Below are 140,000 nucleotides of genomic sequence, written 5' to 3' on the forward strand. Positions count from 1 at the left end.
GTGTGTATATAAAAGGTTGATAGAAGGCATTGAAGTCTACAACAGAGACTCCCATTAGCCGCGTTTTTTTAATCATCTTTAGCATTCTAAAAAAAAAAGAAAATTGTTCTTGACTTTCATGAGTGACCGATAAGCAAAATTCCAAAAAATAGGTTGTGTTTATCATACCTACCATTGTTCTCTAAATATTTGATCAAACCTTTTAAAAAACTTCTAACTACAAAAAAATACAACTCTATACGATTCTGGCTGATATTGACCAATACTCTAGACTCCAATATCAGTATCGTAGAAAAGTTGTATCGGGACACCCCCTCATTTGTATCATTGTGGCCTAATTTTCTTTGACAGGTAGCTTGCTTGATTTCCTCAAAGAGGGTGACGGAAAGTTCCTGAAGCTTCCTCTTCTGGTGGACATGGCCGCACAAGTGAGATAAAACAAGCGCTAACTGTTTGTGTCCCAACATTTGGCATTGTATGAAATAATCTTTTTTTTTTAAGGTTGCTGATGGCATGGCTTTTATTGAGAGGATGAACTACATCCACCGCGATCTGCGCGCCGCCAACATCCTAGTGGGCGACAACTTGGTGTGCAAAATTGCAGACTTTGGCCTGGCCAGGTTGATAGAGGACAACGAGTACACAGCGAGGCAAGGTGGGAATCAGCCAAGGGTTCAAATCTGTCTAAACTTTTTCTTCTATAAAGTTTTGTATTTTTTTATTGAACAACTTAATTTAAAAAATATACCTACAAAGGAGGCATAGAATGCAATATGTACACACAGCTATCCTAAATAGCATGTTAGCATTGATTAGTTTGCAGTCATGCACTGACCAAATAGGCCTGATTAACACTCCAACAAGTCAATAACATCAACAAAGCGCACTTTAGTGCTTTCACGCACAGCATAAACCGTTTGGTGGACAAAATGAGACAAAGCCGGAGTGGAAGATTTTACACGGTCCACACTATGGTGAGTTCAAGAACCGCCGAAATTAGTAGCACAAAATGTTCACCAAATTCTGTCATCAGTGTAGCATACACAAACAAATTAAACCGTGGGAATGTTTGTGGCATGTTTGTCCTCAAACGAAAAACATACTGAAAGAAAAAAAAATATTTTTCCCACCATCTTTTTCCATTTTTAATCTTTAAAAAAAAAAAAATGCTGCGGGAAACCACTAATGAGCCGCGGGTTGCTGACCCCCGGCTTAAACTCTGAAGGTGTATTATGTGATCTCTGTCGACCTCCAGTGGCCAAACTATTCCACTACAATAGCAAAGGGAATTTGACGTGACTAGTGCGTCAATGAAAATAGCAAAGAAGACTAATTATCACTCTATTTACCACAAGGCACTTAAATCGTAATAATTCCCAAACGTATACAAGTATAAAGTCAAACAGTAAACAATGATGCATATATTTGGCGTGACCGCAGGGATGGCTGTCATTATCGGTCACACAGCTACTATGGAGAAGAATACTTAAAAGGGGGAAAAGACTTCACAAAATGAATCACCAAAATAAAAGGTTGGAATTTAGTACAGAAATAAACGATCGCAAAACAATTTGTTTGCGACGAATCGACGTTCAGACGATCCCATTTTTCGTCCAAGTGGAACTGACAATTACTTTGTCTGTGTGGCGTTTAGGAGCCAAATTCCCCATCAAGTGGACCGCGCCAGAAGCGGCGTTGTACGGACGCTTCACCATCAAGTCGGACGTGTGGTCCTTCGGCGTCTTAACCATCGAGCTTGTCACCAAAGGCAGAGTGCCCTACCCGGGTGAGTCTATTTAATCACTTAAATGGTAAATGGATTATACTTCTATAGCGCTTTTATACCTTCAAGGTACTCAAAGCGCTTTGACCTTACTTCCACATTCACCCATTCACACACTGATGGCGGGAGCTGCCATGTAAGGCGCTAACCAGGCCCCATCAGGAGCAAGGGTGAAGTGTCTTACTCCAGGACACAACGGAGGTGACTAGGTTGGTAGAAGGTTGCTGGCACAGCCACTATCCCAAGAGTCACGCCGGCTGACTTTGTTCAATAGCAAAATTGAATAAGGGGAGTGAACCCTCTTGTCAGCCATTTATAATATTGCTTGGTGGGTGGAGGTGGGGCCGCTGGTTTATTTCAGTGCAATTTTGGCAAACAGGAATTGAGAGTCCATTTTATTTTTATACTTACTTTTTTCGTTAACCAAACGTTCTTGACCTTCCAATTACGATGTTATAAAATACTAATGACACTAGTGATTTAGGGCTATATAAGTAAACATTGATTGATAATGAGAAATGTACTGCATTTGAAAAGGGCACTTGCATTATTATTAGAGATGTCCGATAATATCGGACTGCCGATATTATTGGTCGATAAATGCTTTAAAATGTAATATCGGAAATTATCGGTATCTGTTTCAAAAAAAAAAAATTTGACTTTTTAAAACGCCGCTGTGTACACCGACGTAGAGAGGTCAGATCGCCATTAAACCTTAAAGGCACTGACTTTGTGTGCCGGCCCAATCACATAATATCTACAGCCTTTCACACAAGTGAATGCAATGCATACTTGGTAAACAGCCATACAGGTCACACTGAGGGTGGCCGTATAAACAACTTTAACACTGTTACAAATATGCCCCACACTGTGAAACCACACCAAACAAGAATGACACAGACATTTCGGGAGACTGCCGCACTGTAACAGAACAAAACAAATACCCAGAACCCCTTGCAGCACTAAATCCTCCAGGACGCTACAGGTCACACTGAGGGTGGCCGTATAAACAACTTTAACACTGTTACAAATATGCCCCACACTGTGAAACCACACCAAACAAGAATGACACAGACATTTCGGGAGACTGCCGCACTGTAACAGAACAGAACAAATACCCAGAACCCCTTGCAGCACTAACTCCTCCAGGACGCTACAGGTCACACTGAGGGTGGCCGTATAAACAACTTTAACACTGTTACAAATATGCCCCACACTGTGAAACCACACCAAACAAGAATGACACAGACATTTCGGGAGACTGCCGCACTGTAACGGAACAGAACAAATACCCAGAACCCCTTGCAGCACTAACTCCTCCAGGACGCTACAATATACACACCCTGCTACCCCTGCCCCCCCCCCCCCCAACCTCCTCATGTTCTCTCAGGGAGAGCATGTCCCAAATTCCAAGCTGCTGTTTTGAGGCATGTTAAAAAAAATAATGCACTTTGTGACTTCAATAATAAATATGGCAGTGCCATGTTGGCATTTTTTTTCATAATTTGAGTCGATTTATTTTAGAAAACCTTGTTACATTGTTTAATGCATCCAGCGGGGCATCACAACAAAAATAGGCATAATAATGTGTTAATTCCACGACTGTATATATTGATATCGGTTGATATCGGTATCGGTAATTAAGAGTTGGACAATATCGGAATATCGGCAGAAAAGCCATTATCGGACATTTCTAATGCTTACCGCTAAGCAAGAGCCCTTGAATGTAAAATAGAAGTGGGCAGATGGATACAAACAGACTGTAACAATACCAAGTATAGTATCAGTACATGGGTGATACTACAATAATTAGATCAGGTGTGTCCAAACATTAGTTCGCCAACGTCTTCAATTTGGCCCACAAGAAGTAATGAGTTTGATTAGGAGATTAAATTAATTTGAACAGTTTGCTCTCATTGATGCTTCTACTTTGTCACCATCTAGTGGATAACATGGAAACGTCAAATCAATGACCTTTAATTTCACTATGACCAGAAAGCTGTGCAGCATTCATTTGTATGACCCAATACAAACAACCTTCCCTAGTCATGGGGCAAATATAAAAAGTCACACATAACACCAATTTACATAACTTTAGGACTTTAAATCAGAGCCAATAGTAGGTTCTGCTTAGGCTTTGGTTATATTACTCCATTGAATGTATTTTGCTCAAAGTATTAAATGTAATAAATGAAAATAAGACAATACGTTTAACATTGTAAGACTGCCATCCTGTGTGTTTTTATAATTGTGACGAAATATTTAGTGAATGAAAAAAGTAACCATATATTAACAGTAAATTAGCAAATAGATCACTAATAATGGGGCGGTACAGCTCGGTTGGTAGAGTGGCCGTGCCAGCAACTTGAGGGTTCCAGGTTCGATTCCCGCTTCCGCCATCCTAGTCCCTACCGTTGTGTCCTTGGGCAAGACACTTTACCCACCTGCTCCCAGTGCCACCCACACTGGTTTAAATCTAACTTAGATATTGGGTTTCACTAGAGAAAAGCGCTATTTACCAACCTCGTCACGTCCGTTGTGTCCTGAGCAAGACACTTCACTCTTGCTCCTGATGGGTGCCGGTTAGCGGCTTGCATGGCAGCTCCCTCATCAGTGTGTGAATGTATGTGTGAATGGGTAAATGTGGAAGTAGTGTCAAAGCGCTTTGAGTACCTTGAAGATAGAAAAGCGCTATACAAGTACAACCCATTTATTTATTCATATAAATATAATTCACTTTACTTCACTAATAGGTTTGATGAAATAATACAACCGGAAACGTCGCAATACGTTACTGCATACGTCAGCGGCTTAAAGGCCTACTGAAATGAGATTTTATTCAAACCCGGATAGCAGGTCCATTCTGTGTCATACTTGATCATTTCGCGATATTGCCATATTTTTGCTGAAAGGATTTAGTAGAGAACATCCACGATAGAGTTCGCAACTTTTGGTGCTGACAAAAAAGCCTTGCCTTTACCGGAAGTCGCAGACGATGTCACAAGGGTGAGGGCTCCTCACATTGTTTTTAATGGGAGACTCCAGCAGTACGAGCTATTCGGACCGAGAAAACGACAATTTCCCCATTAATTTGAGCGAGAATGAAAGATTTGTGGATGATGATATTGATAGCGAAGGACTAGAAAAGAAAAAAAAAGTTTAAAAAAAAAAAGGTGATTGCATTGGGACGGATTCAGATGTATTTAGACACATTTACTAGGATAATTCTGGGAAATCCCTTATCTTTCTATTGTGTTGCTAGTGTTTTAGTGAGATTAAATAGTACTTGATAGTCGGAGGGGTTTGTCCACTGGTGTCTTGACGCCAGTCTCGGAGGGAGGTCGACGGCAGCCGCATGGACATCGGGCAAGCTCAACTGATATCCGGTAAGAGGCGACTTTTTACCACAATTTTCTCACCGAAACCTGCCGATTGACAAGTGGTCGGGAACCATGTTCGCTTGACCGCTCTGATCGATAGTACAGCCTCACCTCCGGGAATTTTAAACAATGAATCACCGTGTGTTTGTGTGGCTAAAGGCTAAAGCTTCCCAACTCCATCTTTCTACTTTGGCTTCTCCATTATTAAATGAACAAATTGCAAAAGATTCAGCAACACAGATGTCCAGAATTCTGTTTAATTGCGCTATGAAAAGAGACTACTTTCAGCCGCAAATAGTGCTGCGCTAATATTTCCTGACAGTCCGTGACGTCACGCGTCATCATTCAGCGACGTTTTTAACAAGAAACTCCGCGGGAAATTTAAAATTGCAATTTAGTGAACTAAACCGGCCGCATTGGCATGTGTTGCAATGTTAATATTTCATCATTGATATATAAACTATCAGACTGCGTTGTCGGTAGTAGTGGGTTTCAGTAGACCTTTAAGTAGGAGACTAGGTAACCTGTTTTGAAATAGTTCTATTGTCATTCATATGCCAAATTATATACGGCAATATACAACGATATCGCAGGAGGCTGCAATATATATTTACCTCGTCTGAATAAAAAGAGTTACAACTCACCGAGTTGTTCCCTCCAGGTATGGTCAACCGGGAGGTGCTGGAGCAGGTGGAGCGGGGGTACCGGATGCCATGTCCTCAAGGTTGCCCCGAGTCTCTGCACGAGATGATGAAGCTGTGCTGGAAGAAAGAGCCGGACGAGAGGCCCACCTTCGAGTACATCCAGTCCTTCCTGGAGGACTACTTCACAGCCACGGAGCCCCAGTACCAGCCTGGAGAGAACCTATAGCTACCCTACCCAAAGGTTTAAATGTTCATGTCGTAATACATACAAGAAGCCATTTATAGTTAAAACCTTTGGTTATTGAAATAAGATAAGCTAAAGAAGTCATATCATGCTACTACCTATGTTCCCATTAAGGCCTTTTAATGCACTCATCTGCATAGCAATACAAGTTTTTCAGCACATGCTGTCCTGTTAGGGCTGCTCGGGACCCATATTAGTCAGGCTTTGTTTATGATGGGGAAAACTGTTTTTAATAAGCTAATCAACTTGGACATGGGTGCTAACTGTGCAAACTCACAATAACAGGAATTTCTACAATAAAGAGTTGAATTTAGTCGTGCTCTACAGTGACACCCGGTGGTTAAACCTTGATCCATCCATCCATCCATCATCTTCCGCTTATCCGAGGTCGGGTCGCGGGGGCAGCAGCCTAAGCAGGGAAGCCCAGACTTCCCTATCTCCAGCCACTTCGTCTAGCTCTTCCCGGGGGATCCCGAGGCGTTCCCAGGCCAGCCGGGAGACATAGTCTTTCCAATGGTTCCTGGGTCTTCCCCGTGGCCTCCTACCAGCTGGACGTGCCCTAAACACATCCCTAGGGAGGCGTTCGGGTGGCATCCTGACCAGATGCCCGAACCACCTCATCTGGCTCCTCTCGATGTGGAGGAGCAGCGGCTTTACGTTGAGCTCCTCCCGGATGGCAGAGCTTCTCACCCTATCTCTAAGGGAGAGCCCCGCCACCCGGCGGAGGAAACTCATTTCGGCCGCTTGTACCCGTGATCTTATCCTTTCGGTCATGACCCAAAGCTCATGACCATAGGTGAGGATGGGAAACGTAGATCGACCGGTAAATTGAGAGCTTTGCCTTCCGGCTCAGCTCCTTCTTCACCACAACGGATCGATACAACGTCCGCATTACTGAAGACGCCGCACCGATCCGCCTGTCGATCTCACGATCCACTCTTCCCCCACTCGTGAACAAGACTCCTAGGTACTTGAACTCCTCCACTTGGGGCAGGGTCTCCTCCCCAACCCGGAGATGGCACTCCACCCTTTTCCGGGCGAGAACCATGGACTCGGACTTGGAGGTGCTGATTCTCATTCCGGTCGCTTCACACTCGGCTGCGAACCGATCCAGTGAGAGCTGAAGATCCCGGCCAGATGAAGCCATCAGGACTACATCATCTGCAAAAAGCAGAGACCTAATCCCGTGGCCACCAAACCGGAACCCCTCAACGCCTTGACTGCGCCTAGAAATTCTGTCCATAAAAGTTATGAACAGAATCGGTGACAAAGGACAGCCTTGGCGGAGTCCAACCTTCACTGGAAACGTGTCCGACTTACTGCCAGCAATGCGGACCAAGCTCTGACACTGATCATACAGGGAGCGGACTGCCACAATAAGACATTCCGATACCCCATACTCTCTGAGCACTCCCCACAGGACTTCCCGAGGGACACGGTCGAATGCCTTCTCCAAGTCCACAAAGCACATGTAGACTGGTTGGGCAAACTCCCATGCACCCTCAAGAACCCTGCCGAGAGTATAGAGCTGGTCCACAGTTCCACGACCAGGACGAAAACCACACTGTTCCTCCTGAATCCGAGGTTCGACTATCCGGCGAAGCCTCCTCTCCAGTACACCTGAATAAACCTTACCGGGAAGGCTGAGGAGTGTGATCCCACGATAGTTGGAACACACCCTCCGGTCCCCCTTCTTAAAGAGAGGGACCACCACCCCGGTCTGCCAATCCAGAGGTACCGCCCCCGATGTCCACGCGATGCTGCAGAGTCTTGTCAACCAAGACAGCCCCACAGCATCCAGAGCCTTAAGGAACTCCGGGCGGATCTCATCCACCCCCGGGGCCTTGCCGCCGAGGAGCTTTTTAACTACCTCAGCGACCTCAGCCCCAGAAATAGGAGAGTCCACTACAGATTCCCCAGGCACCGCTTCCTCAAAGAAAGACGTGTTGGTGGGATTGAGGAGGTCTTCGAAGTATTCCCTCCACCGATCCACAACATCCGCAGTCGAAGTCAGCAGAACACCATCCGCACCATACACGGTGTTGATAGTGCACTGCTTCCCCTTCCTGAGGCGCCGTATGGTGGTCCAGAATCGCTTCGAAGCCGTCCGGAAGTCGTTTTCCATGGCTTCCCCGAACTCTTCCCATGTCCGAGTTTTTGCCTCCGCGACCGCTAAAGCTGCACACCGCTTGGCCCGTCGGTTAAACCTTGAATGTGCTCCAAATCCTTCAAAGTTTACCCTTGGCAAAAGCAAAAAGCATTGACATGAAATGCATGCAGTCCACTACATTAGGTACAGATGAATATTCCAATGAGACTGTCAGGAGAGCTAATACAATTACTACCCTAAGATTTTGGGTTCCTTAAATAGCGACAGGAAAGTCAAAATGTTAGAAATAATTGAAAAACAGCAGTCTTATTTATTACATAATTACATTTGTAATACACATTTCTTTACAAGTAGGCCAAATGGGAGGAAAGTTAACAAATCTTTAAATAATTACTTAAATGTGCCATTAATTACAATTGGAATTAAATAGTTACATTTGTTATTAAATGTGTCATAAATGTTTTTAAGTAAAAATTGTATTACTTTTTTATATGAATTGATGAATATAATGAGACATTTAAGTAGTTATTTAAAGATTTATTGAATTTTTGTCCCATTTACCCCTTGACAGCGCTTCATGAATTTAATTGGTCTTTCAAACAGGGTGGGCGGAGCTAACACAAATCAAGTCCAATTTGGTCGAAACAAAGTCTTTATAAAAACATGGCAGCCAAAGAGGATATAGACTCATACTTTTTTGGGGGAGTCGGTGGTTGGTATTTTAGACTGAGTATTTGGAAGCAAGACCTGCAGATCCAAAGCATGTAGTAGTTAAAGTGGAGGAATTTATTCAAGTTGTCGGAGTTATTGATAATATGAATTCAGAAAGGGCTGAACTAAGGTTAAATGAGACAAAATTAGACAAATTAAATAATTACTTATATGTGTCATTCATTGATTAAGTAATGAATTACTGTATTTTTCGGACTATAAACCGCAGGTTTTTTTCATAGTTTGGTCAGGGGTGCGACTGATACACAGGAGCGACTTATGTGTGAAATTATTAACACATTACCGTAAAATATCAAATACTAATTAGGTCATTCACGTAAGAGACTAGACGTATAAGATTTCATGGGATTTATCGATTAGGAGTGACAGATTGTTTGGTAAACGTATAGCATGTTCTATATGTTATAGTTATTTGAATGACTCTTACCATAATATGTTACGTTAACATACCAGGCACCTTCTCAGTTGGTTATTTATGCGTCATATAACATACACTTATTCAGCCTGTTGTTCACTATTCTTTATTTATTTTAAATTGCCTTTCAAATGTCTATTCTTGGTGTTGAGTTTTATCAAATACATTTCCCCCAAAAATGCAACTTATACCCCAGTGCGACTTATATGTTTTTTTCCTTCTTTATTATGCATTTTTGACAGGTGCGAAAATACGGTAAATTGTGAAATCAAGTCATTTTTTTATAGAATAAATTAATGACACGTTCAACATAATCATCTATTTGATTCCAATTATAATCGATCAATGACACATTTGAGTCAATATTTTAAGAGCTTTTTCAATGTTAATATTTTAAAATATATTTTTTTTCAATGTTCTCCCATTTTGCCCTCTATCTAGTAGTTAGTACCTTTCACTCTTTTTGTTTTTAATGTCATCTCTCTCACACGGCCATCTCCATCTTGATTGTAGGATGGGGGTTGTAGCCCACAATTTCAAAATCCTCTGCACGGAAATCATCGATACTCTCCACTTTCCGAAGAATGTTCATTTTAGGGAAGGGGCGGATCTCCCTTTTCAGCTGCGATGGAAGAATGAGCCATTATCAATCAGAGAATGATTTGGCCTGGGTGAAAGTCTGGTTTCAAAAGCGGCCTACCTGCTCTTCCAAGGGTTTAACGTGGTTGGTGTAGATGTGAGCGTCTCCCAGCGTGTGGACAAAGTCGCCCGGCTGAAAGGAGGCGGGTTACATGTCGGGTGTTGGCAAACACTAGAAAAATGGAGGTTACCTTGAGGTTGGTGACGTGGGCGATCATGTATGTGAGGAGTGCGTAGCTGGCGATATTGAAGGGCACCCCTAAGCCCATGTCGCCAGAGCGCTGGTAAAGCTGACACGACAGCTCGCCGTCGCACACGTAGAACTGGCAGAGGGTGTGGCAGGGGGGCAGCGCCATCAGGGGCAGGTCTGGAACAAGTTCACAAGACCGTGAAACTCAATACAACACGCTCGTGTTCGTTCGTGTGCGGTCCCGACCTTTCGGGTTCCACGCGCACATGATGATGCGTCGGTCCTCCGGATTGCTTTTGATGGTGTCGATGACTTTCTGCAGCTGGTCCACGCCTTGTCCTGTGTAATCTACAAAAAAAAAATTGTCAAGCTTTTAAAACAAAAGTCAAAATGGGGGCAGTACCTGCATGCATGTTGGTGTACTCGGCACCAAAATGCCGCCACTGGAAGCCGTACACTGGGCCCAGGTCGCCCTCCTCCCGGTCGGTAAAGCCGCACTTGTCCAGAAAGCTTCGGGAACCGTTGGCGTCCCAAATCTTCACCCCTTTCTCAGAGAGCTCCTTTGAATTGGTCGACCCCTGTGTCAGATCATGTAAAACGCCAAGTTTGTATGCTGTTCTCTAAGGCCATGTCCACATGAACAAGGATCGTTTCAAAAACGTATTTTAGGGGGTTAAACCAATCTCCATCCATACGAGTGTAGTTTCATTACTGTCTGTCTACACACAAACACATACACCTGCTGGAAAAGCAGCCAGAGTTGACTTGGTAGCCTCGCACCTCTGTTAATATATTTATTTTGATATACTAGACTTACAATAACATGTACTTTATTTTTCCAATTATAATCCTTTCATTTTCTCAAAACTCGACAGTGCGCCCTATAACCCAGTGGGCCTAATACACAGAATAATTTCGGTTGTGCTTACCGACTTTGATGCCATTTTATTTGGTACATGGTAAAATGATAAGTCTGACTAATAGATGGCAGTCACACACTTGAGTCATATTGACTGCAATATGACTCAAGTTAACAACTCCAAAACCTTATATATTCCGTTTAAAATATAGAACATTACACACGGCGCTCAAAAATCTATCAAAATGTTTTAGTACGACTTTGGCCACACCGCTTGATGGATTGTACTGTGATACAGCATATGAGTATCAGGTAAGACATTATCTGGCGTTTTGTTTCACAATGTTGTGCAAAAGCGACTTTTCTTACCTTCTGGTACCTGCTGATCTGCATAAGTCCTGAAAATTTGCGAGCATCTGCATTTGTAGTCTGTGGTGACACCGTGGTCGATAAGCTTCTATTTCTCTATCTTCTTGTGTGGGACATTCATCCTCCGCTGTTGCCATTTCTAATATAAAGTACTTTAAAGTTTTTACTTATATCTGTCAGTAAACTCGCCATGAAAGCGCTAAAACATACTGGTGTAGTGAGTTTACATTATGCACCCAAGGAACTTTAGTTATTAGAGAGTTCCAGTCAGACGGTTTTTCACAGGACACATTTCCGGCATTGTTATTGCACTAGTGAGCCACGGATGAGAAGATGCTGCTCCGTTATTGATTGAAGTAAAGTGTGAATTTCATTAAAACAGTTAGCTCCATTTTTTGACACTTCTTCCACTCCCGTCCTTGCACGCTACACCGCTATAACAAAGATGACGGAGAAAAGACGCTGCCGAAGAGGAGCCAGGTAAATAACACGGCCCACAAAACGGCGCACTGTGAAGCAACTGTCAGAAAGCGACTTGAAGATTAGCTGTAAAACAATCTATGCAACATTTTGACCAAAGAACCACCATTAGATGTTATGTAGACCACAAGGAAGTGTTTTACATTCAGAAAAAAAAAATATATATATAACCCCTTTAATGCGCGCTATAATCCGGTGCAACATTGGTATGAAAATAGACCTGAAAAGACCCACTCATCAACATTGCGCCTTATAATCCGGTGCACCCTATGGTGCGGAAAATACGTTACATTATTTTTAAAACCTACACAAACCCTGGGAACAATATAAATCTATTTTTTTGTGTTTAAAGTGTGCATGCACGCCTGTGCTGCTGAATCCCAACACTCATGGAATTGTAACATGTTTCATCAGCAAAATAGTGATACATCACATGTACAGTGAAGTGTACATCTAAAATATACGTGTGCCACTGCAAAACTCATGTAATTTTAAACGCATTTAATAATGAATACAGAGACAAGTGCAATGAAGTGTATGTTTTGAACATTAACAAGAAGGAGTTATATGTCATGTTTTTTTTTTTAGTCCATCAGTCGCTTTATATTTGCTACTCAAATATTTGCTACTAACTTCATGGTCTGTCGTTAAATAAGGACTATAATATAAGATAATGTACCTTTCTTATGACACAAAGTATAAGGTCGTGGTTGTCAAAGATAGAATAGAAAGTCATTTATTGATCCCTGGGGGAAATTCAGATGTCACATTTGGTGGCAATCCGACAGCGATCGTATCCAAAACAGCTGACTCATTGGCGAGTGCGCCAGTGAGTTAATTAATGTGTCTTTCTTTTTAGTGTAGAGTTAAAATAGAAGCATGTTTACGTTCAAAAATGCTTCCATTCTTCTCCCTGCTTGCTTTCTTTGTTTTGTCAGGTCTACACTTTTTTGAAGCCTCTTTCTTTGTGCTGTCCTCCAAATCTAAACATCAGACATGGAAATGATCAGGTGGACTCTCGACTCAATTGACAAAATCTTTTCAACAAGGAAAAGAGGTCCTGGAGAGCCTGGGAACCATTGCTGCGGGGTAAGTGAGAGATTCCTGGGATAAATGGTAAATCATGTGCCTCTCAGTCCTTTCCATCGAGGATGTGGAAGACATCTACCTATTTGGAACCGTGATCGCAGGGTACTTGCTGAATGGGATAGGCATTGCTCTGGGGTATCGTCAAATTCGTAAGACGATGGCAGCCACTCAAGGAACCCCAAAGCCTGTCGCAACGGAAGGGTGCGATTTCTGAACTGAATCGCAAGATGGATCACATCATGGAAAAGCTGGTTGAAAGGGAAAAATTGGATATGAGAGCAGGCATGGACAAATAGAACAGACAAGCCATTGCAATGTCTGCTCGCAGAAAAAACAAAAAATACTAATCTACGATTTGACTCCCTAAATGGCCTTGACGCTGCAACAACAGTAGCAGGCTGTTCGGAAAACATCCCGCGAGGACTCCTCAATGATGGACGCTTTTGACCTCCTCAACGACACCTGGAGTTGAACTATGCTTGCATGCAGAGCGGTCCCAGGCCTATGGACACTACATCGTGATTACATCGTGTCGTGATTATATGTAACATGTTTATGTGTGCATGGCATGGAGGTTTTTTTCCCAACTCCAGACTAGGCCCCCTTAGGAGCCCAGTCTAGATTGTATTTTTTTACATATCTTCTTCCCCAACGTTTTACCTTTTTCCCATCTTTTACAGGGCGCCTCCTGGCGACCCATCAGCGTTCCTGTTCTGTAACCCTGTACACTTTTTGTTTGTCTAATCTTGAACGGGTTTGTGCTGAAAACATAGTTTTGTTGTACTTGCGCAATGACAATAAGGTCTTATCCTATCCTATAGTGCGTTTAAAGGCAGTGTTTTTGACCTTTGGAAATGACAGATGTCTGTCAGAGGACTCCAAGTCTCAGTTTGTACCATGTACACGCATAGACAAAGCGGAGAGTTTTGGAACTCTACAGTTTGGACAGTGATGGCAAAAGCCTGCATTTTAAAAGACAAAAGTATGCGTTTGTCTCTGGCACTCATCGAGGGCGGACGCCCCCCTTTCCTCGCCCTTATCTCTCCTGCTTGCTTCTTTGTCTGGCCTTAACTTTTTTTGTTGCCTATTTTTGCACTGCTCTCCAAATCACATTGGAACTCTTTAACTGGGCTCAACGAAATTGACAAAATCTTGGGTTTAGGAGAACCTGCCTATTGTGACGCAGCGGTTGGTGCTGGACACATGACGGACTCTTGGGAGAAGGAGTACCGCGTGCCTGGTGACCCTTTTCAGTCGAGAACTTGAAGATATCTACTTATTCGGAATTATGACAACACAACTGCTGATTGGAGTAAGCGTTGCTCTAGTTTGTCAACAAATTGGAAGTTGCTGGCAGGCTTCAAAGTACCCCAAAGCTGCCACAAATGATTGGAGGATACGGGAAGAACTGTCGACACTTGTGCTTTTGGATCACATTGGACTGTCTGCCCCGCAGGTTTGAGGACCTGTCATAGACAATTTATAGTGAAAAGCAAATTTTATTTTCACTTGTGTACAAAACATTCTAACTTGGATTGTTTCCCTGGCTACAAGACTCTCCCGAAGGACAGTGCGGCGAAGACACAACAAACTCCCTTCTTGTCTCTCATGGACACACACCTGTTGTTGTTGACTTTGGACTAGCGACTGCACAAACATCAAGGCCGCGGAACAGAGACACTGCAGGCTTACACACAAAGATGCATCCACAAAAATATACGCCTCACACATACATACCCCACCCCAATCCAACGTCCTCGGCGCAAATCACATAGGGGTGTTGAAAGGATGGTCAGCGCCTGAGAGCTGCGACCTACCACCATGACCCCGCACTCCCTTCCCTCTGTTGCTAGATATCTTGAGATGTACATTGTAATATGTATATGTGCTTTGTTATGGAGGTTTTTTCCCACTCCAGACTGGGCCCCTTAGGAGCCCATTCTAGACTGTCCATCCATTATCTACCGCTTATTCCCTTTTGGGTCACGGGGGGTGCTGGCGCCTATCTCAGATACAATTGGGCGGAAGGCGACGTACACCCTGGACAAGTCGCCACCTTAACCATTCTAGACTATTTTTTTTACTCATCCTTTCCCAGCATTTTACCTTTTTCTCCATCTTTTACGGGACGCCTTGTAGCGACACATCAGCGTTCCTGTTCTGGAACCCTGTACACTGTTTGTTTGTCTAATCTTGAACGGGTTTGTGCTGAAAACAAAGTTTTGTTGTACTTGTGCAATGACAATAAAGACCTATCCTTTCATTTATTAGGTATCCGTGTTTGTGTAGACATGGCCTAAAACATCCATCCATCCCCTACCGCTTGTCTTTTACGGGGCCGCGGAGGGTGCTGGAGCCTTTCTCAGCTGCATTCGGGCGGAAAGCGGGACACACCCTGGACAAGTCGCCACCTCATCGCAGGGCCAACACAGATAAGACAGACAACATTCACACTCACATTCACACGCTAGGGCCAATTTAGTGTTGCCAATCAACCTATCCCCAGGTGCATGTCTTTGGAGGTGGGAGGAAGCCGGAGTACCCGGACAGAACCCACGCAGTCAAGGGGGAACATGCAAACTCCACACATAAAGATCCCGAGCCTAGGATTGAACGCAGGACCTTTGTATTATGAGGCACATGCACTAACCCCTGTCCCACCATGTGCAACATATATCAGAATGTGTAAAACTTACCTTAATGAACCAAAGCAACTCTTCAAGTATGGCTTTCCAAAACACTTTCTTGGTGGTCAGCAGAGGAAACTGATCTAGAAGGAAAAAAAAGAGTCGCGTAGCCAATGTCTGTATTGGTGCAGTTACTGTATCACACAAGCACTACTGACTATTTACTATAGACGAGATAAAATTGGGTATTATTTTTAATAAACGACTAACATAAAAATGTCTGTAAACATTATGGGGGATGGCGTGGCGCAGTGTGGAGAGTGGCTGAGCAAGCACCCAGAGGGTTCCTGGTTCGATTCCCAACTTCTACCAACATAGTCAAGTCTGTTGTGTCCTTGACCAAGACATTTCACCCTTGTTCCTGATGGGTCGTGGTTAGCGCCTTGCATGGCAGCTCCTGCCATCAGTCTGTGAATGTGTGTGTGAGTGGGTGAATGTGGAAATAGTGACAGAGCGCTTTGAGTGCCCATTCACCATGCAGCGGTATAGCTCGGCTGGTAGAGTGGCCGTGCCAACAAATTGAGGGTTCCAGGTTCAATCCAAGACACTTTACCCACCTGCTCCCAGTGCCACCCACAGTGGTTTAAATGTAACTTAGATATTGGATTTCATAATGTAAAGCGCTTTGAGCCACGAGAGAAAAGCGCAATATAAATACAAACCCCGCTTCCATATGAGTTGGGAAATTGTGTTAGAGGTATATAAAAACAGAATGCAATGATTTGCAAATCCTTTTCAGCCTATATTCAATTGAATTCACTACAAAGACAAGATATTTGATGTTCAAACTCATAAACTTTTTTTTTTTTTTTTTTTGCAAATAATAAACTTTCATGGCTGCAACACATGCCAAAGTAGTTGGGAAAGGGCATGTCCACCACTGTGTTACATCACCTTTTCTTTTAACTACACTCAATAAATGTTTGGGAACTGAGGAAACTAATTGTTTTATTCTGAGCTTCAGTCGTTCAACAGTCCCGGGTCTCCGCTGTCGTATTTTACGCTTCATAACGCGCCACACATTTTTGACGGGAGATAGGTCTGGATTGCAGGCAGGCCAGGAAAGTACCCGCACTCTATTTTTACGAAGCCAAGCTGTTGTAACACGTGCTGAATGTGATTTGGCATTGTCTTGCTGAAATAAGCAGGGGCGTCCATGAAAAAGACGGCGCTTAGATGGCAGCATATGTTGTTCCAAAACCTGTATGTACCTTTCAGCATTAATGGTGCCTTCACAGATGTGTAAATTACCCATTCCTTGGGCACTAAAGCACCCCCATACCATTACAGATGCTGGCTTTTGAACTTTGCGTCGATAACAGTCTGGATGGTTTGCTTCCCCTTTGGTCCGGATGACACGATGTCGAATATTTCCAAAAACAATTTGAAATGTGGACTCGTCAGACCACAGAACACTTTTCCACTTTGCATCAGTCCATCTTAGATGATCTTGGGCCCAGAGAAGCCGGCGGTGTTTCTGGATGTTGTTAATAAATGGCTTTCGCTTTGCATAGTAGAGCTTTAACTTGCACTTACAGATGTAGCGACGAACTGTATTTAGTGACAGTGGTTTTCTGAAGTGTTCCTGAGCCCATGTGGTGATATCCTTTAGAGATTGGTGTCGGTTTTTGATATAGTGCCGTCTGAGGGATCGAAGGTCACGAACATTCAATGTTGGTTTCCGGCCATGCCGCTTATGTGGAGTGATTTCTCCAGATTCTCTGAACCTTTTGATGATATTATGGACCGTAGATGTTGAAATCCCTAAATATTGTGCAATTTCACTTTGCGAAACGTTGTTCTTAAACTGTTTGACTATTTGCTCACGCAGTTGTGGACAAAGGGGTGTACCTCACCCCATCCTTTGTGAAAGACTGAGCATTTTTTGGGAAGCTGTTTTTATACCCAACCATGGCACCCAATTAGCCTGCACACACCTGTGGGATGTTCCAAATAAGTGTTTGATGAGCATTCCTCAACTTTATCAGTATTTATTGCCACCTTTCCCAACTTCTTTTTCACATATTGCTGGCATCAAATTCTAAAGTCAATGATTATTTGCTACAAAAAAAATAATGTCTATCAGTTTGAACATCAAATATGTTGTCTTTGCAGGATATTCAACTGAATATGGGTTGAAAATACGTTGCAAATCACTGTATTGCGTTTATATTTACATCTAACACAATTTCCCAACTCATTTGGAAACGGGGTTTGTATTATTAGAGACTATTTACGTCTGTTGCTCGATGCCCACGACGAACAGCGAGGTGACGTCACAGTTCCCGCACAACGTAAATTAGCCAGTACACGTTTGACAACATATTTTTGGGGAGAACATTAGCTAGCTGACGTGGCGGTCTTACAACAAATGGACTACATGTCAACACAAACCAAACAAGACGTAGCCTTACCTCGGAGGCTGTATCGGGCCTGGGCGCCAAACACCGAAAGGACTCCGGTCCCGGTTCGGTCTCCCTTTTTACGGCCATGATCCAGGATCAACCGTACTTGGTTCAAATACCCGCGCTCGTCACAGATAGTGGCCGACGTACTCGTTTTTTTTATCCGTCTCGCACTCATTTTTGGTAGACTGGTCCAAGTACGTATCTGCAGTGGCGGGCATTTTGTGTCGAAAAAGAAAATAGACGTCTATGTTGTGGACGAACGTGATAAAAAAAAATACAAAAATTCGCGCCCTTGAGTTTGCGTTTGTTTTGTCGGTTTTTCTTCTTTTCCGGGACAATGGCTGTTGGCAAACAACCTTATTGTGCGCATTACCGCCACCTGGTGATATGGAGTGTGATAGAACCCAACTATACAGTGGGGCAAAAAAGTATTTAGTCGGCCACCGATTGTGCAAGTTCTCCCACTAAAAATGATGACAGAGGTGTGTAATTTTAATCATAGGTACACTTTAACTGTGAGAGACAGAATGTGAAAAAAAAATCCAGGAATTCACATTGTAGGAATTTTAAAGAATTTGTAAATTATGGTGGAAAATAAGTATTTGGTCAATCATTCAAGGCTCTCACTGATGGAAGGAGGTTTTGGCTCAAAATCTCACAATACATGGCCCCATTCATTCTTTCCTTAACACGGATCAATCGTCCTGTCCCCTTAGCAGAAAAACAGCCCCAAAGCATGATGTTTCCACCCCCATGCTTCACAGTAGTAGGTGTGGTGTTCTTGGGATGCAACTCAGTATTCTTCTACCTCCAAACACGACGAGTTGAGTTTATACCAAAAAGTTCTATTTTGGTTTCTTCTGACCACATGACATTCTCCCAATTCTCTGCTGTATCATCCATGTATCCATTTTGGTACAAACTCAACTTGTCGTGTTTGGAGGAAGAAGAATACTGAGTTGCATCCCAAGAACACCAGGCCTACTGTGAAGCATGGGGGTGGAAACATCATGCTTTGGGGCTGTTTTTCTATTCATCGGTGGATGACTAAATACTTTTTTGCCCCACTGTATCAGTGGTTCTCAACCTTTTTTCCGTGACGTACCCCCTGTGAACATTTTTTTAATTCAAGTACCCCCCAATTAGAGCAAAGCATTTTTGGTTGAAAAAAAGACATAAAGAAGTAAAATACAGCAGTATGTCATCAGTTTCTGATTTATTACATTTATAACAGTGCAAAATAATGCTCATTTGTAGTGGTCTTTCTTGAACTATTTGGAAAAAAAGATATAAAGATAACTAAAAAATTGTTGAAAAATAAACAAGTGATTCAATTATAAATCAAGATTTTTACACATAAGTAATCATCAACTTAAAGTGCCCTCTTTGGGGATTGTAATAGAGATCCATCTGGATTCATGAACTTACTTCTAAACATTTCTTCACAAAAAAAGAAATCTTTAACATCAATATTTATGGAACATGGCCACAAAAAATCTAGTTGTCAACACTGAATATTGCATTGTTGCATTTCTTTTCACAGTTTATGTACTTACATTCATATTTTGTTGAAGTATTATTCAATAAATATATTCATAAAGGATTTTTCAATTGTGTTTTTTTTTAGAATATTTAAAAAAAAATCTCCCGTACCCCTTCAAGTACCCCCAAGGGTACGCGTACCCCCATTTGAGAACCACTGCCCTACTCTATATCAGTGTTTTTCAACCTTTTTTGAGCCAAGGCACGTTTTTTTTCATTGAAAAAATGTGGAGGCACACCACCAACAGAAATCATTCAAAAATGAAACTCTGAAGCCGATATCGTCAATAAAAAGTTGTTGTTGCAATTGTTGGATATGACTTCAAACCAGGGGACGGCGTGGCGCAGTGGGAGAGTGGCTGTGCGCAACCCGAGGGTCCCTGGTTCAATCCCCACCTAATACCAACCTCGTCACGTCCGTTGTGTCCTGAGCAAGACACTTCACCGTTGCTCCTGATGGGTGCTGGTTAGCGCCTTGCATGGCAGCTCCCTCCATCAGTGTGTAAATGTGTGTGTGAATGGGTAAATGTGGAAGTAGAGTCAAAGCGCTTTGAGTACCTTAAAGGTAGAAAAGCGCTCTACAAGTACAACCCATTCATTATTTACTTGGGCAAATTAAGGCCCGGGGGGCCACATGCAGCCCGTTAAGCTTTTCAATCCGGCCCGCCGGATCCATCCATCCATCCATCCATCATCTTCCGCTTATCCGAGGTCGGGTCGCGGGGGCAACAGCCTAAGCAGGGAAACCCAGACTTCCCTCTCCCCAGCCACTTCGTCTAGCTCTTCCCGGGGGATCCCGAGGCGCTCCCAGGCCAGCCGGGAGACATAGTCTTCCCAACGTGTCCTGGGTCTTCCCCGTGGCCTCCTACCGGTTGGACGTGCCCTAAACACTTCCCTAGGGAGGCGTTCGGGTGGCATCCTGACCAGATGCCCGAACCACCTCATCTGGCTCCTCTCGATGTGAAGGAGCAGCGGCTTTACTTTGAGTTCCTCCCGGATGGCAGAGCTTCTCACCCTATCTCTAAGGGAGAGCCCCGCCACACGGCGGAGGAAACTCATTTCGGCCGCTTGTACCCGTGATCTTATCCTTTCGGTCATGACCCAAAGCTCATGACCATAGGTGAGGATGGGAACGTAGATCGACCGGTAAATTGAGAGCTTTGCCTTCCGGCTCAGCTCCTTCTTCACCACAACGGATCGGTACAACGTCGTGGCCCGCCGGATATTCCCGAATAATTTTTTTAGATCTTTAGGATCGAAACTTTAGCTGCCATTGTGATGTGCAGTGATGTTTTCTAATGACCGGAAGTCTTGAACTATAAAAAGTATTTCAATGGTTGGAATCTGCGCTTTTGTATGATATTTTATGCTAGTGTTTGTCCTGATATCAATATTATTTTGATACTTTTCGGTGCTTTTCGATACGTTCCTAAATAAAGGGGACCCGAAAAAATTGCATTATTGGCTTTATTTTTGCAAAAAACTCAGGGTCTGGCGGACCGGTTCTTTTCAGAGGCGGTATGGTACCAAATATGATATCATTAGTATTAAGTCTTGAACTATACTGTCAGGCTTTCTCCTGACAGTTTGTCTATGTTTTAGTTTTTTTCTCTGCATTTGTCTGTCTCCTGTGTGTTTAGTATTTCCTGTCCTTATTTCCTGTCTAGTGCTCTTATTTTGTCAGCTGCCTGTCCTGTTCCAATAGGGTTGTGTTCATCCTCAGCTGCGGCTGATTGGCACCTTGCTACACCTGTTGCCAATCAGCCTGCTCCTATTTGTACCTGCTTTGTCTTGTGTCAGTCGCTGGATCATTGTATTGTCATTCGGACTTGTCGTTGCCATATGTTGCTCTTGTCGTGTCTGTGATTCTTTTCAGCTATTACCTGTCATGCTACATTTTGTCCTGGTCGCCGTAGCGGTAAGCTGTTCTTGTTAGCCATTAGTTATTTCCAGTTTTTCTGTTTGCTATCCACCAGCTTCCATGCTAAAGTTCCTTTTTGTTTTCTGGCTTCCAGTACTAGCTCCCTTAGTTTGTTATTCCGCCCACGTGCGTGCTTTTTGTTTGTTCTTGTTTAGTTTTAATTAAATCATGTTTTCATATGCTATGCCTGCGTCCGTCTCTGCATCTTGGGGTTCATCACCAACTAACTGTGACATATACAAAGTATTTCAATAGTTGGAATCTGCACTTTTGCATGATGTATTAGTTACTATGGTAATTTAATTAGTTACTATGGTTTTTAAGTCACAGCAGCTCAGACTAGGCACCAAGCAGTGTGGTTGGGAAGCGTTTCCACAGAGTGCTACCAAAGCCTGAAATGCAGGTGTCAGGGACAGCCAGGGAAGGAGATTTTTACAACAAAGTTCTAAAGCTTAGCAATAAAACAGATTTATCAGATTGTAGGTGGGGTTTTTTATACCTTTCACATTCATATTTCGCTGTGTTTGTTGCAATTTTTTGTAGCATTTCGCTTGATAGTAAAATATGTTGATCGAGAGGGCGTGTGACGTTCATTTGTTGTCAATATTCCATGTTTTATCGTTCATAGTTAATATTGTCAATCCCGCATTCTTTATGTTCATTCTGGGTGTCTCATTCAGTTTAAAAAAAAAATCAAATTCCATTCTGTTTTTTAAGGTGGTCTGTCATAACGTTGTAGCATTCAATCAGACATTATTGTGAGGTTTTGTAATAGAGTTCCCAAAAATAGATATACCGGCCCCCAGACACATTTTTTTCTTTAAATTTGGCCCCCAAGTCAAAATAATTGCCCAGGCCTGCTTTAAACGCATCAATACAGCTCTTGTCTCAAAGTAGGTGTACTGTCAGGACTTATTTTGAGTTTTTTTTGCTGTTTTCCTGTGTGGAGTGTTTTACTTCTTGAGTTGCGCTCCTATTTTGGTGGCTTTTTTTCTTTATTTGGTATTTTCCTGTTGCAGTTTCTTGTCTTCCTTGACCACTATTCCCCACACCTGCTTTGTTTTAGCAATCAAGAATACTTCAGTTGTTTTCATCCTTGTTTGTGGGAACATATGTAACGGTTAATTATGTCTTGTAAATAATGCATTTTATAATGTTTTATTATTGTTATAATTACACAAAATGTGTAAGTTGCATGTAAATACCTGAATGTTGTTCGATGTTTTGTCAATGTGGAACCATTTTCTCGTTGTCCCTCCTACTGCAATAATTACTGTGACACCTGTCTTTTTATATGCGTTGGACACGCCTTCCAACTTCCCTTTCGTCTACGATAACGGGAGAAGTAGGTGTCCATGCGACAACAGAAAATATATTTTCTTGTTAAGAACTTAAGTTCACTTTCTTGTTCATTATTATACTTGTGTAGGGGCTCGACGATGGCAGAACATTATTGACAACAATTGTATTCTGTGTATTATCAGTAAAGTGCATCTGAGCAGCAACCCATGGTGTCGGTCGTGTTCCATAAAATCCACACAATCCAGAGGAGAGGACCATCGGTCAAACGTAGTTAATTGTCATGCCATGTTCGGATGTATTTTGTGGACGCTGTCTTTGCTCCGCGGTAAGTCTTTGCTGTCGTCCAGCATTCTGTTTTCATTTACTTTGTAGCCAGTTCAGTTTTATTTTTGTTCTGCATAACCTTCGCTAAGCTTCAATGCCATTTCTTAGGGACACTCGCCTTTTGTTTATGTTTGGTTTAAGCATTAGGTACCTTTTTACCTGCACACTGCCTCCCGCTGTTTCAGACATCGACAAGCAATTATCTACCTGCTGCCACCTACTGATATGGAAGAGTATAACGTGGTAAGTCTGCCAATCTCCAGACTGTATAGACACTCAACAATGGCACATTATTTGCAGCTTATATAATTACTGGTTTGCAAAAAATATATTTAACGCACCCAAATTGGTTAAATTAGATCATTCTCCAAAGGCACACCGTACTGTATCTCATGCGACACAGTGGTTGACAAACACTGCTCTATATTATTTTATTCAACCCTGTCTTTTTTTTTTTAATGTATCTTCCGCAACAAACCTCACCTTCTCTTTCGCTAACGTATTTCCCGTTCTCTATTGTATTTCCTACCAGTCACGTGCGGTGAACTAAACACCAGGTGAGGCATATATACTTTTGAAGAGTTTTTTTCTTCTTTTTTTTATTTTTTTACTTAAATTCATATGTGCAGCTCTAATCGTTGGTGATTTAGGTTGCGCCTTAGAATAACAGGAGTAATTCGATTTCATAAAAACGTTTTCACAATGATATTATGATAATAATTAATAGATTTTTTTTTGTAGAAAGCACTTTACATTGAGTAAACAACCTCAAAGTGTACAGTGTATTAAAAATAAAAAGATTAAAACAATAAAAACTATAACAACCTAATAGCGAGAACTAGTATGCATATATCAAATTTTATTTTTTATTTTTTTAAAAAGAAGGGTTTTAAGCCTTTTTTTAAAGCATTCACAGTCTGTGGTGCCCTCAGGTGGTCAGGGAGAGCGTACCACAGACTGGGAGCGGCGGAGCAGAAAGCCCAGTCTCCCATTGTTCCTAGCTTTGTCCTCGGAGGTTGGAGGAGGTTAGCCTGTCCGGAGCGGAGGTGTCGTGTGGAGGATCAGGGGGTGAGTAGTTCTTTGAGGTAGAGGGGGGCATTTCCATGGAGGCACTGGTGGGTTAGTAGGGATACTTTGTATTTAATCCTGAGTGGAACAGGAAGCCAGTGAAGGGATTTGAGAATTGGTGTGGTATGGTCATATTTCCGCACTCTCATCCGGATTCGAGCCGCACTATTCTGTATGTATTGCAGCTTCTGGATGTTCTTGCTGGGGATCCCGACAAGAAGTGCGTTACAGTAGTGGTGATATGATAAATGGGTCCAAAAAGTATTTGATAATGTTGGAAATAAATCCTCTTTGGTCCCATTTGCTTTAAAAAAATAAATCAAGTATTGTGACTGTATCTTACCTTTCTGTATTTGTATCTGAAGCAGCAATAGCTATCCTCCATGAAAACCTACGTTGTATGATCACATTTATTTTGTCTTAAAGTCCAGTTTAGAGAATTATTTAATCTTGGATACAGTATATAATCCTCCATATTGGCAGACACATTCGTTTTAATTCAATTTCATTCCAAGCAATAAGACAACATTTTTGCATTTGACAAAAAACACCCACAAATGCTGGCTTACTCTAAATAAAATGCCATGTTTGTTATAAATATGGTTAAAAAAAAAAAAAGGCTGGTTTCCGCTGGAGGGACTTGTGTCTGCCCCCTACATTGAGGCAGAGGTACTTGCTGCCTCATGTCCTGCATTTCCCCCGTGGCAACGCACATGCTGAATACACATTGTGTGTAGCCACAGAGGCACCACCTGTGTCTGCCTCACTTCTCGTCTGCCTTGGTATTTTCATCAGGAAACACGGAATTTCTGCGATTTTGACCATGAAAATTATTAAAATATACAGGAACCACACCAAAATCACATAAAAAGCATCAACTAAAAGTTAAATATTAAAACTTATTTGATTTAATTACTTCGTTTTTGAACATCTCATGGTTAAGCCTTTTATTCCCCCAAATCACACAGCCCTTCATTATGTTTCCCTATCGATTTCAATGAACTTTTTAGATATATACAGTACAGAGCAAAAGTTTGGACACGCCTTCTCATTTCAATGCATTTTCTTTATTTTCATTGTTATGGTTTACAGAGGGGAGATGACGGCTCAGACACTAGGGGGTTAATTGTTCAAACATTTCTTATATATATATATAGTCAATATATATAATAATAATAAACAATACTAACTAACTAACTACACTAAGGAAATGGAGAGTCAAAACCCAAGAGTGTGTGTGTGTGAGGCTATGTGTGTAGTTAGCTATGGAGCTACGTTGTGTGTTACCAAGTGTTGAGAGCGAAGGAACGAGGCAATCCATGGGGCAGGCAGGTGGTCCAGGGCAGGAGAGGAGTGTCAAGGTCCGTGTCCAGACGAAGGTCAAGAATCGAGGAAGGCAGTCCAAAGTCCACAGGGGAAAACAACGGAAGACTCTGGAAGGAACTATGGGAGAACAAACAAGGATGTCAGACACAGAGGAAAAACTCAGAGGGAGAGAGAGAGAGCATAAGGCTTCAGCTTACGGTACATAAAGAGTAAACTAAGTTCCTGCCCTCAAACCTTAGGTCTACTGCTCCTTTATACAGCTCCCTCTCATCATCCCCAGGTGCGCTGATTGTTGATCGCCCACAGGCCGTGGGCGCGTCCTGAGTATCCGGCAATCAGAGCGCAAAAATGAGGGCACAGTAAAACGCGCCTTGGCCATGACATTCATGACTATTTACATTGTAGATTGTCACTGAAGGCATCAAAACTATGACGCCTGTGAAGGCAAGAAACCCTTTCAGGTGCTACCTCTTGAAGCTCATCGAGAGAATGCCAAGAGTGTGCAAAACAGTACTTAAAGCAAAGGGTGGCTATTTTCAAGAAACTAGAATATTAATCATGTTTTCAGTTATTTCACCTTATTTTTTGTTAAGTACATACGTACACACACATCTATACCTTTTGGCTATTCTAAACCAGTAATTTCGAGGAGTTACCTCACCCTCTGACAAGCCTCAGTTTTACTAATGGTTTCCAATGTTGTAAAATTGGTAGAATAAATACAGTAATACATTTCAACATTTCTGTCAACGAAGATTTGTGTCTGCCTGCAAGACATAGTAATTTTGATAGTAGGCTATTATAGGTAATATAGACACTTATATAATGTGTTGACTTCATTACATCACTTGTAGAAGGCATTTCTGTGGCTTTGTTGGATCCACTATGGATTGAAATTTCATAGTATTTTCTATGATCTTTCATAGAACTTTCACAGTATCATGTTAGACCCGTTCGACATCCATTGCTTTCGGTCCCGTGGGGGGGTTGCCCACATACGCGGTCCTCTCCAAGGTTTCTCATAGTCATCATTGTCACCAACGTCCCACTGGGTGTAAGTTTTCCTTGCCCTTATGTGGGCTCTACCGAGGATGTCTTTGTGGTTTGTGCAGCCCTTTGAGACACTAGTGATTTAGGGCTATATAAATAATCATTGATTGATGATTGATTGATTGATTTCTCTTTTATAGCGACTGGAGGCAGATTTTTTTTTGTGTAATTTTGGTCCTATATGGCTCTTTCAACATTTTTGGGTTGACCTAATTTGGGGATTGGCAACTCGCGGTTCAAGAGCCGCATGCAGCTCTTTAGCGCCGTCCTAGTGGCTCTCTGGAGCTTTTTCAAAAATGTATGAAAAATAAAAAAGGTGAGGAGGAAAAAACATATTTTTTGTCTTAATATGGTTTCTGTGGGAGGGCAAACATCAACACAAACCTCCCTAATTGTTATAAAGCACACTGTTTGCTTTACTGATTCGAGTATTTGGCGAGCGCCGTTTTGTCCTACTAATTTAGACGGCCCTTGAACTCACCGTAGTTTATTTACATGTGTAACTTTCGACTTTCTCGGACTTGTTTTATGCCACTTCTTTTTCTGTCTCATTTTGTCCACCAAACTTTTAACATTGTGCATGAATGCACGACGGTGAGTTTTGTTGATGTTATTGACTTGTGTGGAGTGCTAATCAGACATATTTGGTCACTGCATGACTGCAAGCTAATCGATGCTAACATGCTATTTAGGCTAGCTAAAAATGTACATATCGCATCATTATGCCTCATTTGTAGCTATTCTTTGAGGTTATTTAGCTTCATTTAAGTCATCTTAATTCAATTTATATCTCATGACACACTATCTGTATGTAATATGGCTTTTATTTTTTTGTGGCTCCAGACAGATTTGTTTTTGTATTTTTGGTCCAATATGGCTCGTTCAACATTTTGGGTTGCCCACCCCTGCCATAGTTCGATGCAGTTATTAAAAGACTCCGGCCCTAGTTCGATGCAGGCATTAAAAAGGGGCCGTAGGCGCTAAACCTTTATTTTGAAAGTACCACCGGAAGTGGGGGTGTTTTCGCTTGACTTTCCTCTCGGTCAAGAGACAGGACTGGCCGACACGAAGCATCACAACACTCCTGCTCAAAGTTGCGTGAGGAAAGGATGAGCTTCTAACTTTTTAAAGATTTTTCTGCAGTCCTATTTTACCCCCGTTTTTACTTTGAAAACAACTTTTGGACTTTTTTTTTAATTTTTTTTTTTTTTTTTTTTACCGGATGCTGAGATGCGCACAAAGTGACAGCGGTCCAGCTCTCCCTCTGTCATCAACGAGCTATAAAAAACGCCATGAAAGGTACGTGACCTTATGTTTTGTTACTTTTAATTCTACTTTGTATAGAAGTACACACTTTCCTGTTGAGGAATTGCATGCATGTTAGCGCACATAAAGTAATGCGCCTTCCAAAATGACGTCACAACACTCATCACTGTTGCCCATGACCCCCCAGGCCCTCCCCCCCGGTCCCATCTGTTTCCCATTAGGTGTGATGTTGTTCTGAGACTAATTAACTTTACTGTCAACAATCTAAAGCCTGTAGCTTTTACAGCACACACACACACACACACACACACACACACACACACACACACACACACACACACACACACACACACACACACACACACACACACACACGCACACACTTCAATAGTGTATGCACATGATATGAGATGATCCCAGTGAGCTGCTTCCACTTTGCCCAAACACTCGACTTGAAGGATAAAGTGGATTCCAGTGCTCTTTGTGTGCCTGCAAAATGTTGACGTCATGTGTTTGTCGTTATGTCCCACAGACGACTTTGCAGACGAGGAGGAAGTACAGTCTTTTGGATACAAGAGGTTCGGTGAGTGTTTGGAGAGGTGAACGTGGGACGTTGTCCCTGCTGCATAAACGCAGGAGGAGGTTTGGCTTTTGTTGGAAACATTTTCCCGACAGCCCACACATATCCAACCAGAGGAGGAGCTGAAATGTCTTTTTTCTCTCACCCCGTTATCCACAAAAGTCCCCCCACCCCACCACAAAAAAAGAAAGACTCATGCAAACATGACAAAACCTCAAATATGTAAAAAATTACGCAACGCGACCCTGTTGACTTTTAGTCCCTCGACGCTGATTACACGCTGTGCCGAGGGCCCCCGCGTTCCGTGGGGAGCTCCTTTTTGCGCGTGTGAGTTAATGAACGCTGAGCTATTTCCTAGCTCGTTCCTGCTCTGCCACTGTTAACCTCTTGAGGCCTAAGCTGTTTTTTTTACATGCTTTTTTTTGACAAACCCCGTTTCCATATGAGTTAGGAAATTGTGTTAGATATAAATATAAACGGAATAAAATGATTTTAAAATTCCTTTCAACCCATATTCAATTGAATGCACTACAAAGACAAGATATTTGATGTTCAAATTCATAAACTTTATTTTTTTTTTGCAAATAATAATTAACTTAGAATTTCATGGCTGCAACACGTGCCAAAGTAGTTGGGAAAGGGCATGTTCACCACTGTGTTACATCACCTTTTCTTTTAACAACACTCAATAAACGTTTGGGAACTGAGGAAACTAATTGTTGAAGCTTTGAAAGTGGAATTCTTTCCCCCTCTTGTTTTATGTAGAGCTTTAGTCGTTCAACAGTCCGGGGTCTCTGCTGTCGTATTTTACGCTTCATAATGTGCCACACATTTTTGATGGGAGACATGTCTGGACTGCAGACGGGCCAAGAAAGTACCCACACTCTTTTACTACGAAACCACGCTGTTGTTACACGTGGCTTGGCATTGTCTTCCTGAAATAAGCAGGGGCGTCCATGATAACGTTGCTTGGATGACAACATATGTTGCTCCAAAACCTGTATGGACCATTCAGCATTAATGGTGCCTTCACAAATGTGTAAGTTACCCATGCTTTGGGCACTAATACACCCTCATACCATCACAGATGCTGGCTTTTGAACTTTGCACCTATAACAATCCGGATGGTTATTTTCCTCTTTGTTCCAGAGGACACCACGTCCACAGTTTCCAAATATAATTTGAAATGTGGACTCGTCAGACCACAGAAAACTTTTCCACTTTGCATCCGTCCATCTTAGATGAGCTTGGGCCCAGCGAAGCCTGGGGCTTTCCTTGGTGTTGTTGATAAATGGGTTTTGCTTTGCATAGCAGAGTTTTAATTTGCACTTACAGTAGCAACCAACTGTAGTTACTGACAGCGGTTTTATGAGATGTTCTTTAGCCCACGTGGTGATATTCTTTACACACTGATGTCGATTTTTGATGCAGTACCGCCTGAGGGATCAACGGTCCGTAATATCATCGCTTATGTGCAGTGATTTCTCCAGATTCTCTGAACGTTTTGATGATTTTACAGACCGTAGATGGTAAAATCCCAAATTCCTTGCAATAGCTCGTTGAGAAATGTTGTTCTAAAACTGTTTGACAATTTGCTTACAAATTGGTGACCCTCACCCCATCCTTGTTTGTGAATTACTCAGCATTTCATGGAAGCTGCTTTTATACCCAATCATGGCACCCACCTGTTTCCAATTAGCCTGCACACCTGTGGGATGTTCCAAATAAGTGTTTGATGAGAATTTCTCAGCTTTATCAGTACTTATTGCCACCTTTCCCAACTTCTTTGTCACGTGTTGCTGGCATCAAATTCCAAAGTTAATGATTATTTGAAAAAAAAAAAAAAAAAGTTTATCAGTTTGAACATCAAATATGTTGTCTTTGTAGCATATTCAACTGAATATGGGTTGACAATGATTTGCAAATCATTGTATTCCGTTTATATTTACATCTAACACAGTTTCCCAACTCATATGGAAACGGGGTTTATAAAACTGTAGTACTATCAAACAGTAACAAAAAGTGTAAAAGTTGAAGTGTTTTTTTAAGCCACTGTGCAGTATAAAAACTTGAGTTAAAATGCATTTTTATGGTTGCAAAATATCAATAATCTCCGTACTGCTTCCACTTCTTACCGAGTTTGCTCCGAAATGTTATTTTGGCACGCTTCGAATACTGACAAACGTATTATTTGTGTGAACCCCTCTGGTCTTCGGACGAGAAGACTTCAAACTGTGTTCAAAGACATTCTGTGTCACCCGAGTAGAAGCATATTGTTTGTTTTTGCCTGGCGGAGGGTTGCCGTTGTGCCGTTCTTAAGCTTCCTCTCTGAGACTGCAATTTTAAAAATACCTTGGAAGACTTTTTAATGTGGCTGCAAAGTAATGAGTCTGCTTTTATGGAGGGCTCAATGGAAACACATACTAACACGGACAAACGGTCCATTACACAGGTTCTATACTTACACAAGTCCACACACACTTGCATACATGGGGAAATACACACACACACACACACACACACACACACACGGTTATCATTCGGAATGGGACCAAGTTTTTGATCAGGACTTGTGGGGACCACCCTTTCTACAGGTTGTGGAGGCATAAAAAAATGGGGTAAAATTGCCACTGCCTAGTTAGCTCATACACGTCTTTAAATCTCTGGATTGATGACGTAATGTGCTGATCATTCTTACTGGGGACCCTGGGGAAAAGAGTTAATATGGTTCATGGGGACCAGTGACGTGCAGTCAGGGGCCATCATGGAAAGAAGAAAATGCAAAAAAAATAAATAATAATTATTATATTGTTATATGTATCCAGTGATTATACTATAAAGGTAATTTAATGTCACCAGTTTTAAATTATATTGTATTCAAAATCGCTTAATTTTCACATTTGCCGTTCAAATACTGAGAATTACTTGCGGTGAGCCTCCCCGTCACTATGGATTGCACAATGACTCGGCTAACTGCTGGCCTGCTGTGCAGTGAGACCGTATTGCTTTATGAATTATATTATACATTTCCATAGTTTAGTTAGCTGAGGTATATAATGTACAGTGTATTTTGTCAACAACTGTATGTGTGTAAAGCAGGGGTGGGCATTACGTCGATCGCGATCGACTGGTCGATCTCGGAGGGTGTGTCAGTCGATTTCAAGCCAGGCATTAAAAAATAAACATAAAAATGAGCAATCATCAATCATACCAAGACTTCACTTTCGTCAGTTGTTTGACATTCTCGGCACCCGAGGATCTTGTGAGATGACGCTGGCTGCTGCGAGCTCATATTTAAGAAAAAAATCACTAACAGGGTGGACACAGAGAAACACATTTTATTTCTAGAGACTCCGTACCTACTGTCAAAACTCTAAAGACTGACTGCACAGTTCCTGTCTTCACCATAAAATACCTGTTTCATCCTGCCTGTGCTAACAAAATAAGAGTCTCAGAAAGCTAGCGTGCACAAGCTAGCAAGCTACGGAGTTTGATGCCAATGTATTTCTCCCCCGCCCTCAGCGACCGCTTTCTCACTTGCTTGCCCACCCGCACACTCACTGACGTCACTCACCTGCTGCCATACATTAAAGGGCCACACACATATGCTACTCTCATAACAAAGTGTTTAAAAACGAGTCTGCAAGTTGGACAAATGAGATGCCAAATCCAACCACTTTCATGTGGTATTGGACAGAAAGGAGGACTTTGTTTTTCCTCCATTTGAAAATGCGGACGTTATCAGCACCACTGTCTAATTCCAATTAATGCAAGTCATCAGAATCAAATACACCAACTTATATTCTTGTCTTCATGAAAGAAAGGAATCTATGTGTGTTAAACATGCTTGTATTATCATTAAACACCATTAACTTGTTAACAAAAATGTCTCTTTCATAAATAAATAAATATAAATTATAAATAGGAATGAGGTAGATCTCCTCGACTTGGTCAATTGAAAAGTAGCTCACCTGCAGAAAAAGTGTGAGCGCCCCTGGTGTAAAGTATTTCTTGTGCTAAGCAATCATAAAACTGCTGCAAACACGCACAACGTGAGGCGCCTGTTCTCCGGCCTCCTGGTGGTAGAGGGCGCTAGTGATCCCAGAGATCATTCTTGCACTACTCGGCTAGGCCGAAGCCGGTATGTTTTAAAGGGGAACATTATCACAATTTCAAAAGTGTTAAAAACAATAAAAAGCAGTTCCCAGTGGCTTGTTGTATTTTTTTAAATGTTTTAAAACATTTTACCGGTCCCGGAATATCCCTAAATAAAGCTTTAAAGTGCCTTATTTTCGCTATCTTCGAAACCACTATCCATTTTCCTGTGACGTCATACAGTGCTGCCAATGTAAACAAACAATGGGAATACCACAGCAAGATATAGCTACATTAGCTCGGATTCAGACTCTGATTTCAGCGGCTTAAGCGATTCAACAGATTACTCATGTATTGAAACAGATGGTTGGAGTATGAAAGTATTGAAGAAGAAACTGAAGCTATTGAGCGAATAGCTATTGACGCTATTCATAGCCATAGCATGGCTGAATAGCTGCGTCAGCATCGCCGGTAAAATGTGCAGATCAAAAGATCAGGACTTTCGCATTTTGTGATAATGGAGCAACTTAAATCCGTCGATTGGTAAGTGTATTTTTCGCATTAAATGTGGGTGGAAGGAAACGTAATATAGTTGCAAATGCACCTGCAGGTTATCCATACATCTCTGTGCCATGTCTGCTTCAGCACCGCCGGTAAATAGCATGTTAGCATCAATTAGCTGACAGTCACGCCGCGACCAAATATGTCTGATTAGCAAATAAGTCAACATCAACAAAACTCACCTTTGTGATTTCGTTGACTTTATCATCGCAAATGCATCTGCAGGTTATCCATACATCTCTGTGTCATGTCTGTCATCGCCGGTCAAATGTGAAGACACTACAGCACATTCAATGGGGGTCTGGCGGCAGACACTTTCGCATCTTCGATGCAACTTGAATCCCTCCCTGTTAGTGTTGTTACACTCTCCGACAACACACCAACGAGGCATGAAGTCTCCAAGGTTCCAAAAAATAGTCGAAAAAACGGAAAATAACAGAGCTGTCGTGTTATTTTCTACATACATGTGATTATTTAATAGTGTTAATGTTAGCAGTATTATCGCTAATAATAATAATAATAAGTGAAGTGAAGTGAATTATATTTATATAGCGCTTTTCTCTAGTGACTCAAAGCGCTTTACATAGTGAAACCCAATATCTAAGTTACATATTTAAACCAGTGTGGGTGGCACTGGGGGCAGGTGGGTAAAGTGTCTTGCCCAAGGACACAACGGCAGTGACTAGGTTTGCAGAAGCGGGGATCGAACCTGCAACCCTCAAGTTGCTGTCTACCAACCGAGCTAAAGTGTAATTTATTTATACTATTCCATACTATACTAGCTAGAGTACCTGCTACATTAAGTTAAAGTACCAATGATTGTCACACACACACTAGGTGTGGTAAAATTGGTCCTCTGCATTTGACCCATCCCCTTGTTCACCCCCTGGGAGGTGAGGGGAGCAGTGAGCAGCAGAGGCCGGGAATAATTTTTGGTGATTTAACCCCCAATTCAAACGCTTGATGCTGAGTCCCAAGGAGGGAAGAATGCTGGTATGAGCTTTTAAACATAACCCGTTAACTGCTGCCAATCAAATGGTGAATAAGATATTCTATAGCAGGGGTCACCAACCTTTTTGAAACCAAGAGCTACTTCTTGGGTATTGATTAATGCGAAGGGCTACCAGTTTGATTCACACCTAAATAAATTGCCAGAAATAACCAATTTGCTCAATTTACCTTTTTATAAATAAATCTATATATATAAATATATATATAAAATGGGTATTTCTGTCCGTCATTCCGTCGTACCTTTTTTTTCCTTTTACGGAAGGTTTTTTGTAGAGAATAAATGATGAAAAAAAGCACTTAATTGTACGGTTTAAAAGAGGAGAAAACACACAAAAAATGAAAATCAAATTTTGAAAGAGTTTATCTTCAATTACAACTCTTTAAAATTCAAAATTCAACCGAAAAAATTAAAATAAATAATTCATGGAACATCATTAGTAATTTTTTCCTGATTAAGATTAATTTCAGAATTTTGATGACACGTTTTAAATAGGTTAAAATCCAATTTGCACTTTGTTATAATATATAACAAATTGGACCAAGCTATATTTCTAACAAAGACAAATCATTATTTCTTCTAGATTTTCCAGAACAAAAATTTTAAAAGAAATTCAAAAGACTTTGAAGTAAGATTTAAATTTGGTTCAAAGGATTTTCTAGATTTGCCAGAATTTTTTTTTTGAGTTTTAATCGTAATAAGTGTGAAGAAATATTTCACAAATATTCTTCGTCGAAAAAACAGAAGCTAGAATGAAGAATTTAATTAAAATGTATCATTCTTTACATAAAAAAAAATACATTTACTTCAACATTGATTTAAATTGTCAGGAAAGAAGAGGAAGAAAATTAAAAGGTAAAAACGTATATGTGTTTAAAAATCCTAAAATCATTTTTAAGGTTGTATTTTTTCTCTAAAATTGTATTTCTAAGAGTTAAAGAAGCAAAGTAAAAAAATAGATTAATTTATTTAAACAAGTGAAGACCAAGTCTTTGAAATGTTTTCTTGGATTTTCAAATTCTACTTGCGTTTTGTCTCTCTTAGAATTAAAAATGTCGAGCAAAGCGAGACCAGCTTCCTAGTAAATAAATAACATTTTAAAAACATTGGCAGCTCACTGGTAAGTGCTGCTATTTGAGCTATTATTAAAACAGGCCAGTGGGCGACTCATCTGGTCCTTTCGGGCTACCTGGTGCCCGCGGGCACCACGTCGGTGACCCCTGTTCTATAGGGTTCATATGTTTATAAATCTGACTGTGATGAAGTCAGTGCCTCACCAGCCATGAACCTCACCACACGTCACTGATGGGGACCAAATTTAAATACTTTTGCATAATTCACACACATTTGTTGTACGTGACAACTGAGGACCATTTAAAAATGACATGATCCTCAGAATACAGCACGACAGCTTTCCTCTTATAGGACAGATAGAAGTGATTAACTAGACACGGAAGAAGTGTGAGCAGAGCAGCGAGTGCAGTACCAGCTCCAGCCCGATGATGGGGCTGCTGTGCAAATGTCTCACGCTCAAACTAACCAGCAAACATGTTTTATGGGCCAAAGCTTAAAAATCACTTAGGCATCTTCGAAATGGATCTGACTATCATTTAAAAAGGTTTCCCTTTAGGGGACCTGTTTTTTGGTCCCCATACCGTCAGAAGTCGCCTAAATGTGTGTAAACAGAGCGATGTCCCCATTAAGTCAGCATTGCCAGAAAACACACACACACACACGCACACACACAAACACACACACACACACACACACACACACACACACACACACACACACACACACACGCTTATACACACAAAGTAGTTTATGTGGAAAGCCTGCCAAGTTGAACGTTGGATCTGCGCCACGGTGCTCAGGTTTATTTCTTCAAGTGTACAGCGGTTTGACATCAACAGCCAAGAGTTAGGAAAGAAAATCTGATGAAAGATGAAAAACATGTCAGTGTTTTGTGCTGCAAGTTTGTGTTATGAAGGGAATTTGGCAAAGGTAGTGAGCGCAGAGGGAAAGTAGCTGAGTTGGTACTCTGATGTCTCAATTGGGGAAGGGAAGTGTCTGGGCTGGGAAGGATCCCAGCACTGGGAATGCGATCAAATGCATAGGTTGTGGTACCAATTTATGGTACCTGGTAATATGTACCAGTACCAATTTTTTGCGTGTTCATGTCGTAACAAATGTTGATTGTTTAATAACAAAATCTCCTTTTTTAATTTAACATTTACAACAAACTGTGCTATTGATCTTGAAGATAAAGTGCATCAAAAGCGCTCATCTGACTCTCATTGATTGATTGATTTAAATTTTTATTAGTAGACTGTACAATACAATGGATATTCCGTACAATTGACCACTAACTGGGAACACCCGAATAAGTTTTTGAACTTGTTTAAGTTGTCCACGTTAATCAATTCAGGGTAATGACGGTTCCAGGCACAAAGTTCAAAAGCCAGCATCTGTGATGGTATGGGGGTGTGTTAGTCCCCAAGGCATGGGTAACTTACACATCTGTGAAGGCACCGTTAATGCTGAAAGGTACATACAGGTTTTGGCGCATCATATGTTGCCATCCAAGCAACGTTAATATGGACGCCCCTGCTTATTTCAGCAAGACAATGCCAAGCCACATTCTGCGTGTGTAACAGCGTGGCTTTGTAGTAAAAGAGTGCCTGTAGTCCAGACCTGTCTCCCATTGAAAATATGTGCCGCAATATGAAGCCTAAAATACCACAACGGAGACCCCGGACTGTTGAACAACTTAAGCTGTACATCAAGCATGAATGGGAAAGAATTCTACCTGAAAAGCTTAAAAAATTGGTCTCCTCAGTTCCCAAACGTTTACTGAGTGTCGTTAAAAGGAAAGGCCATGTAACACAGTGGTAAAAATGCCCCTGTGCCAACTTTTTTGCAACCTGTTGCTGCTATTAAATTCTAAGTTAATGATTATTTGCAAGAAAAAAAATACGTTTCTCAGTTCAAACATTAAGTATCTTGTCTTTGCAGACTATTCAATTGAATATAAGTTGAAAAGGATTTGCAAATCATTGTATTCTGTTTTTATTTATACATAACGTGCCAACTTCACTGGTTTTGGGTAAAACTTTATTTAACACTTAATATATGGCCCAAATTAAAAGTAAAAAAAAAAGAAAAGAAAATAATGCTAAATGGCAACGGTAAATAGTCTGTATTTACACGGGTTGTACGACATCCAGGTACTATCAAGTTACCGCGATACAAATGAATTAAAAACGGTACTATGCTGCAATTGAAAAATACTGAATTTTTTTACCCGCACGCTGCTGTGTGGCGGTGACGTACTGAGCCGATGTTGATGTTTAGTGTGTCAGCACGCACACACAGAACGCATACAGGCAGAAGCAGTGTGAGGAGGAAAAATGGCAAAAATGGCAATTCTACTAATAAAGAGGGTGCGTGAAGCGCAGTAGGGGGGTATTTGGGTATGAGGGGCTGTTAGGGACATTATTCAGGATTACCTCTCACATGCACTACTGAAATGCTCTCACATAAACAACTCAAATGTTTTTCTCTCACAAACACTACTGAAATACTCTCATACACACTACTGAAACCCCCTTATACACACTACTGAAATGTTTTTTCTCTCACAACACTACTGAAACACTCTCATACACACTACTGAAACCCCCTTATACACACTACTGAAATGTTTTTCTCTCACATACACACTACTGAAACCCCCTTATACAAACTATTAAAATGTTTTCCTCTCACAAACACTACTGAAATACTCTCATACACACTACTGAAATGTTTTTCTCTCACAAACACTACTGAAACACTCTCATCCACACTACTGAAATCCCCTTATACACACTACTGAAATGTTTTTCTCTCACAAACACTACTGAAACACTCTCATACCCACTACTGAAATGTTTATCACTCACAAACACCACTGAAACGCTCTCATACACACTACTGAAACCCCCTTATACACAACACTGAAATGTTTTTCTTTCACAAACACAACTGAACCACTCTCTTACACACTACTGAAATCCCTTTTTACACACTACTGAAATGTTTTTCTCTCACAAACACTACTGAAACACTCTCATACACACTACTGAAACCCCCTTATACACACTACTGAAATGTTTCTCTCACAAACACTACTGAAACACTCATACACACTACTGAAACCCCCTTATACACACCACTGAAAAGTTTTCGTCTCACAAACGCTACTGAGACACTCTCATACACACTACTGAAACCCCCTTATACACACTACTGAAATGTTTTCCTCTCAAAAACACTATTGAAACACTCTCGTACACACTACTGAAACCCCCTTATACACACTAATGAAATGTTTTTCCCTCACAACGCCGACTGAAACACTCTCATACACACTACTGAAAACCCCTTATACACACTACTGAAATCCTCTCTCATAAACAACTGAAACATTTCAGTAGTGTAGGAAAGAATTAATTCTGAATAATGTCTCTAACGGCACCTCTCATTTGGGCTTTAAGACTAACGATAATGGTGACCCTTTGAACACGGAAGCGACATGCCCTTCCAAAAGTGGTAATAAAGTATCACCACCTTTGCTTCAAACTTAGGTAAACATTCAAAAAACAAACATCTAGACCTACACAATGAGTTTACCGAATGACAGGTATTGTCGTTAACCAACTCTGCTGTTGTGCACATGTATTTACGTACATGCAGCTGGTTGGCTTGTTGCCAAATTATAAGCGCCGTCAAAACCGCTGGCGTACCGTAAACTACAGTTATGCATGTAAAACAACAGAATTTTGTAACAAGTTCTTACAATTTGAGTTTTATCTTTAACAAAGTGTGTTTTACAGTACCTGCTACATGTCTTCCCTGTTCAGTGGCCGAGTGGTTAGACTGTCCGCCCTGAGATCGGTAGGTCGTGAGTTCATACCCCTGTCGAGTCATACCAAAGACTATAAAAACGGGACCCATTACCTCCCTGCTTGGCACTCAGCACCAAGGGTTGGAATTGGGGGTGAAGCGATAAGCGGTAGTAAATTTATGGATGGATGGAAATCATTTCCTACCTGCACATTGCCGCCGGAGTTCAGTCTGCATGTTGGGGAAACAATCCGCGCTTTAACATGCCACCCCGCTGTAAAAACCTTGTGGACCACCAGTACAGCTCGATTGGTAGAGTGGCCGTGCCAGCAACTTGAGGGTTCCAGGTTCGATCCCCGCTTCTGCCAACCTAGTCACTGCCGTTGTGTCCTTGGGCAAGACACTTTACTCACCTGCTCCCAGTGCCACCCACACTCGTTTGAAAAATGTAACTGAGATATTGGTTTTCACTATGTAAAGCGCTTTGAGTCACTAGAGAAAAGCGCTGTATAAATATAATTCACTTCACACTTCACTAGAATAGCCCAAATGATGAAAAAGAAAGGACCTAAAATGGAACCTTGAGGAACACCACTAGTATAACTAAAGCAGTTAAACAAATGAGTAGCAAGCTTGAAAATGTCTGGACACTCCATACCTCACGTTTGGAAAGGGCTTCATTTTTCACTCTTTACCCAAAAGGCACCAGTCGAGATCCTGTATGTGTTATGGTTTTACTGCTTCAGACCAAGCCTTGTACTTGAAACTACAGGAGTCATCGGTTCCTGGCTCGGTTCAAGCCGATGAGCTTCTTTGGCGCAGAACGACCCCTTGCCAAACAAGCAACACATAATCCATCCCGGTTAGGTCAAACCAGGTCTTGTTGCTGAGTCAGCAGCATGACATACTACGTGATATACACATACTGTATATCATTGAAGCGGGAGCTATAAACAAGGACGGTATGGTGTCTGGTAGAGACAGACGGGAGAGGAGATAAGACTCGAGTGTTATCGAGGAGTTAAGGGCATAATTTATCCTGAAAGATGCAGAGGGAGTGAAGGGGAAGTGGGAGAAGGTGGAAGAGATACAGCCGGCGTTGAAGGGAATAACAGGAAGCGGAGGGAAGCGTGATCGGATGTCTTGGCGAATAGATGAGGCAACGGAGTGACTTTAAGAAGTCCCGATGGAGCTCGACAATCTGAGAATTCATCATGTAATAAATCATGAACTGGTTACGAAAATATACTTGAAGGGGAGGTTGAGCATCCTAAACTGTCCTGAGGAGAACTGGACAGTAGCGCTTGGTGGAAACATGTGTCTTTTGTCTTTACACAGGCAATAATCGTGATACCTGGCAACCTTGTCCTTTTTTTTTCTGTGTTTTTACCCTGAATTTTGCCCTCGATGAAAAAAATATTTTGGTCTTTTCAAGAATTACCGCGGGGCATTGATTTCAGGGAGCGCGTAGCAACTAATGTTACTTCCGTCAACAACAACAACCACAACTAACCGTGACAGACTTCATCAAGAAGTGACTGCTTTGGGACAAATTAGGATCCAGAACCTTATCCGTGTTTTTACCCTGAATTTTGCCTTCATGAAAAATATATTTTGGTCTTTTCAAGAATTACCGCGGCGCATTGAATTTACGGAGCACGTACAAACTAATGTTACTTCAGTCAACAACAACAACCACAACTAACCGTGGCGGACTTCATCAAGAAGTGACTGCTTTGGGACAAATTAGGATCCAGAACCTTATCCGTGTTTTTACCCTGAATTTTGCCTTATTGAAAAATATATTTTGCTCTTTTCAAGAATTACCGCGGCGCATTGAATTTACGAAGCGCGTAGAAACTAATGTTACTTCCGTCAACAACAACAACCACAACTAACCGTGGCAGACTTCATCAAAAATGACTGCTTTGGGACAAATGATGATCCAGAACCCTATTTGTGTTTTTACCCTGAATTTTGCCCTTGATGAAAAAAATATTTTGGTAATTTCAAGAATTACCGTGTCGCAACTAATGTCACTTCTGTCAACAACAACAACCACAACGAACCGTGGCAGACTTCATCAAGAAGTGACTGCTTTGGGACAAATTAGGATCCAGAACCTTATCCGTGTTTTTACCCTGAATTTTGCCTTCATGAAAAGTATATTTTGGTCTTTTCAAGAATTACTGCGGTGCATTGAATTTACGGAGCGCGTAGCAACTAATGTTACTTTCGTCAACAACAACAACCACAACTAACCATGGCAGAGTTCATCAAGAAGTGACTGCTTTGGGACTAATTAGGATCCAGAACCTTATCTGTGTTTTTACCCTGAATTTTGCCCTTGATGAAAAAAATATTTGGGTCATTTCAAGAATTACCGCGTAGCAGCTAATGTTACTTCCGTCAACAACAACAACCACAACTAACCGTGGCAGACTTAATCAAAAAATGACTGCTTTGGGACAAATGATGATCCAGAACCCTATTTGTGTTTTTACCCTGAATTTTGCCCTTGATGAGAAAAATATTTTGGTCATTTCAAGAATTACCGTGTCGCAACTAATGTCACTTCTGTCAACAACAACAACCACAACTAACCGTGGCAGACTTCATCAAGAAGTGACTGCTTTGGGACAAATTAGGATCCAGAACCTTATCCGTGTTTTTACCCTGAATTTTGCCTTCATGAAAAATATATTTTGGTCTTTTTAAGAATTACCGCGGCGCATTGAATTCATGGCGCGCGTGGCAACTAATGTTACTTCTGTCAACAACAACAACAACAACCACAACTAACCGTGGCAGACTTCATCAAGAAGTGACTGCTTTGGGACAAATGATGATCCAGAACCCTATTTGTGTTTTTACCCTGAATTTTGCCCTTGATGAAAAAAATATTTTGGTAATTTCAAGAATTACCGCGTCCCAACTAATGTAACTTCCGTCAACAACAACAACCACCACGAACCGTGGCAGACTTCATCAACAAGTGACTGCTTTGGGACAAATTAGGATCCAGAACCTTATCCGTGTTTTTACCCTGAATTTTGCCTTCATGAAAAATATATTTTGGTCTTTTCAAGAATTACCGCGGCGCATTGAATTTATGGAGCGCGTAGAAACTAATGTTACTTCCGTCAACAACAACAACCACAACTAACCGTGGCAGACTTCAGCAAGAAGTGACTGCTTTGGGACTAATTAGGATCCAGAACCTTATCTGTGTTTTTACCCTGAATTTTTCTCTTGATGAAAAAAATATTTTGGTCATTTTAAGAATTACCGCGTAGCAACTAATGTTACTTCCGTCAACAACAACAACCACAACTAACCGTGGCAGATTTCATCAAGAAGTGACTGCTTTGGGACAAATTAAGATCCAGAACCTTATCCGTATTTTTACCCTGAATTTTGCCTTAATGAAAAATATATTTTGGTCTTTTCAAGAATTACCGCGGCGCATTGAATTTACGGAGCGCGTAGAAACTAATGTTACTTCAGTCAACAACAACAACCACAACTAACCGTGGCGGACTTCAGCAAGAAGTGACTGCTTTGGGACAAATTAGGACCCAGAACCTTATCTGTGTTTTTACCCTGAATTTTGTCCTTGATGAAAAAAATATTTTGGTCATTTCAAGAATTACCGTGCAGCAACTAATGTTACTTCCGTCAACAACAATAACAACCACAACTAACCGTGGCAGACTTCATCAAGAAGTGAGTGCTTTGGGACGAATGATGATCCAGAACCTTAACTGTGTTTTTACTCTGAATTTTGCCATAAAGAAAAAAATATTTTGGTCTTTTCAAGAATTACCGCGGCGCATTGATTTCACGGAGCGCGTGGCAACTAATGTTACTTCCGTCAACAACAATAACCACAACTAACCGTGGCGGACTTCATCAAGAAGTGACTGCTTTGGGACAAACGATGATCCAGAACCTTATCTGTGTTTTTACCCTGAATTTTGGCCCTTGATGAAAAAAATATTTTGGTCTTTTTGGTGGTAGCGGGGGTATATATTGTAGCATCCTGGAAGAGTTAATGCTGCAAGGGGTTCTGGGTATTTGGATTTATTTCAATATTTGCAAGTTAGGTAATGTTTGCTGTGATCTGGAACAACATGGCACACAAACAACTATGATAAATGCAGCCAATATTACATACAGATAAAGTGTCATGAGACAATCAAATATAAATGAAATACACAGAGGACATAAGTAAAGGAAATTAAATGAGCTCAACCCACAAACAAGGCATGATGATGCAGTATGTACATACAGCTAGCCTAAATAGCATGTTAGCATAGATTAGATTGCAGTCTTGGATTGAACAAATATGCCTGATAAGCACTCCAGCAAATCAACAAAATCAACAAAGCTCTCCTTAGTGCATTCACGCACAGTATAAAACATTTGGTGGACCAAATGAGACAAAGAACGAGTGGCGTAAAACCATACTTGCCAACCTTGAGACCTCTGAATTCGGGTGGGTTTGAGGTGGGCGGGGTTTGGTGGTAGCTAGGGTGTATATTGTAGCGTCCTGGAGGAGTTAGTTTTGCAAGGGGTCCTACTCATTAAAGTGTTAGAAAATAAATTATACATTTTTTTACAGTTTACTTTTAACCCAATAATCTCAAGATCAACTTCAGATCTATCCGTCAATTAAAAGTTTTATTGTTGTTTATTGTTTTTTGTTTGTTCATTTTAGGCCCTTCTTTAAAAAAAAACATCTCAGTTTTTTATATTGCAAACACAAAATATGCAACATTTTCCCTCAAAGTGGAAAATTTAACGTGACGTAATTGGAGCCTTGAATAGGTCAATAATTCATAATGACATTGATTTTGATTCATTATTATTTTTTAAAGAAAGAAACAGACTGCATGGCAGCTTTGGGTTATTAGAGTAAACATTGCAACATTTTCTTGTTACATTTCACCCGTTTGCTCCTTTATGTCACTTTTTACGTTTGAATAATTTTTCAATCGTATTTTTTAAATGTGCCGTGGGGCCGTTGAAAAATTAACTGAGGGCCGCATTCTGGACACCACTGTTGTAAAGGGAAGGACGTTTGTTTTTGTCTCACTTGAGGGTTGCGGACAATGGGCGAAATTCCAAAGAAAGAACAGTTTTTCTTCCACAGAGATTTGTAACGAAAATGAAAATTTACTGAAGAAATGTTTTTTATTTATTCTTATAATAGTGGCAGAAATATTCGCTCTGTGATGAATAATTCCATTGACATTTTACCAATGTTTTAAATTCTCTTGATAATACGAAATACAGTGCGTGTCCCTTTTAGGCTCAATACGGGACTATTTGATGTTTGGCAACCCGAATTCCAGTCCAACGTGGAGCTGATCAGCCGTGTTGAAAGACACATGTGCTGCTGGTTATTACTCTTCCGACACACCTTGTGGAGACCTTCCCTCCTCAACCCGCTGCCTAATGATCCGAGTGTCCCTGAAGTGACCCCCATGCAGACGTCAGGGGAGCTGTTTCGGGCCTTTTTATGGGGTCCGATAGGAGGGTCTGACTCACTGATTTGCTTTTTCAAGAAAAAAACAATCCAAATCCCTCGAGCGTCTCATATAAAAACAGACCTAAATGCTGAATGTTGGCGAGGTGCACCTTTTTTTTGTTCTGCTGGCGTTCGCTCATGTGCGTTGAATTTGAAATGACGCAATTTGCACTTCTCCGACTTCCATCACTTCCCGGCAGGAGAGCACACAGGCCGGCTTTTACGGTGAATCTGGGGATTCTAACTCAGCGCCTTTTAGTCAAAGCTGTGAAAATAACACAAATCCCTGAGAAATTGTAATGAAACTCCTAAACCATTGAAGTTGGCGCGTTGTGTAATTCGTGAATAAGAACAGAATACAATGATTGGCAAATCCTTGTCAACTTTTATTCAATTGAATAGACTGCAAAGACAAGATATTTATTGTTCAAACTGAGAATATAAAAAAAATCATTAACTTAGAATCTAAAGGCCTACTGAAACCCACTACTACCGACCACGCAGTCTGATAGTTTATATATCAATGATGAAATATTAACATTGCAATACATGCCAATATGGCCTTTTTAGTTTACTAAATTACAATTTTAAATTTCCCGCGGAGTTTCTTGTTGAAAACTTCCCGGAATGATGACGCAAGTTTGTGACGTCTCGGGTTGGAGCGGACATATTAGCCCAGCACCACACACGGCTAAAAGTTGTCTCTTTTCATCGCATAATGACACAGTAATTTGGACATCTGTGTTGCTGAATCTCTTGCAATTTGTTCAATTAATAATAGAGACTATAAAGAAAAATGCTGTTGGTGGAAAGCGGTGGATTGCAGCTGCCTTTAGCACTGAAACACAGCCGGTGTTTCTTTGTTTGTTGTGAAGCTTTAACACAGAGCGGTCAAGCAAACATGTTTCTCTATGTCAACCAGCGAGTTTTTGGATGGGAAAATTGTGCTATTAAGTCGGCTCTTACCGGAGACTTCAGTGGATTATGGGACTTCCTCCTGCAGCTCAAAAAGGCAACTATGATCTTTGCTCCTCGGCTTCTCTGAGAGACACTGGCGTTCACCGCAGCCCTCATTTATGACTTTACAATCTCACTAAAACACTATTAAAACAGTAAGTAGATAAGGGATCTTCCAGAATTATCCTAGTAAATGTGTCTAATTACATCTGAAACGATCCCACTGCCGCCGCCTGGAGCCATCACTTTTTCTTTTTTTCTACTTCTTTTTTTTTTGTGCTTCACTCTAACTTTCCTCATCCACGAATCTTTCATCCTCGCTCAAATTAATGGGCAAAAAATTGTTTTCTCGGTCCGAACAGCTCTTGCTGCTGGAGGCTCTCATGATAAACAATGTGAGAATGTGAGGTGCCCTCACACCGGTGACGTCACGCGCACATCGTCTGCTACTTCGGGTAAAGCCAAGGATTTTTTATTAGCGACCAAAAGTTGCAAACTTTATCGTGGATGTTCTCTACTAAATCCTTTCAGCAAAAATATGGCAATATCGCGAAATGATCAAGTATGACACATAGAATGGACCTGCTATCCCTGTTTAAATAAGAAAATCTAATTTCAGTAGGCCTTTAATGGCAGCAACACATTGCAAAAAAGTTGGTACAGGGGCATTTTTACCACTGTGTTACATGGCTTTTCCTTTTAACAACACTCAGTAAACGTTTGGGACCTGAGGAGACCAATTTTTGGAAGCTTTTCAGGTGGAATTCTTTCCCATTCTTGCTTGATGTACAGCTTAAGTTGTTCAACAGTCGGAGGTCTCCTTTGTGGTATTTTATACTTCATATTGCACCACACATTTTCAATAAGAGACAGGTCTCGAAGACAGGCAGGCTAATTTAGTACCCGCACTCCTTAACTATGAAGCCACACTGTTGTAACAGGTGGCTTGGCATTTTCTTGCTGAAATAAGGAGGGGCGTCCATGATAATGTTGCCTTGATGGCAACATATGTTGCCTTGATGGCAACATATGTTGCTCCAAAACCTGTGTGTATATTTCAGCATTAATGGTGCTTCCACAGATGTGTAAGTTACCCATGGTTTGGGCAGTAATACACCCACATACCATCACAGATGCTGGCTTTTGAACTTTGCGCCTATAACAATCCGGATGGTTCTTTTCCTCTTTGTTCCAGAGGACACGACGTCCGCAGTTTCCAAAAAAGATTTGAAATGGGGGCTCGTCAGACCACAGAACACTTTTCCACTTTGCATCAGTCCATCTTGGATGAGTTCAGGCCCAGCGAAGCCGGCGGCATTTCTGGGTGTTGTTGATAAATGGCTTTCGCTTTGCATAGTAGAGTTTTAACTTGCCCTTAAAGACGTAGCGACGGACTATAGTTACTGACAATGTTTTTTTTTAAGTGGTCCTGAGTACATGTGGTGATATCCTTTACACACTGATGTCGGTTTGTGATGCAGTACCGCCTGAGGGATCGAAGATCCATAATACCATCGCTTACGTGCAGTTATTTCTCCAGATTCTCTGAACCTTTTGATGACAATACGGACCGTAGATGGTGAAATCCCTAAATTCCTTGCAATAGCTCGTTGAGAAATGTTGTTCTTCAACTGTTGGACAATTTGCTCACGCATTTGTTCACAAATTGGTGACCCTCGCCCCATCCTTGTGTGTGAATGACTTGAGAATTTGATGGAAGCTGCTTTTATACCCAATCATGGCACCCACCTGTTCCCCATTAGCCTGTTCACCTGTGAGATGTTCCAAATAAGTGTTTGATGAGCATTCCTCAACTTTCTCAGTTCTTTTTGACACTTGTGTCGGCTTTTCTGAAACATGTAGCAGGCGTAAAAATCCAAATAAGCTAATATTTGCAAAAAATAACAATGTTTCTCAGTTCGAACATTAAGTATTTTGTCTCTGCAGTCTATTTAATTAAATATAGGTTGAAAATGATTTGCAAATCATTTTATTCTGTTTTTATTTACCATTTACACAACATGCCAACTTCACTCGTTTTTGGGGGTTTGTAGAAGCCTCTTAAAATATTGTGTTAATATTACACTGTCAATAACGTTTACCATTTATACATCAAAAAATGTACAGTTAATACAGTATTTCACTCGGACCATCCCTAGAAAGGACAAATTTAAATATCTAGTTCCTTAAAATGTGAGCACAGTACCATTTAGCAAAAATATGTCAAAATCATGTAGAGCTGGGCGATATTGCCTTTTTTCAATATCGCGATATTTTTCGGCCGTGTCACGATACACGATATATATCGCAATATTTCGCCTTAGCCTTGAATGAACACTTGATACATATAATCACAGCAGTATGATGATTCTATGTGTCTACATTAAAACATTCTCCTTCATACTGCATTAATATATGCTCATTTTAAACTTTCATCCAGAGAGGGACATCACAACTAAGTCAGTTGACCAAAAGTGTATTTATTAAACAGTTATTAAGCAGTGGCACAAAAATTCATGTCATTTCAAAACAGAAAGTGCAAGATTGTCAGAGACATTTTAAAAATAAGCTACTAGTGCACTTTTGTGCATGATGTCACTAAGATGACATATCAAAACAACACTAAATTAAAGTGCACTTTTTGTACAGAACGCCACTACAATAGTTTAAAACAAATAAAGTGCACTTTTGTGCATGATGTCACACAAGATATTTCAATAACTGTCAAATAAAAATGAGCTGCATAATAGGAAATCAAATCGCTATGTGGTAGGTTCCTTCGAACGTTATCTCCTTATGACTATTTTTTTCAGACGGTGTTGATGTGGAAATGGTTGTCTCTGCATTTTGTTGGTGTGGCACCGAATGGAGATGTTGAGATGCGGAGTAAGCACTCTTCATTCTCGAGCAGGTGACTTTTCAAATGATGCTACATATTAGCAGTAATGGTACTTTTTGTAGCAACGCTTTTGCCCCTCACTTGACAAATTACGGTTGTCTATTCGACATATTCCCACTTGAAGCCTGTTGTTTTTCTTGGGAATTAATTCTTCCTCCACTTGTTACCAGATTTGCACCTTCTTTCTCTCGTATCACCACTCGCACCACAGCTAACGTTACCCATGCTGCTACGTATGTGACGTATCTAAGAAGGTGCGCTTGCTGTCTGTGAGAAGCAGAGGCAAGAAAGTGTGAGAAGAGCCTGTAGTGTAATGCCCGCAGCTAAAGCAACTGCGTGAGAACGTATACTCGAATATCACGATATAATAATTTTCCATATCGCACAGAAACAAACCTGCGATATATTGAGTATATCGATATATCGCCCAGCCCTAATATCATGTCAACGTTTGTGTTATCAGATCACGACTCTGCGTTTTCTCCAAATGACTTATTCTTAAAATGACTTTCTGCACAACTTGTTTAGCGTTTGTATTTCTTAGTTGTGAAATATTGTTTCCTCTAACTCTGTATGGAAGAACAACGTAGCTCATCTCTTTGTGGCTGGTCTGTATCCTGACAGACCACGCCCCCTCTGCATGTTAAAGTTAAAGTACCAATGATTGTCACACACACATTATGTGTGGCGAAATTTGTCCTCTGCATTCGACCCATCCCCTTGATCACCCCCTGGGAGGTGAGGTGAGGGGAGCAGTGGGCAGCAGCGGTGGCCGTGCCCGGGAATCATTTCTGGTGATTTAACCCCCAATTCCAACCCTTGATGCTGAGTGCCAAGCAGGGCGGTAATGGGTCCCATTTTTATAGTCTTTGGTATGACTCGGCCGGGGTTTGAACTCACATGACCGCAGACGTGCAGGGCCACCCAGGAGAAGTTGCAGCACCCACAACACAGTTTCACTTTTCCACCGTTGGCCACCCCGGAGAGGTGAACGGTCATCTGGTTGTTTGCTTTTTAGACGTTTGACCGTGTAATTTTGTTCACGGTGTCGTTTTTGTCGTCACTCTGAATTATGGCTTTGAGTGACTCACCCTCGACTATTCTTCTCTCACTCGGATGCTTTGTGGGCTTAGGTGGGTTTTTATTCATGAACCAATCAGAAGTTCCACAAACTTGAGTCATTGCCTCAATCTCAAACTCTGAGATGCGAACCAGGCCCTCTTTGAAGTCTTACTATCTAACCTAAGTCTTAGCACGAGCAGAATGCGGTTCTTTATCAACGCCCTAGTGGCTCCTTGGACCTCTTTCAGAGATGTGTGAAAATACAAAAAGATGAACAAAAATACCCATTTTTTGTTTTAATATGGTTTCTGTTGGAGAACAAACATGACACAAACCTTCCTAATTTTTAGAAATCCCTCTGTTTCTATTAAACATGCTTCACTGATGTGAGTATTAGGCCATTACCGATTTTGTCCTACTAATTTCAGCGATCCATGAACTCATCCTAGTTTGTTTACATGTACAACTTTCTCCGACGCTGCCACAGCAAGACGTGTTTTATACCACGCCTTTGTGTCGTTTTGTCCACCAAACAGTTTATGCTGTGCGTTAATGTGTAAAAAGTTGGACTATGGTGCAGTTTACTGTGTGGATTTTTTTCTCTGTAGGAGAACAAACATGACAGAAACCTTCCTACGTGTTAGAAATCCCCCTGTTTCTATTAAACATGCTTCACTGATTAGAGTATTAGGCAATCACCGATTTTGTCCTACTCATTTCAGCGATTCTTGAACTCATCCTAGTTTGTTTACATGTACAACTTTCTCCGACGCTGCCACAGCAAGACGTGTTTTATACCACGCCTTTGTGTCGTTTTGTCCACCAAACAGTTTATGCTGTGCGGTAATGTGTAAAAACTTGGACTATGGTGCAGTTTACTGTGCGGATTGTTTTCTCTGTAGGAGAACAAACATGACAGAAACCTTCTAATTGTTAGAAATCCCTGTTTTAAACATGCTTCACTGATGAGAGTATAAGGCTATCACCGATTTTGTCCCATTCATTTAAGCGATCCTTGAACTCATCCTAGTTTGTTTACATGTACAACTTTCTCCGACGCTGCCACAGCAAGACGTGTTTTATACCACACCTTTGTGTCGTTTTGTCCACCAAACAGTTTATGCTGTGCGGTAATGTGTAAAAACTTGGACTATGGTGCAGTTTACTGTGCGGATTGTTTTCTCTGCAGGAGAACAAACATGACAGAAACCTTCTAATTGTTAGAAATCCCTGTGTCTATTAAACATGCTTCACTGATGAGAGTATTAGGCTATCACCAATTTTATCCTATTCATTTAAGCGATTCTTGAACTCATCCTAGTTTGTTTACATGTACAACTTTCTCCGACGCTGCCACAGAAAGACGTGTTTTATGCCATGCCTTTGTGTCATTTTGTCCACCAAACAGTTTATGCTGTGCGGTAATGTGTAAAAACTTGGACTATGGTGCAGTTTACTGTGCGGATTGTTTTATCTGTAGGAGAACAAACATGACACAAACTTTCCTTATTGTAAGAAATCCCACTGTTTGTATTAAACATGCTTCACTGATGAGAGTAATTGGCAATCAACAATTTTGTCCTAATAATATCAGCGATCCTTAAACTTATCCTAGTTTGTTACATGTACAACTTTCTCCGACGCTGCCACAAAAAGACGTGTTTCATGCCACTCCTTTGACTCGTTTTGTCCACCAAACGTTTTAAGCACTGCGTGAATGTGTCAAAAATCAATGTTGAACTTGAATTAAAAATTTGCAGAGATCATTTCCACAGGAGTACACTTTCTCAAAACGTCCAGGTTTTTTTTCTTTTTTTTGGGGGGGGGGGGGGGAAACCTTACGTTATTCATGTGTGAGTTTTTCCTTGCCCTTATGTGGGCTCTGAACCAAGGATTTCGTTGTGGCTTGTGCAGCCCTTTGAGACATTTGTGATTTAGGGCTATATAAATAAACATTGATTGATTGATTGAAAAATTGGACTATGGTGCAGTTTATTGCGTGGATTGTTTTCCCGAGATGCAAAAGAATTGGACCGGACATGGCGTGAACGTGAATACATGATTTAATTATTACTATAAAAAGTGTAAACAAAGGGCGCGCACAAGGCGGAGACACAAATTTGGCTAAGGGAACAAAACTAACACTAAAACGTAAACTATGGGCATGACACATATGACACTAACTGTGGCATTAACAAACAAAAACTTGCTTGCGGTGACGTGAGCAGGGCAGCATGGACTATGAAATTGCATGAAACAAGCAGCGTGAACTAATCATGAAACAGAGTGATGACGCCAGGGCAACCAATTAAAAACGACAGGCTTAAATAGTCAATGTGATTACAAACAGGTGCGCGAGTCCAACACGTGAGACAGGTGAAACTAATAAGTTGACATGGTGACCAAACAAAGGAGCATAAAAACAGGAACTAATGGAGTCTTGAAGTGACGGACCACAACTAAACAAAACATAATCACAAGACATGACAAAATGCACAAAGGGGAGCCCTGTGGATTTTATTGATATGCTCCCGTGCTTATCAGGCATATTTGGTCACTGCATGACTGCAAGCTAGTCGATATTAACATGCTATTTAGTCTAGTTGTATGTACATATTGCATCATTATTGTTATGAACAGTTTGGTTTTTGGACTCCCTCAATTCCCGTTTTTGTGCACCCCTGGGGTTGTTGTCTGTTTCCATGGGTGCTTATTGTTTTTGACCTGTCTCTGATTGGTGTTTGGGAAGCTCACCTGTTCCCCGAGCACTAATCAGTAGCACTACTTAATACTGCCTTTTACGGTCAGTCAGTCTGGCTTCCTAATTTGCTTTATGCAACAGTCGACGGCAGTTTTTACCAGCTCTTTACCTGCTAGTTCCCACGCTAGCCCCTTTAGTATTTGCCTTCCGTGCTAAGACCACGATTTTCTTTGTTCACGTCTTGATTTATTTCTAAAATAAATAATTTCCTACCTGAAGTCCATTTGCATCCTGGGAGAACAAACCCTGCGTCATCATGCAACCCGGTCGTCACAATTATGCCTCGTTTTAGGTATATTTAAGATCAATTAATTTCCTTTACCTTTGTCCTCTGTGTATTTCATTCATATGTGCATGTCTCATGACACATTATTTGTATGTAATGTTGGCTGCATTTCTTGTAGTTGTTTGTGTGCCATGTTGTTCCAGACCACAGCAAACGTTAACCCAGCTTGCAAAGATTGTTATAAATCCATTAGAAGAAGACAGCGTGCCATCTGCTCTAACTTGGACACATACATCTATACCTTTGGCCATGCTTAACCAGTAATTTGCAGGAGTTATCGCACCCTCTGAGAAGCCTCCATTTCACTAATGATTTTGGATACAGATGTTTGATAATGGCTTTTTTGCTGATATCCAATATTCCGATATTGTCTAACTCTTAATTACCGATACCGATATCAATGAGGAGTTTAAGGTGGGCGGGGTTGGTATGGGCGGGGTTGAGGTGGGGCACGGGGAGGTAGGGGTAGAAAGGGGTGTATATTGTAGTGTCCCAGAAGAGTTAGTGCTGCAAGTATTTCTGGGTATTTGTTCCGTTGTGTTTTATGTTGTGTTACGGTGCAGATGATCTCCCGAAATGTGTTTGTCATTCTTGTTTGGTGTGGGTTCACAGTGTGGCGCATATTTGTAACAGTGTTAAAGTTGTTAAAACGGCCACCCTCAGTGTGACCCTTTATGGCTGTTGACCAAGTATTCTTTGCATTCACTTATGTGTGTGAAAAGCCGTAGATATTATGTGACTGGGCCGGAACACAAAGGCAATGCCTTTAAGGTTTATTGGCGCTCTGTACTTCTCCCTACGTCCGTGTACACAGCGGAGTTTTAAAAAGTCATAAATTTAACTTTTTTTAAAACCGATGCTGATAATTTGAATCAGATACGGATAATTTCCGATAATACATTTTAAAGCATTTATCGACATCTCTAATTTTGGATGTTGTAAAAATGTGTAGAATAAATATTGCATTTCAACATTTTCTGTCAAAAAAGATTTGTGTCAGCCTGCTACACACGTAGTCATTTTCATAGTTGGCTAATATTGCTAATATAGACACTTACATCATGTGTTGTCTTCATTATAACACTTATACAAGACTTTGAATTTTTTGCGGCTTCAGATAGGTTTTTTTGTGTGTTTTTCTGTCCAATATGGCTCTGGGCTCACCTACTCAGTGGTTAGAGTGTTCCTTTTAAGGTCTTGGTCAAGGGGGGGTGACCCCAGGATGCACAGACGGTAGACAAGGTGCCATCCATCCATTTTATACCGCGTGTCCCTTTTGGGGTGGCTGGGGGTTTGGAGCCTATCTCAGCTACAATTGGGCAGAAGGCTCTTTCAACATTTTGGATTGGCCTAACCAGACCCCGATCTAAAATGCCTGTAATCCGACTAAAGTGCACAATCAACAAAACCCTGGTGGACCCAGACAAGAAACCTGGCGTCTGTAATTCGGATTGAAGAATCTCATACCGAAGTCGTGCTGCGATGTGAGGGTTATCAAACTCTTGAACGGTGTGTGTGTAAGACGTCAACACAAAGTTTTCCTTTAGGCCATAATCTTTCCCACAACCGAGCCAGGCACAAAAAGTGCATGCCTAAAATTCCCCTTTTTTTGTAGGGTTTATTATCCCAGCTGCTAATCAGAGGAAAAGTGTTCTTTTATTTAGGCATTGCTCCCGACTAACATGTAGCTTGTTTATTTTTCTTCCAAGAACTTTCCGAGATTCGAGTATCACCTCCTCTTTGTTGCACTAAGTTCAGAGCTGCAGTTGTATTGTTTCTGTTGGATGAAGTTCCCCGGTGTGTGTTTTTAATTCCTGCTCGCATGCGTTGCCTCGAGGAATTGGCTCGGTGTCGTATCTCGAGATGCTAATGAGGTGGAGGCCCCGGACACAAGCAGAGCTGCAACGTTTGCAGGGTTTTGAACTGCCGTGTTTTGCTTTGTAACCCAACCCCGAGTCACTCGGCACGCCCCTAATCCCTCTGCCCAGCGAGTCCATTCGCTGCTGTTGATGTAGTTTTCTGGAAAGCTGACTTGTTTGTCTTACTGGCGCTGAGTCTTACCAGAGCTGGAAAAAAGAAGCGGTGGATGGCGCCGCGACCCAACGTGAATTTTTTGGCTGATTTGACTTTTTTTTTTTCTTACGTTAGTTCAACCGAAACCTCACCTGTAGACCAAACAATGTAAATTAATTGCAATGTCGCGATCGTGCCAATTAACTTTGTGCAATGCAGGCATTTTAGTCAACTGTCTAATTAAAATTTAAGTCTGTTTCTTGTGTATACAAAGCCGGAACATTTACTTCTTAGTAGAGATGTCCGATAATGGCTTTTTTTGCCGATATCCGATATTGTCCAGCTCTTAGTTACCGATACCGATATCAACCGATACCGATATATACAGTTGTGGAATTAACACATTATTATGCCTAATTTTGCTGTGATGCCCCGCTGGATGCATTAAACAATGTAACAAGGTTTTCCAAAATAAATCAACTCAAGTTATGGAAAAAAAAAATGTCAACATTGCACTGCCATATTTATTATTGAAGTCACAAAGTGCATTATTTTTTTTCACATGCCTCAAGACAGCAGCTTAGAATTTGGGACATGCTCTCCCTGAGAGAGCATGAAGAGGGTGAGGTGGGTCATAGTGGTGGGTGTATGTTGTAGCGTCCCGGTAGAGTTAGTGCTGCAAGGAGTTCTGGGTATTTGTTCTGTTGTGTTTATGTTGTGTTACGGTGCGGACGTTCTCCCAAAATGTGTCTGTCATTCTTGTTTGGTGTGGGTTTTACAGTGTGGCACATATTTGTAACAGTGTTAAAGTTGTTTATACAGCCAACCTCAGTGTGACCTGCATGGCTGTTGACCAAGTATGCCTTGCATTCACTTGTGTGAAAAGTCGTAGGATATTATGTGATTGGGCCGGCCCGCAAAGACAGTGCCTTTAAGGTTTAATGGCGCTGTCACGCCAAATTTCTTCCCCCCTACAAAAACCTTCCCCCCCATTTACTTCCAGGGTCATGATTGATACAGACGTTTTGTTAACGCTATATTATAAAAATATAACGCTATATTATAAAAATATAACGCTATATTATAAAAATACAGACGTTTTGTTAACGCTATATTATAAAAAAAAATAAAAAACAATTTACAAACACAAGCTACGGGATGACATAAAAGGAAACGTGACCCCGGAAGTAAATGCGTCCACCCATAGCTTGTGTTTGTAAATTGTTTTTTAATTTTTTTTAATAATATAGCGTTAACAAAAGGTCTGTATTTTTATAATATAGCGTTTATTTTTATAATATAGCGTTAACAAAACGTCTGTATTAATCATGACCCCGGAAGTAAATTTGGGGGAAGGTTTTTGTAGGGGGGAAGAAATTTGGCGTGACAGCGCTCTGACCTTTTCTCTCCATCTGTGTATACAGCAGCGCTTTAAAAAGTGATACATTTTACGTTTTGAAACAGATACCAATATTTTTTAAACCGCTACTGATAATTTCTGATATTACATTCTAAAGCATTTATCGGCCGATAATATCGGGAGTCCGATATTATCGGACATCCCTACTTCTTAGTTTACATGCGTTTATATATTTAACCTTTATTTATCCAGGCTCAGACAATTGAGAACATATTTACATTTTTCAATGCAGACCTAGCAAGATTTACATAGATAGATAGATAGATAGATAGTACTTTATTTATTCCGTCAGGAGAGTTCCTTCAGGAAAATTACAATTTTCAGCACAATCCCATTCAAGATCAGACAAACATTACAGGGAGATAGAACAGGATCGCTGACGGGTCTGCCGGCTTCCAGCGCCCCTTACAAAAAAGATGACATGCAGGTAAACAAGGGGTGTGTGGGGGGGGAGAAAAAAATAGAAGATTAAAATAAAATTACAAAATCGGTCTTAGCCTAGGCCCTGGAGGGGGGGGGGGAGGGGGGTGCAGACTGAGGCCAAGGGGAAAAAAAAAAAAAAAAATGCTAGAGATCTTGAAGTGTGATGATAATCTCTCATCATTTCTCATTTACCAAACAAAAAAAATAGCAACACTTTACAAATGCTCTTAAAATGTTGGAACATAAATAAATATTTAACCTCTAAAGGCAATTGTGGACAGCACTTTTTAGCTCTTATTTCCAAAATTGTGTACACTACTGAATTGGGGTCTTATGGCCGCTTATGTGGACACTTATACTGCCATCTGGTGGTGTCAGAAGAGTATAACATACAATAAATTTTGTTAAAAAAAAGTGTAAAACTAAAAATTTGCATGTCACTACACATTAAGTACACGTTTATGGACAAAGTACATGATATAAAAAGATGATTTTTTGTTTTTATTCTAATTAGGGTCCAATAAGCCCAAATAACAAAGAGAAAAAGCTGCTGCCTATTCAGCCATTTTCAGGCTGCAACAATCACAAATTCTGCAAAATCCTGGAGGAACTGATTAGCTTGAACACATTTTAGCTAGCAGTGGTTAAAAAAAAGTAAATCAGTGCTTTATAACACATTTGCAAAACAGCATTCTGATCATGGGTGTCCAAACTACAACCTGCCGTCATCTTTAATTTGGCCCGCGAGACAACACGTGATTAGTATGCAATTTAGTAGGGCGCGGTATGCAATCTGACAGCTGGCGTTGTGACGCCTTTCATTGATTATTGAGAATAACTAAAGTCAGTGACCATTCATTATACTTCAAATCATGTACAGCATAGCTGTTAATTATATGTCACAATCCAAACAACCTTCCGTAGTCATGGTGCTGGAAAAAAAACAACGCAACCAGCACAAACATTTAACCCACGTGGTCACACATTACACAACATGGTCACTGAACTTTGTGGATATTATAAACAGCGTCCTATCAGCATAAACACAAATCAATTTTTAAAAACATTGTAAATCCTTTACAAGGGGATGATGTGAAAAATGCAAAACACTCTCTCCGCGTTTATTCATGTTTGGTACATTTTAGCTGCAAGAAATTTCTAATTGATTACAAAACTTTAAGAAGGTTTTCATGCAAGTAAACAAGGTAGGACTTGAACTTTCAAATACTCTTAATAACCATAATATATAATATAATATATATTAAGTATATATCCATTATATTATTATTATACACATATATATAGGCTTTATACATACGTACATACATACATTATATATATATATATATATATATATACGTATATATATATATATATTATTAAAATGAATTGATTAACTTGGATGCCTATTTAAACAAATTGAAAAACTTATTGGGTCTTACAATTTAGTGGTCAATTGTACGGAATATGTACTGTACTGTGCAATCTACTAATAAAAGTTTCAATCAATCATATATATATATATATATGAATATATATATATTTGAATATGACCATCGTATGATCCTGTAACGACTTGGTATCGGATTAATACCTAGATTGGTGTATCATCCAAAACTAAAGTAAAGTATCAAACAACAGAAGAATAATTGATTATTACATTTTAACAGAAGTGTTGATAGAAAATTTGAAATTATTAATCTAAAGTAGATCAATAATTCATTTTCTAACACTTGTCCTGAATAATGTTGACAAAATAATTGAACGGAAAATGACACAATATGTTACTGCATATGTCAGCAGACTAATTAGGAGCCTTTATTTGTTTACTTACTACTGTCTAGTATGTTCACTATTTTATTTAAGGACAAACTTTCAATAAGAAACATATGTTTAATGTACCCTAAAACATTTTTTATATAAAATAAAGCCGAAAATGCCATTTTTTGTGGTCCCCTTTATTTAGAAAAGTATTGAAAAGTCTCAAAATAATTTTTAGTACCGGTACCTAAATATTGGTATCGGGACAACACGAGTATTTAATGCTAAAACTCTTTTTTTTTTTTTTTTTTTGTGGTCCTGTCTAGCTTCTCAGGCAAATCATATAGTTGATGTAGATGCCTGTGTCGGCTGTACAAATTTACTTTACAAAAGAGAAGTGTGGTATACTTCTCTTGCGCCTAATTTGTATTTGACTTTATTAAATGTAATTATATTATCATTTGGTGCAGCCGGGCCGAAGCAGGAAGGGATAGAAAGAGGGAAAAAAAGGAAGACAGACGGAGAAATTGTGGGGACATGAGGGGCATAAGACAGAGAGACAACAGCAAACACAACAATAACAAAAATACAACAACAACAACAATAGAACAACATCATCAAATAGGATATGTACAAATATGATAGTAAAAGTGATAGAAAAGAAGAAGTGAGCAAAATAAATAATAATACAGAAATGACAATGAACATTATTACACTACTTGTCCAGGGTGTACCCCGCCTTACGCCCGATTGTAGCTGAGATAGGCGCCAGCGCCCCCCGCAACCCCAAAAGGGAATAAGCGGTAGAAAAGGGATGGATGGATTGATTATTACACTACTAATGGAGCAATACAAATACCAATAGAAATAGCTCTATTGATGATGAATAATAATAATAATTGTACAATTGTTCCATTGCAACAATACATATATGTAATGATAACTTGAAATAGGGCTGGGCGATATATCGATATACTCAATATATCGCGGGTTTGTCTCTGTGCGATACAGAAAATGACTATATCGTGATATTTGAGTATACGTTCTCACGCAGTTGTTTTTAGCTGCGGGCATTACACTGCAGGCATTTCTCACTCTTTCTTGTCCCTCCTTCTCACAGAGACATAAAACAAGCGCACTTTTTTACACACGTCACGTGTGCAACGTCACACGCTCCCGCGGAGCAGAGAGGTAGCGACATGGTAACGTTAGCTGTGATGCTAACGGTGAGGTGCGGGTGGTAATACAAGAGAAAGAAGGTGCGAAACTGGTAAAAAAATGGAGGAAGAATTAATTACCAAGAAAAACAGCACAGGGTTCATCGTCCGGCGGTGGTTTGGCTTCAAGCGGGAATATGTTCAACATTTATGAGGCAAAAGCGTTGCTACAAAAAGTAGCAGCACTGCTAATGTAGCATTAGGGCTGGGCGATAGAAAAAAAAAAAGGGCTGGGCGATATGGCCTTTTTTTAATATCTGGATATTTTTAGGCCATGTTACGATACACGATATATATATCTCGATTTTTTTGCCTTAGCCTTGAATGAACACTTGATACATATAATCACAGCAGTATGATGATTCTATGTTTCTACATTAAAACATTCTTCTTCATACTGCTTTAATATATGCTCATTTTAAACTTTCATGCAGAGAGGGAAATCATAACTAAGTCAGTTGACCGAAAGTGTATTTATTAAACAGTTATTAAACAGTGGCACAAACATTCATGTCATTTTCAAAACTGAAAGTGCAAGATTGTCAGAGACATTTTAAAACAAGCTATTAGTGCACTTTTGTGCACTAATAACATCAGTGTGTGAATGTGTGTGTGAATGGGCGAATGTGGAAATACTGTCAAAGCGCTTTGGGCTCCTTAAAAAGGGGTAGAAAAGCACTATACAAGTAGAACCCAATTACAATTGACCATGATGTCACTAAGATGACATATCAAAACAACACTAAATTCAAGTGCACTTTTTGTACAGAACGCCACTACAATAGTTTAAAACAAACAAAGTGCACTTTTGTGCATGATGTCACACAAGACATTTCAATAATTGTCAAATAAAAATGAGCTGCATAAAAGGAAATCAAATAGTGTATGTCCTTCGCTATGTGGTAGGTTACCGCGGACGTTACCTCCTTTTGTTGTTGACTATTTTTTTCATACCGTGTTGATCTGGAAATGTTTGCCTCGGCATTTTGATGGTGTGGGCCGTGTGGAACCCAATGGAGATGTTGACATGCGGACTAAGCACTGTTCAGTCTCTAGCAGGTGACTTTTCATATTATGCTACATATTAGCAGTAAAGCTACTTTTTGTAGCAACACTTTTGGCTCACATTTGACAAATTACGGTTGTCTATTCGACATATTCCCACTTGAAACCAAACCACTGCCAGACGATGGACCCCCTGCTGATTTCTTGGGAATTAATTTTTCCTTCATTTGTTACCAGATTCGCACCTTCTTTCTCTCGAATTACGACTCGCACGGCTCCGCTAGCATAAAAGCTTACGTTACCCAAGCTGCTTCCTCTCTGCTCCGCGAGGGCGTATACGTATGTGACGTATGTAAAAAGATGCGCTTGCTGTCTGTATGAAGAAGAGACAGGAAAGAGTGAGAAGAGCCTGTCGTGTAATGCCCGCAGCTAAAAGCAACTGCGTGAGAACGTATACTCGAAAATAACGATATAGTCATTTTCTATATTGCACAGAGACAAACGCGCAATATATCGAGTACATCGATATATCGCCCAGCCCTATGTAGCATCATTTGAAAAGTCACCCGCGAGAGAATGAGGAGTGCTTGAAACTCTGCATGTCAACATCTCCGGCCGGCAAATAGTTCAACACCATATGAAAAAAAAAAGTCAACAACAGGAGATAATTTCCAGAGAAACCTATTATACAGCTCATTTTTATTTAACAGTTATTGAAATATCTTGTGTGACATCATGCACAAAAGTGCACTTTATTTGTTTTAAACTATTTTAGTGGCGTTCTGTACAAAAAGTACACTTTAATTTAGTGTTGTTTTTATATGTCATATTAGTGACATCATGCACAAAAGTGCACTTATAGCTTGTTTTAAAATGTCTCTGACAATCTTGCACTTATATGAATGCCGGTACCACTGCTTAATAACTGTTTAATAAATACAGTTTTGGTCAATTGACTTAGTTGTGATTTCCCTCTCTGCATGAAAGTGTAAAATGAGCGTATATTAATGCGGTATGAACAAGAATGTTTTAATGTAGACTCATAGAATCATCATACTGCTGTGATTATATGTATCAAGTGTTCATTCAGGCTAAGGCAAAATATGGAGATATATATCGTGTATTGTGACATGGCCTAAAAATATCAAGATATGAATAAAACGCCTTATCGTCCAGCTCTAACTTGAAATACAAAAGAAAGCAGGTAAATGGCAGGGAAGAAAGAGAAGCCAGCGATATTAACCTTGTAGATTGTTATAGTAACAATAGGTTAAAGCTTTGTCTGTGTGCCATGACTGCTGAAAGTCTGGTATCTTGACAACCCTACAAGGAACTCATGGTTTAGAGTACATAACTGTCACATTCTAAGATCCACTTGCGCAGAACTATTTTGTGTACGATTGTTTTCAAGAAAAGCTGCACTTTAAGCTCACTGTAAGCATAAATCACTTCACTTGACTTTCCTTCACTGAAAGTCACTGATTCGTGTCCACAAGCGCGACTGCTTGCCCACACGCGGCGGCGGATGTCCGTCCCGGGGCCTCCACCTCCCAACCCCCCGCAAACTCGTTGAAGATGAGGTTTGAGGTTACACAAAGCTGGACTGGACTTGCAATACGTCATCCGATGAGTTCAATACAGTACATCTGCTTTCTGGAAGCATGTTGTTGAGGCAAGGAGCTTGTGACATCATCGCTTACCATAGAAACTGACACATATTTACAGTAAATGAACTAAATTTTTTAGGAATTAGGCGGGAGATGGAATGCAAAGTTTGGGGATTTCTCTGCGTCGGTCATCATTTTCCATCCATCTTCTTCCGCTTATCCAAGGTCGGGTCGCGGGGGAAGCAGCCTAAGCAGGGAAGCCCAGACTTCCCTCTCCCCAGCCACTTCGTCCAGCTCTTCCCGGGCGATCCCGACATAGTCTTCCCAACGTGTCCTGGATCTTCCCCGTGGCCTCCTACCGGTCAGGCAAGCCCGAAACACCTCCCTAGGGAGGCGTTCAGGTGGCATCCTGACCAGATGCCCGAACCACCTCGTCTGGCTCTTCTCAATGTGGAGGAACAGCGGCTTTACTTTGAGTTCCTCCCGGATGGTAGAGCTTCTCACCCTATGTCTAAGGGGGAGAGGAGGAAACTCATTTCGGCCGCTTGTACCCATGATATTGTCCTTTCGGTCACAACCCAAAGCTCATGTCCATAGGTGAGAGTGGGAACGTAGATCGACCGGGTAAATTGAGAGCTTTGCCTTCCGGCTCAGCTCCTTCTTCACCACAACGGATCGATACAGTGTCCGCATTACTGAAGACGCCGCGCCGATCCGCCAGTCGATCTCACGATCCACTCTTCCCTCACTCGTGAACTCAGTCATCATTTTGAAGCTTTAAAGGCCTACTGAAATGAGATTTTCTTATTTAAACGGGGATAGCAGGTCCATTCTATGTGTCATACTTGATCATTTTGCGATATTGCCATGTTTTTGCTGAAAGGATTCAGTAGAGAACATCGACGATAAAGTTCGCAACTTTTGGTCGCTAATAAAAAAGCCTTGCCTGTACCGGAAGTAGCAGACGATGTGCGCGTGACGTCACGGGTTGTGGGGCTCCTCACGTCCTCACATTGTTTACAATCATGGCCACCAGCAGCGAGAGCGATTCGGACCGAGAAAGCGACCATTTCCCCATTAATTTGAGCGAGGATGAAAGATTTGTGGATGAGGAAAGTGAGAGTGAAGGACTAGAAAAAAAAAGACAGGGCAGTGGGAGCGATTCAGATGTTATTAGACACATTTACTAGGATAATTCTAAGAAAATCCCTTATCTGCATATTGTGTTACTAGTGTTTTAATGAGATTATATAGTCGTACCTGAAAATCGGAGGGGTGTGGCCATGGGTGTGGTGACCGCCAGTGTCTCTGAGGGAAGCCACGTTTCTCGACGAGGCGAGGCGAAGGCAGCCGGTCAGGCCAAAATGAGCTTTTTTTCCCTTACTCCACGGTGGAAGCATCCCACGTTCGGGTGCGGCCGGTCCGAGGAGGCAAGAGAGTCCGCAGCTGCCGTTTTGACAGGTGCACGAGGAACGACGCAAGCTCCGCTCATGTCTACGGTAAGAGCCGACTTATTACCACAATTTTCTCACCGAAACCTGCCGGTTGACATGTGGTCGGGAACCATGTTCGCTTGACCGCTCTGTTCCATAGTGAAGCTTCACCTTCGGGAATGTAAACAAGGAAACACTGGCTGTGTTTGTGTTGCTAAAGGCAGCCGCAATACACCGCTTCCCACCTACATCTTTCTTCTTTGACGTCTCCATTATTAATTGAACAAATTGCAAAAGATTCAGAAACACAGATGTCCAGAATACTGTATAATTATGCGATCAAAGCAGACAAATTAAAGCTGGGATCGGGCTGGAACAAATTGTCCGCTACAATCCGTGACGTCACGCGCACGCGTCATCATACCGCGATGTTTTCAACAGGATACTTTGCGCAAAATTTAAAATTGCAATTTAGTAAACTAAAAAGGCCGTATTGGCATGTGTTGCAATGTTAATATTTCATCATTGATATATAAACTATCAGACTGCGTGGTCGGTAGTAGTGGGTTTCAGTAGGCCTTTAAATAAGCGTGATGTCACCATATCCTTTGGAGCAGTGTTTTTCAACCTTTTTTGAGCCAAGGCACACTTTTTTGCGTTGAAAAAATGCGGAGGCACATTACCAGCAGAAATCATTAAAAAAAAAACGAAACTCATTTGACAGTAAAAAGTCGTTGTCGCAATTATTGAATATGACTTTGAACCATAATCAAGCATGCGTCAATATAGCTCTTGTCTCAAAGTAGGTGTACTGTCACCACCTGTCACATCACGCCCTGACTTATTTTGACTTTTTTGCTATTTACCTGTGTGTAGTGTTTTAAAGCTTGTCTTTCACTCCTATTTTGGTGGCTTTTTCTCTTTTTTTGGTATTTTCATGTAGCAGTTTCATGTCTTCCTTTGAGCGATACCACTTTGTTTTAGCAATCAACAATATTTCAGTTGTTTTTATCCTTCTTTGCGGGGACATTGTCGATTGTCATGTCATGTTCGGATGTACTTTGTGGACGCCGTCTTTGCTCCACAGTAAGTCTTTGCTGTCGTCCAGTATTCTGTTTTTCTTTACTTTCTAGCCAGTTCATTCTTAGTTTCATTCTGCGTAGCCTTCCCTAAGCTTCAGTGCCTTTTCTTAGGGGCACGCACCTTTAGTTTATTTGTGGTTTAAGCATTAGACACCTTTTTTACCTGCACGCTGCCTCCCGCTATTTACGACATCTACAAAGCAATTGTCTACCGGCTGCCACCTACTGATATGGAAGAGTATTACACGGTTACTCTGCCGAGCGCTAGACAGCACCGACACTCAACAACAACTCATCATTTGCAAACTATAACTACTGGTTTGCAAAAAAGTGGTTGAAAAACACTGCTTTGGAGGATTATTCAAAGTTTTTGTGCACCCTTGTTGGAAGTAAAGCTCCGGGTTGGTGTGGGGTTTTGTTGCAGGTGTAAACTCGAGCCTCCTTCTCACATACTTCCTAAATGTAAATCAAACACAGCTGTGTTGCCATAAGCACTACGTCGTCCACAGTGTTCCGCCTCAGATCTTTAGGTGGACTCCAGTCCTGGTGTTATAAGAGAAGCAAGCCAAGGTCCACATTGAAGTGGTGATTTTATTGACTTCATCAAGTTTGTTGAAATCTTTTCCCCCTGGTGGGCCTGAGGAGGAAAATAAGCCTGAGTGTAATCAGGTCTGGGGGGGGGGGGGGTCGGTTGTTTTGCTGTCCCCTGCCCCTTCACCACCCACGGCCATGGGGGGACTGTTTAATATAAGCTCCAGGCGCTGTTTGTCCAGATGTGGACTGGAGTTGTGGTGGTGACAATATCAAAATGTAAAAAACAAAGCAACAATTGGAAGTCTAAAGCTTGGATTGTTTTTCCTCCCCCTCACCCGACACAGGGATCCAGGAGGGCACCGAGTGCACTAAGTGTAAGAATGATTGGGCACTGAAGACCTCCATAGCTTTGCTCTACGTGCTGTGCACCATCCTCACCATCGCTGTGGCCGTGCTTGGATATAAAGGTATGACAAGCCGTCCCTTCCATTTCTTGTGTTTGTTGCGGGCTAAAAAGCCTGAATTCGGGGCAGCTTTTTTCAGAAAGTCGCGCCAAAAGTTGTCACCTGGATTTCAACATAAATTGGAAAACATATTGATGTTGTAGTCGTTTTATATCGCACAAACTTAAAAGTAGTTACTCAACAGTGAAGTGGTGTCAGGGGAGGCAAGTGAGGCAGTGCCTCACCTGCCACCAGGTGGCTTAACCATGAGATGTTCCAAAACGAAGTAATAAAATAAAATAAGTTTTAAAGGGGAACATTATCACAATTTCACAAGGGTTAAAACCAATAAAAAATCAGTTCCCAGTGGCTTATTTTACTTTTTGAAGTTTTTTTCCAAAAAAGCTTTAACGTGCCTTATTTTCGCTATCTGTGAAGCCATCGTCCATTTTCCTGTGACGTCATCCAGTGATGCCAATACAGATAGCACAGCAAGATATAGCCACATTAGCTCGGATTCAGACTTGGATGTCAGCAGCTTAAGCGATTCAACAGATTACGCATGTATTGAAACGGATGGTTGGAGTATGGAGGCAGATAGCAAAAACGAAATTGAAGAAGAAACTGGAGCTATTGAGCGAATAGCTATTCGGCCATGTTTGCCTTAGCATCGCCGGTAAAATGTGCAGACCAACGATCGGAAATTTCACATCTTGTGACACTGGATCAACTTAAATCCATTGATTGGTAAGTGTTTGTTTGGCATTAAATGTGGGTGGAGGGAAACGCTGGATGTAAATATAGTTTGAAATGTACATACAGCTAGCCTAAATAGCATGTTAGCATCGACTAGCTGGCAGTCATGCAGCGACCAAATATGTCTGATTAGCACATGAGTCAACAACATCAACAAAACTCACCTTTGTGATTTAGTTGACTTTATCGTTGGAAATGCATCTGCGGGTTATCCATACATCTCTGTGCCATGTCTGCCTTAGCACCGCCGGTAAAATGTGCAGACACTCCGGCACATTCAATGGGGGTCTGGCGGCAGATTTCTTTGACTTTATCGTTTTAAATGCATCTGCTTTGAGTGTCGCAGGATATCCACACAATCTTGCCATCTCTGTAGTAGCATAGCTTTCATCGGTAAAGTGTGCGCAACAAACGACAGACCATTTCGTCGGCTTTCCCCACACCCTCTTATTTTGAACAAATTTCGTCCAATTTCTTGCCACTTTCGCATCTTTGGGCCAGTGGTGCAACTTGAATCCCTCCCTGTTAGTGTTGTTACACCCTCCGACAACACACCGACGAGGCATGATGTCTCCAAGGTTCCAGAAAATAGTCGAAAAAACGGAAAATAACAGAGCTGAGACGCGGTGTTTGTAATGAGTTTGAGAAAATGGCGGTTTTATTACCTGGGTGACGTCACGTTCTGACGTCATCGCTCCGAGAGCGATAAATAGAAAGGCGCTTAATTCACCAAAATTCACCCATTTAGAGTTCGGAAATCGGTTAAAAAAATATACGGTCTTTTTTCTGCAACATCAAGGTATATATTGATGCTTACATAGGTCTGGTGATAATGTTCCCCTTTGATATTTCTCTTTTGGTTTATGCTTTGTGAAGTGAAGAGAATTATATTTACATAGCGCTTTTTTCTCTAGTGACTCACAACCTACCGATCTTAGGGCGGACACTCTAACCATGGACATCTTGATAAACTCGCCCAGTCACCTTTTACCTTCGCAGGAACTACACCTTTTGGAACTGCTACAGACCGAATTCAGTCTGTTACCGATTCACATAAAATCAAACGGTAGCATATTTTGATACCTATGTTGCTCGTGATGCCACGTCCGGTTCAAACACTTGGCAGGGAAATAAGCACTCCGAGCAGACTCAGCCGAACTCTCTCTATGTAGACCAGGGGTAGGGAACCCATGGCTCTAGAGCCAGATGTGGCTCTTTTGATAACTGCATCTGGCTCTCAGATAAATCTTAGCTGACATTGCTTAACACAGTAAGTAATGAATAATTCCACTGGTAATCACAGTGTCAAAAATAACGTTCAAAATATAAAACATTCTCATGCATTTTAATCCATTCATCCGGTTTCTACCGCACCTGTTCAAGAAGTCGCATTTATTTATTGTTGGTTAACTTCAGAATAACAATGTTATTAAAAAGAATAAGAGACTTATTGTACTCTAAAAATGTTGGTCTTACATAAAAATGCACGCATTTAGTTGTATTCAGTGTTAAAAAAAATATTTATGGCTCTCACGGAAATACTTTTAAAAATATTTGGCTTGTAAGGCTCTTTCAGCCAAAAAGCTTCCCGACCCCTGATGTAGAGCAATGTTCCATGCCAACAAAGCAAGCATGCCTGATAGAAAGGGCTGAGAGTGCAGTAAGGCTCCACATTTCAAAATATGCTAACTCAACACTAATTTACATTTAATACGCCATACACATGCTACCAATTAGCATTAGCAGTTTTACATGCTGACTTCAACACCTCAAAATGTGTCAATGAAAACTACAACTGAGACGCATATTACAATCAAACAGCTGGCATGTACTAAGTACAATATTAACAGTATAAACACTTTGTAGCACTCAACAAAAAAACAAGACTGTCCATCCATCCATTTTCTACCACTTATTCCCTTTGGAGTCACGGGGGGCGCTAGTGCCTATCTCAGCTACAATCGGGCAGAAGGCGGAGTAAACCCTGGACAAGTCGCCACCTCAAGACTGGAATATTCAATTTGATGGCAAAGACTACTCTATAACACTTGCAAATGAGACTCAGAGGTATAAGAAAACAATATGCAACAACTGGATAGCACAGTTATCATCAATGAAAAATAGATGTTTTAAAATTAAACAAATTACCATTTATTAAAGATATGAACATACACACTGGTACCGAAGATTGGTACCATCGAGTACCGGTTTCAACTTCCAGGCATAGATAGGTACTGTATCGGCTCAAAAAGGTACCCATCAGTAGTTGTAATGACCCATTCATATTTATTGCTCACAGTCTTGTTGCACTGTGGATATTATTCGGCCCCTGACTTATAATTTTCTCTTCTTTGCTGGTTACACTCTGCTGTAACGCAATTTCAGTTAGACTTCTGTGGAAGTGCACAAAGCACTTATTCTTTTTTGGTTTCACTACTTCACATTCAATCTATTTTAGCAGTTAAAATGGCTTCTGGTTTTGGAGGTCTCGCTCCTCAGGGTTCCTTGGACTTGATAGCCTCGGACAAAAATACAATCCCTGTTTCCATACGAGTTGGGAAATTGTGTTAGATGTAAATATAAACGGAATACAATGATTTGCAAATCCTTTTCAACCCATATTCAGTTGAATGCATTACAAAGACAACATATTTGATGTTCAAACTCATAAACTTTATTTTTTTTGCAAATGATAATTAACTTGGAATTTCATGGCTGCAACACGTGCTAAAGTAGTTGGGAAAGGACATGTTCACCACTGTGTTACATCACCTTTTCTTTTAATAACATTCAATAAACGTTTGGGAACTGAAGAAAATAATTGTTGAAGCTTTGAAAGTTGAATTCTTTCTCATTCTTGTTTTATGTAGAGCTTCAGTCTTTCAAAAGTCCGGGGTCTCCGCTGTTGTATTTTACACTTCATAATGCGCCACACATTTTCGATGGGAGACAGCTCTGGACGGCAGGTGGGCCAGGAAAGTACCCGCACTCTTTTTTTATGAAGCCACGCTGTTGTAACACTTGTCTTGCTGAAATAAGCAGGGGCGTCCATGATAACGTTGCTTGGATGATAACATATGTTTCTCCAAAACCTGTAAGGGCCTTTCAGAATTAATGGTGCCTTCACAGATGTGTAAATTACCCATGCCTTGGGCACTAATACACCCCCATACCATCAGAGATGCTGGCTTTTGAACTTTGCGCTTATAACAATCCGAATGGTTATTTTCCTCTTTGTTGTGTCCTCTGTTTCCAAATATAATTTGAAATGTGGACTCGTCAGACCACAGAACACCTTTCCACTTTGCATCAGTCTTAGGTGAGCTCGGGCCCAGGCAAGCCGGCGGCGTTTCAGGATATTGATGATAAATGGGTTTGGCTTTCCATAGTAGTTTTAACTTGCACTTACAGATGTAGCGACCAACTGTAGTTACTGACAGTGGTTTTATAAAATGTTCCTGAGCCCATGTGGTGATATCCTTTACACACTGATGTCGATTTTTGATGCAGTACCACCTGAGGGAACAATGGTCCGTAATATCACCGCTTACGTGCAGTGATTTCTCCAGATTCCCTGAACTTTTTAATGATTTTACGGACCATAGATGTTAAAATCCCTAAATTCCTTGCAATAGCTTGTTGAGAAATGTTGTTCTAAAACTGTTTGATAATTTGCTTACAAAGTGGTGACCCTCACCCCATCCTTGTTTGTGAATTACCTAGCATTTCATGGAGGCTGCTTTTATACCCAATCATGGCACCCAAATGTTCCCAATTAGCCTGCACACCTGTGGGATGTTTGATATAAGTGTTTGATGAGCATTCCTCATCTTTATCAGTATTTATTACCACTTTTCCCAACTTCTTTGTCACATGTTGCTGGCATCAAATTCTAAAGTAATGATTATTTGCAAAAAATGTTTTTCAGTGTGAACATCAAATATGTTGTCTTTGTAGCATATTCAACTGAATATGGGTCGAAAATGATTTGCAAATCATTGTATTCTGTTTATATTTACATCTAACACAATTTCCCAACTCATATGGAAACGGGGTTTGTACAAAAAGTTCTAAGGCTTAGGTATTTATCACATATTTTGTATGTTTTGTTTGATTGTAAAATATGTCGAGATAGAGGGGGTGTGACGTTCAAACCTTGTCAATATGTAGTGTTTTATCGTTCATAGTTAATATTGTAAATCCCACATTCTTTATTTGCATGTACATTCTGGGTGTCTCATTCAGTAATTAAAGAATTTAAAATTCCATTACGTTTTTTAAGGCTGTCTGTCATCACGTTTTTAACATTCAATCAGACATTATTGTGAGGTTTTGTATTAGTGTTCCCCAGACACATTTTTTTCTCTAAATGTGGCCTTCGAGTCAAAATAAGTGTCCAGGTATGGTAGAAGCACACTGGGATTTTTTACGCGTCATAAACACTTTCGACTTGTCATAAAACTCTTATTGTCCCGTAAACATCAGTCATATCTAAACATCCGAAACAAAGAAAAAGCCTGGCTCATGCAGGATAAACTGAACCTTCAAGTCGCAATTATCTCTCCCTCTCGGTTCATTTTACCGAAACTCACCAGGGGTTCAACTTCCTTGTTGTTGTTTTTTTGAAGTGCTGAAAAGGGGATGAAGTTATGTTAATGTCTTGGGGTGGTGGGTTTCGAGCACAATGTCCCCAAGCGCTCTGAGCTCAGCAGTCCCGCCTGGCTCCGCGCTGCACACTTTCATGCAGACCTAATCGATCCCAGATGGGCCGCGAGGCGAAGGCACTCAATGCAACCTTGGTAAGAGCCCGGGCAAATTGTGTTTTTACCGTCTCAAGGGAATCTTGGCATGGCGTAGAAAGACACAGGTCCAGACCCAGAGTACACTTCGTACTATGTCTTGGAATTGTCTTATCGTGGGATCTTGTTTCATCTATACCGTATATCCTACTGGATCATTCTCGTCCATACGCAAAGCTTTAATGTGACTTCCTCACCGACTGATTTCAATATGAAGAACATCAGTCGCAATGAGCTGAATTCCTCAGGTCTGTTTTTTTTTTAGGTAGAGAGCCACCACTTTATTGTCCCCCAGTGGTCCACAAAGTGGTCCACAAGTAACGGACGTGTTCCCCTGGTGAGGCCGGCGCTGGTCATATGCTGAGTCCCTGAAATCCCAGACACATTCCAGAGGAAATGAACGCCAGTGTCGCCTGTGGGAGCGTAAAGAGCATCCCATGCCATAGTTGCCTTTGATCCTCATGTTTACCAAAGACCCCCGCCCCCTACCAGGACACCTCCTGGCCCATCCTCAGTCTTGTCATAGCCCCCAAGACCCTCTTTATGGGCTCTTTTGTATCTTTCTAAATTAAAGCTTAATTAAATCAGATTTTATTTACTTTACTTTGCCACCGGCGCTCTTGACCAAATCCAGGGAGTTGCGCCATTATTGTGTTTATGACTTCAAGATATATCCAGTGATGTTTTTCGTATTGGTTCATAAGCTTCAGTGGTCTACTTTGATCCTTTTTAATAAATGGTGTCTGTGGTCGGAGGCCATTTTGTCTAATAAAGTACGAGACAGAGATGATGTCAAACTTCTTGCTGTTTGGTTGCAGTGGTACAAAGAGTCGACATCGTGTCTGAAGGCATTGCCAACTATGGGGGGAAAATTATTGCAGTGGAGACTGACCTTCTAAAGCTAGGTAAGTGTCTTGAATGTCCTTCCCTATAAAAAAGCTACTGTCGATTAAACAGAACGAATGTCGTCGTCCAGATGATAAAACTGGAGAAAAGTCAGAGAACACAACCACAGCGATCCAGGCTTTTAAGAACAAGGTCAGGACTCTTCAGATGCAGGTGTCAATGATGGAGGAGCACATCCACAGCAACCAGGCCAAGCTAAGCCAACTCCAAAACGTCGGCTCAGACATTGAGAGGCTCCAGGGTTCTATTCAGGGTCTGCTGGACAGCAACACGGCCACGGTGCGCTTCGTCAACGTCACCCTGCATTTTTACGGCGGCATTGTTGAGGGTCTGCAAGATGACACAATCAGGCTGCAGACAGATCTTCAAGAGCAGGTAAAACTCCAGAACCAAATCTTGCTTAGCATTGGTGGACTGAACCTCACACAGGCCCAGCAGCGGGGCCTCATCAGCGCTCTGCACCGGGTAGTGGATGACACCAGTCAGAGCATCCAGAAAATCCGCAATGACTTCCAAAGCCTCGAGCAGACCACCCGTCAGACGCGCTCTGATAGCGAGTGGCTAAGGAGTAAGATAGACAACCTCCAGGTTCTAGCCACAAATGCCTCGATGCTGTCCAAGGCCAACAACGACAGCCTGGAGGAGGTTGGATCCCAGCTCACAATCATGTCCAACCAGGTACAGAACACCAGCAGCATAGCTGACACCCATGGCAAGGCCCTGAGGCAGATCCTGGACCAGCAAAAGGAATACAGCAACTTTACGGCCTCTAAGTTTGAGCGGCTAGAGGTCCGGCTAGATGAGTCAGAGCAGAGCATTGACCGTGTGACAGGCAACATCAGCTTCACCACTCAGCTCCTGGGCGCCATCAACCTCAACTTGAACGACCTGCGCTCTAGTTCCGAGACAGTGGGTCGTAACTCAGAGTTCTTGCTGAACCTCAACAACAGCGTGGCTGACATAAGAACCGATACGGCCGGCCTGAGATCAAAGCAGGAGGACCTGGCAACACGTTTGGACAAGGAGGTCACCAACCTCTCCATCATTATGGAGGAGATGAAGCTGGTGGATACCAAGCACTCCCAGTTGATAACAAACTTCACTATCCTACAAGGCAAGACATGAACATCCTTATTTGTTTGTTTAAAACCAACCTTCCTTCACTTAAACTTGTTTGCTTTTGTTTCAGGTCCTCCTGGTCCCAGAGGACCAAGGGGGGACAAAGGGCCTCCAGGGCCGTTTGGCCAATCCGGCCATAAGGGCGAGAAAGGGGAAAAGGGTGCATCAGGAATACGGGGACCAAGAGGAGAGCAGGGTATTCCAGGCCCACCGGGTCTTCCAGGGTTTAAGGGTCTTCCAGGCGCCACAGGCAACCCAGGGTCTAAGGGTCCTAGAGGATCCGGAGGAAGGGCGGGGCCTCCAGGAGGTAAGGGAGAGCCGGGAACTGCCGGTCTAAATGGCAGAGACGGACAGCCTGGTCCTCAAGGGGCACCGGGCATCCGAGGTGAAATGGGACCAGCTGGAGAGCAGGGCCCAAGGGGACTGCAGGGACCAGTGGGGCCTCCAGGGCCAGCTGGGCCACCAGGAATTCCAATGCGCGGATCAGCTCTCCCTGTGGGCGCAGTGTCTCTGCAGGATGGAGCCATCTCTCCAACACGTGGTGCCCCAGGTAACACCTCCCCCAAGACCACCTCCTTGAATACAAACAAGGACAGTGATATGTTTACTTGTTCTGCAGGTTGTCCTTCTGAGTGGCTTCCCTACAGAGACACATGCTACTTCTTCTCCAAAGACCTGCACAGTTTTGATGACGCAAAAATCACTTGTGAATCCCTGTCTGCTTCCTTGTTGATCATCACTGATACGGAGGAACAGGTGAGTCATTTGCATGAAAAGGTGACACATCATCTAACGTTCCTCGTGCTTCGCCTCAGAAATGGCTGACGAAGCAGATGACGGGCAAAGGCTACTTCTGGATGGCTTTGACCGACAGAGAGGAGGAGAACGTGTGGCGCTGGCTGGACGGTAGTGAGCCTGAATTCACGTCAGTACACACTTGTCTTGTACTATTTCAAGTCGTACCTTACCTCCGGTGTTTCTCGTTGTTGCGATCACGCCAAATCTTGTGATTTTGTTTAACCCTACAATTTGCTAAGCGTGGTATTCTTCTCCCACCAAATTTGTTTCTGAGCAGCAGTCTTATGTGCCAATAACCAGCAAATTAAAACATAATATGCTCTTTATCACGACCTACCGTGATAGGTCGCTCACAACACTTCCCTTCTCAATGAATGTGGGGGTACTACATGCAATCTGTTGAAACATAAACAGACGTTTTCTTACCGACAAGCACTTTTTACTCATTAAACATACACAGAGAATGTCCACCACTTGTTGACAACATAGTAGACAATAAAGGGACGTTTGGCGGCGTTAATTTTTTTTACAAAACCCAAAACCAGTGAAGTTGGCACGTTGTCCATCCATCCATCTTCTTCCGCTTATCCGAGGTCAGGTCGCGGAGGCAGCAGCCTAAGCTGGGAAGCCCAGACTTCCCTCTCCCCAACCACTTCGTCCAGCTCTTCCCGGGGGATCCCGAGGCGTTCCCAGGCCAGCTGGGAGACATAGTCTTCCCAATGTGTCTTGGGTCTTCCCCGGTTGGACGTGCCCTAAACACCTCCATAGAGAGGCGTTCAGGTGGCATCCTGACCAGATGCCCGAACCACCTCATCTGGCTCCTCTCAATGTGGAGGAGAGGCGACTTTCCTTTGAGCTCCTCCCCAGATGGCAGAGTTTCTCACCCTATCTCTAAGGGAGAGCCCCGCCACCCGGCGGAGGAAACTCATTTCGGCCGCTTGTACCCGTGATCTTGTCCTTTCGGTCATAACCCAAAGCTCATGACCATAGGTGAGGATGGGAACGTAGATCGACCGGTAAATTGAGAGGTTCGCCTTCCGGCTCAGCTCCTTCTTCACCACAATGGATCGATACGGCGTCCGCATTAGTGAAGACGCCGCACCGATCTCACAATCTCTTGGGACGTTGGCACGTTGTGTAATTCGTAAATAAAAACAGAATACAATTAGAGATGTCCGATAGTATCGGACTGCCGATATTATTGGCCGATAAATGTTTGAAAATGTAATATCGGAAAGTATCGGTATCGGTTTCAAATAGTAAAATGTATGACTTTTTAAAACGCCGCTGTACGGAGTGGTACACGGACGTAGGGAGAAGTACAGAGCAGTTGCGTGTCCCAATCATACTTGCCAAACCTCCCGATTTTCCCAGGAGACTCCCGAATTTCAGTGCCCCTCCCAAAAGTCTCCCAGGGCAATCATTCTCCTGAATTTTCTCCCGCTTTCCACCCAGACAACAATATTGGGGGCGTGCCTTAAAGGCACTGCCTTTGCGCACCGCCCCAGTCACATAATATACAGTATGCATGCTTTTACACACACATAAGTGAATGCAAGACATACTTGGTCAACAGCCATACAGGTCACACTGAGGGTGGCCGTATAAACAACTTTAACACTGTTACAAATGCCACACTGTGAACCCACACCAAACAAGAATGACAAACACATTTCGGGAGAACATCCGCACTGTAACACAACATAAACACAACAGAACAAATACCCAGAACCCCTTGCAGCACTAGCTCATCCGGACGCTACTATATACACCCCCGCTACCTCCTACTCCCCCCCACCTCAATCCCGCCCACCTCAACCTCCTCATGCTTTCTCAGGGAGAGCGTGTCCCAAATTCCAAGCTGCTGTTTTGAGGCATGTTAAAAAAAATAATTCACTTTGTGACTTCAATAATAAAGTGCCATGTTGGCATTTTTTTTCCATAACTTGAGTTGATTTATTTTGAAAAACCTTGTTACATTGTTTAATGCATCCAGCGGGGCATCACAACAAAATTAAGCATAATAATGTGTTAATTCCACAACTGTATATATCGGTATCGGTTGATTTCGGTATCAGTAATTAAGAGTTGGACAATATCGGAATATCGGATCTCGGCAAAAAAGCCATTATTGGACATCTCTAATTAAGACCTTTGTTAGATCGGAATCTGGGTTTCACGTGGTTTGTGGCGCTCCCCCTGGTGTTGTGGTTATGGCGGTCATTTACGTTATGAAAGTAATTTGACATATACTTCGGTATAAGGGCGGTGTAGCAAATTTTATAAACTAGGCTCAGAGCAAGTTGTTTTACTCTGTCCTCCACCTTGAGCCAGCCCACTTTGGAGCTAACTGTTTTAATGGCATTCAGATTTTACTTAAATAACGGAGCAGCAACAACACCGGAAATGTGTCCTGTGAAAAACCGTCTGACCGGAACTCTCTAATAACTAAAGTTCCTTGGGTGAATAATGTAAACTCACTACACCGGTATGTTTTTGCGCTTTTATGGCGGGTTTATTGACAGATACACTACTTCATATTAGAAATGGCAACAGCGGAGGATGAATGTCCCTTAACAAGAAGATAGAGAAAAAGAAGAAGCTTTTTTGACGGACTACAAAGACGGACGCGTGCAAATTTTCAGGATTTATGCAGATCCCAAATACAGATCGGCAGGAACCAGAAGGAATGAAAAGTTGCTTTTGCACAATGTCGCGAAACAAAACGCCAGATAATGTGTTTTACCTTATACACACACCATTATAATACTGGTATGATGAAGCACAGTACAGTCCATCAAGCGGTGCGGCTTCATAGCTTACCAAAGTCGTACTAAAACATTTTCATATATTTTTGAGCGCCGTGTGTAATGTTCTATATATTCAATGGAACATATAACATTTTGGTGTTGTTAACTTGAGTCACATTGCAGTCTACACGTATCTCTTATGTGTGACTGCCATCATAGTGCAGTCTATATGTATCTCTTATGTGTGACTGCCATCTACTGGTCACCCTTATCATTTCACCATGTACCAAATAAAATAGCTTCAAGGTCGGTAAGCACAACCAAAATCATTCCGTATATTAGGCGCACCGGGTTATAAGGCAGACTGTCACGTTTTGAGAAAATGAAAAGATTTTTCGGGACGGCGTGGCGCGATTGGGAGAGTGGCCGTGCCAGCAACCTGAAGGTTCCTGGTTCAATCCCCACCTACTACCAACCTTGTCACGTCCGTTGTGTCCTTGAGCAAGACACTTCACCCTTGCTCCTGATGGGTTGTGGTTAGGGCCTTGCATGGCAGCTCCCGCCATCAGTGTGTGAATGTGTGTGTGAATGGGTGAATGTGGAAATAGTGTCAAAGCACTTTGAGTACCTAAACGGTAGAAATGCGCTATACAAGTATGTGACAGCCTCTTGCTGTTGTGCGGGTTCTCAGGACCACCAAGGAAGGACATTGTGGCGCAGGTTAGACTTTCTTTTATTTTTCAATAATAAAAACTCTCTCTGCGGGTTGCTTTTCAGCATTGCCGTCTCCTGCTTCCTCTGCCGCTCCACCTTTTCAGTCGCGTGCGTCTTCGTCTTCCTGTGGCTCTCTCTCGCTCTCGTTCAGCATCCGCTTCCTTCTGGCTCCTTCTCTCTCCGTCTCTACCCCCTTTTAAACAGTGCGAGAGGAGATTTAAATTGTGCACAGCTGGGCGAACCACGCACCTAAAAATATTTGCGGGGTTGATTCCGGCACGTCCAGCCTCGCTGCTTGCTCGCAGTCCACGCCTCCTCGCCGCCATCTTCGGCCGGGCTCTGGCGTGCCCTGCCTTGCTGTCGAGCTGCCGGTCACGCCTCCTCGCCGTCATCTTGGGCCGGGCTCCGGCGTGCCTGCCTCGCTGTCAAACTGCCGGCTCCGCCTCTCCGCAAAGTATAACCCATTTACCATTTTAAGTGCGCCTTTGTGACGGGTCTCCAACCCGGATCGTGTGGGGTGCAGTGCCGATCGATACAGGACGCATCATAACAGGATTGACTCGAGTTTATTATTTCAATAAACCAGTTGTCTTGGAAGTCTGTCGCGCCAATATCTAGCTCGCCAGCTCTTCCTTTTTGTCGCCGCGCACCTTTCGGTGCCCGGTGGCTGCGTCTGCTGCGGGGGATCATCTTGCTCGGGTTCTCTCTCGTCGTGATCGTGCTCGTCGTTCGCCGTGGTCTTCTCGCCTACTTATGCCCCGACAGTTCCTCCTTCGCCCCTTTTATGCTGCAGCAGAAGATGAGGGGATTGGGGAACAGGTGCGTAGTTTACGCACCTGACTCGGCTGGCTGCAGCGTCGCTCCGTGTGTGCCCCGCCTCTCTGCTTCACTGCATGCTCCACCTTCTCGCTGCCATCTTGGGCCGGACCATCGTTTGTCCGAGCCTGCTGTCGGCTCGTCGGCTGCGTCTCTCCACAGCCTTATGTCCGAAAAATACGGTATTTAATTGAGAACTTTTGTATTTTTAGATTTATGGATGCTATGAAATGGAAAAGGGGTTAGAATTAAATAAGCTCTGCTTCTTCCTACTCCTTTTCGGACATGTCGTAATGAGAAACTGGACATATGTTATGCATCATGTTGGAACTGTATGCATGTTCAAAATAAACAAAAATCGTTAGCACATTCACCCCTGCACATTAAAGGGGAACATTATCACAATTTCAAAAGGGTTAAAAACAATAAAAATCAGTTCCCAGTGGCTTGTTTTATTTTCCGAAGTTTTTTTCAAAATTTTACACCTCCCGGAATATCCCTAAAAAAAGCTTTAAAGTTCTTGATTTTCGCTATTTGCGATGCAACTGTCCATTTCCCTGTGATGTCATACAGTGCTGCCAATACAAACAACATGGCGGTTACCACAGCAAGATATAGCGACATTAGCTCGGATTCAGACTCGGATTTCAGCGGCTTAAGCGATTCAACAGATTACACATGTATTGAAACAGATGGTCGGAGTATGGAGGCAGATAGGGAAAACGAAATTGAAGAAGAAACTGAAGCTATTGAGCGAATAGCTATTGACGCTATTCGGCCATAGCATGGGTGTACCTAATGAAGTGGCCCGTAGCATGGCTGGCTTGTTAGCATCGCCGGTAAAATGTGCGGACCAAACGATCAGGACTTTCGCATCTTGTGACACTGGAGCAACTTAAATCAGTCGATTGGTAAGTGTTTGTTTCGCATAAAATGCGGGTATCTAATTTCAAATGTACATACAGCTAGCGTAAATAGCATGTTAGCATCGATTAGCGTAGCATGTTAGCATCGATTAGCTGGCAGTCATGCTGCGACCAAATATGTCTGATTAGCACATAAGTCAACAACATCAACAAAACTCACCTTTGTGATTTCGTTGACTTAATCATTGCAAATGCATCTGCAGGTTATCCATACATCTCTGTGCCATGTCTGTCTTAGCATCGCCGGTCAAATGTGAAGACACTCGGGCACATTCAATGGGGGTCTGGCGGAAGATTTCTTGCCAGTGGTGCAACTTGAATCCCTCCCTGTTAGTGTTAGATAGTACTTTATTTATTCCGTCAGGAGAGTGAGAGTTGTTACACCCTCCGACAACACACCGACGAGGCATGATGTCTCCAAGGTTCCAAAAAATAGTCGAAAAAACGGAAAATAACAGAGCTGAGAATGTGAAATGTGAAAATGAAAATGGCGGGTGTATTACCTCGGTGACGTCATCGCTACAAGACCGATGAACAGAAAGGCGTTTAATTCGCAAAAATTCACTCATTTAGAGTTCGGAAATCGGTTAAAAAAATACATGGTCTTTTTTCTGCAACATCAAGGTATATATTGACGCTTACATAGGTTTGGTGATAATGTTCCCCTTTAAGAGCATTTGTGAACAATTGAGGGTGATTTCACACACTTTTTTTATTGGTAAATGAGAGACGGTGAGAGATTATCACCATTCTTCGACAACTCTGCCTCATCCAGAACCCAGGAGGGACTGGTACAGGTGCACCAAGTGTAACTGGACACTAAAACCTCCCCATGTTGTCGGTTTGCAGGAAGTGGAAGCCCGGCCAGCCTGACAACTGGGGTCACGGCCATGAAACCGGCGAGGACTGCGCGGGTCTCGTCCACCAGGGCTTGTGGAACGACTTCTCTTGTGAAGACCTCATAGGCTACATTTGTGAGAAACAACCGGAGACAAGTATGTGTGCCCCCCCCCTCCTCCGCGGCCTTTTTAGGGCCCACTAGAAATGTTTCTAATGACGTCCAACCCCACAGCAGGAATCCTGGGTGACTCCTAGCGGTGACTTGCAAGGCGGCGGGGCTTCCAATGAGCAGCTAGACTGGGCCCACGAGGTCCTGGTCCACATGGAGACAATAAAAAGGGACACATTTGGACATACGGAGACGTTCTCCTCCTAAGTGTCCAATGAGTGCAATACAGCAGACAGCCAAAGAAGGACAATCTATATTTTTTTGTTTATCTATATTTTGATGATACACGTTACTGAATGTATATTTTACTATCCTTTTCATGAATGTCAATTATTAGCGATGAAATATGTGATGTGCAGGAAGAAAAGACAGTAGAAATGTGCCACTCTCAGGTTAATACAACAAATATGTATCACAAATCTATTACTGTGTTTCTTGATGTTTTTTTGGGGGGGTGAGGGAGGGACTGGTAATAATAACTGCTACCAGGAGATGGCAGTCACTTACAGAAATATGTGTAAAATTGGCAAAAAGTTATTAAATACATATTTAAATTAATATATATAATTAATTATGACTGGAATTAAATAGATATGTTATTATGAATAAACATATTGAATACATACATACTGTATATTACAAATGTATTGTACCATTTGTTTATTTAATTTAAAAGGAAATTTAATTGTGCAATCAATTATTTCAATTAATTTATTGAATTGTTGATTTTATGATGTAATTGATCATTTTATGATCCATTCATTATTTCATGATTTTTGTCCTGCAGGGTAAATACACTCTTTGATCGCTGATAAAATAAATTCATGAAGCCGGTTCATGAAATATTTTAATTAAATCTTAGTATAATAAATTAAATCATAAAAACATGAATTGAATAAATAATTAAATCCATATTGAACTCCCTAATTAAATAATTCAATCAAATGTTGCATTAAATCAATGAAGTACACATTTGATAACATTTATGTTTTCAATTCCAATTCTAATTATCTAAAGACACATTTAGTTCAGGATTTAAAGATTTACTCATTTGTTTAATTTGGTCACATTTGAGCCCCAGAACTGACAAGGACCAATAAATACATACATTCCAAAAAATATTGTTATTGATAAATACATAAATCATGACATAATTAAAGCAGTGATTAATCAAACAATATTAAAATTTAACTTGAACTAATGGCACATTTAATAACACATTTATGTATTTAATTCCAATTATTTAAAACACATTTAAGTATTTTTATTTTATTTGTATTCATTTTTAAAGCACTTAATTGTCATTGCACATAAGAAAACGCAACAAATTTAGTTATGTTTGACCCTTCATATTTGGACTTAAACTTAGACAAAATGTATGGATCCTCAAGGGAAATTTTTCCACTCGGTAGCTCAGTTACAAAGGATGGAAAGAATAACGCACACAAGGGCACAAAAAGAGGGCGAAAACAAAAGGTATAAAGTAGACTAAAAATGTCCCATAGTAGCAATATAAAATGTAACATATATGTAATATTTACATACTATATACCATCCATCTATCCATTTTCTACCGCTTATTCCCTTTTGGGGTCGCGGGGGGCGCTGGTGCCTATCTCAGCTACAATCGGGCGGAAGGCGGGGTAACACCCTGGACAAGTCGCCACCCACTATTAATGATATGTTATATTATTATATTTTTATATAATATGCAGCTGAGACAGGCTCCAGCACCCACCGCGACCCCAAAAAGGGACAAGGGGTAGAAAATGGATGGATGGATATACAATATATAACAAATCTCAATTACCATGTACAATATTACAGTATATAAATAAATGGGTTGTACTTGTATAGCGCTTTTCTACCTTCAAAGTACTCAAAGCGCTTTGACACTACTTCCACATTTACCCATTCACACACACATTCACACACTGATGGAGGGAGCTGCCATGCAAGGCGCTAACCAGCACCCATCAGGAGCAAGGGTGAAGTGTCTTGCTCAGGACACAACAGACGTGACGAGGTTGGTTCTAGGTGGGATTTGAACCAGTGACCCTCGGGTTGCGCACGGCCACTCTCCCACTGCGCCACGCCGTCCCTAATGTATCCATCCATCTATTTTATACCGCTTGTCCCTTTTGGGGTCGCTGGATACTATCTCAGCTGCAATTGGGCGGAAGGCGGCGTACACCCTGGAAAAGTCGCCACCTCATCGCAGACAGTATATGTCAATGGTCCCCAACCTTTTTGTAGCTGCGGACCGGTCAACGCTTGATGAGTTGTCCCACGGCCCGGAGGGGGGATTTTTATTTAATTTTAATTTTATTTTTTTGTCATGAATAGGGAGGTTTTTTTGGGTTGGTGCACTAATTGTAAGTATATTTTGTGTTTTTTATGTTGATTTAATAATAAATAAATAAATAATAAAAAATTGTTCTGCGGCCGGGTACCAATCGAGCCGGGCTGCGGCCCGGTGGTTGGGGACCACTGGTATAATGGGGAAACTGTCGTTTTCTCGGTCCGAATAGCACTTTTTGTTGGAGCCTCCCATTAAAAACAATGTGAATATGTGAGGAGCCATCACACGAATGACGTCATCGTCTTCGACTTCCAGTAGAGGCAGGGCTTTTCTCTTAGGACCGAAAGTTGCAAACTTTATCGTGGATGTTCTCTACTAAATCCTTTCAGCAAAAATATGGCAATATTGCGAAATGATCAAGTATGACACATAGAATGGACCTGCTATCCCCGTTTAAATAAGAAAATCTCATTTCAGTAGGCCTTTAAGGTCTAAGCTTACATCCAGGGCCGGCCCGTGGCATAGGTCATATAGGCAAATGCTAAGGGCGCCGTCCATCAGGGGGCGCCATGCCAGTGCCAAGTGTTGGAGAAAAAAAAATAAATACAAAAAATAATCCCACGTTAATTAAAATGCAAAGTAAAGCCTATTTAATCGAAATATTATTTGTTACAACATTACGCCTTATTTATATTGTATTTTCAATTTATTTTATGCAACTTGTTGACACGTTTTATTTTGTGTTTATGTATGTAAAAAATATTTTATTTCCTATATTCATTTTTTATTTTTTGTATTCATTTATTTATTCATATTTTTCATCTCTCAATGTTAATTTGCTTTCATTAAGTAAAAAAAAAGGTCAAAGACAAAGCTATTCGGTTTCTTGGCCGGCATGGCGTAGTGGGTAGAGCGACCGTGCCAGAAACGTGAGGGTTGCAGGTTCGCTTCCCACCTATTGACATCCAAATCGCTGCCGTTGTGTCCTTGGGCAGGACACTTCACCCTTGCCCCCCGGTGCCGCTCACACTGGTGAATGAATGATGAATGAATGATTGGTGGTGGTCGGAGGGGCCGTAGGCGCAAACTGGCAGCCACGCTTCCGTCAGTCTACCCCAGGGCATCTGTGGCTACTGATGTAGCTTACCACCACCAGGTGTGAATGAATGATGGGTTCGCACTTCTCTGTGAGCGCTTTGAGTATCTAACAATAGAAAAGCGCGATATAAATCTAATCCATTATTATTATTATTATTCATTGTCGATGTGGGTGGGGGGGGGGGGGGGGGGTGCCACCTAAAATCTTGCCTAGGGCGCCAGATTGGTTACATCACACTCGAATTTTTACTGCATGCCTTTGGTAAGTGCCGGAATGAAAAGAGGTTTTAAAATAATTAGCGCATGCTTACTTTTACCGCATGCCTTTAGTAAGCGCAGGAATGAGAAGAGGTTTTAAATTAATTAGCGCCCCGGTGGCGATTCAAGGAAATACGGTATATTTAATTCCAATCATAATTGATGACTGAGACATTTTTAAATAATGTTGATTTATTTGCTTTGTCCCATTTGGCTCCGTACTCGAGTTCTCGACGTCTGACGTCACGCCCCTCGGTGGCCCATGTCTATGATGTGACGTCACGCCGGGCTGTCATGCGCACTGAGGTCCAGCAGGCGGCAGCAGACGAAGACGAACGGCCCCCCTCCCTCCGGTCCCAGCTGTCCGCTCCATTCCTCCCGGCAGCCTCGCCCCCCTCCCCCGGCAGCATGGCGTCCATCGAGGAGGACGGCGCGGCGGAGGAGAAAGAAAACAACAACAAGAAGCGGACGAAAGGCGCCATGGCCACCGCGTGGCTCACCTTCTACAACATCGCCATGACCGCCGGGTACGTGCCGCCGTCCGCGCGCCCCCTAGGGGAGCAGTTCTCACTTTAAAAAAAAAAAAAGAAAAAAGTCTGGCCTTTTAGGGGCAGCTGTCAAGTGTGTAAGTGCGTCAAGTCAAGTGTGCTCATCGTGGCGCTAATGGCTAACTTCTAAAAGTGTGGATTTGTCAACATGTGAGTGTGCAAGGTGGGCTAGTGTTGGGGGGTCAGGATTGTGTCCAAATAGGGCCGAGTGGGGGTGTCGAGGCCTAAGGATAAGTATAGCTCACACTAAACAGCACTGCTCAATGGACGTAACATTATATATTATTATAACATAACAGCTCTTTTTTATTTACATACATTTTACATTTTTTTTTACATATTTCACTCATGTTTACATTACAGGATTTTTCTCTTAACATTGCATTAGTTACATTATTTTTAAGTATTACATTTATATTGACATCCACTCGTAAAAAGTGCATTATGGTAGTTTTTTAGTCAATAATTTAATTAGAAAACAATCTCGAAGCCGGTCCTGGCACAACCTACTTTGCTGCAGGTCCGCAGGCCACGCCCCCCTCCCCCACAATGACATTCAGACTTTGCTTAAATCAATAACGGAGCAGCATCTCCTCATCCGGAAACAACAACACCGGAAATGTGTCCCGTGAAAAACCGTCTGACCGGAACTCTCTAATAACTAAAGTTCCTTGGGTGAATAATGTAAACGCACTACACCGGTATGTTTTAGCGCCTTCATGGCGAGTTTACTGACAGATATAAGTAAGAACTTTACACTACTTTATATTAGAAATGGCAACAGCGGAGGATGAATGTCCCATAACAAGAAGATAGAGAAAAAGAAGAAGCTTATCGGACTACAAAGGATACAAAGTGGATAAAAAAAATGACAGTTAAAAAAAGCATCAACTTAAAGCTTTACTAAAAAGAGAAGTTTTCAAATGTTTCTTAAAAGTTTCAACACAGTCAAGACTACAGAGGGACTGGTGCAAGTTGTTCCAGAGTCTGGGAACAACACTGGAAATGTGTCCCGTGAAAAACCGTCTGACCGGAACTCTCTAATAACTAAAGTTCCTTGGGTGAATAATGTAAACTCACTACACCGGTATGTTTTAGCGCCTTCATGGCGAGTTTACTGACAGATATAAGTAAGAACGTTACACTACTTTATATTAGAAATGGCAACAGCGGAGGATGAATGTCCCATAACAAGAAAATAGAGAAAAATAAGAAGCTTATCGGACTACAAAGGATACAAAGTGGATTAAAAAAATGACAGTTAAAAAAAGCATCAACTTAAAGCTTAACTAAAAAGAGAAGTTTTCAAATGTTTCTTAAAAGTTTCAACACAGTCAAGACTACAGAGGGACTGGTGCAAGTTGTTCCAGAGTCTAGGAACAACACTGGAATTGTGTCCCGTGAAAAACCGTCTGACCGGAACTCTCTAATAACTAAAGTTCCTTAAAGCTTTACTAAAAAGAGAAGTTTTCAAATGTTTCTTAAAAGTTTCAACATAGTCAAGACTACAGAGGGGTTGGTGCAAGTTGTTCCAGAGTCTGGGAACAACACTGGAAATGTGTCCCGTGAAAAACCGTCTGACCAGAACTCTCTAATAACTAAAGTTCCTTAAAGCTTTACTAAAAAGAGAAGTTTTCATTTGTTTATTAAAAGTTTCAACACAGTCAAGACTACAGAGGGGCTGGTGCAAGTTGTTCCAGAGTCTGGGAACAACACTGGAAATGTGTCCCGTGAAAAACCGTCTGACCGGAACTCTCTAATAGCTAAAGTTCCTTGGGTGAATAATGTAAACTCACTACACCAGTATGTTTTAGCGCCTTCATGGCGAGTTTACTGACAGATATAAGTAAGAACTTTACACTACTTTATATTAGAAATGGCAACAGCGGAGGATGAATGTCCCATAACAAGAAGATAGAAAAAAAGAAGAAGCTTATCTGACTACAAAGGATACAAAGTGGAATAAAAAATAATAGTTAAAAAAAGCATCAACTTAAAGCTTTACTAAAAAGAGAAGTTTTCAAATGTTTCTTAAAAGTTTCAACACTGTCAAGACTACAGAGGGACTGGTGCAAGTTGTTCCAGAGTCTGGGAACAACACTGGAAATGTGTCCCGTGAAAAACCGTCTGACCGGAACTCTCTAATAACTAAAGTTCCTTGGGTGAATAATGTAAACTCAATACACCGGTATGTTTCAGCGCCTTCATGGCGAGTTTACTGACAGATATAAGTAAGAACTTTACACTACGTTATATTAGAAATGGCAACAGCGGAGGATGAATGTCACATAACAAGAAAATAGAGAAAAAGAAGCTTATCGGACTACAAAGGATACAAAGTGGATTAAAAAATAATAGTTAAAAAAAGCATCAACTTAAAGCTTTACTAAAAAGAGAAGTTTTCAAATGTTTCTTAAAAGTTTCAACACAGTCAAGACTACAGAGGGACTGGTGCAAGTTTTTCCAGAGTCTGGGAACAACACTGGAAATGTGTCCCGTGAAAAACCGTCTGACCGGAACTCTTTAATAACTAAAGTTCCTTGGGTGAATAATGTAAACTCACTACACCGGTATGTTTTAGCGCCTTCATGGCGAGTATACTGACAGATATAAGTAAGAACTTTACACTACGTAAGAACTTTACACTACGTTATATTAGAAATGGCAGCAGCGGAGGATGAATGTCCCATAACAAGAAAATAGAGAAAAAGAAGAAGCTTATCGGACTACAAAGTATACAAAGTGGATTAAAAAAATGACAGTTAAAAAAAGCATCAACTTAAAGCTTTACTAAAAAGAGAAGTTTTCAAATGTTTCTTAAAAGTTTCAACACAGTCAAGACTACAGAGGGGCTGGTGCAAGTTGTTCCAGAGTCTGGGAACAACACCGGAAATGTGTCCCGTGAAAAACCGTCTGACCGGAACTCTCTAATAACTAATGTTCCTTAAAGCTTTACTAAAAAGAGAAGTTTTCAAATGTTTCTTAAAAGTTTCAACACTGTCAAGACCACAGAGGGACTGGTGCAAGTTGTTCCAAAGTCTGGGAACAACACCGGAAATGTGTCCCGTGAAAAATCGTCCGACCGGAACTCTCTAATAACTAAAGTTCCTTGGGTGAATAATGTAAACGCACTACACCGGTATGTTTTAGCGCCTTCATGGCGAGTTTACTGACAGATATAAGTAAGAACTTTACACTACGTTATATTAGAAATGGCAGCAGCGGAGGATGAATGTCCCATAACAAGAAGATAGAAAAAAAGAAGAAGCTTATCTGACTACAAAGGATACAAAGTGGATTAAAAAATAATAGTTAAAAAAAGCATCAACTTAAAGCTTTACTAAAAAGAGAAGTTTTCAAATGTTTCTTAAAAGTTTCAACACAGTCAAGACTACAGAGGGGCTGGTGCAAGTTGTTCCAGAGTCTGGGAACAACACTGGAAATGTGTCCCGTGAAAAACCGTCTGACCGGAACTCTCTAATAACTAAAGTTCCTTAAAGCTTTACTAAAAAGAGAAGTTTTCAAATGTTTCTTAAAAGTTTCAACACAGTCAAGACTACAGAGGGACTGGTGCAAGTTTTTCCAGAGTCTGGGAACAACACTGGAAATGTGTCCCGTAAAAAACCGTCTGACCGGAACTCTCTAATAACTAAAGTTCCTTGGGTGAATAATGTAAACTCACTACACCGGTATGTTTTAACGCCTTCATGGCGAGTTTACTGACAGATATAAGTAAGAACTTTACACTACTTTATATTAGAAATGGCAACAGCGGAGGATGAATGTCACATAACAAGAAGATAGAAAAAAAGAAGAAGCTTATCTGACTACAAAGGATACAAATTCAATATTTATGGAACATGTAGCTGTCTACACTGAATATTGCATTGATGCATTTCTTTTCAGTTTATGAACTTACATTCATATTTTGTTGAAGTATTATTCAATAAATATATTTATAAAGGATTTTTGAATTGTTGCTATTTTTAGAATATTAAAAAAAAAATCTCAAGTACCCCCTGGCATACCGTCAAGTACCCCCAGGGGTACACGTACCCCCATTTGAGAACCAGTGCTCTAGAAGACCCTGGCCTGAAGACCGGAGGCTGCGCCCTTAAGAGTAGGGGCATAACGAGTCAGTGATGTACTGAGGGCACCACCATGTCAGGACTAAAATCTTAAACTCAATGCCAAATTTGACTGGAAACCAATGAAGACTGGATACAATGGGGGTGATATGGTCTGGTCTGGGTTCACCGGTCAAAGCTCTGGCAGCTGCATTTTGTATCGTGTGAAGTCTCTTTAGCATTGACTGTGCGTGTGTATATATATGTGTGTATATACTGTGTGTATATATAATGTGTGTTTGTGTGTGTATATTTGTGAACGCGTTGTTTCCCTCCGGGTACTCCGGCTTTCTCCCACTTCCAAATACATGCACCTGGGGATAGGTTGATTGGCAACACTAAATTGGCCCTAGTGTGTGAATGTGAGTGTGAATGTTGTCTGTCTATCTGTGTTGGCCCTGCAATGAAGTGGCGACTTGTCCAGGATATACGCTGCCTTCCGCCCGATTGTAGCACCAGCGCCCCCCGCGACCCCAAAGGGAATAAGCGGTAGAAAATGGATGGATGGATGAATGGTTGATAAGAGTGAGAGAGAATTGCAATTGTTAATACCATGAACTGATTAATATGGACCCCGACTTAAACAAGTTGAAAAACGTATTTGGGTGTTACCATTTAGTGGTCAATTGTACGGAATATGTACTGTACTATGCAATCTACTTATAAAAGTTTCAATTCAATATGAGATGAAATGAATGCGTGAATGCTCATGATCATGAATTCTGCTTTGAAAATAATTTGTACCCCTTTCTTAGATCACATTTGATCACATTGATATGTTGCACAATGAAATGTAAGCATGAGATAAATCCTGTAACTTTCTGTCTGTAAAATGTATCGTCTACAAGCATTTTTGTAATCTTGTAACAGCATTTCATGTGTGATATCCATAAATTAACATTCTTAATAAATGACAGTAGAATACGCACGCATCTCATTGGGGAGTCACAGTGTTAAAGGCCTACTGAAACCCACTACTACCGACCACGCAGTCTGATAGTTTATATATCAATGATGAAATATTAACATTGCAACACATGCCAATACGGCCTTTTTAGTTTACTAAATTGCAATTCAAAATTTCGCGCGAAGTATCCTGATGAAAACGTCCGTATGATGACGCGTGCGCGTGACGTCCCGGGTTGTAGCCGTAATTTTTTTCCAACCCGATCCAAGCTATAAGTAGTCTGCATTAATCGCATAATTACACAGTATTCTGGACATCTGTGTTGCTGAATCTTTTGCAATTTGTTCAATTAATAATGGAGAAGTCAAAGAAGAAAGATGTAGGTGGGAAGCGGTGTATTGCAGCTGTGTTGAGCAACACAAACACAGCCGGTGTTTCCTTGTTTACATTCCCGAAGGTGAAGCTTTACTATGGAACAGAGCGGTCAAGCGAACATGGTTCCCGACCACATGTCAACCGGCAGGTTTCGGTGAGAAAATTGTGGTAATAAGTCGGCTCTTGCCGTAGACATGAGCGGAGCTTGCGTCCTCCTGCAGCTGCGGACTCTCTTGCCTCCTCCCACCGGAGACACTGGCGGTCACCACACCCGTGGCCACACCCCTCCGACTTTCAGGTACCATATAATCTCACTAAAACAGTAGTAACACAATAAGCAGATAAGGGATTTTCCAGAATTATCCAGTAAATGTGTCTAATAACATCTGAATCGCTCCCACTGCCCTCGCCTTTTTTTATTAAATTTTTTCCTTCACTCTCTCTATCCTTATCCACGAATCTTTCATCCTCGCTCAAATTAATGGGGAAATCGTCGCTTTCTCGGTCAGAATCGCTCTAGCTGCTGGTGGCCATGATTGTAAACAATGTGAGGATGTGAGGAGCTCCACAACCCGTGACGTCACGCGCGCATCGTCTATTACTTCCGGTAAAGGCAAGGCTTTTTTATTTGCGACCAAAAGTAGCGAACTTTATCGTCTATGTTCTCTACTAAATCCTTTCAGCAAAAATATGGCAATATCGCGAAATGATCAAGTATGACACATAGAATGGACCTGCTATCCCCGTTTAAATAAGAAAATCTCATTTCAGTAGGCCTTTAAGACCTGGAATTTACACTTCATGAGCAGTGTTGGAGTTGTCTGACTTTTTGTCTGGCCCTAAAATGCATCAGCGGCTTAGTGCAGTGAGTGTGTGTGTTGTAGAGATGCGCGAATAGGCAATTATATCATCCACACCCGCATCCCTAAAGTCGTCATCCACCCGCCGTCCACCCGAGCCAACATTTTATCAGGACCGTAACCGCCCGCCAACTGCCCGATGAAATACATCAGAGGTCGGCCACCTTTACCACACACAGAGCTATTTAAACTTGTATTACAGAGTAATGAAGACAACTGGAGCCGCTAACGTTCTCGCGACTTTCCAATAGCGTTCATCCTGATGACAAGAATATGAACGTACTTTGAAGCCATTGCCTTAGATACCTTCCACAACATTTACAAACCCTATTATTGGTCCGGCAACATGATGTGTGCAGCTTCCGCAATTACACGTACAAGATTGAAAGGCATAGTGGGTGATACAGAGTACACTGATGGTTGTGATATAAACAACTTTAACACATACTAATATGCGCCACGCTGTGAAGCCACACAATACAAGATTGACAAACACATTTCGGGAGAACATCCTCACAGTAACAGCACATAAACGCAACACAACAAATACCCAGAATCCTTTGTATCCGTGAGATTTCCTATATATCTTTTACACCTCCGCGCCCCCAACCACGCCCACCTTAATGACGCAAGGGCGGGTGGTGGGGTGGGGGACCTGGGGGGTTGCTGCTAGCGGGGTGTATAAAATAGTCAGGATGTGTCATGAATACAAAGGATTCTGGGTATTTGTTGTGTTGCGTTTATGTTGTGTTACTGTGAGGCTGTTCTCCCGAAATGTGTTTGTCGTTGTTAATTGGTGTGGCTTCACAGCGTGGCGCATATTACTAAGAGTGTTAAAATTGTTTATATCACAACCATTAGTGTACTCTGTGTCACCCAGTATGCCTTGCAGTTGTGTGCGTGTTGCCGCGGAAACCACACACAACATGATGCTGGACTGACAAGCAGATCGTACATGCTATAAAAGCTGACAAAGCCAATGGCTCCATAGTACGCCCTGATACTTATTATCTGGGTGACTGCCAGTAGTCATTCAAGAGAATAATAGCGTCTCTTGTTGTCTTCTTCGCTTTATGACACGGATCTTAAATGGCTCTTTGAATGGCAAAGGATACCGATTCCAGAACCATGTATATCAAATATTTCCGGATGGTTCAACCGCCACCCGCCCGAATCTAATTAAACTCAATTTTTTCGTCACGTCAACCGCCCGACCCGCGGTTTATCCGCGGACTCCGCGGACGAGACCGCAAGCCGCGCATCTCTAGTGTGTTGTGCAAGTGAGAAAGAGTGAGCGCCTGCTGTTTGATATGACAGATGACAAAGAGTTGGTTTTGGCCTGGTTCGTACGGCAGACATGGAGAGTTTTTCTCGATTGAAGTTTTTTACTAATGTTTTAGGTGTTTATAAACAGTTTTGCTCAATACAGTGATCAATTGAATCCCTGACAATAATCGAATAGTGTTGACAAACATTGTTTGATGTGTTGTGGCCACTTATTGTCACCTGTCACTTCGCAGTTGCATTGCAAAATCAGACAGAACTAGATGAGGAAATTCCTTCAATTGAGAGCAAATGCTCCATTGTTGAAATTGAACTGACAGAATGTATTATAAATGTAAGTATAGTTTGAATGTTGGAATGGTTTGAATGTTGAAGAGTTTGAATTTCCAGGAGAAACAGAATTTGGTTTGGAATTTGCGAACATGTTAGTGGGATGAGTGGAATGTGTTGGTGTTGGAATGTTTTGAATTGGTTGAAAATTGTGCGAATTGTGGAAGTTAAAAAATGAACTATTCATTTTGAATGGGGAAAATGTCTCTGAAAACTGGAAATTCTTGGAAATCTTTGTTTTTGTTTTTTTAATTGTTCAAGGGTGGCACACAATTTTGAACAGGTTGAATATTTTGGAGTTGGAAGGGTTTGAATCGGAAATTGGAAAATGTTTTCCCGTTTTGAATGGGAAAAAATGTCCCGGAAAACCTGGAATTTGAATGTTGAAGTAGTAACATGTTGAATTGAGAAATGGTATTACGGAATTCCTGGAATTTTGGGAAAACATAATTTTTCCAGTTAAAAAATAACTTCTTCCTTTTTTGTCCTGGTTAGGTTTTGACAGTGGAACGGTTGAAGGAGGTTGAAAAATCTGGGAGGAGTAGTTGCCAGCAAAAAGGGTGGAAATCGGGCTTTGGAAAACAAGGAATTCTGGAAAATCCTGGAATTTTGTTGAAATTGGAAAATGGGTAGTTTGAATTTCCAGTATGGTGGAATGTGCTGATGGGTGAATGGTTTTAATCAGATGAAAAATGTGGAAATGGCGGAAGTTTGAAAAATGGCCAATTACTTTTGAATGGGAAAAGATGTGCCAGAAAACCTGGAATTCTGGGAAATCTGGGAATTTTTGGAATTTGTCAAGGGAAAGCCCGCGATTCCCGAAAAGGCTGAATATTTTTGAGTTGGAACGGTTTGAATCGGATGAAAAATGTGGGAATTGTGGAACTTTGAAGAATGTCCCATTGATTTCAATGGGAATTTCAGAAGAAATTGGGAAATTTGGGAAAAGCGGGAATTTTTTTTGAAAACTTGAATAGTCTGAATGAGTTAATGGTTGAAAGAGACTTCCACAATTTGCAAATTGTAGAAGTCTCTTGCTTCCGGGATCTTCCACAAGTTGCAAATTGTGGAAGTCTCTTGCTTCCGGGTTCTTTGGACCACCAACCACGGACATGACAGCTGCATTCTGGGTTTTGAACAGTCTTTTATTTTCAATATGTTGTCCTTTTTGTCCATTTCTGCCATAACAACTTCTTCACTCGCTCTTGCTCACGCTCGTACTCGCTCTCCACCAACAACAAAACCCTCTCCTTCCCAACTGCTGCATTTAACAGAGCGACAGGTGATCAGAGAAACACTCTCAGGTGTGTCATCTATGCACCTTCCGCTGATCTTGAAGCTGATCTCAGCTCCAGGTCCGCAGGCCACGCCCCCCCCCACATTTTTTTTTAGAGTTCAGATGGGATTTGATTTTGCGTGCCGCAGAGATTTGCTGTGCACAGAGGATGCATTTAAAAATACTGTGATAATAATGATAATCATCATGTGAAATGTTCATATTGATCTTTGTAGGTTAGTCAAAGGTGTGTCACTATTGTGTTTTAATGCTGTTGTGTGTGTGTCGTGGTTCTTGTGTTCCTCAGGTGGTTGGTTCTGGCCATCACCATGATGCGTTTCTACATGCAGAAGGGCACACACAAAGGTCTATACAGGAACATCGCCAGGACCCTCAAGTTCTTCCAGACTTTGGCTTTAGTGGAGGTAAAACGTTCCCTTTGGGTTTCGTGATGAGCGTCTGGCAATTACAAGCATGACGAGGTCTTTTGTCTTCCAGGTGGGACACTGTGCCATCGGTACGTGATGTTTCTCTTCTTTCCATCCTGAGCGCCTGCTCCAAAGTTCAAATGTCAACTCTGCTGCAGGAATCGTGAGGACTTCTGTGATCGTGACCGGGGTTCAAGTGTGCTCCCGGATCTTCATGGTTTGGTTCATTACCAACAGCATCAGACAGGTTTTTACTTCTCTCACACACAGACACACACACAGTAGGTTCTGATCGACTTAGCTGAAAAAAACAGTTGCTAATAGTGTGTAGAAACTATGTAATTGTGTGTAGTATTAGCGGGTGTGTTGTGGGGGATCTACAAACCTCAAAACCAGTGAAGTTGGCACGTTGTGTAAATGGTAAATAAAAAAGTACAATGATTTTAAATCCTTTTCAACTTATATTCAATTGAATAGACTGCAAAGACAAGATACTTAACGTTCGAACTGGGAAACGTTGTTATTTTTTGCAAATATTAGCTCATTTGGAATTTGATGCCTGCAACATGTTTCAAAAAAGCTGGCACAAGTGGCAAATAAGACTGAGAAAGTTGAAGAATGCTCATCAAACACTTATTTGGAACATCCCACAGGTGAACAGGCTAATTGGGAACAGGTGGGTGCCATGATTGGGTATAAAAGCAGCTTCCATGAAATGCTCAGTCATTCACAAACAAGGAAGGGTCACCACTTTGTGAACAAATGCGTTGGGCAAATTGTCGAACAGTTTATGAACAACATATCTCAACGAGCTATTGCAAGGAATTTTGGGATTTCACCATCTACGGTTCACATCATCAAAAGGTTCAGAGAATCTGGAGAAATTACTGCACTTAAGCGATGGTATTACGGATCTTCGATACCTCAGGAGGAACTGCATCAAAAAGCGACATCAGTGTGTAAAGAATATCACCACATGGGCTGAGGAAGATTTCAGGAAACCACTGTCAGTAACTATAGTTCATCGCCACAAGTGCAAGTTAAATCTCTACTATGCAAAGCAAAAGCCATTTATCAACAACACCCAGAAACGCCGCCGGCTTCGCTGGGCCCGAGCACATCTAAGATGGACTGATGCAATGTGGAAAAGTGTTCTGTGTTCAGACGAGCCCAAATTTCAAATTGTTTTCGGAAAATGTGGATGTAGTGTCCTGTGGAACAAAGAGGAAAAGAACCGTCCGGATTGTTCTAGCGCGCTAAGTTGAAAAGCTAGCATCTGTGATGGTATGGGGGTGTATTAGTGCCCAAGGCATGTGTAACTTAAACATCTGTGAAGGCACCATTAATGCTGAAAGGTACATACAAGTTTTGGAGCAACATATGTTACCATCTAAGCAACGTTATCATGGACGCCCCTGCTTATTTCAGCAAGACAATGCCAAACCACGTGTTACAACAGCAGGGCTTCATAGTAAAAGAGTGTGGGTACCATACTAGACTGCCTGTAGTCCGGACCTGTCTCCTTTTGAAATTTTGTGCCGCAATATGAAGCCTAGAATACAACTTAAGCTGTACAACAAGCAAGAATGGGAAATAATTCCTGAAATGCTTCAAAAATTGGTCTGCTCAGTTCCCAAACGTATAATGAGTGTTGTTAAATGGAAAGGCCATGTAACACAGTAGCTCTAGCCCGGGGTAGGAGGAGCTTGCAGGAGCGACGCGTCCTGTGGGCCGAAGCAACCTGCGTCCCCTCCGTCATCAAAGAACAGGAACCAAAAGAGTCCAAAACTAACAGAAAACATGATCCAGACCACAGATCATGACAAAGAGCATGTTCGGCAGCGCACAATCACGGCGTACTTACAATCAGACACAGTGTGGAGACAGAAAAGGGAGAACGGACGTATTTTGGCTTAAAAACTAATGATAAAGGTGAAGTTATAACACTGAAACGCCCTGAGGAAGAGGTGCTTTAAGACAGTGGCCCGATTGGTACCGGGCCGCAGAAGAATTTTTTATTCATTTTTATAAAAAAAAAAAATAATATTTTTATTTTTTATTAAATCAACATAAAAAACACAATATACACTTACAATAAGTACACCAACCACAAAAACCTCCCTTTTTCATGACAAAAACATCCCTTTTTCATAACAAAGAAAAAAATAAAAAATGACTCCCCCCCCGGGCCGTGGGACAAATTATTAAGCGTTGACCGGTCCGCGGATACAAAAAGGTTGGGGACCACTGCTTTAAGACATGGCTAGCTAGCTAGCAGCTAAGATCCATCCAAAGTCAGCAGTGTTTTAGCTACTTCTAAATCACTAATCCTTGTCTCCATGGCGACAAATAAAGTAAGTTTCTTACAAGTATCATCCCAGCAGGACATGGAATAACTAAACATGCTTCACTACACACCGTAGCTCACCGGCATCACAATGTAAACAAATGCGATGGGTCGATGTACACATGACATCCACTGTAATGATACCAAGTACAATAGCGTATCTAGCCGATACTACCATGATTACATTGATATTTTCTATCGTCACAAAAAATGTATTCCTTCTTTTAAAATTCACATTACGTTTATAAACTCAGGAAATATGTCCCTGGACACATGAGGACTTTGAATGTGACCAATGTATGATCCTGTAACTACTTGGTATATCGATACCCATATATGTGGTATCACCCATAACTAATGTAGAATATCAAAACAACAGAATAATAGCTGATTATTACATTTCAACAGAAGTGTAGATATAACATGTTGAAATGTTAAATAACCAGATAATAACAGTACATGAACAAGTGGATTAATAATCCACCATCAGTGTGTGAATGTGCGAATATGGAAATACTGTCAAAGCGCTTTGGGCTCCTTAAAAAGGGGTAGAAAAGTGCTATACAAGTACAACCCATTTACCATTTTACAGCTTGTCCCTCATAATTCTGACAAAATAATAGAATGAGAAATGACACAATATGTTACTGGATATGTCAGCAGACTGATTAGGACCCTTTGTTTGTTTACTTACTACTATCAGAATCAGAATAGGAATATTTCTTGGTGCAATCATGCAACATAAATCGCATATAACTGTCAAAACTTGGACTATGGACCGGTTTGTTTTCCCATGGTGCAGAGCGACTGGACTGGACGAGGCGTGAAGGTAAAGGCATGATTTAATTTTACTTAAAAAAAGGAACAAACAAAAGGCGCACACAAGGCGGAGAACAAACTTGGCTAAGACAACAAAAACTAGCACAAAGGCAGAACTATGGACATAAAAACGAAAACACTTACTGTGACATGAAAAAAACCAGCATGGAACAATGACAGGGGGTATCAGGAGTGAATCAAGGGTGATGTCGCCAGCCTGACTACCTGGCAACTATGGCTTGAATAATACAGACATGATTAGTGACAGGTGCGTTAGTCTGAAACAGGTGAAACTAATGGTTGTCATGGTGATAAAACAAGAGTGCACGAAGAATCCAACCAAACAAAACATGGTCAATCACAAAGATATGACAATAACACGGAATAGGTAATAAAAAGAGCTGTAACTGAGCTATCAGATCTTGTTATTGTTCATGTGCCTGACGGCCGAGGGGAAAAAACTGTTCAGGTGGCGGGAGGTGTAGGTCTGGATGGACCATTTGTGTCCAGGGTACTAAAAGACAAGTTGTCCAATACAGTGGTCCCCAACATTTTTGTAGCTGCGGACCGGTCAACGCTTGATAATTTGTCCCGTGGCCTGGCGGATGGGTTTTTTGGGGGGTTTTTTTGTCATGAAAAAGGGATTTTTTTGGGGGTTGGTGCACTAATTGTAAGTGTATCTTGTGTTTTTTATGTTGATCTAATAAAAAAATAAAAATAAATTAAAACTTTTTTTTTTTTTTATAAAAAATTCTTCTGCGGCCCGGCACCAATCGAGCTGCGGCCCGGTGGTTGGGGACCACTGGTCCAGTATGTTCACTATTTAAGGACAAAATTGTTCTTTGATTACAATAAGAAACATGTTTAATTTAGCTTAAGATTTTTTTGTTAAAATAAAACCAATAATGCCATTTTTTTATTTTATTTAGAAAAGTATCGAAAAACATCAAAATACATTTTTGGTACCGGTACAACAAACTGCCGACAAACCTTGAGTGGACCGGGCCCCTCACTGTCTTCAAATATGTCCTTTCTAAAGGTCCAGAATGAAGAAAGTGTCCTGCTGTTCCTGGTGGTGTGGACGTTGACAGAGATTACCAGATATTCCTACTACACCTTCAACCTGCTCAACCACCTGCCGTACTTCATCAAATGGGCCAGGTGGAGGCGCCGTTCTTTTCTGGTGTTCCTTTAACGCAGTGCTTCTCGAATAGTGGGGCGGTGAGGTGTCCAGTATTAGCGTCATTTTTTTGTTTTGGAACGATTCTTAGGCCTCCAGCTAGGTGGCAGCACTGCTCAGACTATTCATCTGGCCCAAGTATATTGGTCGCCCCCTATCGGTTGTGCTAAAACGTGCTTACATACATATAATTAAATTACCGTAATTTCCGGACCATAGGGCACACTGACGATAAATGGTTTATTTTTTATATTTTTTTTCATATATAAGGCGCATTAAAGGAGTCATATTAATTTTATTTTCACACTTCCTTGTGGTCTACATAACATGTAATGGTGGTTCTTAGGTCAAAATGTTGCATAGATGATGTTTTGAAGATCATCTTCAAGTCGCTTCCGGATGCACCGTTTTGTGGGCGGCCTTATTTATGTGGCTCATCTTTGGCAGCGTCTTCTCTCCGTCATCTTTGTTGTAGCAGTGTAGCGTGCAAGGACGGGAGTGGAAGAAGTGTCAAAAGTTGGAGCTAACTGTTTTATAGACATTCAGACTTTACTTAAATCAATAACGGAGCAGCATCTTCTCATCCGGAAACAACAACACCGGAAATGTGTCCCGTGAAAAACCGTCCGACCGGAACTCTCTATTGCAACTAAAGTTCCTTGGGTGAATAATGTAAACTCACTAGACCGGTATGTTTTAGCCCTATCATGACGAGTTTACTGACAGATATAAGTAAGAACTTTACACTACTTTATATTAGAAATGGAAACAGCTGAGGATGATGAATGTCCCATAACAAGAAGATAGAGGAAAAGAAGAAGCTTATCGACTACGATTTCGTCACAGACTACAAAGGCGGACCTGCGCAATTTTTCGTGATTCATGCAGATCTCAAATACAGGTCAGCAGTTACCAGTGGGTAGGAAAAGTTGGTTTTGCATAATATTGCGAAACAAAACACCAGATAATACGTCTTACCTTATACACACACCATAATAATAGTCTGTGGAGGGGGACGTGGCCTGCGGGCCTGCAGCAAAGCAAGGTGTGCCAGGACCGGCCTCAACCTGTCACTCTGTAGAAGCAGCAAACCAGGAGGAGAGAAATAGTTGGGAGCCGGAGGGAGAGCACGAGCCGCAGCGAGAGCGGAAGAAGAGACTACTGAAAAGCAACCCAATGACTTGAACAGTAAATAAAACGGTGTTTCAAACCATGAAAGGGGCTAGCCTGGAGATGCTTGGTGGGCAGAATGACCCACTGGAAGGCAACTTCTACAAATTGGCCAATTTTGAACGACAAACTCAAAACTTGAACGAAAAATTAAAACGGTGTTTCAAACCATGAAACGGGCTCGCCTGGAGATGCTTGGTGGGTACTTCTGACTACAAAGCATTTCCACAAAGTAGCCAATTTTGAACGACAAACTCAAAACTTGAACAAAAAAATAAAAACGGTGTTTCAAACCATGAAACAGGCTCGCATGGCGATTCTTGGTGGTCCACAAATTGGTCAATTTGTGGAAGTTGCCTTCCAGTGGGTCCTTCTGACCACCAAGCATCTCCAGGCGAGCCCGTTTCATGGTTTGATACACCGTTTTTTCGTTCAAGTCTCTGGCTCGTGCTCTCCTTCCGGCTCCAACTAACTCTTCTCCTCCCGGTTTGCTCCTTCTATAGAGTGACAGGTGATGAGATAACAAGGCCCAGGTGGGCCATCTACGCACCTGTCGCTGACTTCGAGGCCGGTCCTTGCACACCCTGCTTCGCTGCAGGCCACGCCCCCCTCCACATACTCGTAGGTTGAAGCATAGTACAATCCATCACTTGGTGCGGCTTCATAACTTACCAAAGTCACACTAAAACATTTTGATGGATTTTTGAGCGCCGTGTGTAATGTTCTTTATTTTCAATGGAACATATACAATGTTGGTGTTGTTTACTTGAGTCATATTGCAGTCTAAACCTATCTCTTATGTTTGACCGCCATCTACTGGTCACGCTTATCATTACACCATGTACCAAATAAAATAGCTTTAAGGTCGGTAAGCACAACCAGAATTGTTCCATACATTAGGCGCTTATAGCTTAGGTCAGTGTTTTTCAACCTTTTTTGAGCCAAGGCACATTTTTTGCGTTGAAAAAATCCGTAAGCACATCACCAGCAGAAATCACTGAAAAATTAAACTCAGTTGACAGTAAAAAGTTGTTGTCGCAATTGTTGGATTTGACTTTAAAGCATAACCAAGCATGCATCACTATAGCTATTGTCTCAAAGTAGGTGTACTGTCACCACCTGTCACATCACACCCTGACTTATTTGGACTTTTTTGCTCTTTTCCTATGTGTAGTGTTTGTTCTTGTCTTGCGCTCCTATTTTTTGGGCATTTTCCTGTAGCAGTTTCATGTCTTCCTTTGAGCGATATTTCCCGCATCTACTTTGTTTTAGCAATCAAGTATATTTCAGTTGTTTTTACCCTGTGATGAGGTGGCTACTTGTACAGGGTGTACACCGCCTTCTGCCAGATTGTAGCTGAGATAGTCTCCAGCGCCCCCCCGTGACTCAGAAGGGAGTAAGCGGTAGAAAATGGATGGATTATCCTTCCTTGTAGGGACATTGTTGATTGTCATGTACGGATGTACTTTGTGGACGCCGTCTTTGCACCGCAGTAAGTCTTTGCTGTCGTCCAGCATTCTAGTTTTGTTTACTGTGTAGTTCAGTTTTAGATTTGTTCCGCATAGCCTTCCCTAAGCTTCAATGCCTTTTCTTAGGGGCACTCACCTTTTGTTTATTTTTTTGTTTAAGCATTAAATACCTTTTTTACCTGCACACTGCCTCCTGGTGTTAGCTACCGGCTGCCACCTACTGATATGGGAGAGTATTACACGGTTATTCTAGACAACACCGACACTCAACAACAGCACATAATTTGCAGACTACAATTACTGGTTTGCAAAAAACATTTTTACCCCAAATAGGTGAAATTAGATAATCTCCCACGGCACACCAGATCGTATCTCTCGTGGCACAGTGGTTGAAAAACACTGGTTTAGGTTATAAGGTGAGTTTTGTGGGGGGAAAAAATATTTCAAGTGTGCCTTATAATCCGGAAAATACGGTATCCTTTAAAGTTTGATAATCATTAGCTTCACATATACCTAGCTGACATCTTTTCAGCTTGGTGGCATGTCAGTGCTGGTGCCAGCAAGTAAATAAATAGATCAGAAAATATTATCAGGTTCTCAATCATGTAATAAAATGATGTCCCACCAGGAGACAAAACAATATTGAGAAGCACTGCTTTACCTTCTTCTAGTGATAGCATGTTAACGGCTAACTTTCTTTCGGTTGTTCTATCCGTCCTTTTCTCTATTTATTGTGAAGGGGTGCAAGCGGACACTTTATTAGGTACCCCTTTTGCTGCTGCACTCGCGTCCTTTAATTGTGGTGTTGGGGGATCCATATCTGTTCTTATATCACGGGAGGTGTGATATAAGATGTTCACTTGCGTATGTTTTTGGTCATGGAACCCGCCCCGCCCCCCCTAAACACTCCCAATCCCCCCAAACAGGACGAAATGAGGGACCCCTGCTGTGACACTGTAGAAAGTTGTTTTGTCTTCCAGATACAACCTCTTCATCGTCTTGTACCCGCTGGGGGTGGCGGGCGAGCTGCTCACCATCTACTCGGCGTTGCCCTTCGTGCGCAGGTCCGGAATGTACTCCATAAGGCTCCCCAACAAGTACAACGTGTCCTTCGACTACTACTACTGCCTCATCGTCATCATGCTGTCTTACATCCCACGTAAGCACGCTAACGACGCACCTTGACACAACACGTGTGGCACCACTGTTTTTGTTTGGAATCCGTTCCAAAGGGTCAGACGAGAAACCGAGTCTTTTAAAAGCTCTAAACACATAAATAAGGACAATCCTAACGATCTGTTCCAGACATCCAAAAATATGAACACAAAACACATTTTATAGAGCCTAATTATACAAAACCCAAAACTAGAGAAGTTGGCACGTTGTGTAAGTCGTAAATAAAAACAAAATATAATGATTTTCAAATCCTTTTCAACCTATATTTGATTGAATAGACAGCAAAGACAAGATACTTAACATTCCAACTGGTAAAACTTTGTTATTTTTTGCAAATATTAGCTCATTTGGAATTTGATGCCTGCAACATGTTTCAAAAAAGCTGGCACAAATGGCAAAAAAGAGTGACAAAGTTGAGGAATGCTCATCAAACACTTATTTGGAACATCCCACGGGTGAACAGGCTAATTGGGAACAGGTGGGTGCCATGATTGGGTATGAAAGCAGCTTTTGTGAAATGCTCAGTCATTCACAAACAAGGATGGGTCGATAGTCATCCCTTTGTGAACAAATGCGTGAGCAAATTATCAGACAGTTTATGAACAACATTTCTCAACGAGCTATTGCAAGGAATTTAGGGATTTCACCATCTACGGTCCGTAATATCATCAAAAAGTTCTGAGAATCTAGAGGAATCCTTGCACCTAAGCAGCAAGACCTAAAAACAACATTGAATGCCTGAGACCTTCAATCCCTCAGGTGGTACTGCATTGAAAAGCGACATCAGTGTGTAAAGGATATCACCATATGGGCTCAGGAACACTTCAGAAAACCACTGTCAGTAACTATACTGTAGTTTGTCGCTACATCTGGAAGTGCAAGTGAAAACTCTAAAGCCATTTATCAACAACACCCAGAAACTGTGGTTGGATTTTCACTTGTCACTCCAAGTGAGAAACCAATCACAAGTTGTAATTTGCGAAAAGCAAGAAGGGGCCAGACCCGGCCAACAGCGAAATCATGTGTTCTCACTTTTTTAACTCACAAAGAAGAAGTTCAAATATTTTATCTATTTATTTTGCCAAATTTAATACGTTCTTTACAATTATTAAAATTTTGACAGTACCACGTACGATATGTTTTGAATGCTGATGCAGGTTCATTGATTTTTAAATGTGCCGAAATACAGTCTGGTCACGTGGTGACATAAATTATGGTATTTTGAGGGGTATTTATTGAAGTCGGACTAAGTAGGACATCACTGAACACTTTTCCACTTTACATCAGTCCATCTTAGATGAGTCCTGGCCCAGCGAAGCCAGCTGCGTTTCTGGGTGTTGTTGATTAATGGCTTTCGCTTTGCATAGTAAAATTTCAACTTGCACTTACAGATGTAGCGACCAAATGTAGTTACTGACGGTGGTTTTTTTAAGTGTTCCTGAGCCCATGTGGTGATATCCTTTACACACTGATGACGCTTTTTGATGCAGTACCTCCTGAGGGATCGAAGGTCTTGGGCATTCAATGTTAGGTGCAGTGATTTCTCCAGATTCTCTGAACCTTTTGATGATATTGCGGACCGTAGATGGTGAAATCCCTAAATTCCTTTCAACAGCTCGTTGAGAAATGTTGTTCTTAAACTGTTCGACAATTTGCTCAAGCATTTGTTCACAAAGTGGTGAACCTTGCCCCATCCTTGTTTGTGAATGACTGAGCATTTAATGGAAGCTGCTTTTATACCCAATCATGGCACTCACCTGTCTCCAATTAGCCTGTTCTCCTGTGGGATGTTTCCAATAAGTGTTTGATGAGCATTTCTCAACTTTCTCAGTCTTTTTTGCCACTTGTGCCAGCTTTTTTGAAACATGTTCCAGGCGTCAAATTCCAAATGAGCTAATATTTGCAAAAAATAACAAAGTTTTCCAGTTCGAACGTTAAGTATCTTGTCTTTGCAGTCTATTCAATTGAATATAAGTCAAAAAGGATTTGCATTTACACAATGTGCCAACTTCACTGGTTTTGGGTTTTGTACACTGAGTGGAGGTGCGCTATTAAAAATCTGTGTTGACGTGTACATAACCTAAACCTACTGAATAGAGAGCGACCAGAAAGAGTACTTCTGCTTGTTTTTTTTGGAGTTTTACCTGGTAAATATAGCCTCATGGTGACCATGTTTGTGTCTCCCCAGTGTTTCCTCAGCTCTTCTTTCACATGCTGCGGCAGAGGAGGAGAGTTCTTCACGGGGAGGTCATCGTGGAAAAAGATGACTAGACGTCCGGTGACGAGTTAACGTGTTTACAGTCCGCTAGCCTTATCATGTTTCAAACAAATAAACAAATAGGATGCTCTCCGACTAGTCACACGTCCAAGAAGGCATCTTGTTTGTGTCCAATCAAAGGTGCTATCCTCATCGTTTATGTCAAACATACTCTACGTACTTCTAGATGATTCTAAATCGCCGCCACCTACTTGTCAGAAAATAAAACGTGTAAAATCAATAAAGTCAACTCTAGAATATTCCGCCCTGATTTGACTCATTAACCCTACACAAGAAACCATTTCCTGTCCCTCAAAAAGTTATGTGATAAACAGGAGGAAAATGTTAGAATGATTATGTATATTATCACACAAATCTTTTGTTTAAGGGCCGTTGCTATAGTTATTATCAATTATGCTGAAATTGTATTTTTCTTTGTCTGTGCAAAGCTGGCAAATCCAAAAGATTGCAAGCCAGTCTCGTATCAGAGTTTGAACCTGACAGCTTCTTGGTCCTTCGAGACGGATATGAACCAGCGACCTAGGGATCAAGAAGTTGTCCTCTGGCGGACAAGAAGGAAGATGAATCTAATGACGAGGATACCTACCTGAACGGTGTTCCTGATCTGTTTCCAGACCCTGGTGACTATATATAGAAAAATTAGAAAAATATGATAATGTTGGCTGCGATGAGGTGGCGACTTGTCCAGGGTGTACTCCGCCTTCCGCCCGAATGCAACTGAGATAGGCTCCAGCGAACCCCCCACGACCCCAAAAGGGATAAGCGGTAGAAAATGGATGGATGGATAACACATAGGACATTTAAAATACTACCGAGTAACCCATCCATCCATTTTCTACCGCTTGTCCCTTTTGTGGTCGCCGGGGGTTCTGGAGCCTATCTCAGCTGCATTCGGGCGGAAGGTGGGGAACACCCTGGACAAGTAACTATATATGAAAAATATGGGATATGCTAAGTGTATAGTACACTTTGTATACACCTTCTCATTCAATGGGTTTTCTTTATTTTCATGACTATTTACTTTCTAGATTGTCACTGAAGGCGTCAAAACTATGAGTTAATACATGTGGAATTATGTACTAAGTGAAAGAACTAAAAACATAATTTATATTGTCGTTTCTTTAAGATAGCCACCCTTTTCTCTGATTACTGCTTTGCACACTCTTGTCATTGTCTCGATGAGCTTCAACAGCTCATTGTCTCAAACCTGAAAGGGTTTTCACTTCACAGGTGTGCCCTTTATTTTCAAGACTATTTACCTTGTAGATTGTCACTGAAGGCATTAAAACTAGGACACCTGTGAAGTGAAAACCATAATGTAACCCCTTTATACGCGTGACTTTAAAACTTACCTACAGCATGGGTCCCCCAAACGTTTTCAGATGATTTGCCTTTTGCTTACGATGTTTAAAAACTCTACACTCTGAGTCTATTTTACGTTTCCCCAACATTTTTTTTAGAAAATATGATTTGGCAGAGTGGTTAGGAAACCTCGAGAGTAACAAGCGGTAGAAAATGGATTGATGGATGGGCTAGAAAGGACAGATTAAAAAATTATAATAAAAATCAAAAGACATTTCTTTTTTTTACTCCGGACTACCTGCGGGCTGGATTTTGGACGCTGGTGGGCCATATCTGGCCCGCGGGCCGTAGTTTGGGGACCGCTGATTTACAGTAATACCTACCGATATACTGTAATGTTAGTTAGTATGCATAAAAATGATGGTAAGATCAATATGTGCATTTTATTAGGTGTATGTGTATGTGAGGAAAATGTGTAGTTAGCTTTAAAAATATTAGAATCCCTCATTAGGGACGGCGTGGCGCAGTGGAAGAGTGGCTGTGCGCAACCCGAGCGTCCCTGGTTCAATCCCCACCTAGTACCAACCTCGTCATGTCCGTTGTGTCCTGAGCAAACCACTTCACCCTTGCTCCTGATGGGTGCTGGTTAGCGCCTTGCATGGCAGCTCCCTCCATCACTGTGTGAATGGGTAAATGTGGAAGTAGTGTCAAAGCGCTTTGAGTACCTTGAGGGTAGAAAAGCGCTATACAAGTACAACCCATTTATCATACAACATTATAATATATATTATATCTAGTCTGTGGTCATATTTTGCAGTAAAAGATGGTCCCTAGAAACGCCAATCGAGTAAGTGTGATAGTTTCCTTAAAAAAATATTTTAAGCTTCCAGTATGATACTTTGTCATTTGCCATCTGGCAACGGCGTCCGGACTGGTCACGTGACTGTCAAAAAACAAAAAAGTTAATTTTAAACTTTTAGTATGATACTTTGTCCTTTGCTTTGCCATCGGGCAACGCCGTCTGGACTAGTCACGTGATTGTCCACAAATATGCCAATTTTAAGCTTCTCGTATGATACTTTGTCATTTGCCATCTGGCAACGGCGTCCGGACTGGTAACATGCCTGTCCAAAAAAAAAAAAGAGGTAATTTTAAGCTTTTAGTATGATACTTTGTCCTTTGCCATCTGGTAACGCCGTCTGGACTAGTCACGTGATTGTCCACAAATATGCCAATTTTAAGCTTCTGGTATGATACTTTGTCATTTGCCATTTGGCAACGCCGTCCGGTAGTCACATGACTGAAAAAAAAAAAAAGGTGAATTTCAAGCTTCCTTTATGAGACTTTGTCATTTGCCATCTGGCAACGGCGTCCGATAGTCACGTGACTGTAAAAAGACATATATATATATATATAACAATATATATAACATATATATATATATATATATATATATATAAAATATATATAACATATATATAACAATGTGACCTCGGACTACGTTAAGGTAACGTGTGGAGTTCCCCAGGGTTCGGTCCTTGGCCCTGCACTCTTCAGCATCTACATGCTGCCGCTAGGTGACATCATACGCAAATACGGTATTAGCTTTCACTGTTATGCTGATGACACCCAACTCTACATGCCCCTAAAGCTGACCAACACGCCGGATTGTAGTCAGCTGGAGGCGTGTCTTAATGAAATTAAACAATGGATGTCCGCTAACTTTTTGCAACTCAACGCCAAAAAAACGGAAATGCTGATTATCGGTCCTGCTAGACACCGAACTCTATTTAATAATACAACTCTAACATTTGACAACCAAACAATTAAACAAGGCGACACGGTAAAGAATCTGGGTATTATCTTCGACCCAACTCTCTCCTTTGAGGCACACATTAAAAGCGTTACTAAAACGGCCTTCTTTCATCTCCGTAATATCGCTAAAATTCGCTCCATTCTGTCCACTAAAGACGCTGAGATCATTATCCATGCGTTTGTTACGTATCGCCTCAACTACTGTAACGTATTATTTTCGGGTCTCCCCATGTCTAGCATTAAAAGATTACAGTTGGTACAAAATGCGGCTGCTAGACTTTTGACAAGAACAAGAAAGTTTGATCACATTACGCTTGTACTGGCTCACCTGCACTGGCTTCCTGCGCACTTAAGATGTGACTTTAAGGTTTTACTACTTACGTATAAAATACTACACGGTCTAGCTCCATCCTATCTTGCCGATTGTATAGCACCATATGTCCCGGCAAGAAATCTGCGTTCAAAGGACTCCGGCTTGTTAGTGATTCCCAAAGCCCAAAAAAAGTCTGCGGGCTATAGAGCGTTTTCCGTTCGGGCTCCAGTACTCTGGAATGCCCTCCCGGTAAAAGTTCGAGATGCCACCTCAGTAGAAGCATTTAAGTCTCACCTTAAAACTCATTTGTATACTCTTGCCTTTAAATAGACTCCCTTTTTAGACCAGTTGATCTGCCGTTTCTTTTCTTTTTCTTCTATGTCCCACTCTCCCTTGTGGAGGGGGTCCGGTCCGATCCGGTGGCCATGTACTGCTTGCCTGTGTATCGGCTGGGGACATCTCTGCGATGCTGATCCGCCTCCGCTTGGGATGGTTTCCTGCTGGCTCCGCTGTGAACGGGACTCTCGCTGCTGTGTTGGATCCGCTTTGGACTGGACTCTCGCGACTGTGTTGGATCCATTGTGGATTGAACTTTCACAGTATCATGTTAGACCCGCTCGACATCCATTGCTTTCCTCCTCTCTAAGGTTCTCATAGTCATCATTGTCACCGACGTCCCACTGGGTGTGAGTTTTCTTTGCCCTTATGTGGGCCTACCGAGGATGTCGTGGTGGTTTGTGCAGCCCTTTGAGACACTAGTGATTTAGGGCTATATAAGTAAACATTGATTGATTGATGATTGATATATATAAATGCCAATTTTAAGCTTCTAATATGATTCTTTGTCATTTGCCATCTGGCAACGCCGTCCGGACTGGTCACGTGACTGTAAAAAAAATATATGCCAATTTTAAGCTTCTGGTATGATACTTTGTCATTTGCCATCTGGCAACGGCGTCCGATAGTCACGTGACTGTAAAAAGACATATATATATATAAATGCCAATTTTAAGCTTCTAATATGATTCTTTATCATTTGCCATCTGGCAACGCCGTCCGGACTGGTCACGTGACTGTAAAAAAAAATATGCCAATTTTAAGCTTCTGGTATGATACTTTGTCATTTGCCATCTGGCAACGGCGTCCGATAGTCACGTGACTGTAAAAAGACATATATATATATAAATGCCAATTTTAAGCTTCTAATATGATTCTTTATCATTTGCCATCTGGCAACGCCGTCCGGACTGGTCACGTGACTGTAAAAAAAAATATGCCAATTTTAAGCTTCTGGTATGATACTTTGTCATTTGCCATCTGGCAACGGCGTCCGATAGTCACGTGACTGTAAAAAGACATATATATATAAATGCCAATTTTTAAGCTTCTAATATGATTCTTTGTCATTTGCCATCTGGCAACGCCGTCCGGACTGGTCACGTGACTGTAAAAAAAATATGCCAATTTTAAGCTTCTGGTATGATACTTTGTCATTTGCCATTTGGCAACGCCGTCCGGTAGTCACATGACTGAAAAAAAAATATGCCAATTTTAAGCTTCTGGTATGATACTTTGTCATTTGCCATTTGGCAACGCCGTCCGGTAGTCACATGACTGAAAAAAAAATATGCCAATTTTAAGCTTCCGGTATGATACTTTGTCCTTTGTCATCTGGCAACGGCGTCCGGACTAGTCACGTGACTGTCAACAAATATGCCAAGTTGAGATAGGCTCCAGCGAAGCCCCGCGACTCCAAAAGGGACAAGGGTAGGAAATGGATGGATGGATGGATTATACTTTGTCATTTGCCATCTGGCAACGCCGTCCGAACTAGTCATGTGACTGTCAAAAAATATGCCAATTTTTAAACTTCTGGTACGATACTTTGTCATTTCCCACCTGGCAACGCCATCTGGACTAGTCAAGTAACAGTCAAAAACATTTTTACTTTCAAGCTTCTGGTGTGATACTTTGTCATTTGCCAACTGGCAACGGCGTCAAGACTGGTCACGTGACTGTAAAAAAAAAATGCCAATTTTAAGCTACTGGTTTATACTTTGACTTTTGCCATCTGGCAACGCCGTCCGAACTAGTCATGTGACTGTCAAAAAATATGCCAATTTTTAAACTTCTGGTACGATACTTTGTCATTTGCCATCTGGCAACGCCGTCCGAACTAGTCATGTGACTGTCAAAAAATATGCCAATTTTTAAACTTCTGGTACGATACTTTGTCATTTCCCACCTGGCAACGCCGTCTGGACTAGTCAAGTAACAGTCAAAAACATTTTTACTTTCAAGCTTCTGGTGGATACTTTGTCATTTGCCAACTGGCAACGGCGTCAAGACTGGTCACGTGACTGTAAAAAAAAAAAGCCAATTTTAAGCTACTGGTTTATACTTTGACTTTTGCCTTCTGGCAACGCCGTCCGGACTAGTCACTTGACTGTCAAAAAATATGCAGATTTTTGAACTTCTGGTACAATACTTTGTGATTTGCCATCTGGCAACGCCGTCCGGACTGGTCACGTGACTGTAAAAAAAATATGCCAATTTTAAGCTTCTGGTATGATACTTTGTCCTTTGTCATCTGGCAACGCTGTCTGGACTAGTCAAGTAACAGTCAAAAACATTTTTACTTTCAAGCTTCTGGTGTGATACTTTGTCATTTGCCAACGGGCAACGGCGTCCAGACTGGTCACGTGACTGTAAAAAAATAATATGCAACAGTCAAAAACATTTTTACTTTCAAGCTTCTGGTGTGATACTTTGTCATTTGCCAACTGGCAACGGCGTCCAGACTGGTCACATGACTGTAAAAAAAAAATATGCCAATTTTAAGCTACTGGTTTATACTTTGACTTTTGCCTTCTGGCAACGCCATCTGGACTAATCACTTGACTGTCAAAAAATATGCTGATTTTTAAACTTCTGGTACAATACTTTGTGATTTGCCATCTGGCAACGCCGTCCGGACTGGTCACGTGACTGTAAAAAAAATATGCCAATTTTAAGCTTCTGGTATGATGCTTTGTCCTTTGTCATCTGGCAACGCTGTCTGGACTAGTCAAGTAACAGTCAAAAACATTTTTACTTTCAAGCTTCTGGTGTGATACTTTGTCATTTGCCAACTGGCAACGGCGTCCAGACTGGTCACGTGACTGTAAAAAAAAAAAAAAAACCAACTTTAAGCTTCTGGTTTATACTTTGACTTTTGCCTTCTGGCAACGCCGTCCGGACTAGTCACTTGACTGTCAAAAAATATGCTGATTTTTAAACTTCTGGTACAATACTTTGTGATTTGCCATCTGGCAACGCCGTCCGGACTGGTCAAAAAATATGCCAATTTTAAGCTTCTGGTATGATACTTTGTCCTTTGTCATCTGGCAACGCCGTCCGGACTAGTCACGTGACTGTCAACAAATATGCCAAGTTGAGATAGGCTCCAGCGAAGCCCCGCGACCCCAAAAGGGACAAGGGTAGGAAATGGATGGATTATACTTTGTCATTTGCCATTTGGCAACGCCATCCGAACTTGTCATGTGACTGTCAAAAAATATGCCAATTTTTAAACTTCTGGTAGGATACTTTGTCATTTGCCATCTGGCAACGCAGTCTGGACTAGTCAAGTAACAGTCAAAAACATTTTTACTTTCAAGCTTCTGGTATGATACTTTGTCCTTTGTCATCTGGCAACGGCGTCCAGACTGGTCACGTGACTGTAAAAAAAAATATGCCAATTTTAAGCTTCTGGTTTATACTTTGACTTTTGCCTTCTGGCAACGCCATCCGAATTAGTCATGTGACTGTCAAAAAATATACCAATTTATAAACTTCTGGTACGATACTTTGTCATTTGCCATCTGGCAACGCCGTCCGAACTAGTCATGTGACTGTCAAAAAATATGCCAATTTTTAAACTTCTGGTACGATACTTTGTCATTTGCCATCTGGCAACGCCGTCTGGACTAGTCAAGTAACAGTCAAAAACATTTTTACTTTCAAGCTTCTGGTGTGATACTTTGTCATTTGCCAACTGGCAACGGCGTCCAGACTGGTCACGTGACTGTAAAAAAAAAAAAAAAGCCAATTTTAAGCTTCTGGTTTATACTTTGACTTTTGCCTTCTGGCAACGCCGTCCGGACTAGTCACTTGACTGTCAAAAAATATGCAGATTTTTAAACTTCTGGTACAATACTTTGTGATTTGCCATCTGGCAACGCTGTCCGGACTGGTCACGTGACTGTAAAAAAAATATGCCAATTTTAAGCTTCTGGTATGATACTTTGTCCTTTGTCATCTGGCAACGCCGTCCGGACTAGTCACGGGACTGTCAACAAATATGCCAAGTTGAGATAGGCTCCAGCGAAGCCCCGCGACCCCAAAAGGGACAAGGGTAGGAAATGGATGGATGGATGGATTATACTTTGTCATTTGCCATCTGGCAACGCCATCCGAACTAGTCATGTGACTGTCAAAAAATAAGCCAATTTTTAAACTTTTGGTACGATACTTTGTCATTTGCCATCTGGCAACGCTGTCTGGACTAGTCAAGTAACAGTCAAAAACATTTTTACTTTCAAGCTTCTGGTGTGATACTTTGTCATTTGCCAACTGGCAACGGCGTCCAGACTGGTCGCGTGACTGTAAAAAAAAAAATATGCCAATTTTAAGCTTCTGGTTTATACTTTGACTTTTGCCTTCTGGCAACGCCGTCCGGACTAGTCACTTGACTGTCAAAAAATATGCTGATTTTTAAACTTCTGGTACAATACTTTGTGATTTGTCATCTGGCAACGCCGTCCGGACTGGTCACGTGACTGTAAAAAAAATGTGCCAATTTTAAGCTTCTGGTATGATACTTTGTCCTTTGTCATCTGGCAACGCCGTCCGGACTAGTCACGTGACTGTCAACAAATATGCCAAGTTGAGATAGGCTCCAGCGAAGCCCCGCGACCCCAAAAGAGACAAGGGTAGGAAATGGATGGATGGATTATACTTTGTCATTTGCCATCTGGCAACGCCATCCGAACTAGTCATGTGACTGTCAAAAAATATGCCAATTTTTAAACTTCTGGTACGATACTTTGTCGTTTGCCATCTGGCAACGCTGTCTGGACTAGTCAAGTAACAGTCAAAAACATTTTTACTTTCAAGCTTCTGGTGTGATACTTTGTCATTTGCCAACTGGCAACGGCGTCCAGACTGGTCACGTGACTGTAAAAAAAAATATGCCAATTTTAAGCTTCTGGTATGATACTTTGTCCTTTGTCATCTGGCAACGCCGTCCGGACTAGTCACGTGACTGTCAACAAATATGCCAAGTTGAGATAGGCTCCAGCGAAGCCCCGCGACCCCAAAAGGGACAAGGGTAGGAAATGGATGGATTATACTTTGTCATTTGCCATCTGGCAACGCCATCCGAACTTGTCATGTGACTGTCAAAAAATATGCCAGTTTTTAAACTTCTGGTATGATACTTTGTCATTTGCCATCTGGCAACGCCGTCTGGACTAGTCAAGTAACAGTCAAAAACATTTTTACTTTCAAGCTTCTGGTGTGATACTTTGTCATTTGCCAACTGGCAACGGCGTCCAGACTGGTCACGTGACTGTAAAAAAAAAAAATGCCAATTTTAAGCTTCTGGTATGATACTTTGTCCTTTGTCATCTGGCAACGCCGTCCGGACTAGTCACGTGACTGTCAACAAATATGCCAAGTTGAGATAGGCTCCAGCGAAGCCCCGCGACCCCAAAAGGGACAAGGGTAGGAAATGGATGGATTATACTTTGTCATTTGCCATCTGGCAACGCCATCCGAACTAGTCATGTGACTGTCAAAAAATATGCCAATTTTTAAACTTCTGGTACGATACTTTGTCGTTTGCCATCTGGCAACGCCGTCTGGACTAGTCAAGTAACAGTCAAAAACATTTTTACTTTCAAGCTTCTGGTGTGATACTTTGTCATTTGCCAACTGGCAACGGCGTCCAGACTGGTCACGTGACTGTAAAAAAAAATATGCCAATTTTAAGCTTCTGGTATGATACTTTGTCCTTTGTCATCTGGCAACGCCGTCCGGACTAGTCACGTGACTGTCAACAAATATGCCAAGTTGAGATAGGCTCCAGCGAAGCCCCGCGACCCCAAAAGGGACAAGGGTAGGAAATGGATGGATTATACTTTGTCATTTGCCATCTGGCAACGCCATCCGAACTTGTCATGTGACTGTCAAAAAATATGCCAGTTTTTAAACTTCTGGTAGGATACTTTGTTATTTGCCATCTGGCAACGCAGTCTGGACTAGTCAAGTAACAGTCAAAAACATTTTTACTTTCAAGCTTCTGGTATGATACTTTGTCCTTTGTCATCTGGCAACGCCGTCCGGACTAGTCACGTGACTGTCAACAAATATGCCAAGATGAGATAGGCTCCAGTGACCCCAACAGGGACAAGCGGTAGGAAATGGATGGATGATACTTTGTCATTTGCCATCTGGCAACGCCGTCCGGACTAGTCACGTGACTGTCAAAAAATGTTTTACTTTCAAGCTTCTGGTGTGATACTTTGTCATTTGCCATCTGGCAACGCGGTCCGGACTGGTCATGTGACTGTAAAAAAAAATATGCCACATTTAAACTTCTAGTATGATACTTTGTCATTTGCCATCTGGCAACACTGTCCGGACTAGTCATGTGACTGTCACGTGATAACCCTCCCAATTTATTTTTTACCTGTAGTCACTTTGGACTAATTCAAAGTGTTGAAAGGTTTTTGTCTGTAGTGTTGCAGTTTGTCCACTAGATGACGATGTTTAAATGCATATTTCAAGGGTTGTTATTATGTTGGCCTGATTGTGACGTCACGCAGCTTTGTCAGCCAACACAATGGCGAGTGCAGCGTAAGCGTGCGGCGTGGAACATGCCAGCCGCACTCTCCACCCGGCCGGGCCTCAGCCTGGGCTCAGCATGGGCTCGGGGGGAACCATCAAGTTTGCCGTGTGCGAGGTGCTGCAGTTCGCCGGCCTGTGCGTGCCGCTCTTCATCGTCATGCAGAAGTTCGCCGTCATCGTGGCCATGGTCAAAAGGTCGGCGCGGCCCCCCGGCGGCGGCGGCGGCGACGACGACGTGGCCTACTGGCTGATCGTCACCTCGTCCATCGCCTACGTCATGTCGACCGCCCTGCTGGTGTGGGCGCCGCTCAAGTACCTGCTGTTTGTCAAGCACAAGATGCTCCTTGGCAGAAAGAAGTGGTGAGTGAGGGCCGAGGGGGCGGAGCCTTGTCTTTCCTCACCGCCTCCTTGCTCATTTGTCCCTCAGGAGGCCCGTTGCCCTGGTCTACGTCATCATGTCCACCTTGCCCTGCTTCGCCTTCCTCATCGCCAGCTCACAGGTACAACGTTGTGTTGTCCCCATACCAATATTTTAGTACCGGTACAAAAATGTATTTCCATACTTTTACGGTGAGGGAAGAGTGGATTGTGAAGTCGACAGACGGCGTCTTCAGTAATGCAGACGCTGTATCGATTCGTTGTGGTGAAGAAGGAGCTGAGCCGGAAGGCAAAGCTCTCAAGAAGACCCAGAACATGTAAAACTGTAAAAAAAAAGGCACTTTTAAGCTTCTGGTATGATGTTTTGTCATTTGCCATCTGGCAACGCCGTCTGGACTAGTCACGTGACTGTCAACAAAAAAGTCACTTTTAAGTTTTGGTATGATACTTTGTCATTTGCCATCTGGCAACGCCGTCCCGACTTGTCACATAACTGTCACAAAAAAAAAGGCACTTTTAAGCTTCTGGTATGATGTTTTGTCATTTACCATCTGGCAACGCCGTCTGGACTAGTCACGTGACTGTCAACAAAAAAGACACTTTTAAGTTTTGGTGTGATACCTTGTCATTTGCCATCTGGCAACGCCGTCCCGACTAGTCACATAACTGTCACAAAAAAAAAAGAAGTCACTTTTAAGCTTCTGGTATGATATTTTGTCATTTGCCATCTGGCAACGCCGTCCGGACTGGTCACGTGACGATATAAAAAAATAATCAATTTTAAGCTTCCAGTGTGATACTTTGTCATTTACCATCTGGCAACGCTGTCCAGTCTGGTCACGTGACTATATAAAAAAATATATATATCAATTTTAAGCTTCCAGTATGATACTTTGTCATTTGCCATCTGGCAACGCCGTCCGGACTAGTCACGTGACGATATAAAAAAACCAAAAAATCAATTTTAAGCTTCCAGTATGATACTTTGTCATTTACCATCTGGCAACGCTGTCCGGACTGGTCACGTGACTATATAAAAAATATATATATATATCAATTTTAAGCTTTCAGTATGATACTTTGTCCTTTGCCATCTGGCAACGCCGTCCGGACTAGTCACGTGACTTTCAAAAAACAAAAAGTTAATTTTAAGCTTTTAGTATGATACTTTGTCCTTTGCCATCTGGCAACGCCGTCCGGACTAGTCACGTGACTGTAGATTTTTTTTAAATAAAAGGTAATTTTAAGCTTCTAGTATGATAATTTGTCCTTTGCCATCCGGCAAAACCGTCCAGACTAGTCACGTGAATGTTAAAAAAAAAAAAAAAAGAAGAGTACATTTTAAGCTTTCAGTATGATACTTTGTCATTCAACGCCGTCCGGACTGGTCACGTGACGATATTAAAAAAAAAATCGATTTTAAGCTTCCAGTATGATACTTTGTCTTTTACCATCTGGCAAACGCCGTCCGGACTAGTCACGTGACTATATATAGAAAAAAATATATACATTTTAAGCTTTCAGTATGATACTTTGTCATTTACCATCTGGCAACGCTTTCCGGACTGGTCACGTGACGATATAAAAAAAAAATCAATTTCAAGCTTCCAATGTGATACTTTGTCATTTACCATCTGGCAACGCCGTCCGGACTGGTCACGTGACTATATAAAAAAATATATACATCAATTTTAAGCTTTCAGTATGATACTTTGTCATTTGCCATCTGGCAACGCCGTCCGGACTAGTCACATCACTGTCAAAAAAAAAAGTCACTTTTTTAAGCTTCCGGTATGATACTTTGTCATTTGCCATCTGGCAACGCCGTCCGGACTAGTCACGTGAATGTTAAAAAAAAAAAAAAAAAGGTAAATTTTAAGCTTCTAGTATGATACTTTGTCATTCACCATCTGGCAGCGCTGTCCGAACTGGTCACATGACGATATTAAAAAAAATAAATAAATTTTAAGCTTCCAGTATGATACTTTGTCCTTTGCCATCTGGCAACGCCGTCCGGGCTAGTCAAGTGAATGTCCAACAAATATGCCAAGTTTAAGCTTCTAGTATGACACTTTGTCCTTTGCCATCTGGCAACGCCGTCCGGACTAGTCACGTGAATGTTAAAAAAAAAGAAAAAAAAGGTAAATTTTAAGCTTCTAGTATGATACTTTGTCATTTACCATCTGGCAACGCCGTCCGGACTGGTCACGTGACTATATAAAAAAAAAATATATATATGAATTTTAAGCTTTCAGTATGATACTTTGTCCTTTGCCATCTGGCAACGCCGTCCGGGCTAGTCAAGTGAATGTCCAACAAATATGCCAAGTTTAAGCTTCTAGTATGACACTTTGTCCTTTGCCATCTGGCAACGCCGTCCGGACTAGTCACGTGAATGTTAAAAAAAAAGAAAAAAAAGGTACATTTTAAGCTTCTAGTATGATACTTTGTCATTTACCATCTGGCAACGCCGTCCGGACTGGTCACGTGACTATATAAAAAAAAAATATATATATGAATTTTAAGCTTTCAGTATGATACTTTGTCCTTTGCCATCTGGCAACGCCGTCCGGGCTAGTCAAGTGAATGTCCAACAAATATGCCAATTTTAAGCTTCTAGTATGACACTTTGTCCTTTGCCATCTGGCAAAACCGTCCAGACTAGTCACGTGAATGTTAAAAAAAAAGAAAAAAGAAGAGTACATTTTAAGCTTCTAGTATGATACTTTGTCATTCAACGCCGTCCGGACTGGTCACGTGAAGATATAAAAAAAAAAAAAAATTTAAGCTTCCAGTATTATACTTTGTCATTTACCATCTGGCAAACGCCGCCCGGACTGGTCACGTGACTCTCTATATAGAAAAAAATATATACATTTTAAGGTTTCAGTATGATACTTTGTCATTTGCCATCTGGCAACGCCGTCTGGACTGGTCATGTGACGATATAAAAAAAAAAAATCAATTTTAAGCTTCCAGTGTGATACTTTGTCATTTACCAGCTGGCAACGCTGTCCGGACTGGTCACGTGACTACATAAAAAAATATATATATCAATTTTAAGCTTTCAGTTTGATACTTTGTCATTTGCCATCTGGCAACGCTTTTCGGACTGGTCACGTGACAATATGAAAAAAAAAAAAAGCAGTTTTAAGCTTCCAGTGTGATACTTTGTCATTTACCATCTGGCAACGCTGTCCGGACTGGTCACGTGACTATATAAAAAATATATATATATCAATTTTAAGCTTTCAGTATGATACTTTGTCATTTGCCATCTGGCAACGCCGTCCGGACTAGGCACATCACTGTAAAAAAAAAAGTCACTTTTTTAAGCTTCCGGTATGATACTTTGTCATTTGCCATCTGGCAACGCCGTCCGAACTGGTCACATGACGATATTAAAAAAATAAATCAATTTTAAGCTTCCAGTATGATACTTTGTCATTTACCATCTGGCAACGCCGTCCGGACTAGTCACGTGACTGTCAAAAAACAAAAAGTTAATTTTAAGCTTTTAGTATGATACTTTGTCCTTTGCCATCTGGCAACGCTGTCCAGACTAGTCACGTAAATGTTAAAAAAAATAAAATAAAATTGAAAAAAAAAGAATAAATTTTAAGCTTCTAGTATGATACTTTGTCATTCGCCATCTGGCAACGCCTTCCGAACTGGTCACTTGACGATATTAAAAAATATATATATCAATTTTAAGCTTTCAGTATGATACTTTGTCATTTACCATCTGGCAAAGCCGTCCGGACTGGTCACGTGACTATATAAAAAAAATATATATATATCAATTTTAAGGTTTCAGTATGATACTTTGTCATTTGCCATCTGGCAACGCCGTACGGTCTAGTCAAGTGAGTGTCCAACAAATATGCCAATTTTAAGCTACTAGTATGATACTTTGTCATTTGCCATTTGGCAACGTTGTCCGGACTGGTCACGTGACTATATATATATAAAAAAAAAATCTATTTTAAACTTTTGGTATAATACTTTGTCATTTGCCATTTGGCAACGCCGTCCGGACTAGTCACGTGACTGTCAAAAAACAAAAAGTTAATTTTAAACTTTTAGTATGATACTTGTCCTTTGCCATCTGGCAACGCCGTCTGGACTAGTCACGTGACTGTACTTTTTTTTTTTTTAATAAAAGGTAATTTTAAGCTTATAGTATGATACTTTGTCTTTTGCCATCTGGCAACGCCCTCCAGACTAGTCACGTGAATGTTAAAAAAAAAAAGAAAAAAAGAAGAGTACATTTTAAGCTTCTAGTATGATACTTTGTCATTCAACGCCGTCCAGACTGGTCACGTGACGATATAAAAAAAAAATTAATAATTTTAAGCTTCCAGTATGATACTTTGTCATTTACCATCTGGCAACGCCGTCCGGACTAGTCACGAGACTATATATAGAAAAAAATAAATCAATTTTAAGCTTCCAGTGTGTTACTTTGTCATTTGCCATCTGGCAACGCCGTCCGGACTAGTCACATCACTGTCAAAAAAAAAGTCACTTTTTTAAGCTTCTGGTATGATATTTTGTCATTTACCCTCTGGCAACGCCGTCCGGACTAGTCACTTGACTGTCCCCCCCCCAAAAAAATCAGTTTTAAGTTTTTGGTATAATACTTTGTCATTTGCCATCCGGCAACGGCGCTTTATTTAGACCTGGGGTAGGGAACCTATGGTTCTCGAGCCAGATGTGGCTCCTTTGATTGACTGCATCTGGCTCTCAGATAAATCTTAGCTGACATTGCTTAACACGACAAGTAATGAATAATTCCGCTGGTCATCACAGTGTTAAAAATAACCTTTTGACAGGTTTTTAAATTAGTTTCAGTTATAGTCGTTTGTGTTTTAGTCATCTAAATTTAGTTTTAGTCGACAAAATTCCTAAACATTGGTCTTGAAAGCACTTTTATTAATTATTATTGCAGAACACCTCAAAAACTGAAGTCCCAACAAGACCTGCACTCTATCAATATTTCAATAAGAACATTTCACACACACACTACTATGGGCATTTCACACACACACTACTATGGGCAGCACGGTGGAGGGGGGGTTAGTGAGCGTGCCTAACAATACAAAGGTCCTGCGTTCAATCCCGGGTTCGAGATCTTTCTGTGTGGAGTTTGTATGTTCTGTGTGCGGATTCCCTCCGGGTATGGGACAAGCGGTAGAAAAATGGATGGATGGATGGTTAGCTTCAGAATAACAATGTTATTAAAAAGAATAAGAGACTTATTATACTGTAAAAATGATGGTCTTAATTAAAAATCCATCCATCCGGAATAGATATTCGCAGTTACAAGTAGACTGTTGAAAGAAGCCGTGACCCAAACATCAACAACACCCGGTACCCGTAAAGTTTGAAAACTTTTTTTTTTCTTTTAATGTTACTCATTACATATTTACTCATTAAAATAATGCTAAAATATCACTGAATATAACTAAATGCACACATTTAGTTATATTCAGTGTTAAAAATGATTACATGGCTCTCACGGAAATACATTTTAAAATATGCAGCTTTCATGGCTCTCTCAGCCAAAAAGGTTCCCAACCCCTGGTTTAGAGCATATGAAAAAAAAGCACGTGTAAATCAGTGGTATTCAGCGAGGTAAGACGAATTAAATGCGCTGACAGTTCATTGTTTCTGCTAAATGTATTGCCCTGAGTGGAGCGGATCACCACTCCAAGATGGCGGCCCTGCGTCTCGTCAGCACCATCAGGCAGTAGCGCTCGATGCTAAGTCTACTTAAAAGATGTCTATGGTCTAAACAAGGCACAGAGCTCCGCCCCCCATGCGCGCTCCCGTGACAGGACACACTAAATGTTTCGGGGATACAGAATTTCGCCCGCTACCAGCAAGATGAGTTTGCCAAGTATAAAAAATTAGCTGTATTTGTTTTTATTATTAAAGAAACTGCTGTTCTAAATGTGTCCACTTGATGTCGCTGTAGCATTCAAGTGCAACCCATTTGCTACGTCATGCTGTTCAAGATGACGTGTCAGCTGACTTCAAGCTTCCTCGGGATTGGCTGCCGCTGCTCCAATCAGCGCAGGTGCAAGCAATCAGCAGCTCCTGTTGTGACTGGCAACAATGGCGGCAGAATGGACGCACAATACCTTCTTTAATTGTAAATTATCCACTCAAAGTAGAAAAATAACGAAACGGTAAGATTCCAAGACTTAATTCAACATGGCCAATATCTTTTTAGTTAGTTACGTGCACCGCGTCCGATTGGTTAACCTGAACTCATTGTAAAAATGTGCGTTTCTACAATTGTTGTCTGTTTTAATTTATTTCATGTTTAAAGGCCTACTGAATGAGATTTTCTTATTCAAACGGGGATAGCAGGTCCATTCTATGTGTCATACTTGATCATTTGGCGATATTGCCATATTTTTGCTGAAAGGATTTAGTAGAGAACATCCACGATAAAGTTCGCAACTTTTGGTCGCTAATAAAAAAGCCTTGCCTGTACTGGAAGTAGCAGACAATGTGCGCGGGTTGTGGAGCTCCTCACATCTGAACATTGTTTACAATCATAGCCAGCAGCAGCTAGAGGTATTTGGACCGAGAAAGCGACAATTTCCCCATTAATTTGAGCGAGGATGAAAGATTCATGGATGAGGAAATTTAGAGTGAAGAACTAGAAAAAACAAAAAAGGCGATTACAGTGGGAGCGATTCAGATGTTATTAGACAAATTTACTAGGATAATTCTGGAAAATCCCTTATCTGCCTATTGTGTTGCTAGTGTTTTAGTGAGAATTAATAGTACCTGAAAGTCGGAGGGGTGGGGCCACGGGTGTGTTGACCGCCAGAGTCTCTGAAGGAAGTCATGCAGCTGCAGCAGGACGGAAGCTCCGCTGATGTCTCTGGTAAGACCCGACTTATTACCACAATTTTCTCACCGAAAACTGCCGTTTGACATGTAGTCGGGATCCATGTTCGCTTGACCGCTCTGATCCATAGTAAGGCTTCACCTTTAGGAATTTTAAACAAGGAAACACCGGCTGTGTTATGTGGCTAAAGGCAGCTGCAATACACCGCTTCCCACCTCCATCTTTCTTCTTTGACTTCTCCATTATTAATTGAACAAATTGCAAAAGATTCAGCAACACAGATGTCCAGAATACTGTGTAATTATGTGATTAAAGCAGACTACTTATTGCTTGGATCGGGCTGGAACAAAATGTCCGCTACAACCCGAGACATCAAACGCACACGTCATCATACCGCGACGTTTTCAGCACGACACGTGGCGGGAAATTTAAAATTGCAGTTTAGTAAACTAAAAAGGCCGTATTGGCATGTGTTGCAATGTTAATATTTCATCATTGATATATAAACTATCAGACTTTGTGGTGGGTAGTATTGGCTTTCAGTAGGCCTTTAAATCTACCATGTTCACGTTGGTTAAGTTTGTAGTTATATTACCTTTGATTTGGCTATTCAGAAGTAATTTTTTGGCAATTGTTTTGATTGTATTATACAAAACCCAACACCAGTGAAGTTGCCACGTTGTGTAAATGGTAAATAAAAACAGAATACAATGATTTGCAAATCCTTTTCAACTTTTATTCAAATGAGTAGACTGCAAAGACGAGATACTTAACGTTTGAATTAAGAAACTTTATTTTTTGCAAATATTAGCTGTTTGGGAGTTGATGCCTGCAATATGTTTAAAAAAAGCTAGCAAAAGTGGCAAAAAAGACTGAGAAAGTTGAGGAATGCTCATCAAACACTTATTTGGAACATCCCACCAATGAACAGGTGGGTACCATGATTGGATATAAAAGTAGCTTCCATAAAATGTTCAGTCATTCACACACAAGGATGGGGGGAGGGTCACCACTTTGTGAACAAATGCGTGAAGAAATGTTTCAACAGTTCAAAGGCGTACTGAAATGAGATTTTCTCATTTAAACGGGGATAGCAGGTCCATTCTATGTGTCATAATTGATCATTTTGCGATATTGCCATATTTTTGCTGAAAGGATTTAGTAGAGAACATTGACAATAAATTTCGCAACTTTTGGTCGCTAATAAAAAAGCCCTGCCTTTACCGGAATTATTTGCTCGTGACATCACGAGTTGCAGGGCTCCACACATATTCACATTGTTTATAATGGGAGCCACTAGTAGTAAGAGCAATTTGGACCGAGAAAGCAACAATTTCCCCATTAATTTGAGCGAGGATGAAAAATTTGTGAATTAGGATATTGATAGTGAAGGACTATTAAAAAAAAGCGACGGCTCTGGGCGGCGGCAGTGTGAGCGTTTCAGATGTAATTAGACACATTTACTTTGATAATTCTGGAAGGTCCTTTATCTGCTTATTGTTTTAATAGTGTTTTAGTGAGATTGTAAAGATTGTAAAGTCATACCTCGAGGTCGGATGGCTGCGGTGAACACGCAGTGTCTCAGAGAGAAGCCGAGGAGCCAAGCTCACAGCTGCCTTTTTTGACAGCTGCTGCAGGACGGCGAATAATCCAATGGTGTCTCCGGTAAGATATATATCACAATTTTCACATCCAAAAACATGCTGGTTGACGTAGAGAAAACATGTTCGCTTGACCGCTCTGCTTCACAACAAACAAAGAAACACCGGCTGTGTCTCGGTGCTAAAGACAGCTGCAATCCACCGCTTTCCACCAACAGCATTGTTCTTTATAGTCTCCATTTTTAAATGAACAAATTGCAAAAGATTCAGCAACACAGATGTCCAAAATACTATGTAATTATGCGATTAAAGCAGACGACTTTTAGCCGCTAGTGGTGCAGCGCTGATATTTCCTGACCGTCCGTGACGTCACGCGTACGCGTCATCATTCCGCGCCGTTTTCAACAAGAAACTTGCGGGAAATTTAAAATTGCAATTTAGTCAACTAAAAAGGCCGTATTGGCATGTGTTGCAATGTTAATATTTCATCATTGATATATAAACTATCCGACTGCGTGGTCGGTAGTAGTGGGTTTCAGTAGGCCTTTAAGAACAACATTCCTCAACGAGCCATTGCAAGGTATTTAGGGATTTCACCATCTACGGTCCGTAATATCATCAAAAGGTTCAGAAAATCTGGAGAAATCCCATGCCCGTGTCTTTCGATCCCTCAGGCGATGAGCTGATATTTGCAAAAAACAACAAAGTTTTCCAGTTTAAACGTTAAATATCTTGTCTTTGCAGTCTATTCAATTGAATATAGGTTGAAAAGGATTTGCAAATCATTATATTCTGTTTTTATTTACATGCCAACTCAACTGGTTTTGGTTTTTGTAATTGTAATATTGGAATGATGATAAATAATGTGTTGTGGCAGTTGTGGATTTCACCAAAGCAGTGGTTTGACGAAACTTATTATTGCTTTTCCGTACACTTCTTTATTGGTGAACTGCCAACATGAGAATGCTGAACAGGAAGTGTTCAGCATAGCTCGGTTGGTAGAGTGGCCGTGCCAGCAACTTGAGGGTTGCAGGTTCGATTCCCGCTTGTGCCATCCTAGTTACTGCCGTTGTGTCCTTGGGCAAGACACTTTACCCACCTGCTCCCAGTGCCACCCACACTGGTTTAAATGTAATTTAGATATTGGGTGTCACCATGTAAAGCGCTTTGAGTCACTTGAGAAAAGCGCTATATAAATATAATTCACTTCACTTCACTTTAAAGTTTAATGGTTTTGTAAATATACTGTAAAAGTCTATGTTAATGGTGTTTTTGAAACTGCACCATTTTTTTCTCAGAACTTTCAACTCATTTGAAGTATTTTGCCAATAGAATTATTTGTAATATGTGCATTTTTAGAATGTTTTTGCCGAAATTACACTTTTTAATTGTTTTTTGAAGTTGTCCTCGTATTATGCCATGATTTTATCAGTCCGGCCTGCGTGGGAATATATTTTCCTCCATGCTGCCCCTAAGCTAAAATGAGTTCCTACAAATATAACAGAAGTCACATGATGCTCCTTTTGTGTATTTTTATTTTTTTTACAACTGAATGGAAAGCTAATGTGGGTGATTTTAGTCTAACAACTAATTTTGGGCTTGTTGTGGTCGTTTTACAGCGATCGTTTTGCCACACAATACCTCAATGCTAACAAGGGGACATTTCATTTTAAAGGCTACCTATTGTGCAAAACCAACCTTCTTGCCTATTGGTATCTGTTTTTGTGTACTTGGGATCTGCATAAGTGTAACGGCGTGGTCGCATGGTGTCACAAAACCTAGCTGAGGAATACAAAGGATAGACGACATCACTTGTAAGGAAATAAAAGTACCAGACTGAGTGAGGCGAAAAGGCTGGACTAAATAGCTCTCTGATTAGTGCTCAGGAACAGGTGAGCGTCCCAAACACTCATCAGAGGCAGGTGACACTAATCAGCACCCATGATAGCCGAGAAACACAAAACATGGCTGCTGAAACAGAAATTAAACCACACGTGAATCAAAACCTAAATGAACTTAGACAAACTATGATCTGGGCAACGGATCATAACAGTACCCCCCTCTTAAGGACAGATTGTAGATGTCCACAGAAAACACAAAGAGGAAATTTAAGAGGTGCGGAAGGTGTACTTGTCGGAGGGTTGCCAGGTTAAGTGTCCCCAAATTCACCGGGGACGAGTCAGGTGGCGGCAGCAACAAAGTCCCGAAAATGTGAAAACAAACCATAGAGGGATCGTAGAGATAATTATGAAGCAATCTTGCCTTTATACGTCCTCCAAACAAAGAAATTAGCCCAATTTGTGACTTTTTTCCAATTGCTGACATCAGCGGGATATCTCCATACAAGGTAGATATTTACCTGAAGATCTTTGCGCGAGTCCGAAGCTGTACTCAATAAGGTTTTTATTTTTCTCCATCCTCTTGTTGTGGGGCAGACTGGCTCGTACATGCACATGCATCCTCCACTGTTGCCATTTCTAATACAAAATAGCGTATAGTTCAAACTTATGTCTGTCAGTAGACTTGATAAGGAAGCGCTAAAAAAATCCAACATGGCTAAAGATGCTGTCGAAGTGGAGACACATACATAAGGCCGCCCACAAAACAGCGCTTCCTGAAGAGACGATACTTGATGATGGCCACACTTTTTGGCCAAAGAACCACCATTACATGTAGTGTAGGTCCCAAGGAAATAATTTAAATGCACAAACATTTTTATCTGACACCCTCAACGATGGTCGTTGGTTTTAAACAAGAGTTGCTCTTTTGCATCTCTAACAGTTGTTTTTTACAACAGTAAAGCAGGAGGGCACACCCTCCTTCTGTTGAAGGATAAATAATTGTGGTCTTGGCACCAGCTTCCAGGCTAGATCTGACCAATGTAAGTCTATGACTAGATCTGACTAATCTGAATCAAGGAGTTTTAAAAACCAGCATAAAAAGCTACTATATACTAGGCGTGTAACGGTACGTGTAGTTGTATTGAACCGTTTCGGTACGGGGGTGTACCGAACGAGTTTGTAAGCTAAAGTCTTAAGCTGCTTTGCTTCCTCTGCCTCTGTCTCAGCACCCAGCATTGTCCCACCCACACAACCATCTGATTGGTTACATACAAAGCGATAACAGCCAATCAGCAGTGCGCATTCAGAGTGGTAACAGCCAATCAGCATTCTCTTGCATTCTCCAAAGTACACTGGGGGAAATATTTACCAGCTGTCAAATACATGTTCAAATAGTTACATTTCTAGAGTACACTTAAAAATACTCACAGGCTCCAAAGAACTCTTAAAAATACCAACATGTCTCGAGCAGCGAAGAGAATCACTTGATTGTGGGTTCTTCCGAGGATGTTGTAGTCGTAATGATTTGTGCAGTCCTTTGAGACATTTGTGATTTGGGGCTATATAAATAAACATTGATTGATTGATTGATTAAAGTACAGTGTTTTATATTCAAATTCCAAGCACTGTGTTGCTGTGTGTAATGTTACAATGGTCAACAATATTAAAAGTACTTGGTAAATAAAACCTCTGCCTTGTTTTAATGTATACTTAGGGTTACTACGCTACTGTATTTTAATGTTGGCCATTATGGTGCAACTTAGAGTTTTTCTAAGGTGGTACTTAGTGAAAAACATTTGAAAACCACTGGTCTAGAGTACACTTAAAGATACGTAGAAACTCTAAAGTATGTGTACAAATACGTCTATAGCAGGGGTCACCAACGCGGTGCCCGCGGGCACCAGGTAGCCCGTAAGGACCAGATGAGTCGCCCGCTGGCCTGTTTTAAAAATAGCTCAAATAGCAGCACTTACCAGTGAGCTGCCTCTATTTTTAAAATTTTATTTATTTACTAGCAAGCTGGTCTCGCTTTGCTCGACATTTTTAATTCTAAGAGAGACAAAAGTCAAATAGAATTTGAAAATCCAAGAAAATATTTTAAAGACTTGGTCTTCACTTGTTCAAATAAATTCATTTATTTTTTTACTTTGCTTCTTATAACTTTCAGAAAGACAATTTTAGAGAAAAAATACAACCTTAAAAATGATTTTAGGATTTTTAAACATGTATACCTTTTTATCTTTTAAATTCCTTCCTCTTCTTTCCTGACAATTTAAATCAATGTTCAAGTACATCTATTTTTATTATTGTAAAGAATAATACATAAATTTTAATTTAATTCTTCATTTTAGCTTCTGTTTTTTCCGACGAAGAATATTTGTGAAATATTTCTTCAAACTTATGATTAAAATAAAAAAAAAATATTCTGGCAAATCTAGAAAATCTTTAGAATCAAATTTAAATCTTATTTCAAAGTCTTTTGAATTTCTTTTAACATTTTTGTTCCGGAAAATCTAGACGAAATAATTATTTATCTTCGTTAGAAATATAGCTTGGTCCAATTTGTTATATATTCTAACAAAATGCAGATTGGATTTTAACCTATTTAAAACATATCAAAATTCTAAAATTATTCTTAATCAGGAAAAATTACTAATGATGGTCCATAAATTATTTTTTTTTTCAAAAAGATTCGAATTAGCTGGTTTTTTTTTCTTTTTTTTGGCTGAATTTTGAATTTTAAAGAGTCGAAATTGAAGATAAACTATGTTTCAAAATTAAATTTTCATGTTTTTCCTGTTTCTTCCTCTGTTAAACCGTTCAATTAAGTGTTTTTTTCCATCATTTATTCTTTACAAAAAAAACTTCCGTAGAAGGAAAAAAAATGTACAACGGAATGACGGACAGAAATACCCAATTTTTTAAATATATATATATATATATATATATATATTTACACACAGAATTATTTATAAAAGGTAAATTGAGCAAATTGGTTGTTTCTGGCAATTTATTTAAGTGTGTATCAAACTTCGCATTAATCAGTACCCAAGAAGTAGCTCTTGGTTTCAAAAAGGTTGGTGACCCCTGGTCTAGAGTATACTTACAATACATTGCTTGATATCAGTATTACAAATGAATGTTAAGACAATAGCAATAATATGAACCATGCAGATAGTAGCTGTAAAGTCACAGAGGAGAAGGTGTCAGTGAATGCATCAGCAGCCTCTGATTGGGTGACATGGAAAGGACCATGAATATGAATATGATGTTCATGTTTGTACAAAGCTGGAATGTGAAAACAATTTGTGAGTTGCAGAATTCCTGCTGCGTTAGCGAAGTCCTTTTCCAGTCTTTCGGAAGGCAGCATTTGATAAGCAGCTGTGCTCGTCTTCCTGTGCCAGCTGCCCTTGTTGCAGGGTCTGTCCATGAGGCACATTTTCACTTCCTGGCTGGATGCTCAGTCTTGCACTTTTAGTCCCGGTTTATCTCTTTGAACATAAATCGCTGTGCTGGGCTGTTAAGCGCTGACGCGTTTGAAAATCTGCAGAACTGCAAGGCACGTGGGCCCAAAAGTCATGTGTTCACCTACATCAGACCTGGGCAAATTATTGATTGATTGATTAATTGATTGAAACTTTTAATAGTAAATTGCACAGTTCAGTACATATTCCGTACAATTGACCACTAAGTGGTAACACCCGAATAAGTTTTTCAACTTGTTTAAGTCGGGGTCCATGTAAATCAATTCATGGTAAGGCCCGCGGGTCGCATGCGGCCCGTTAAACTTTTTAATCTGGCCCGCCGGACATTCCCAAATCATTTTTTTTAGATCTTTAAGATGTAAACTATAGCCACCATTATGATGTGCAGTGATGTTTTCAAATGACCGTAAGTCTTGAACTATACAAAGTAATGGTGTGGGAAAAAATCGATTCAAATACGTTGTGCGATTCAGAATCGATTCACATTTTTTTAAAAATCGATTTTTTTTTTTTTTATCAATACAACAAACCACTACAAAGCAATACCATAACAATGCAATCCAATTCCAATACCAAACCTGACCCTGCAACACTCAGAACTGCAATAAACAATAAACAGAGCAATTGAGAAGACACAAAAACAAAAACGACACAAAAATGAATATTATCAACAACAGTATCAATATTAGTTATAATTTCAGCATAGCAGTGATTAAAAATCCCTCATTGACATTATCATTAGACATTTATAAAAATAAAAAAAAAGAACAATAGTGTCACAGTGGCTTCCACTTGCATCGCATCTCATAAGCTTGACAACACACTGTGTCCAATGTTTTCACAAAGATAAAATAAGTCATATTTTTGGTTCGTTTAATAGTTAAAACAAATTTTCATTATTGCAATCAGTTGATAAAACATTGTCCTCTACAATTATAAAAGCTTAATTTTTTTTTTTTTAAATCTACTACTCTGCTAGCATGTCAGCAGACTGGTGTAGATCCTGCTGAAATCCTATGTATTCAATTAATATAGAATCGTTTTCAATCGGAAAAATATCGTTTTTGAATCGAAAATCGAATCGAAAAAATTGATATATTATGGAATCCATCCATCCATCCATCCATCAGCTTATCCGAGGTCGGGTCGCGTGGGCAACAGCCTAAGCAGGGAAACCCAGACTTCCCTCTCCCCAGCCACTTCGTCTAGCTCTTCCCGGGGGATCCCGAGGCGTTCCCAGGCCAGCCGGGAGACATAGTCTTCCCAACGTGTCCTGGGTCTTCCCAGTGGCCTCCTACCGGTTGGACGTGCCCTAAACACCTCCCTAGGGAGGCGTTCGGGTGGCATCCTGACCAGATGCCCGAACCACCTCATCTGGCTCGTATTTCAATGTTTGTAATCTGCACTTGTGCATGATATACTAGTTACTATGGTAATCAAATTAGTTACTATGGTAATCTAAGTCACGGCAGCTCCGACCAGGCACCAAGCAGTGTGGGTCGGGTGCGTGTCCACATAGTGTCAGCTTGAAATGCGGGTGTCAGGGACAGACGCGTAAGGAAATTTTTTACAACAAAGTTCTAAAGCTTAGTGATATACTGTATCAGATTCTAGAGATTTTTTTTTAACCATTTGTATTCATATTTTGTTGTGTTTGGTGGCGACTTGTCCAGGTTGTACCCCGCCTACTGCCCGAATGCAGCTGCGATAGGCTCCAGCGACCCCAAAAGGGACAAGCGGTAGAAAATGGATGGATTTTGTATCTTGGTTGGGTTTCACTTGATTCTAAAATATGTCAATTGAAAGTGGGTGTGACGTTCATATGTTGTCAATATTCAGTGTTTCATCGGTCATAGTTAATATTGTAAATCCCACATTCTTTATTTTCATGTATTTCTGGGTGTCCCATTCAGTAAAAAAAAAATAAAAAATCCATTCCGTTGTTTTAATGCGGTCTGTCATAATATTTTTAGCTTTCATTTAGACATTATTGAGAGGTTTTGTATTAGTATTCCTAAAAATAGATGTACCGGCCCCCAGACACATTTCTTTCTCTAAATTTGGCCCCCCGAGGCAAAATAATTGGCCAGGCCTGACCTACACTCAGCAGCAGACACAACATTTAGGTACAGGCGTCTGTTGCTATACTGAGATGACAAAGTGTGTTGTTTTTTTTGCAGGTTCAGATCAATAACGGTATCAAACACGACACGTTCACAGAGCTCCCCGTGTCTCTAATCCTCTTCTCTCTCATCTGTATCGACGTTGTGGAAAGAATACGCCACTGCAGACTGACGGGCCAGGGTAAGCTCACCTACTTCGCCCCGGGGATCGAACCAGAGTCAGGTTCTCGTGTTTTAGTAAAGCTGTTTGCAAAAGGTGAACATGATAGGCTATAGGCAAGGGGTCACCAACGCCTATAAGGACCAGATGAGTCGCCCACTGGCCTGTTCTAAAAATAGCTCAAATAGCAGCACTTACCAGTGAGCTGCCTCTATTTTTTTATTTTTTATTTATTTACTAGCAAGCTGGTCTCGCTTTGCTTGACATTTTTAATTCTAAGAGAGACAAAACTCAAATAGAATTTGAAAATCCAACAAAATATTTTAAAGACTTGGTCTTCACTTGTTTGAATAAATTCATTAGTTTTTTTTACTTTGCTTTTTATAACTTTCAGAAAGAAAATTTGAGAGAAAAAATGCAACTTTAAAAATTATTTTAGGATTTTTAAACACATATACCTTTTTACCTTTTAAATTCCTCCTCTTCTTTCCTGACAATTTAAATCAATGTTCAAGTACAGTTTTTTTTTTTTTATTGTAAAGAATAATAAATACATTTTAATAAAATTTTTCATTTTAGCTTCTGTTTTTTCGACAAAGAATATTTGTGAAATATTTCTTGAAACATTTTTATGATTAAAATAAAAAAAAAATATTCTGACAAATCTAGAAAATCTGTAGAATCAAACTTAAATCTTATTTCGAAGTCTTTTGAATTTCTTTTCAAATTTTTGTTCTGGAAAATCAAGAAGAAATAATGATTTGTCTTTGTTAAAAATATACCTTGGTCCAATTTGTTATATATTCTAACAAAGTGCAGATTGGATTTTAAAACATGTCATCAACATTCTAAAATTAATCTTAATCATGAAAAATGACTAATGATGTTCCATAAATTATTTTTTTTATTTTTTCAAAAAGATTCAAATTAGCTAGTTTTTCTCTTCATTTTTTTCGGTTGAATTTAGAATTTTACAAAGTCGAAATAGATTTTTTTTTTTTTTTAAAGAGGCGAAATTAATTTTTTTTCGTGTTTTCTCCTCTTTTAAACCGTTCAATTAAGTGTTTTTTTCATCATTTATTCTCCACGAAAAACCTTCAGTAAAAGAAAAAAAAATGTATGACGGAACATGTTGCAAAGTAATTCATGATTTGTTAATGGCTAGCTTGTTAAAATGGGATATTGTGATTTCACAAGACTGTCTTAGAAGTGATCGTTTGAAAATGCTCAATTTGAAAAATGGGCACTTAGAGAAAATATAAAAATAAAGTGTTGCATATAGGTATTTATCTGTTTCTATAAATATTTATTGTGAGGAATCATTAAGATGATCAGTGTTTCCACAAAGATAAATATCATTAATTATTAATAATAACATAGAGTTAAAGGTAAATTAAGCAAATTGGCTATTTCTGGCAATTTATTTAAGTGTGTATCAAACTGGTAGCCCTTCCCATGAAACAGTACCCAAGAAGTAGCTCTTGGTTTCAAAAAGGTTGGTGACCCCTGCTATAGGCTATACAACAGCTAAGCACACAATAGCACATAAGCTAGAAATACGTCATTGAACAATATTGCAGTATAAAACAGCACATTGATCAACATAAACAAGTATCAAATAAGTATAGCTGCGTATTATTTATACATATAAAAACCCCAAGACAGAAGGAACTAGAATTTGCAATTCTGGTAGGAATTGCGTGTGAATGCCCTATGTGCGCAAGCTGCTTAACTGCCTGTACGCGGGAGTGGAACTAAAATGCTTGAATGTCCAGTGTGTGTGGAGTGTTTGGATGTTGGAACGGTTCGAATCGGATGAGAAATACGGGCTAAGCAGTCGATTGTATATTTCCCATTCATCGTCAATGGGCGGGAAAATGACCAGAAAACCAGAAATTTGGGGTAAGGGAATACATGTGTTGAGTTCGATATATCGTATGACTAGTGTGGATGGATGGTTGAAAGGTCGGAATCGGGTTTCAAAATGCGAAAAATGTTGAGGTCATGGCATTGTCCAACTATGAATATGTCTTTTTATTTGAATAAATAGACATACAGACACTCAGTACATATGCACATACTGTACGCGGGAGCGGAACTGAAATGACGTATGTACGTACATACAGACATACATAAGTCATACATAGGTACATACTGTACATCATGGGTGTCAAACTCTGGCCCGCGGGTCAAATTTGGCCCGCCGTGTAATTTAATTTGGCCCTTGAGGCAATAATAAATTAACATTAGAGCTGCCCCGTCGGTGTTATACAGTGGCGGTGCCGCTGTATCACCGCATTCAACGCTAATTCTCATACTTGCCAACCCTCCCGATTTTTCCAGGAGAATCCCGAATTTCAGTGCCTCCCCCGAAAATCTCCCGGGGCAACCATTCTCCCGAAATTCCACCCGGACAACAATATTGGGGGCGTGCCTTAAAGGTACTGCTTTTAACATCCTCTACAACCTGTCGTCACGTCCGCTTTTCCTCCATACAAACAGCGTGCCGGCCCAGTCACGTACTATATGCGGCTTCTACACACACACAAGTGAATGCAACGCATACTTGGTCAACAGCCATACAGGTCACACTGAGGGTGGCCGTACAAACAACTTTAACACTGTTACACCACACTGTGAACCCACACCAAACAAGAATGACAAACACATTTCGGGAGAACATCCGCACCGTAACACAACATAAACACAACAGAACAAATACCCAGAACCCCTTGCAGCACTAACTCTTCCGGGACGCTACAATATACACCCCCGCTACCAACAAAACTAGATTTTGCATGTCACTATAAAGTTATATAAGCCTTGCTTGTTCAATATTCAATGCAAAACTTGTTTGGATCCCTATTAAAAGCTTAAGTTGTTCAACTTTGGCCCGCGGCTTTGTTCAGTTTAGATTTTTGGCCCACTCTGTGTTTGAGTTCGACACCCCTAGCTGCACATACATGCATGCATACATACATACATAGAGTAGATACAGTAGCAAGTATCTATGTGTTCCCAACTATTTGTGTCACTTAGGAAATGAGGAGGCGTTTGTTTCTGCTAACAAAGTGCTGAATGGACTCATTAGTCCACACAAAAGTGCACGGGTCATCGAAGGTGACGCATGGGGAGTATTTTTCCTTTTTCTTCCTGTTTGATGGCATTAATGCTGACCTCTTCCCACCAAACATCAGCTTTGCAATATCTAACGAGCTGCATTAAACAAAGCTTGAAACGATTTGAAAGGTGGTTTTGACTCGTACTCATATTTGTAGACTTTTTGGGAACTTGTTTAAAGGCCTACTGAAATGAAATTTTCTTATTTAAACAGGGATAGCAGGTCCATTCTATGTGTCATACTTGATCATTTTGCGATATTGCCATATTTTTGCTGAAAGGATTTAGTAGAGAATCTTTGCAATAAAGCTCGCAACTTTTGGTCGCTAATAAAAAAGCCTTGCCTTTACCGGAAGTAGCAGACGATGTGGGCGTGACGTCACCGGTGTGAGGGCTCTGTCACGCCAAATTTCTTCCCCCCCTACAAAAACCTTCCCCCCCCATTTACTTCCGGGGTCATGATTAATACAGACGTTTTGTTAACGCTATATTATAAAAATACAGATGTTTTGTTAACGCTATATTATAAAAAAAATTACAAAACAATTTACAAACACAAGCTATGGGATGACGCATTTACTTCCGGGGTCACGTTTCCTCTTATGTCATCCCTTAGCTTGTGTTTGTAACTTGTTTTTTACATTTTTTTATAATATAGCGTTAACAAAACGTCTGTATTTTTATAATATAGCGTTACATTTTTATAATATAGCGTTAACAAAACGTCTGTATTAATCATGACCCCGGAAGTAAATGGGGGTGGGGGAGGTTTTTGTAGGGAGAAGAAATTTGGCGTGACATCCTCACATTGTTTATAATCATAGCCTCCAGCAGCAAGAACTATTCACACCAAGAAAGCGACAATTTCCCCATTAATTTAAGCGAGAATGAAAGCTTCATGGATGAGGTAAGATAGAGTGAGGCACTAAAAAAAAAAAAAAAAGAAAGAAAAAGCGACGGGCGGCGGCGGCAGTGGTAGCGTTTCAGATGTAATTAGACACATTTACTATGATAATTCTGGAAAATCCCTTATCTGCTTATTGTGTTACTAGTATTTTAGTGAGAATAGATGAGTAAAGTCATACCTGAAAGTCGGATAACTTCGGTGAACGCCAGTGTCTCAGAGAGAAGCCGAAGAGGAGCCAAGATCACAGCTGCCTTTTTGACAGCTACAGGAGAAGGTCCCATAATCCACTGAAGTCTCCAGTAAGAGCCGGCAATTTTCCCATCCAAAAACTTGCTGGTTGACGTAGAGAAACATGTTTGCTTGACCGCTCTGTGTTAAAGCTTCACAACAAACAAAGAAACACCGACTGTGTCTTGGTGCTAAAGGCAGCTGCAATCCAACGCTTTCCACCAACAGCATTCTTATTTATAGTCTCCATTATTAATTGAACAAATTGCAAAAGATTCAGCAACACAGATATCCAAATTACTGTGTAATTATGCGATGAAAAGAGACGACTTTTAGCCGTGTGTGGTGCTGGGCTAATATGTCCCCTCCAACCAATAACTTCACAAACACGCGTCATCGTTCCGCAACGTTTTCAACAAGAAACTCCGCGGGAAATTTAAATTTGTAATTTAGTAAACTAACCCGGCCGTATTGGCATGTGTTGCAATGTTAATATTTTATAATTGATATATAAACTATCAGACTGCGTGGTCGGTAGTAGTGGGTTTCAGTAGGCCTTTAACCAGACCAGGGGTCGGCAACCTTTACCACTCAAAGAGCCGTTGTGATCCGTTTCACAAAATGAGGAAGACAATGGGAGCCGCAATTATTCTCGCCAATATCTGCTAGTGGTCACCCAGATGACAAGAATAAGGGCATGCTATGAAGCCATTGCCTTAAACACCTTCTACAACATGTACAAACTGCTTGCCAGTCCAGCAACATGTTGTGAGAGGCTTCCGCAGATGCACGCACACGACTGCAAGGCAGACTGGGTGACACAGAGTACACTGACGGTTGTGATATAAACAACTTTAACACTCCTACTAATATGCGCCACATTGTGAACCCACACAAAAGAAGAATGACAAACACATTTCGGGATAAAATCCTCACAGTAACACAACATAAACTCAACACAACAAATACCCAGAATCCTTTGCATCCATTACAATTCCTGCCTATGTTATACACTCCGCGAGCACCAAACCCCGCCCACCTCAACCACGCGGGAGGGGGAGGGGGGGTGTATAACATAGTCAGGAATTGTAATGGATGCAAAGGATTCTGGGTATTTGTTGTGTTGGGTTTGTTGTGTTACTGTGAGGATTTTCTCCCGAAATGTGTTTGTCATTCTTCTTTTGTGTGGGTTCACAATGTGGCGCATATTAGTAGGAGTGTTAAAGTTGTTTATATCACAACCGTCAGTGTACTCCGTGTCACCCAGTATGCCTTTCAATCTCATACATGTGCCGATAGAAGCAGCGAAATGCATGTGTCTGGTCGGCACGCAAATAGCATTCCGTGAATGGCGGGCGTGATGACGTTCAAGAGGACGCAAATAGCATTCCGTTAATGACGGGCGCGACGACGTTAAAGAGGATGTTAAGAGCAATATCATCACGGCACGCCCTTAATATTGTAGTCCGAGTGAAAATTGGAGAACGTTGACTCCGAGCGATGTCCGAGAGAGGCATTGAATTCCGGAATCTCCCCGCAACAATCTGGGGGGTCGGCAATTGTGCAGCTGAGCCACATCAGAGTTGCCAAAGAGCCGCATGCGGCTCCGGAGCCGCGGGTTGCCGACCCCTGAACCAGACCAAGACAAAAATAAAAATGAAACGTCATTGAAAAAAATATTTGGTTTTTGTAGTATTTGGTTTCTGGAGCAGATGACTACCAAAAAATTCAGATATCACTATATATTAAAAATGATTGAATTGAGGATATATAATAACTTGTGTTTCTTCTCCACCGCAATTGTAGACCGTCCCTTGGAAAGAGACGCCGACATTCCCTCTTCGATCCTCACGCACGTGGAACAGATCACGCCGGTCACTCCCTTGGTGCCCGGGCCGGCAGCGCCCGGACCAAATGTGCCTCGCCAGGCCATTGGCACGCCCCCTGTGACGGTGGGACCCGGCCAGCCGGGAGACCGAAGGCAGAACGGCGCAGCTCTCAGGCCAGAAACCAATGGCACGGCCCCAGGGATGTCTGTGAACGGCAGGAGATTGTTGACTGTCCACGACTCGGAGGCCGCCCACACGGGCCCTTTGCGCTTCCTGTACGCTAGCGACGCCCGAGCCGACGTGTTTGTGGACAGTTTTCTTTTCTGGATGGACACGGTGGAGATGACGAGGGTAGCGACTCACCCGCTGGTCTTTTACTCAGCCTGGGTGTGTCCTATTTACGTCTTGTGCTACCTTTCGTGCCTGCGCGTGGTGCTGGTGCCCCACAGCCCCTCACTATCTTCTCTTGGTGTGGCCCTGCAAGACTTGCCCTTCCTCTTTGTACGCGTGGGCCTGATGGTCTTCTTCGGACTGGTCACGCCACTCCTCTACCCCATGAAGAACCTGCTGGTGTGCCTGGCCTTTGTCTATTTTAACTTCATGACCAAGCTAAGGGTGTTCAACACGCAGAGAATGTTCTTATGACACTTTCATGCTAGTGAGCCATTCTACTCAATTATGGCTGTAGAAAGTAGCGATACTTCGATACCAAGTTGATACCAACAAGCAAAAAGTGCGTCGATACCTGCTTTTTTTAGTATCTTCAATGCCACATACACTTTTCCCTTGGTGCTTGTTATCTTAAAAAATTATCGAGTATTTCGATATAGTTGCTTCCGGGTTCGCCATTGCTCATAAACAAATCATAACAGAAGAAAGGAGTGAGGAAAAAAGAACTAAGGATTCACACTGAAACCGTGAGGAACATAAATAGCACAGTTAAGGCGTGAAGAAGTTACAGTTAACACTACGACCGTAACGGCAAAACTAAGCCACAGGCGACGAGAAGTGTGAGTGGAGCCAGAGCAGAGTTGTACTCGACTGGAAGGGTGAACCATCAGGAAATCTACTGGCGCCGAGTGAAAGCACTGGAGAGCTTAAAGGCCCACTGAAATGAGATTTTCTTATTCAAACGGGGATAGCAGGTCCATTCTGAGTGTCATTAATGATCATTTCGCGATATTGCCATATTTTTGCTGAAAGGATTTAGTAGAGAACATCGACGATAAAGTTCCCAACTTTTGGTCGCTAATAAAAAAGCCTTGCCTGTACCGGAAGTAGCAGACGATATGCGTGTGACGTCACGGGTTGTGGAGCTCCTCACATCTGAAAACTGCTTACAATCATGGCCACCAGCAGCGAGAGCGATTCGGACCGAGAAAGCGACTATTTCCCCATTAATTTGAGCGAGGATGAAAGATTTGTGGATGAGGAAAGAGAGAGTGAAGGACTAGAGAAAAAAAAAGACGAGGGCAGTGGGAGCGATTCAGATGTAATTAGACACATTTACTAGGATAGTTCTGGAAAATCCCTTATCTGCTTATTGTGTTTTAGTGAGATTATATAGTCGTACCTGAAAGTCGGAGGGGTGTGGCCACGCGTGTGATGACCGCCAGTGTCTTCGATGGAAGCCACGCTTCTCGACGAGGCAAGGCAGCCGGGCTGAGATTTTTTTTTTTTCCCCCCTCCTCCATGGTGTAAGCATCCGACAGTCGGGAGCGGCCGTAGAAAAGTCAGCAGCTGCAGGAGGCGAGGCACGAAGCAAGCTCTCCGCTTATAACTACGGTAAGAGCCGACTTAATACCACCATTTTCTCACCGAAACCTGCCGGTTGACATGTGGTAGGGAACCATGTTCGCTTGACCGCTCTGTTCCATAGTAAGCTTTCGGGAATGTAAACAAGGAAACACCGACTGTGTATCTGTTGCTAAAGGCAGCTGCAATACACCGTTTCCCACCTACATCTTTCTTCTTTGACGTCTCCATTATTAATTGAACAAATTGCAAAAGATTCAGCAACACAGATGTCCAGAATACTGTGTAATTATGCAATTATAGCAGACGACTTGTAGCTGGGATTGGTGCTGGAACAAAATTTCCTCTACAATCCGTGACGTCACGCGCACGCTTCATCATACCGCAACGTTTTCAACAGGATATTTTGCGTGAAATTTAAAATTGCAATTTAGTAAACTAACCCGACGGTATTGGCATGTGTTGCAATGTTAATATTTCATCATTGATATATAAACTATCAGACTGCGTGGTCGGTAGTAGTGGGTTTCAGTAGGCCTTTAAGTAGTCAGAAGGAAATGAGTATCAGGTGTGCGCGCTGGTTGTCACTGCAACAACACACCTCGTCCGTGCCTGGTTTGCCAGAGAATAAGATGTAGCACAAATGGTCTTTGATGCACTTTTTGGGGAATTTGTCGCTATATTTATCAAGTAGAGGTACATTGTTTAAAAATTTCGTCATGTGTTTATTCGCTAAAAAAATCCAAGCGGGAACGTAAGTAGAGCAAAATGAGAGCAGAGATCCCCCATTAAATGCACATCTTCATATTAATAGCAAATAAAAACACAAAGATGTGTCTTTAAATATGTATAGTCGCTTTTTTATTAGCCTATACATATTTTCCGGACTATAGAGCGCACCAGTTTATAAGTCGCTCGCACAAAATTTTTATTTATTTTTTTATTGTTTCTCCATGTATTGGCCTATTAACGTTGTGAAATGAGTTATTTACACATGTTTATCTCGATACTTCTTTTGTTTCCAACCGGTACCTGTAATGCGGCAGTAAAACGGCTGATCAAACAAAACAGAAGTAATCGTCATGGCCTCACAAGCTGCAGAAGCTAACTCTCCATTCAGCTAAAAGGACATTTTGGTGAATTTACAGAGGAATGTGTAAAAC

At 41.3% G+C, this 140,000-nt stretch overlaps 5 protein-coding genes across 9 annotated transcripts in view; 4 read left to right on the top strand and 1 right to left on the bottom strand.

The window, feature by feature from the left end:
- LOC133569680 (tyrosine-protein kinase yes-like) overlaps positions 1–6,383 on the top strand; it is a 107,889-nt gene extending 101,506 nt beyond the window's left edge. For all 3 annotated transcript variants that reach the window (XM_061922202.1, XM_061922200.1, XM_061922201.1), the window contains 4 exons: positions 352–428; positions 502–655; positions 1,655–1,786; positions 5,825–6,383. In XM_061922202.1, the coding sequence (XP_061778186.1) occupies positions 352–428; positions 502–655; positions 1,655–1,786; positions 5,825–6,033 (572 nt within the window). In that variant the 3' untranslated portion in view covers positions 6,034–6,383. The remainder of the gene's footprint in view (positions 1–351; positions 429–501; positions 656–1,654; positions 1,787–5,824) is intronic.
- A 2,065-nt stretch (positions 6,384–8,448) lies between these two features.
- Positions 8,449–18,382, bottom strand: tyms (thymidylate synthetase). The gene is made up of 7 exons (XM_061922203.1): positions 18,036–18,382; positions 15,631–15,704; positions 10,541–10,715; positions 10,384–10,485; positions 10,139–10,314; positions 10,009–10,080; positions 8,449–9,930 (listed from the first exon to the last, which is right to left on the bottom strand). The coding sequence occupies exons 1-7, from the start codon at positions 18,202–18,204 to the stop codon at positions 9,793–9,795; spliced, it is 906 nt and encodes a 301-aa protein (XP_061778187.1). The 5' UTR covers positions 18,205–18,382; the 3' UTR covers positions 8,449–9,792.
- A 9,208-nt stretch (positions 18,383–27,590) lies between these two features.
- Positions 27,591–80,412, top strand: LOC133569684 (collectin-12-like). 3 transcript variants are annotated; one of them, XM_061922209.1, is made up of 10 exons: positions 27,594–27,861; positions 28,361–28,411; positions 65,298–65,420; positions 71,770–71,856; positions 71,928–72,971; positions 73,047–73,526; positions 73,596–73,732; positions 73,792–73,901; positions 79,830–79,975; positions 80,053–80,412. In XM_061922209.1, exons 1-10 carry the CDS (start codon positions 27,855–27,857, stop codon positions 80,073–80,075), a joined length of 2,208 nt encoding a protein of 735 aa, XP_061778193.1. In that variant the 5' UTR covers positions 27,594–27,854; the 3' UTR covers positions 80,076–80,412. The 3 variants fall into 3 exon arrangements, with proteins under 3 accessions (XP_061778192.1, XP_061778191.1, XP_061778193.1); XM_061922208.1 differs by having other exon boundaries at positions 27,591–27,861; positions 73,047–73,732; positions 80,056–80,412; XM_061922207.1 differs by having other exon boundaries at positions 27,592–27,861; positions 73,047–73,732.
- Positions 80,413–83,951: 3,539 nt separating this feature from the next.
- On the top strand, positions 83,952–104,460 carry hacd1 (3-hydroxyacyl-CoA dehydratase 1). Its single transcript, XM_061922210.1, has 7 exons — positions 83,952–84,174; positions 93,662–93,779; positions 93,853–93,871; positions 93,941–94,029; positions 97,988–98,109; positions 101,748–101,926; positions 104,132–104,460. The coding sequence occupies exons 1-7, from the start codon at positions 84,056–84,058 to the stop codon at positions 104,212–104,214; spliced, it is 729 nt and encodes a 242-aa protein (XP_061778194.1). The 5' UTR covers positions 83,952–84,055; the 3' UTR covers positions 104,215–104,460.
- A 9,898-nt stretch (positions 104,461–114,358) lies between these two features.
- LOC133569687 (transmembrane protein 236-like) overlaps positions 114,359–140,000 on the top strand; it is a 27,155-nt gene continuing 1,513 nt past the window's right edge. The window contains exons 1-4 of the mRNA XM_061922211.1: positions 114,359–114,902; positions 114,970–115,042; positions 130,896–131,019; positions 137,060–140,000. The exon at positions 137,060–140,000 is cut by the window's right edge and continues 1,513 nt beyond it. Of these exons, the coding sequence (XP_061778195.1) occupies positions 114,619–114,902; positions 114,970–115,042; positions 130,896–131,019; positions 137,060–137,727 (1,149 nt within the window). The 5' untranslated portion in view covers positions 114,359–114,618 and the 3' untranslated portion in view covers positions 137,728–140,000. The remainder of the gene's footprint in view (positions 114,903–114,969; positions 115,043–130,895; positions 131,020–137,059) is intronic.

Source organism: Nerophis ophidion, linkage group LG15, assembly GCF_033978795.1.
Source record: "Nerophis ophidion isolate RoL-2023_Sa linkage group LG15, RoL_Noph_v1.0, whole genome shotgun sequence".
NCBI lineage: Eukaryota > Metazoa > Chordata > Actinopteri > Syngnathiformes > Syngnathidae > Nerophis > Nerophis ophidion.

Excerpts from the sequence above, each read along its gene's own strand:
- tyms (XM_061922203.1), bottom strand. The coding sequence starts at position 18,204 with ATGAGTGCGAGACGGATAAAAAAAACGAGTACGTCGGCCACTATCTGT. Across the intron at positions 15,705-18,035 it reads GGCCCGATACAGCCTCCGAG|ATCAGTTTCCTCTGCTGACC; the intron begins GTAAGGCTACGT and ends TTTTCCTTCTAG. Across the intron at positions 10,081-10,138 it reads CCCACGTCACCAACCTCAAG|CCGGGCGACTTTGTCCACAC; the intron begins GTAACCTCCATT and ends GCCTCCTTTCAG.
- LOC133569684 (XM_061922207.1), top strand. Across the intron at positions 72,972-73,046 it reads AAACTTCACTATCCTACAAG|GTCCTCCTGGTCCCAGAGGA; the intron begins GCAAGACATGAA and ends CTTTTGTTTCAG. Across the intron at positions 73,733-73,791 it reads TCACTGATACGGAGGAACAG|AAATGGCTGACGAAGCAGAT; the intron begins GTGAGTCATTTG and ends GCTTCGCCTCAG.
- hacd1 (XM_061922210.1), top strand. The coding sequence starts at position 84,056 with ATGGCGTCCATCGAGGAGGACGGCGCGGCGGAGGAGAAAGAAAACAAC. Across the intron at positions 94,030-97,987 it reads TTACCAACAGCATCAGACAG|GTCCAGAATGAAGAAAGTGT; the intron begins GTTTTTACTTCT and ends TCCTTTCTAAAG. Across the intron at positions 98,110-101,747 it reads TACTTCATCAAATGGGCCAG|ATACAACCTCTTCATCGTCT; the intron begins GTGGAGGCGCCG and ends TTTGTCTTCCAG.